Source organism: Nomascus leucogenys, chromosome 13, assembly GCF_006542625.1.
Source record: "Nomascus leucogenys isolate Asia chromosome 13, Asia_NLE_v1, whole genome shotgun sequence".
Classification (NCBI taxonomy): domain Eukaryota; kingdom Metazoa; phylum Chordata; class Mammalia; order Primates; family Hylobatidae; genus Nomascus; species Nomascus leucogenys.
In genome coordinates this window covers 15048540-15192718 of record NC_044393.1, presented here as the reverse complement: position 1 = coordinate 15192718, position 144179 = coordinate 15048540, and the positions used below count along the sequence as shown (strand labels likewise).

The 144179-nt window shown below is 43.3% G+C and overlaps 1 protein-coding gene across 2 annotated transcripts; it reads left to right on the top strand.

Annotated features, from left to right (window-relative positions):
- Window positions 1–26832: 26832 nt before the first annotated feature.
- ARFGEF2 (ADP ribosylation factor guanine nucleotide exchange factor 2) lies at window positions 26833–141441 on the top strand. 2 transcript variants are annotated; one of them, XM_003252908.3, is made up of 39 exons: window positions 26833–27123; window positions 44818–44848; window positions 45770–45893; window positions 55380–55526; window positions 56755–56934; window positions 57605–57839; window positions 68461–68529; window positions 70515–70666; window positions 74115–74245; window positions 76085–76319; window positions 77295–77394; window positions 78113–78252; window positions 79728–79836; window positions 80989–81172; window positions 89685–89796; window positions 90337–90542; window positions 93210–93294; window positions 93400–93571; window positions 94194–94345; window positions 94465–94593; window positions 95962–96120; window positions 99346–99493; window positions 100679–100778; window positions 103088–103128; window positions 103231–103400; window positions 109901–110052; window positions 115036–115208; window positions 116712–116872; window positions 118336–118466; window positions 118603–118732; window positions 121060–121195; window positions 122049–122187; window positions 122296–122350; window positions 123684–123798; window positions 127798–127928; window positions 129712–129880; window positions 133287–133425; window positions 136796–136913; window positions 137768–141441. In XM_003252908.3, exons 1-39 carry the CDS (start codon window positions 27003–27005, stop codon window positions 137942–137944), a joined length of 5358 nt encoding a protein of 1785 aa, XP_003252956.1. In that variant the 5' UTR covers window positions 26833–27002; the 3' UTR covers window positions 137945–141441. The 2 variants fall into 2 exon arrangements, with proteins under 2 accessions (XP_003252956.1, XP_030681372.1); XM_030825512.1 differs by having other exon boundaries at window positions 26835–27123; window positions 70518–70666.
- Window positions 141442–144179: the final 2738 nt, after the last annotated feature.

The window sequence follows — 144179 nt, the reverse complement described above, 5'->3', positions numbered from 1 at the left end:
TTCCTTCCTGATTAATTGCCAGCAAGGGGTCTGTGGGATGGGTGGTGGTTGTGGGCGACTCTTGGATGTGTGATCTCACTTGGGAGGCAGGTAGGTTTCCCAGCCACCTGGATTTTTAACATTTTCTTGTTGGAAGTCACATCCTCAAGCAAACTCTTAGGCACTAGTTAGGGAGCACTCCCCAAACAGCTCCATTATGGCCTAAATGTTCTTGGGAAGATGAAAAGGGGAAAAGACTATCATTGCTCAAAACAAGTCTATAATCTAGATGGAGGCAGGTAAAGAGGCACAATATTTACCATCTTTTAGTTTTATAGGGTCTTTATCTATTTCCATCACTTAACCATGAGCTCTTTGGGAACCAGAACCCAGTCAGAACCATCGTGGTGTCTGAATCTGGACCCAAGCATGTAGTGGGGCTCAGTCTACCTGTCACCTCATTCAGGATTCTTTCAGTTGTAAGTATTAGAAACTCAGCTCAAAAAGGCTTCATTGAAAAGTATGATATATAGGCAGGGCGCGATGGCTCACACCTGTGATCCCAACACATTGGGAGGCCAAGATGGGTGGCTCACCTGAGGTCAGGGGTTCAAGACCAGCCTGACCAATATGGTGAAACCCTCTCTCTACTAAAAATACAAAATTAGCCGGGCATGGTGATTCACATGCCTATAATCTCAGCTACTTGGAAGGCTGAGGCAGGATAATCGCTTGAACCCAGGAAGCGGAGGTTGCAGTGAGCTCAGATCACACTATTGCACTCCAGCCTGGGCAACAGAGTGAGACTCTGTCTCATACACAAAAAAAGCCCAAGTTCTTACAATAGCCCACAAGGCCCTAACCAACATGCACCCTGCCCCAACCCCAGTCACTCACTGACCTCCTCATCTCCCCCTTGTTCACTCTGCTCCAGCCAGGCTGCTCTCCTTGCATAGCCATAAAAATTATGCATGCAGTAGCCTCAGTTTCTTTGCTAATAAAATGAGACCCCTTCTAGTAGATACCTGATACTTTGTCTGCCCAGAATTCCCCTTTTTCTTTTTTTTTTTTTTTTGAGATGGAGTCTCACTCTGTTGCCTAGGCTGGAATGCAGTGGCATGATCTCAGCTCCCTGCAACCTCCACTTCCCTGGTTCAAACGATTCTCCTGCCTCAGCCTCCCAAGTAGCTGGGATTACAGGCACGTGCCACCACACCCAGTTAATTTTTTGTATTTTCAGTAGTGATGGGTTTCACTGTGTTAGCCTGGATGGTCTTGATCTACTGACCTTGTGATCCACCCACCTCAGCCTCCCAAAGTGCTGGGATTATAGGCGCGAGCCACCACGCCCGGCCACATTCCCCTTTTTCTGGCAACTCACTGCCATCTGCCCTACCACAACTTCCTTCCATGTGTTTTAGGAAGTGTTGACCTATCCCAGATCCAGAGATGGACGCATGACTTAGGCCTGGCCAATCAGAACATCCAACAGCATTCCAGAACCACTCACAGCGTGTGGTTCAGGGACGGGCATGTGACCCAACTCAATCTAATGAGATTCAATCCTGAACCTTTATTGGGATGATTAGAAATAAAAAGCTTTCTGTATGTTGATATTGTTAGAAGGATAATGGAAGTATTGAGGCTCCCGAGCCACCCACTGGAGAGAAAACTACCACTTGTGAGTAAAATCAGTGCCAGGGAAAGCAGAGCAGTGAAGCAGGAAGAGGAAAACTGAGTTCCAGTGACATCTTTGAGCCCCTGGATTCAGCCATGCCTGAATCCCACTAGACTTTTCAGTTACATATTGTAGTAGCTACCCTTCTTTGCTCAAGCCAATGTGACTTGGGTTGCAGTCACTTGTAACCAAGAGACCATTTTGAAGGGCTGCTATTGAGAGGATTAAATGAGATGGTGAATTATATGAAGTGTTTAATACAATACGTGCTCCAAAAGAAAAAGTCATTATTATTTTATGGTTTCATCTTCCATACACATATTTAAATCTGTTTTCCCTTTTACGTTTTTTACCTAAGAAAAAAATGTTTAAACTTATGTATAATCAAAGCTGGTATTCACTTGGGACCAGTGTAGCTATGCTGGTTATTTAAATACTGAAATACATCCATAATAGTTGATGAACAGTACTGTTCTGAATCTCCCACGTGCTCTGTGGCTCTCCAGAATGCACCCAACCCGTCTCTGGAATCCTCTAGCTCATTCTTCTATCTAGCACCTAAAAGGTTAACACCAGATCTAGCAGGGCCTCCTGTACTCTGTTTATGATTAACATCTCATTCGTGCTACATATTTTTAATATCACCTCTGGGTACATCTATCAACTCGTCATTATGCCTGCATTAAATGGAAACACTAAATTATCAACAGCTCCATGAAATAAGACCCTTACTCCCCTCCCAATCACCAGTTATTGATAACTATGTAACCTCTTCTGGTCCTAAAAATACCAGAGACATAATTACGCACAGTGGTGACAAAGCAGGCATGGGCACCAAGCCAAGTCCTATCTTTCCCCCTCTTGTTACTTTACAGAGCCTCTACCCTTATTACTACACCATGGTCATATTTGTCATTCCTAGTCGCAATCTGATATTCGTTTGTTTTAATACACTATGGCTGGCCTAACCCTTCCTCCATGGTGGGACATATGGTCCATTTTTGTTCAGCTTTTCACATGTTAAAAACTCACTCTGCTGGAAATTGAATTTCCATGTGGTGCCCATCTTTCTGGTAATAAGCCATGGATTTCCTTCCTGATTCAAACTTCAGTTTTGTGAATCACAAGACACAGTTTAACTTTTTGTCTGCAAATGTTTTCTGTTGCTGTTCTTTGAAATAAGAACCCATGTGCTCAATTGTGTAATGCTGTAGTTTAATAAATTATTTATTTTGACTCTAAGTCCATAAAGGACTCAAAGTGGTTTATACAAATACATACACCTTGAAATCAATACATGAGGTGGTCAGGGAGAAGGAAAAATAAGGAGTAGTATATCTGATTGGTATTGTGTTCAGCTGCTGGTAAGAGAGAGACCAGGAATAACGGTGGCATAAACACCACAGATGTTTATTTTTCTCTTACACAAATGAAATCTAGAGAGAGGAAACCCAGGGCTGATGTGGTAGCTCCACAAAATTGAGGATACAATCTCTTTCTATCATCCGGCCTCACTATCCTTAGAATGTGGCCTCCATCCTAAAGGCCACCTCGTGCTCCAGGATGACTGCAGGAGCTCCAGCTATTGCGGCCACATTTCAGGCAGCAAGAAGAAGGAAAGGAAAAAATCCTGTAATCCCAGTTTTCTTTAAGGATCATTTTGGAAGTTCCAGTCCAAAACTTCAGCTTACATATAATTGGCCAGAATGTAGTCCTAGCTACAAAGGAGGCTGAGAAATGTAATCGCTCAGTTGTGCCTGATGCCACCCCAAATAAAGTCAGGGCTTGTTTACTAGGAAAGAAGGGCGAATGGATAATACGTAGGCTACTAGTCATTTTTGCTACAGGTAACAAAATGAAATAAAGCGAGACATTTAGTTGGTTCACAAAACTGCCTACTATAAGGACCCTTAAGCTGTCCAGCTGCCAAATTGTCTCTGAGAGTCCTGGTAATGATAGCAGAAGGGGAATCTATGACTAAATACTAAGTGTAATATCTAAGCGAAGAGAGCAAACCATTGCAAAAAAAAAAAAAAAAAAAGCTTCTTTTCTCAATACAGAGATTAAAAAGCAACTCTACCCACAGGTCTTTGTGAGGAAGACATGGGACATGTGGACGATATCCTCACAATATTTCTGCAATAATGAAACAACATGATTCTGGGATTTGCTTCAAATATTCAGCATGGGGGAGTGGGTAGGAGTATAGCGAAAACCAGATGGGCCATGAGTTGATAATTGTTGGACTGGGTGATGGAGACTGCTTTGTTATATGTTTCCCTTTACTGTGGTGTATATTTAACATTTTTCCATAATAAAAAAAGAATTTAAACCCAGCAATAAATCCTTTCCAACAATTGCTGTTTAAAATGTTCCTTTTAATAAACTTGCTTTTAAGTTCAATTGACAGGTGGTTTTTATCATAACTCCTCCCTCATATTTTTGGCCTTTGTATCTACTTTCCTTATTTATTAACTTATTTTTAACAGTTTTATTGAGATAGAATTTACATACTATACAATTCATCTTTTTTTTTTTTTTTTTTTTTGAGATGGGGTCTCACTCTGTCACCCAGGCTGGAGTGCAGTGGTACAATCTCAGCTCACTGCAACCTCTGCCTCCCGGGTTCAAGGGATTCTCCTGCCTCAGCCTCCTGAGTAGCTGGGTCTACAGGCACCCGCCACCATGCCCAGCTAATTTTTGTACTTTTAGTAGAGACAGGGTTTCACCCTATTGGCCAGGCTGGTCTCGAACTCCTGACCTTATGATCCGCCTGCCTTGGCCTCCCAAAGTGCTGGGATTACAGGCATGAGCCACCGCACCCGGCCTACAATTCATCTTTAAGTGTACAATTCAATGGTTTCTCATAGTTGTGCAACCATCGCTACAATCTAATTTCGGAATGTTTTCATCACTCTCAAAACAAACCCCATCCCCATCTCTACCCGTGCTCCTTTCCCCACCCCCACCCCCAGCCCTAGACAACTACTAATCTACTTTCTGTCTCTATGCATTCCCCTATTCTGTATATATCATACAGATCATCATACAATGTGTTTTTTGTGATGAGCTTCCTCCACTTAACATGATGTCTTCGGCTGGGCGCGGTGGCTCACGCTTGTAATCCCAGCACTTTGGGAGGCCGAGGCGGGCAGATCACGAGGTCAGGAGATCGAGACCCTGGTGAAACCCCGTCTCTACTAAAAATACAAAAAATTAGCTGGGCGTGGTGGCGGGCGCCTGTAGTCCCAGCTACTCGGAGAGGCTGAGGCAGGAGAATGGCGTGAACCCGGGAGGCGGAGCTTGCAGTGAGTCGAGATCGCGCCACTGCACTCCAGCCTGGGCGACAGAGTGAGACTCCGTCTCAAAAAAAAAAAAAAAAAAAAAACAAACATGATGTCTTCAAGCTTCATCCATGTTATAGCATGTATCAGTTCTTTATAACTTTTTACAGCTAAAGAATATTCCATTATTTTGATATACATTTTGTTTAGACAATCATCAATTGATGGATATTTGCATTGCTTCCAGGTTTGGGGTATTATGAATAATGTTGTTAAGAATCTTCAGGTTTCTATGAAGTTTCTATGTGGATGTATATTTTTGTGTCTCTTGGGTATATATACCTAGGAGTAGAATTGCTGGGTTAAATGGCAATTCTATGCTTAATATTTTGAGGAATTGCCAAACTGTTTTCTAAAGCGGCTGCAGTATCTTACATTCTTACCAGCAATATATAAGGATTGCAACTTCTCCATAGCCTTACCGACACTTGTTACTATCTGTCTTTTATTTTATCCACACTAGTGGGTATGGACTGGTATTTCATTGTGGCTTTAATTTGCATTTTCCCAGTGATAATAAATTTAATCATCTTTTCATAAGCTTATTGGTCATTTGTATATCTTCTTTAAAGGAATGTCTATTCAAATTCTTTGTCCATCCTTCAGTTGGGTTTTTTTTTGTTTTTTTTTTTGATGAAGTCTTGCTCTGTCGCCCAGGCTGAAGTGCAGTGATGTGATCTCGGCTCACTGCAACCTCTCAACCTCCCCGGTTCAAGCGACTCTCTTGCCTCGGCCTCCCAGGAAGCTGAGATTACAGGCACATGCCACCACGCCCAGCCAATTTTTGTATTTTTTTTATTAGAGACAGGGTTTCACCATGTTGGCCAGGCTGGTCTTGAACTCCTGACCTCAGGTGATCTGTCTACCTTGGCATCCCAAAGTGCTGGGATTACAGGCATGAGCCACCGTGCCTGGCCCATTGTCTTTTCATGATCAAAACCACAAATAAACTTAGGAATAGAAAGGGCATTGTAAAAAATCCCACAGCTAACATCATACTTGATGCTGAATGAATGCTTTCCCCCTAAAATTAGCAACAAGACAAGATGTCTGCTCTCATTGCATCTATTAACTATTGTACTGGACATTCTAGCCAGGGCAATTAGATAAGGGGGAAAAGCCATCCAGTTTAGAAAGGAAGACATAAAATTTTATTCTACTTTCAGATGGCTTGATCCTGTATATTATAAATGGTATGGAATCCACTAAAAATTGTTAGAATTAATAAACAAGTTTAGCAAAGTTGCGGGATATAAGATCAACATACAAAAATGTATCTCTATGAAGTGTCAATTAAAAGTCATAAAATAAAATTAAGTAAAAAATTCCTTTTACAATAGCATCAAAAAAGATAAAACACTTAGGAATAAATTTACAGAAGTACAAACTTATACTGTGAAGAATTGAAAGCACTGTTGAAATATTAAAGAAGACCAAAATAAAAGGAAACTCATTGCATTTTCATGGACTGATAGACTTAATATTATCAATGTAGCAATACTCCCCAAACTGATCTACGGGTTTAAAGCATTTCCTATAAAACTCCCAGCTGGGGCCGGGTGCAGTGGCTCACACCTGTAATCTCAGCACTTTGGGAGGTCAAGGTGGGCGGATCACGAGGTCAGGAGATGGAGACCATCCTGGCTAACACAGTGAAACCCCGTCTCTACTAAAAATACAAAAAAACTAGCCAGGAGTGGTGGTGGGCACCTGCAGTCCCAGCTACTCGGGAGGCTGAGGCAGGAGAATGGCGTGAACCCAGGAGGCCGAGCTTGCAGTGAGCCGAGCTCAAGCCACTGCACTCCGGCCTGGGCGACAGAGCGAAACTCGGTCTAAAAAAAAAAAAAAAAAAAAATCCGAGCTGGTTTCTTTTTAGTTGGCTGACCCTAAAATTCATGTGGAAATATAAGCAACCCAGAATAGCCAAGACAACTTTGACAAAGAACGAAATTGGAAAACTCACAATTCCTGATTTCAAAACTTACTATAAAGTCACAATAATCAAGACAGTGTGGCATTGGCATAAGGATAGACAGATAAGTCAATGGAACAGATTGAGAGGACAGAAATAAACCCTTACATTTATAGTCAGTTGACTTATTACAATGGAACCAAAATAGTTTGATCTGACAATATAATCTTTTCAATAAGTGGTCACATGAAAACAATGAGTTTGGACTCCTTCATCACATCATATGCAAACAATAACTAAAAGTGGATCACAGACCTAAGGATAAGAACTAAAACTATAAACTTCTTAGAAGAAAACATTGGAGTAAATATTTGTGACTTTGGGTAAAGCAAGGCCTTGTTAACATATGATGCCAAAAAACACAAATGACTAAAGAAAAACAATAGATACATTGGACTTCATCAGAATTAAACACTTGTGTTTCAAAGGACACTATCAAAAAAGTTAAAAGACAAGCAACAGAATGGGAGGAAATATTTGCAAATCATATGTGATAAAGGGCTTATATCCAGAACATCTAAAGAATACAACTCAACAGTAAAAAGACAAATAAACCGGCCAGGCGCGGTGGCTCATGCCTGTAATCCTAGCACTTTGGAAGGCTGAGGTGGACAAATCATTTGAGATCAGGGGTTCAAGACCACTACGCCCTGCCCAAATCCTGGGTTTTAAATCTGGATAATGGCCATGCATGAAAGAGCCTGACCACCTGTGTTGGACCCCCAGGTCCATTATACCTAGCTGTGTGACCTCAGGCAAATTACCCAACCTCTCTCTGCTTTTGTTATCTCATCTATAAAATGGGGATAATTACAGTAGTACCTCTTTTTGGGCTGTTTGAGGAGTAAATGAGTTAATGCATATAAAGAAGAGCATAACAAAGAGTCTAATACTAGCCACTATCATCATCATCACCATCACTATAGGTCATTTGGATCTAACAGATACAGCCCTGGTGCAAACATTGTCCTGTTTCACCGTTGTAGCTCCAGCACCTAAAAGAGTGTGTGTGGCATATTGCAGGTGCTTAATAAATATCTCTTGAATAAGTACATGACAGCAAATACATGAATGAATGGATGAATAAAATATGAGTGGCCGGGCGCGGTGGCTCACGCTTGTAATTCCAACACTTTGGGAGGCCGAGGCGGGCGGATCACGAGGTCAGGAGATCGAAACCACGGTGAAACCCCGTCTCTACTAAAAAAAATACAAAAAATTAGCCGGGCATGGTGGCAGGCGCCTGTAGTCCCAGCTACTCGGCGAGGCTGAGGCAGGAGAATGGCGTGAACCCGGGAGGCGGAGCTTGCAGTGAGCGGAGATCGCGCCACTGCACTCCAGCCTGGGTGACAGAGCAAGACTCCGTCTCATAAAAAAAAAAAAAAAAAAAAAAAAAATATGAGTATAGTAGAGCTTTGGTTTAAAAGTGGAAGATGACAACACCAAATGCTGGCAAGGATGCAGAGCAACAGAAACTCTCATTCATTGCTAGTAGTAATGCAAAATGGCACAGCCACTTCTGAAGACAGGTTGGCAGTTTCTTACAAAACTAAACCTACTCTTACTATATGATCCAGCAATCACACTCTTTGGTATTTACCCAAAGGAATTGAAAATGTATTTCCACACAAAAACCTGTACATCATGTTTATAGCAGCTTTATTCATAGTTGCCAAAATCTTGGAAGCAACCAAGATGTCCTCCAATAGGCGAATGGATGAATAAACTGTGACACCTTCAGACCAGAAACTTTAAAAACGGGGGTTGGGGGGGGGGCACTATCAAGCCGTGAAAAGACATGGAGGAAACTTAAATGCATATTACTAAGCAAAAGAAGTCTTTCAGTCTGAAAGGCTACATCCTGTCTGATTTCAACGATATGACATTCTGGAAAAGGCAAAACTATGGGGACTGTAAAAAGATTAGTAGTTGCCAAGGGTTAGAGAAAAGGGAGAGATGAATAGTTGGAGCACAGAGGATTTTTAAGGCAGTGAAATTGTTCTGTGTGATACCATAATGGTGGATACATGCCATTATACGTTTGTCAAAACCCACTGAATGTGCAATCCCGAACCCTAATGTAAACCATGGACTTCGGGGGATAATGATGGGTGATAATAATGTGCCAATGTACGTTCATCAGTTGTAGCAAATATATCATTGTGGTGCAGGATGTCAGTAGTAGGGGAGGTTGTGCATATGTAGGGATGGGGCTATGTTGAAAATCTCTACAGAAATTCTATTTTCCACTCAATTCTGCTGTGAACTTAAAACTGCTCTTAAAAATAAAGTTTATTCATTAGTGGAAGAAATTCTAGAAGCCTCCGTGGTAAGGCCAGTCACACGGAGGTGCTCTGATGTGCCCTAGCACTGGTCATCCAGAGATTGGGCTTCTCACTTCCTTCTCCTGGCAGTGGGCCACTTGCACAGCCAAAGCTAAGAACAGAAGCCTGGCACACCCCCAGGCGCTGGCCAGGCCACCCTTAGTGAGCCAAATACCCCCATCATGGAACCACTGCTCAGCTGGGTCTGGCCACCCAGAAGCACTTACAAACTCTCTGCATCTATGTGTGACCAGAAGCCTGATCTCCCCAGGCCTCATGATGGTGTTTTTAAAGAAAGCCCCCAGAAGCTAGGCCCAGACAAAATCAGTTCCCAAAGGGACAAAGGCGCTCAGTCTCACAAGTAAGTAAAAGACAAAAACAGAAGCAAACATTTATATAGCATTAAGCTTGTGTCTGCACTCTTCTTAGCTTTTACAAACATAAATTCATTTAACTTTCACCACAATCCCACGAGGTAGGGACTAGTATTATCACCATTTACAGATGAAGAAACTGAGGCACAGAAAGGCTAAGTCAGTAGCCATAAAACCAATCAATCTGTTAAGATGTCAGAGCTGGGTTGTGAATCCAAGCAGGCTGGCTCCAAGACCCTGTTGATCTCTCTGTTGTTCTCCCTTCCATGTACACAGTACTTTACAGTTTGCAAAATCCCTTTAGCAATATAGTATCTCATTTAAGCCTCACAACCATCGGAGGTAGGTAGGGCAGGTAGTACTATTTTTAAGAGGAATGGCAATGAGGGAACAGCAAATGAGGAAGCTGAAGCCTAGAGAAGGTAGGTGATTTGCCCAAAGTTGCACGATAAACAGCAAAGGCTCTGGAGGCAGGTGGCGTAGGTTCAAACCCCAGCTATTACTGATCAGCCTCATAATCTTGAACAAGTTAATACATACCACCGTGCCTCAGTCTCCCCATCTTTCTTAGAGTTTTTATGAGGATTAAGCAAGTCAATACATGGAAAGCACTTTATTTAAAATGTTGGTGGCCAGGAGCAGTGGGTCACACCTGTAATCCCAGCACTTTGGGAGGCCAAGGCATGCGGATCACTTTGAGCTCAGGAGTCAGAGACTGGTCAACATGGAAAACATGGCAAAACCTGGCCAACATGGTTGACTCAGCCTGGCCAACATGACAAAACCCTCTCTCTACAAAATATACAAAAATTAGCCAGGCATGGTGGCTCACACCTGTGGTCCCAGATACTTGGGAGACTGAGGCTGAAAGACTGCTTGAGCCCGGGAAGCAGAGGTTGCAGTGAGCCAAGATCACACCACTGCACTCCAGCCTGGGCGATAGAGTGAGACCCCAACTCAAAATAATAAATAAACAAATAAATAAATAAAAATAAAGTGTTGTTTGCCGGGTGTGGTGATTCACGCCTGTAATCCCAGAATTTTGGGAGACCGAGGTGGGCGGATCACGATGTCAGGAGATCGAGACCATCCTGGCTAACACAGTGAAACCCCGTCTCTACTAAAAAATACAAAAACAAAATTAGGCGGGCGCCTGTAGTCCCAGTTCCTGGGGAGGCTGAGGCGGGAAAATGGCGTAAACCCGGAAGACGGAGCTTGCAGTGAGCCGAGATCACGCCGCTGCATTCTAGCCTGGGCGACAGAGTGAGATTCCATCTCAAAAAAATAAATTAAATAAATAAATAAATAATAAAATGTTGGTATTTTGGGCCAAGCACTATGTGTCACACCTGTTGTATTAGTTTGTTTTCACACTGCTGATAAAGACACCCGAAACTGGGAACAAAAAGAGGTTTAATTGGACTTACAGTTCCGCATGTCTGGGAATTTCTCACAATCATGGTGCAGGGTGAAAAGCACTTCCCACATGGTGGCTGCAGGAAAGAATGAGAGAAGCAGCAAAAGCAGAAACCCCTGATAAACCCATCAGATCTCGTGAGACTTATTCACTATCACGAGAATAGCACGGGAAAGACTGGCCCCCATGATTCAATTACCTCCCTCTGGGTCCCTCCCACAACACGTGGGAATTCTGGGAGATACAATTCAAGTTGAGATTTCGGTGGGGACAAAGTCAAACCATACAACACTGTAATCCAACACTTTGGGAGGCTAAGGCAGGTGGATAGCTTGAGTCCAGGAGTTTGAGACCAGCCTGGACAACATAGTGAAACCCCATCGCTACTAAAAAAAATACAAAAATTAGCTGCCCGTGGTGGTGCGCTCAGCTACTCGGGAGGCTGAGGTAGGAGAATTGCTTGAACCTGGGAGGTGGAGGTTGCAGTGAGCCAAGATCGCAGTACTGCACTCCAGCCTGGCGACAGAGCGAGACTCCATCTCAAAAAAAAAAAAAAAAAAAAAAAAAAACACTAGCCAAGCATGGTGGCACATGCTTGTAATCTCAAGGTTGAGGTGGGAGGATCTCTTGAGCTCAGGAGGCAGAGGTTGAAGTGAGCCGAGATTGCACCACTACACTCCAGCCTGGGCAACAGAGCAATATCCTGTCTAAAAAAAAAAAAAAAAAAAAAAAAAATGCCATTTTGTTCGTCATGGATTTTTGTATTCATTTCGATTTTGGTAAATATTGCATTACAAATACTTTATCTTAATTACCAAGTTTGTTAACACTCCCTTAAATTTTGCCTGGCTTGCTTCACCCTAGTCCTGGCCCTGCTTTGCATGGGGGAAGCCTTTAATACACACTAGCTATTGTCATCCCACCACTTGTTGAATGCTAACTATATGCCAAGAATTGCTGTTAGAAGTTTTATAAGTATACATCACCTCAACAACAACAAGAAGAAAAATCAGAAACCAAGTTGAAAAGCAAGTGACAGGACGGGAGAAAATATTTGTAGTTTATACAGGCAAAAGATTGGTGCTCAAAATATATAAAGAACTCCTACAGATTCATTTTTAAAAAGACAAACTACCCAATACAACAGCAGGCAAAGGACAGAAATGGGCAGTTCACCAAAGAGGAAAAACAGATGGTCAGTAAACATATGAAAAAAACTTCCGCCTCACTGGTTATGAAATACGCATTTGAAAGTGTGATGTTATCAAGGATTGGGAAGAGTGCAAGGAAATGGGATTATAAATTGATATAGCCTTTTTGGAGGGAAATTCAGGATCTCTATTAAACTGAAATTGCACACACCCACTGACTGAGCTATTTCACTTTTGTCTGCCCCAAAGAAACATGTACACATGTGCATGAGGATATTTATCAAAACTTTGCCCTGAATGGCAGTAAGTTGGAAACACCCTAAATGCCCCTCAAAAAGGGAACTGATCAATAAACTACAGTGTAGTCATTCTATGAAGTATAAGCTACAGGGTGTATTTTTAAGGTAGATCATGCTATTAATTTTGGGGTGTAAAACCAAGTGGTAGAGCCATATGCACTGTATGTTGCCACTTGTGCTTGCAAAAACAACCAGGAAAAAAATAGTACTGAAGAAGTTCTCATTGGCCCACTATCCAACAGTCATTGCCTTCTTCTTTGCTAACAATTCCCAACTTTGTCTGGGTGGCACCATGCCCCATGCCAGGGAAGGAACCACCTTTTGTCTCAGCCAAACTTAGCAGTCCTTTTCCTATCTGGGAGCCCAGCCCAGGCCAGTAGCAGCATCTCCCATCATTAGCCCTGGTCTACAGAGGCCAGCTCCCACCCCTGAAATTGTCACCCACACATGTGGGTTTGGTAAATAGAGCATCTTCTGGGCTCTTTGGCAGAATGGACTTGCCGGGTGGGTTTTTTCACTTCACTCTTGCAGCCCTGCCTCTCTAGGTCTTTGCTTCCTTCCTCCATGGGCTTCAGGGGCGGACCTGACATTTCTACCACACTCAGTCTGCACCAGCGTTTTTCCAAGCTGCCCTCCTGGGAGCATGTGAGCATCGTCTCCTGGGGAAATGCTAGGGTGTTTGAGCCTGTATCCCAGGACAGTGCTCCTGAATGATAAACTCTCCCTTATCCAATACCATATTTTCTCCCTGCACTCCTACCCCTCAGTCTGAAACTTTCTGGATCCGTTCCCTCCATAATCTCAAACTCCCATCAGCACTTATGACATCAATTCTGCAGCCCCTTTGGTGCCAAATCCCTCAGCATCCCAGAATATCTACCAGTTGGGCTGTGCAGGAAACTGACTCTTGTTATTGGTCTGGTGGCCAGCAAGGGAGAAATAGATCGTTCTTGTTGGTTGGTTCTCCATCTCCTGGAAGTGTTCAAGAGAGATTGGAAGGGTCCTTGGCAAGGTGATGTTGACTCCAGCCTTTGCAATCACATAGCCCTAGGGTCGAGTCCCAGCTCAAGCACTTCCTAGCTGTGTGCCTGCGGGAATTCACTTAACTTTCGTGAGCCTCTGTCTCCACCTCTGTAAAGGGCAGGGAATAACAGCACCAGCCTTGCAGGGTTGTTGCAAGGATTAATTGAGATGGCATCTTCAAAGCTCCCTGCAGAGGGCCTGGCTGGCTAAGCCACTTGGATAGGCCCTTCCCAACAAACTTGAGATTCTATAAATAAAAAGAAATGTGGCCGGGTGCGGTGGCTCATGCTTGTAATCCCAGCACTTTGGGAGGCTGAGGTGGGTGGATCACTTGAGGTCAGGAGTTCAAGACCAGCCTGGCCAATGTGAAGAAACCCCATCTCTACTAAAAATACAAAAATTAGCCAGGCGTGGTAGCACTTGGCTGTAATCCCAGCTATTCAGAAGGCTGAGGCAGGAGAATTGCTTGAACCTAGGAGGTGGAGGTTGCAGTGAGCCGAGATCATGCCACTGCACTCCAGCCTGGGTGACAGTGAAACTGTGTCTCAAAAGAGGAAGAAGAGAAGGAGAAGGAGACGGAGAAAGAGAAGGAGGAGAAGGTGAAGGAGGAGAAGAAGGAGAAGAAGGAGAAGAAAGTGAAGGAAGAAGAAAGAAGAAGAAGAGGAAGAGGAAGGAGAAGGAGGAGAATGAGAAGGAGAAAGAGGAGAAGGAATAAGAAGAAGAAGAGGAAGAAGAAGAAGATGAAGAAGAAGAAGAAGAAGAAGAAGAAGAAGAAGAAGAAGAAGAAGAAGAAGAAGAAGAAGAAGAAGAAGAAGAAGAAGAAGAAGAAGAAGAAGAAGAAGAAGAAGAAGAAGAAGAAAAGTGCTTCCCAAAAACCAGTTGGGAATTGAAAGCAGTATCTGCAGTTGGGTAAGAAGAAGAAGGGACTTGAAGGGGCAAAGGAAACTCCCGCTTTATTCAGCTGCAGCTGTGAAGTGTGCTGGGCTCTCCCCAGGGAAGACACCCACCTGCTGGGGATGACACACCTTGCTGGGAAAACAAGGTGCTGGTGTGTGCAGTGGTACAGGGCACTGAAAAGAATGTGGCCTGGGACATGGACAGATCTGGCTGGCTTGAGCCTCTTGTGAGCCTCAGGCTTGGAGCAAGTCTCTGAAGCACAGCTTCTCAGCCATGGCTCTATGGACAGTGAGAGCCAGATCGTTCTTTGCAGTGGGGGCTGTCCTGGGTATTGTAGGATGTTTAGAAGTGTGCACAGTCTCTACCCACTAGATGCCAGGAGCAGCTCCTCCCCCCAAGTTGTGACAACTAAAAAAAAGTCTCCAGACATTGCCAATTGTCCCCAGTGGCACAAAATCATGCCCAGTTGAGAACTACAGCTTTAAACCTAATTAAGCCTTCCTGGTCAAATTGGGATAACAATGATAGTAATACTACCTCATATGGTGGCTGTGAGGATTGCCTGCCTGTGTGCCTGCCTTCTTTCTTCCTTCTTTCCTTCCTTCCTTCCTTCCTTCCTTCCTTCCTTCCTTCCTTCCTTCCTGTTCTCTTTCTCTCTTTACTTTTAGAGAGAGAGTCTCACTTTGTCACTCAGGCTGGAGTGCAGTAGTGCAATCATGGCTCACTGCACCCTCGACCTCCTGGGTTCAAACGATCCTCCTGCTTCACCCTCCTGAGTAGCTGAGACTACAAGCATGTGCCACCATGCCCAGCTAATTTTAAAAAAAATTTTTTTTGTAGAGATGAGGGTCTCGCTATGTTGCCCAGGGTGGTCTCGAACTCCTAGCCTCAATCCATCCTCCTGCCTCAGCCTCCCAAAGCCCTGGGATTACAGGTGTGAGCCCCTGTACCTAGCCAGGGCATTTCTTGAGCATTTACTAGATGCCAGTGGCTGTGCTCATGCTTTCATGCATCAGCTCCCCTCCTCCCATAGCCCATCCCACATGGTGCTTTTACCCTCATCCTCCCTACATAGATGAAGAAACTGTAAACATCTTTATTTTCTTCACATTCACATTCAACCAATACCTCCCAAGGAAGGGCGTCTTATATGCCAGGACTCTGGGAGGGATTATGGTACATATATAATCTCACTGGTTTCTGGGTGGGTTTGGCTAGTTGAGAGCCACTCACAGTAGACCAAAGGGTGAAAGGAGGGGAGAATCCAGGATATTTTCTCTCGCTGTCTCTCTCTGTGCCTCCAAAGCATCATCAGTAGCTGCTGTGCCTCATCTGTGGCTGCAGATCCAGCTGTACGGTCTGTCCCTTGGTGATCCTGGCTCTGGCTGGGCAGGCCATCAGGATTCTGTCTCCCGCCAGGTGGCCCAGCTTCAACTTCACAGCATGGTAGCACCAACTGTTCTCTGCTCCTCCCCCAACAAAGATGGCAGCATCTTCCTGCTGTGGTTTAGCACTGAGTTGTCTAACATGCCATTTGGCTTCTCACTTCTATCATCTGTGTGACCAATTCCTTGTATTATATTCCTTCTATTTGAATACCTAGTGGGATTTCTGCTTCTCTAATTAGTCTCTGATGGCTCCATATGAGATTTGGTTTCCTAGTTCATGCTCTTGGACATCACAATAATCAACTCTTTGCTGTACATGGAGTATATCTCCTGAATATAAAGATAAATGTGTTTGATAGATGTATTAGTCAGGACTCTTTTGATTGCAAGTGACAGAAAACCCAGCCTCAATTGGTTTAAGCAGAAGAAGGGAATTTATTGGCTTATGTAACTGAAAACTCCAGGGGATGTTTGGCTTCAGGTACAGTTTGATCCAGCAGCTGCAATGCTGTTGTCAGTATGTCTCCATCTCTAGCTCTTCTTTCCTCTGTGTTGACCTCATGCTTAGGCAAGCTCTCCCACTAAGGTGACAGACAATGGTTTCAGCATCAACAAACCTATACCCTTCAAGTTTACCAACTTCAGCAGAAAGTCCTCTTTCTCAATATTTCCAGCTGAAGTCCCAGGCAGGATTCTCATTGGTCCAGCTTGGAACACATGCTTGTTTCTGAGCCAATTATTGTGGCAAGACAAGATACTGGGTTATGCATCCAATCCCTGCAGCTGGAGGGTGGGGTCAGCATCCCCGAAACCACAAAGTCCAAGAATGGGAGTGAGGTGGTTCCTGAGAATAATGAAGGGGTGTTGTTACCAAACATCAATGCATGTGCACTGATAGATACATGTTATTTGGTTTACTTGATGGTGATGCCAAGCTAACCAGCAGATCAGGAGGAGCAGAAGATTAGCAATCAGAAGACCCATGTTTGAGTTCAGGGTCTTTGGGCACCCTTCTCTGAACTGCAATTTTCGAATGATAAAATTCAACAAAAAACAATAACCACAAACATTAAGTGAATAGCAATTATATACCAGGTACTTATGTAGGCTCCAGAAATACAGACGTGAAGGAAACAAAAATAGAGTCAATATCCCCTGAAGTGCACATATAGCTGTAAGAACTACTTGAGATTCTTTGTGCAAAATGCCTCGCTGAGCCCCTATCAGGGCCTCAGAAGGTAGTGGTTGACTGGAAGTTTGAAGAAAAGAGAGAAAGGCCCTTATAAAGTATAGACTACTATGGCAAAGGCTGAGAGGAGTACACCGTGGCTTTTCTCCCTTTCTACCTTAGTTAGGCTCATGGTTGCCTGGAATTAAGACTACACGTGACTGGCCGGGCGCAGCGGCTCACGCCTGTAATCCCAGCACTTTGGGAGGTCGCGGCAGGCGGATCACGAGGTCAGGAGATAGAGGCCATCCTGGCTAACAAGGTGAAACCCCGTCTCTACTAAAAATACAAAAAATTAGGCGGGTGTGGTGGCGGGCACCTGTAGTCCCAGATACTCGGGAGGCTGAGGCAGGAGAATGGCATGGAGCCGGGAGGCAGAGCTTGCAGTGAGCCGAGAACGCACCATGGCACTCCAGCCTTGGCCACAGAGCTAGACTCTGTCTCAAAAAAAAAAAAAAAAAAAAAAAGACTACACATGACTAAGTTGTAGTCAAGGGGATGTGTGTGAAAATGCAGTATGGAGGGGAGCTGGGAGTGGAGGGGGCAGATACTGGCTAATTTCTTTAATTTTTTTTTTTTTTTTTTTTTTGTACAGACAGGTCTCACCATGTTGCCCAGGCTGGTTTCAAGCACCTGGCTTCAAGTAATCCTCCCATTTTGGCCTCCCAAAGCGCTGAGATTAAAGGTGTGAGCCACCACACCCAGCCAAGGGGGTGCTCTTAAAGGAAGAAGAGAGGCACCTAGGTGCTTCCTTCTAGGAAGGAACTACCCTGTGTGCTTTCCCGTCAGGCAACTGAAGGAGCAAGTTCCCGGGGCTGGAAGCACAGCAATGAGAGGGAAGCACAGAGGTCACGGGTGACAGTGGGGAAAATGAGGCAGCAGTGGAAATGTATCAGAAGCAAAATGCGCTGGGTTTTGCCTAAGGCTAGCAATGCAAAATAAATCAGGAAACTCTCCTGGACTTCACGAGGTGGGCTCAGGCACACATGGAAAATTGTGGTGAGGGAGGAGATTTTTTCCTGATTAGCACTGAGGGAGCCAATAACCAAACCTTTTTCACACATGACATAGCTATCAGATTTCATCCCGGTGCCAGGGAAGCTCATGAGAATGATTCTGAGACAAGATGATGGAGCCAAAATCTTTCCCCCCGCTTTTTTTTTTTTTTTCTGAAGAGTAAAACAGGACCAGGTGGTGAGTCTAGCTGAACTGCTCGAGCATTGGTGCTCTCTGGTGGCCAATATAGGAATTGCATTGGCGGGGGTGCAAAAGTTTTCCTTTTTATGAAAAAAGTCAGATATTCTAAGCGGTGTTGCAGAAGCTAGCATTGCTTAAGAGGGATGTTTATTGGAAGGTGTAATCTTGGAGTTAGAATCTTTAACATGCTTCTTCTGAAACCGGCTTTTCCTTGTTCTCTGTCTTGGTAAATGGCCTGACCATCCACTGTTCCCCAAGTAAGAAATGTGGGGGTCACACTAGACACCTACTGTCCCTCATCCTCACACTCAGTCCCTGAGGCCTGTGCCCTTAACTGTCCAAATTTGCCTTTTTCTTTTTCTTTTTTCTTTTTTCCTGAGACGGAATCTCATTCTGTCACCCGAGTTGGAGTGCAATGGTGTGATCTCAGCTCACTGCAACCTCCACCTCCCGGGTCAAGCAATTCTCCTGCCTCAGCCTCTGGAGTAGCTGGGATTACAGGCATATGCCACCACGCCCAGCTAATTTTTGTATTTTTAGTAGAGACAGAGTTTCACCATGTTGGCCAGGCTGGTCTCCAACTCCTGGCCTCAGGCGATCTGCCCACCTCGGCCTCCCAAAGTGCTGGGATTATAAGCATGAGCCACCATGCCCGGCCTTTTTTCTTTTTTCTTTTCTTTTTTTTTTTTTTTTTAAAGTTTGGGTCTGCTCTGTCACCCAAGCTGGAGTGCAGTGGATGACAGAGCTCTCCAAGACCTCAAACTCCTGGGCTCAAGCAACAGTCCCACCTCCGCCTCCAAAACCACTGGATTACAGGTGTAAACCACTAAGATTACAGGTGCGAGCCACTGGGCCCTGCCTACCTAGCATCGCTTCTGTCATGTTCTGTTAGCAACACTCTCCAAAGCCCAACCAGTTTCAAGGGGAGGGGATGTAGAGCTCACCTTTCAATGGGAAGAGTGTCAACGAATTTGTGGACTTTATTTCAAAACAGCCACAACAACTAATTCCTCATAAAAACTGAAAATATGACACAATAAGGCTTTAACCACCCCCATGTTTGTTTATGTGTTTATTATCTGATTCCCACGCTACAAATTAAGCTTGATGAGGGTAAAGTCTTGGGCATTTTGCCCACTGCAGTGTCCCCAAGGCCAAGGACACGGCTGAAGAATTACACGGTGATTAGATCAGAGGAAATATCACCGTCTCCTCCTCCTGTCTATTTTAGGCCAAAGCATCCTTCAACAGCCAACTCACAGCTCTTCTGCGTGGTCTTCTAAACTCCAGTTTTTCTTTGCCTATTCACCTGAGGGTCACTTTGTGCTATACTAAGTTGTCACGTCTTAAATTACAGCATCTAGTATTACCAGTTCAGCTGCTGGAGCCTAATACCCTGGACCCAAATCCCAGCTCTCGTGTGAACCAGCCATGTAACCTTGTACAAGAAATCTCAGTTTTCTCTTCTGTTAAATGGGGAAAATATTGGGGATTTTGTAAGGATTCAATGAGCTAATTTAAGCAAAGCACTCAGAACAGTCCCTGGCCTATAGGAAGCACCAGAGAAGTAGTGTTAGCCACTATTGGCTCTTGTATCTCTGCATCGTAGAGTTCTTTATCCATCAATTCTTTCTTTCTTTCTTTCTTTCTTTCTTTCTTTCTTTCTTTCTCTTTCTCTTTCTCTCTTTCCTTCTTCCTTCTTTCTCTCTTTCCTTCCTTTTTCTTTCCTTCTTCCTTCTTTCTCTCTCCTTCCTTTCTCTCTCTTTCTCTCCTTCTTCCTTCTTTCTCTCCTTCTTTCCTTCCTTCCTTTCTTTCTCTCTCTTTCTTTCTCTCTTTCTTTCTTCCTTCTTTCCTTCCTTCCTTCTTTCCTTCCTTCCTTCCTTCCTTTCCTTTCATTTCCTTTCCTTTCTTTCTTTCTCCTTTTCTCTTCCTCTCTCTCTCTCCCTCTTTCTCTTTCGTCTTTTTTTTTTTTTTTTTTGAGTCAGAGTCTCACTCTGTCACCCAGGCTGGAGTGCAGTGGCATGATCTTGGCTCGCTGCAACCTCCGCCTCCAGGGTTCAAGCGATTCTCCTGCCTCAGCCTCCTGAGTAGCTGGGATTACAGGCATGTGCCACCACACCCCACTAATTTTTGTATTTTTAGTAGAGACAGGGTTTTGCTATGTTGGCCAGGCTGGTCTCCAACTCCTGACCTCAAGTGATCTGCCCGCCTTGGCCTCCCAAAGTGCTGGGATTACAGGCGTGAGCCAGCAACTGTGGTATCTTTAAAGACCATTATTGTGCCTACCGTATAGAAACAAGTGGTCCTCCAAATAACTGCTGATTTAGTATTAAATCCGTAAACTCTACTCAAGCCACTTCCATTCATTCATTCATTCCACAAACAGTTATTAAACTTCTACTATGTGTTCTGGGCATAGAGCTATGAAAAAGACTCTGCATTCATGGAATTCACATTCTGTCTGTGGAAGACATGATGATAAGTCAGCAAACACATTGTGGAAACCCAACTTTCTTTAAAGATGGAGCCTAATAATTCTCCCCTTGAGTGTGGGCTGGACTTAGCCACTCACTTCTCACACAACTATGTGTAAAGGAAAATTGCATTTTGTCTGGAACTTTACCAAATACTGTTCACCATTTTAAGACCACATCACCCATATTTATGCCTACCATGGTATTTGAGTCACCAAAACAGCACTCCTGGTCAGACTGCATGGTGGGCCACTTTGGAACTGGTCATAAAAATTGTGTCTGCTGGCTGGGCGCGGTGGTTCATGCCTGTAATCCCAGCACTTTGGGAGGCCAAGGTGGGTGGATCACGAGGTCAAGAGATTGAGACCATCCTGGCCAACATGGCGAAACCCCATCTTTACCAAAAATTAGCTGGGCGTGGGGGTGTGAGCCTGTAGTCTCAGCTACTTAGGAGGCTGAGGCAGGAGAATCACTTGAACCTGGGATGAGTAGGTTGCAGTGAGCCAAGATCGTGCCACTGCATTCCAGTCTGGGCGACAGAGCAAGACTCCATCTCAAAAAACAAACAAACAAAAAATTGCTTCTGCTTCCTTCAGTCTCTTTCCCTTTTTCTCCCTCTCTCTCTCTTTCTCTCATTTTCTCTTGGGTCACTCACTCTGGGAAACAGGAGATACCACAGCATGAGCACATGCAAGCAGCTCTACCGAGAGGAGTGGAACTGAGGCCTCTGTCCCATGAGAGGGAGCCTCTTTGGAAGTTGATCCTCCAGCCCCAGTTGAGCCTCATCTGACTGCAGCCCCAGATGACAGCTCAACAGCAATCTCACGACAGATCCTGATCCAGAAACACCCATGCTGCTCCCAAATTCCTGACCCACAGAATCTGTGAGATAAGAAATGTTTACTTTTAAGCTACTAAGTGTCAGTTCATTTATCATGCAGCAACAGATAACTAATATACAGATAAATAAACACCATCATTTCAAATTCAGTTCAGTGCAACTAACAAAAGATGATATGGAAGCAAGTAATGGAGGTAGGAGGGATAAAATTGGGAGGTTGGTGACCTTGTGGGTGACATCGAGCTGAGAGCAGAGAGGTGGGAAGGGGGCAGCCATCAGTGCTTTCCAACCCTAGCAGATACTACACACCCCCTTTTATAACTGCAAGGCCTTTGTTAGCTGTTCTGAAATGAAATTCATAGGTAATAAAATCTTCCTACACACATAGTTTTAATAAGACTATGAAGGTGAAACAAAATGAATGCAATGTATAATTTGCAAATTTTATTTCAATAGATAAATGCTCAGATACAATTACACTAGAAGGTGTAATGAAGCAGGCGGATGCTGGAACCTAAAAGTAGGATCCCCTGGAATTGCCACAGCTATATATGCAGGCTGATTGGGGTGCCCTAGCAGCAAATCAGATACCATAGCTGGTGTAAATGACAGCAACGTGGCTTTGAAGTGGTAAATGATGTGAAGTTCCAGACAAAATACATTTTTCTGACCAGGTGTGGTGGCTTACTCCTGTAATCCCAGCACTTTGGAAGGTGGAGGTAGGAGGATCGCTTGAGACCAGGAGTTTGAGACCAACCTGGGCAACACAGGGAGACTCTATCTCCACAAAAATATTTAACAATTAGTCAGGTACGGTGGCACACACCTGTAGTCCCAGCTACTCTGGAGGCTGAATTTGGAGGATCATTTGAGCCCAAGAGGTGGAGGCTGCAGTGAGCCATGATCACACCACTGCACTCCAGCCTGGGCAACAGAGTGAGACTCTGCCTCAAAAAAAAAAAAATTGTAAAATTAGCTGGGCATGGTGGCACACATCTGTAATCTCAGCACTTTGGGAGGCAAAGGTGGGAGGATCGCTTGAGCCAGAAGTTCCAGACCAGCAGAGACAACATAGGGAGACCCCCATCTCTACAAAAATATTTTTTCAAATTAGCTGGGCATGGTGTTGCATGCTCCTGTAATCCTAGCTACCCAGGAGACTGAGGTGAGAGGATCACACGAGCCCAGGAGGTCGAGGCTGCAGTGAGCTATGATCACACCACTGCACTCCACCCTGGGTGATGGAGTGAAACCTTGTCTCAAAATACATATGTATATATCATATACATATACATATACATATACATATACATTTCCCTTGAATTGCAATGATATTTGCATTTCTGGAAAATGTGGTGATATTAAATCTACACAAGGGCCGGGCGTGGTGGCTCACGCCTGTAATCCCAGCACTTTGGGAGGCCAAGATGGGCAGATCACTGAGGTCAGGAGTTGGAGACCAGCCTGGTCAACACAGTGAAACCTCATCTCTACTAAAAACACAAAAAAAATTAGCCAGGTGTGGTGGCGGGTGCCTGTAATCCCAGCTACTCAGGAGGCTGAGGCAGGAGAATCACTTGAACCTGGGAGGTGGAGGTTGCAGTGGGTGGAGATCACGCCACTGCACTTCAGCCTAGGCAACAGTGTGAGACTCCATCTCAAAAACAAAAAGAAAAACAAAAAATAAACAAAAAAACTACAGAAAAAAATATTTTATATGTAAAACAGATTTAGATTGTAGGCTCAGATCATTATCAATAAGTTTTTCATCTCCAGGCGTGTCCGGCCATGTGGCATACATTGAATTGTTTGTTATATAGGATTGTTTAGCTCTCTGCAGGATGTTATCTAGCATTCCTGCTCCCTTTTTTACAACAACAAAAATATCCCCCCAACAAAATTTCAAAATGCCTTTGGGGGTGGTACTGCCTTCATTGAGAAGCACTGATTAAGAGGGACAGAAACATGTAAGCCAAGCCCTTGATGGGAACAGAAAGGAGCCCAGAGTGGCCAGAGTCCTGAAGAAAAGGAGGAAGGAGATGAGGTCAGACAAAATGGCAGAGCCTCTATCACACCTTGTTGGCCACAGTATTATACTGATCTTGGACTCAATTCCAATGGCAATAGGGAGCCTCTATTGGATTTTCGGCAGGGGAGTGACATAGTCTGGTCTTGCTGTGTGTGTGTGTTGGGGGCAGTGGGGTGGGCTCAAAACGTGTTACTCAGCAGACTGCACTGTACTCTTTTGAGAATTTCATTCATTCATTCATTCAACACATAAGAATTGAGGTGTGTCTCAGTGATCTATTGCTGTGTAACAAGCACGACCCCAAAATGTAGTGGCGTAAAGTAATGATTTGTTGTTTTCTGCTATTCTGTGGCTTGGCTGGGCAGTTTTTCTGCTGGTCTCACTAGTCACTTGTGCTGCTGTATTCAGCTGGTGGGTCAGCTGGGAGAGCTGCAACGACTGGGCTCCCTATCCATGTGCTCTTTCTTCTGGGGCTGCTACCATTTTGTTGTTGTTATTGTTGTTGTGTTTGAGACAGAGTCTTGCTCTGTCTCCCAGGCTGGAGAGCAGAGGGGCAGTCATGGCTCACTACAGCCTCCATCTCCTGGGCTCAAGCAATCTTCCCACGTCAGCCCTCCAAGTAGCTGGGACTACAGGCAGGCATCACCACTCTTGGATAATTTTTTAAATTTTTGTAGCATCAGGGTCTTGATATGTTGCCCAGGCTGGTCTCGAACTCCTGGGCTCAAGTGATCCTCCTGCTTCAGCCTCCCAGTGTTAGAATTACAGGCATGAGCCACTGACCTGCCCGGGGCTGCTTCCGAGTGTCATGCAGCATTCCCAGGCAGCAAAGGAAGAAGTGAGCCAGGGCTGTTGATGCTCTGGGACTTGTGCAGCCTCTTTTCTGTCACTTTCTATTGGTCAAGACCAGTCACAAGGCTAGTCCAGGTTCAGGCTGGTGGAGAAACAAACTCTACCTCTTGCTGGGAGTGACTGCGAAATCACATTACAAGCAGTGGAACTTACAGAATGTAAGGCCATGAAACATTCAACGTAACTGTGGACCAGGCCCTGGGGATATGGCCTGCCCCTCTGCAACCGTGCTTTAGTGAGACAACAAATAGTCAACATGCACAAAAGCTCAGAAAGTGCTGTGGAAGGCCGGGCGCGGTGGCTCAAGCCTGTAATCCTAGCACTTTGGGAGGCCGAGGTGGGCGGATCACGAGGTCAGGAGTTCGAGACCATCCTGGCCAACATAATGAAACCCTGTCTCTACTAAAAATACAAAAAAAATTAGCAGGGCGTGGTGGCGGGCGCCTGTAGTCCCAGCTACTCGGGAGGCTGAGGCAGGAGAATGGCGTGAACCCAGGAGGCGGAGCTTGCAGTGAGCCGAGATGGTGCCACTGCACTCCAGCCTGGGGGACAGAGCTAGACTCTGTCTCAAAAAAAAAAAAAAAAAAAAAAAAGAAAGTGCTGTGGAAAACATCATCTAGGGAGAGAGGGGGCTACTTGAGACAGGTCAGGGAAGGCTTCCCAGAGACGTCTGAGCTGAGACCTGAGCACTGGAGCATGCCTGCCTGGGATGTCTGTGCCTCTGAGGTTTCCAAGGAAGACAACTGTCTTTGCATAAGCCCATGGCTGCCCTTGGGGGAAGGGGTCCAGGGGACACCACTAATGGTTGCTGTGATAGCATCATTGTGGAATGGAGTGGAAGCTGCCTTGGGGCCAGAGTATCTGTCCCCCAACACTCATTTGCAGGCTGTGTGACACTGGCCACCTGGGTTTCTTCCCCTGACTCCCAAAGCCCAGGTCCAGTTCACTGCACTGTGAGGGTTCACAGGTTTATACTAGGATAAACTCCAGAGGGAGGTCAGTGCTTCCTGGTGTACTATGCACAGCCACGACACTTAATAAACAGAAGTTCACTGAACTGCATGGTCACTGCTGCTGTGACAGGAGGGTTATATAGATGTGTGTATCTTGCCAGTGGCCGTGGTGAAACCCTGCTTGTGGAGAATAGACATAAACATACCTTTTCTCTCTCCCTCTCTGTCTTTCTTTCACCTCCCCTCTCCCTCCACCCCTTCCATTTCGTCTTCTCCCAGCATGTTCTTTCCATTCTTCCTCACCTCCTTCCCCTTCACCTCCTTCCTACACCATTCCTTTTTCCATCTCTTTCCTGTTTTCCTAACTTCTGTTACTCTCATATTTTTCTTTCTTTTCTGCTCTTCCTCTGACAGCTCCCCTTCCTACCTCCTCTCCCTTCACCCTTTCTCCTACTCTTTCCCCTCCTCTCATTTCTACCTCTCTTTCCTTTTCACTTCCCCCTCCCTCCTGTTTTTCTCCTCACTTTTTCTTTTACCTTTGTGCCTCCCTCTCACCTCTTCCCACACACCTCATCTCCTCCATAACTACCTCACCTCCTTTTTTTTTTTTTTTCTTTTTGAGACAGGGTCTCCTTCTGTGGCCCAGACTGGAGTGCAGTGGTGCCATCACAGCTCACTGCGGCCTCAACCTCCGAGGCTCAAGCGATCCTCCCACCTCAGCCTCATCAGTAGCTGGGACCACAAGCAGCGCCACCGGGCCTGGCTAACTGTTTTATTTTTTATTTTGTAGAGAAAGGGTCTCCCTATGTTGCCCAGGCTGGTCTCGAACTCCTGGGCTCAAGCGATGCTCCAGCCTTGGCCTCCGGAAGCGCTGGGATTAGAGGCGTGAGCCGCCGCGCCGGGCCTCCCCCCTTCCCCTCCGCCGCCTTCTCATCTCCTTCCTCCTTCCTTCTGACGCCTCTTACTCCCGATCACCTCATTCATTCACCAGCTTCCAGTCTTCGCTCCCTCATTTCTTTTCTTTCCTATTCGCCTTCTCCTCTTGCACCTTTATCATCTCTCCTTGTCACCGTTCTTTTTTGCCAATCCTCTCGTTCCCCTTCCTTTCCTCCTCCTCATCTCCTCTTACCCATATCATCTCCATTCTCGTGCTCCCCTTCATCTCCCGTTACCCTGCGCTTTTCTCCTCTCATCTCCATCACCACCTCTCCTCCCTTTCACCATTCTTTAGCCCCCACGTCCCCTATACCCTTCGCCCATGCCGACTCCCCTCCCCTTCTCTTCTTCCTCCCTCTACCCTCGCCTTCTGTCTCTCGCCCACCTGACTCCGCTCCGCCCCCAGCAGTAGGCTCCGCCCCGCTGGGGGTCACGGGGCTTACGGACGCTAAGCGGCCGTACCCGCCTCGCCAGTCACGTGGTCACGTGACGCGCTCCAACATGGCGGCGCCGTGGGGCCGAGGTGTCGCTTCCTGACGGGGCGGCGCGGACGGACGCGGCCGGTGCCGGCCGGGACGCCGGGCCCGCAGCTTAGCTTGCCATCTCGCTCACGCCGCCCGCCCGCAACCCGCGCCGGGCTGGGGCCATGCAGGAGAGCCAGACCAAGAGCATGTTCGTGTCCCGGGCCCTGGAGAAGATCCTAGCCGACAAGGAGGTGAAGCGGCCCCAGCACTCCCAGCTGCGCAGGGCCTGCCAGGTGGCGCTCGGTGGGTGAGCCGCTCCCGCCCGGCCTCGCGCTGGCCTCAGCACGTCGGCCGTTGCCCTATCCTACTCGGCCTTGGCCCGGCCTCCTAGCCTTCGCTTTCCCCCGATCCAGAATTCCACCCTCCCGGTCTCCTCCTCATTATATCCCCGGCGGAAATGTTGCCCGGGCAGCTCGGGACTGGCCCAAGGTCACCTAGCAAGTTGGTGACAACCAGAGCTTGTTCCTCAGGGTTCCCGCTCAGGGCTTTTGTCACGATTCCTAATGTCGCCCTGTTTCCTGGTTCTTCCCCTCACCACCTCCAAGTCCTAGAAACAGTAGCCCTTGCCTCAAGTTTTTTCGTTACCTGAGCTCTGCTGATTGGGGTTCCCCTAGGTGAATAGAGCACGTAGGAAGAGCCGTCCAACTGGTTTAGGGAAACCCCTGATTCTTGGTTTGGAAGTGCCCGTTGGAGAATGTTTTCCTTTCGTTTGGGGATCTCCCTTAGCTCTTTCCCTCAAGGAAGGATTGTAGAAGGTGTTCTGGATCTCCCAGGCATTGTAGTAAGACATCTGCTTATTCCTAGCAGTCCACTAAAATACAAGGTCTTTAGAGCAAAGATGCTTGCCTGACATTCATTGCTGTATCCCTTGCGCTTGCAACAGTGCCTGGCGCACAGTAGGTGCTCAATAAATATTTGCTGATTGAATGGACCCTCAGATTATGGAAAGAGAGAGAATTCTAACTAATAAAGGCTTGGCAATTGACACCAAAATCACTATCCTATCTTTCAGTTTTAATCATTTAACAAATATTTATCAAGTGCGCACTGCATACCAGGTACTGGGAATTCAGTGGGGAACAAGACGGACATGGTCCTTACCCCTATGGAGCTTATACTCGAATAGAGGAGACAAAATAATTAAATAAGAAAATAGATGAGGTATTTTGGAATAGTGATAAATACTATTTTGAAAATAAAAGAGCAAAATGTGATAAAGAGGTCTTGAGGACTGCTTTCCATGGTCAGGAAAGTAATCTTTTACGAGAGGAAAAGTAATCAGGTGGTCAGGAAAGTAACCTTTTCTGAGAGGGTGACATTTGAGCTGAGTACTGAAAGGCAAGAACTATCCACCATATGGAGTTTCAGAAGAGAGTTCTTGGTGGGAGAATCCATACATTTGATCAGAGCTGTCTTCAAGCTAGTTCACTGTCCCAACGTCTTTGGTTTGGAATCTGTAAAGACCTGTTTTTCCTAACAAATTGAGCAAATGGAAAGTTTGATTTTTAGTCACAGAGTTTGAGATTGTTATCACCTTTCTCCCTTCATTTGCTACAAAGTATAGAGTAGTGTTCTTTTGGCATTTAGAAATAGGCTGGTGAACTTTGCACTTCCCTGGGAAAAAGGTCCCTGGCTTTCATCAGATTCTCAGAGGGGCCTGAGACTCCCCCAGGGGCCAACTATTGATGCAGAGGTGGTAGTCTAGATAATGTGGAAACAGTTGCTAGTCCGTGAAATTCAGGATCAGTGGAAGGAATTTACTGAGATGTAGATTTTTAAAGCTTTTCTACTCCAATAACCAAGGCTGTTGGGTATTGTTTTATCAGCAAGGTGGGATAAGCACTGCAAAGCAGTTTGTTAGTTAGGCAAGAGCCTGGTATTTATAACTCCACGTTGAAATCTGCCTGGACTCTATCTTCTCGATATTGTTGTGGAGGTTTCAGAATAGTTATTTGGCAGAAAAGTTTTTATGTTCTCTTCAGAAAACTTCTTAACATAGAATTTTCACCAAAGTGTGCATCACATTATTGGAACCTACTTACAAAATTTTCATCTGGGTCATAAAGGGCCATTAACGCTGAGAATTTAATATTTTCGGATCGTATCTTTGTTCAGAAGTTCAAGTTTTCCTAACACAAGTTGTGGAATGCATGTTTTCAGTTTTTAGTAGTGAATTGTAAAAAATGACCTAGATAGGAAGTAATTTGACTACAGGTTATATGAATCACAAATTGGGGTTGTGCCAATGGCATAATAGGAACTATCATAAGGGAACGTATGCATAATGTTAAGTGACCATCTTTTTTAAGAGAATAATTGTGTGTCGTTGCTGTTAAATAGAAATGACTGCTTTTACTTAGAGTTGAACACAGCAGAATGCCTGGTGATATTTCACTCTGCCTCTCAGGGCCCAGTCTTGTGTCCAGTAGTCCCGTTTAAGAAGAGAAATTTGGGGCCGGGCTCGGTGGCACACGCCTGTAATCCCAGCACTTTAGGAGGCTGAGGTGGGCAGATTACGAGGTCAGGAGATCGAAACCATCCTGGCTAACACGGTGAAACCCTGTCTCTACTAAAAATAACAAAAAAAAATTAGCTGGGCGTGGTGGCGGGCGCCTGTAGTCCCAGCTACTCGGGAGGCTGAGGCAGGAGAATGGCGTGAACCCAGGAGGTGGAGCTTGCAGTGAGCCGAGATTGTGCCACTGCACTCCAGCCTGGGCGACAAAGCGAGACTCTGTCTCAAAAAAAAAAAAAAAAAAAAAAAAACGCTGAAACAAGCCAGTGTATAAGGAGCAGCTATGTGGTATTTTAGAGATTACCATGTATAGATTGTTGTTGATTGTGATAAGAGGAACTGTAAATGATGGCTCAAAGTTGAAATGCTTGGATGATAAAGAGCATTTACAGGAAACAGCTTCTGTGATATGATTCCACCAACTGTAGCATATTAGGGGAGAGGATCAGGGCTGCAGGGGCTGTATAGTGTAGATGTTAGCTAGGAGTGTATTCTTTGGGACTCTAGACTTCTGTGTTCAAACCTTCTGCCTTCCACTTGCTACGTTTGTGATCTTGGACAAGTTACTTAATCTTATACCTTCCTCGTAGGATTATTGTAAAGATTAAGTTAATTGACATGTACAAAAAACTTGGCGTGTAGTAGGTGCTCAGTAAATGCTTGCTGCTATTACTATTTTTTTTATTATTATTTTAAGCTGTGACAAACCGCAGAAGCTGTAATTACTCTGGTTTGATGTTCTTAACCTTAGTTCCTCATTCAGGAATGACTTACTGCTCTATTTGGTTTGTAGATGCAATAAATAAGAATGTAATTACATGACTGAAAGGCTGTGTTGGTGTATTAACTTCCTAAACTCAATGAAGACAGGGGTTGTCCCTTGTAAAAATTGTGATAATCACGATGGAGCAGATTTGGAGTAATCTCAATGATTCGTCTGCACTATATACCAAAAGCATAAATAGGGACTGCCCAATTAGGGGATAGTGTCCTTCCAGCCTTTATCTGGAGAAGTCAAGAGAGCCTGTGAGAGTATTCATCACCCAAGGACACTGTTGCTCTTTACCTTGTTAATGAAACTTTGATATATATTAATAATCTTCAACCTTTCAGCCTTCTGTTGGAGAATATAATTACATTCTTAAACCTCCCTTTTATGATTGTCTTATTTAAGACTCATCTTCTGCCATGATGTCTCTTTAAGTTATATTTCTGCTCTTAAACTATATGAAGTTTGGAGGCTTAATAGGATAATCTATTTAAAATTCGATATGGAAAAATTTATCTATGGCTGGGCACTGTGGCTCATGCCTGTAATTCCAGCACTTTAGGAGGCCAAGGTGGGCGGATTGCTTGAGCCCAGGAGTTTGAGACCAGCCTGTGCAACATGGCAAAACCCCATCTCTAAAAAAAAATATAAAAATTAGCTGGGTGTGGTAGTGCATGCCTGTAGTCTCAGCTACTTGGGAGGCCGAGGTGGGAGGATGACTTGAACCCAGGAAATGGAGGTTGCAGTGAGTTGAGATCATACCATGGCACTCCAGCCGAGGCAACAGAGTGAGACCCTCACACAAAAGTGCTAAGTAATGGCTAAGTGCTCTATAATTACTAGTTGTCATTATTCTCAGCCATTGTCAAGAAAATTTAAAAAGAATAGTAAACATACATATTTTCATATGAAATTGAGTGACTTTTAAACATCACATGTTGTATTATATCTGTGTGATATCTACTATGTACTAAGCATTTCTGAGTTCCAGGCACAGTAACGTGGGCTTTTCATGCAATTTAGTTCTCACTATTATCATCGTTCCCACTGAGCCCCAGAGAAGTTAAGTTGGCCAGGGTAACTCAGTAAGTGATGGAACCAGGGTATAAACACAGGCAATCTGGCTCCATAATCCAAGATCTTAACTATTACTACCATGTTTTCTTGCTTCTCCATATGAAAGTTGTTATGTATAAAATACTCAGTCGAGTCTTTAAAACAATCAGTATACCGCAGTGGAGTTTCAGGAAAGAGACCGTATTCTATAGCTGAATTTTGAGATATATTTGAAAGCCTTGAGTCAAAAAGATAACAGCTCTTTTCTTCAGGTTTTTACTACATATATACTAGGTTTACTTTAATTAGGGGCTAATGGAAAGAAGGAAATGAGAGTAAAGAGCTGGTTACACATAAGCTTCATTTGAGTTATTCAGTTTTTTTTCTTTTTTTTTTTTTTTTTTTGAGACAGGATCTTGCTCTGTGGCCCAGGCTGGGGTGCAGTGGTGGAGTGCGATCTCAGGTCACTGCAACCTCTCCATCCCTGGCTCAGATGATCCTCCCATTTCAGCCTCCCAAGTAGCTAGGACTACAGAGGCGTACCACCCACCTGGCTAATTTTTCTATTTTTGGTAGAGACGGGGTTTCTCTGTTGTCCAGGCTGGAGTTAAATCAGTTTTTCTAATTGATGATATCTCTTCATCAGCAGTAAACTCCTTCTTATTAATTCTGGAGTTGTGACCTGTTATTAATTCTGGATTGTGATTCATTTCTTTGGGTACAGCAGGCAATGGGAGACCAAGGCTAAGGAAGAGAGCAACTTGCCCATCCATATCCACACAGCTGGGTGGGGAAACATAGCTGCAGCACATGATGTAGCTTCACATAGATCATAACATCCATTCTTAGATTTGCTCCTCTGTTTAATATACGAGATTTAGGATGTGGATGGGTCATTGGTGACCTTAGCTTGAGCTTTTTTGATGCTGTGATGGAGGTGAAAGCCACACTGGCATGGGTTGAGGCGTGGGAGGTGAGGAAATAGATGGTGAGCATAGTCAACTCTCCCAAAGTTTGGTTGTGTTGTAAAGAGGAGGAAGGAGTGGCTCCTGGGAGTTGTTTGTTTATTTAAAGGTAGAAAAGACTTTAAAGATTGTTAAGGGATCCAGTTAAGGAAGTATATTCCTAAATCTTAGTTGTATATGAATGTGTATAAGACATACAAATGGGCATTTATCATATGGACATCTGTGTGTCCATATGATACATAAATTGCTTTTTCTTCCATGTGATCCTGTTATTTTGATGTGTTCAGAAAAACCATTCTCATCATGAGGATTACTGTGAAATTTGAAAAATATAAAAAACATCTCTAAATTGACGTAACATGGCCGGGCACGGTGGCTCACGCTTGTAATCTCAGCACTTTGGGAGGTCAAGGCAGGCGGATCAGTTGAGGCTAGGGGTTCAAGACTAGCCTGGCCAAAATGGCGAAACCCCATCTGTACTAAAATCCAAAAATTAGCTGGGCGTGGTGGCGCACACCTATAATCCCAGCTACTTGGGAGGCTGAGGCAGGAGACTCGCTTGAATCCAGGAGGTGGAGGTTGCAGTGAGCCAAGATGGCGCCACTGCACTCCAGCCTGGGCAACAGAGCGAGACTCCGTCTCAAAAAAAAAATTAAAAAATAAATAAATAAATTGACATAACAAATAAGACTTTAAATTGAAATGCAGAATAAAACCTTTAATTTTAGCAAATTCTAGTGTTTTGATTAGACATTTTGTTTATAAGTGCTATGTATCATAAAAATCTTGAGAAATAACAGGACTCAGGACCCTGGAAGATTACTTTTTGTTGAAAACCACTATGGATTCTTCAGGAGGAGGTTATCTGTCTGGAAGCAGCATCGAAAAACTGGATTGTTGTTGATTTTTGAAAAGCGTTTATATGTAGGATTGGCAGAGAGTTGATTGAGAGTTTGAAACTTTGATTTGCTTATTGATAGTCCAGTGATCCCTCTTTGGGCTGCAGTTTCCCAAGGTGATAAAGATAATAATACCTTTGTCACAGGATTATTGCAAAGGTTAAATGAACTAGTGCAGTAAGTAACTGGCACAGTACCTGGCACCTAACAGATGACCTGCTGAAATTCAGAGGCATTGGTGTTGCAATCTTTTTTTTGAGCCAGAGTCTTGCTCTGTCACCCAGGCTGGAGTGCAGTGGCGCGATCTCGGCTCACTGCAAGCTCCGCCTCCTGAGTTCATGCCATTCTCCTGCCTCAGCCTCCCGAGTAGCTGGGACCACAGGTGCCCGCCACCACACCGTGCTAATTTTTTGTATTTTTAGTAGAGACGGGGTTTCACCGTGTTAGCCAGGATGGTTTCAATCTCCTGACCTCGTGATCTGCCCACCTCGGCTTTCTGAAGTGCTGAGATTACAGGCGTGAGCCACCACGCCCAGCCGGTGTTGCAGTCTTTAAAGGAAAAGGAACTGAATGCTTGCCTTTCTCTGCCTCCCCTATTAGTTGATTTATAGATCTTTTTGTAAGTCTCCAACATGAGTAAAGCAGTGGTTGGATGGAATGAATTTAGAGTTCTATCCTGTACTTGTAAATCTCAGGGGAGAGTCTGAAAGCAGTGCTAGGGAAAACAGTAAGACCATTCTTCATGAAAAAGAGTGAACTTGTGAAAATGTGTACTTAATCAGCAAGAACATGGAGTATCCTATATAAATAGCTCAGAGCTGTGTTTAGCTCTCGCCAGTTTCACCAGGCTTAGGGGGCCTGCCAGGAAAATACTTGACTTTCTTTCCAGCAAGGTTATCCTAGAAAAAATAGTTTTGCGTTTGCTGATTCATTTCTGAAATCTTCCAGTGAGCTCATTTCTGTTTAGTGTCTTGGGTGTAAACAAGCCTTCTGGCTTGATATTTTATTAGGTTTTATACCTTTGTGAGGAGAACAGCCTTCTTGTGCTAGGACACAAAATTCTTAAGTTTTCCTTCCGTCCTAGGGAGTGGTCAGTGTATATTTGTTGTTCTGAATATAGCCCTTTTGCCTGTTGACTAAACCAGGTCCAACATTTATTCAGAAGATATTTATTTGGGTGTCACCCCGGTGTCATGATGCAGAGGGATCAAAACAAACAAGGACTGTGTTCTGAAGGAGTCTGCAGTTGAATGGGGTAGATGGGCATTGTTCAGAGGATATGCCCTCTAGGTCATAATAACAGCCCGAGAGAAGTTCTGAAGGAGTCTGCAGTTGAATGGGGTAGATGGGCATTGTTCAGAGGATATGCCCTCTAGGTCATAATAACAGCCCGAGAGAAGTACTGAAGGAGAGAAACCTGGTTCTGCAAGGGCAATGAACAGAGGGGTGAGGGAAGACTTCCCTGAGGAAGTCTCACTTATTCAGTGAGAATTAATGATGAGTGAGAATTAAGTAGTTGGGGGCAGGAGGCATTTCAGCAGAGGGAACAACCTGAGTGAAGGCTCTATGGCAGAGAGGAAAACAGTTGTTGGGGAAACTGAAAGAGGCCAGTGTGTGGTTGGAACATTGTACTTGAGCAAAGAGAGTGGAGATGGAGTGGGAGATGTAGGCCAAGACCCCAACATGCAAGGCCTGGAGGTCATGGCTAGGAGTTTTATTTTTTAGGTCAAAGGCAGTGAGATGACACTGAAGAGTTTTAAACCAGGAAGCAGGTGATAGAATGACCAGGTGTATTATTTTGGAAAAATCATCTGGACCACTGTGTTCAGAACATCTTAGGGGAAGACCAGAAGGATTGCCAAGGAACCAATGAAGAGACTGTCTTAGTCCATTTTGTGCTGCTTTAACAGAATGCTACTCACTGGGCGATTTATAAAGAACAGAAGTTTATTTGGCTCACAGTCCAAGAGCATGGCACTAGCATCTGGCCAGGGTCATCCTATGGCGGAAGGCGAGAGAGGAAATGGGGGTTGAACTCATCCTTTTATCAGGAGCCCACTCATGCAGTAATGTATTAGTCCATTCATGAGGGCAGAGCCCTCGTGACCTAATCACTTCTTAAAGGCTCCACTCTTACACCATCACAGTGGCAATTAATTTGCAGCAGAGTTTTGGTAGGGACATTCAAACCATCGCAGGCAGTTACCATTGTTCAGGTGAGAGATATTGGTGGCCTGGACTAGTGGTGACAGTAGAAATAGAGCAAAGAAAATGAATTTCCAACCTGGTTAGAAGATGAAACCAACAAAACCTTGTGATGGAGCGAGTAAGAGCATGGAAAAGAGGATTGATAAGCTTGACTCTCCGATTTCTGACTCACCCAGCTGGGTGGATGCTGCCCATCCAGATGGGAATGTGGGAAGAGGACTACATGGAGGGGTGGAGGGAGGAAGTTGATCTGAGTTGGGACTTGGATGTGTGGAGTTTGGTCTGCCTTTGAGCATTCAGCTGGACATGTGAAATGGGAAGTGGCCAGTTGTATGAGCCTGATGTTCATAAGAGAGGCCTGGGCTTAGGATAGGAATTTGGGAGTCAGCAGAGTCTAGGTGGGAATGGGAAGCCTGGTGAGATGGTATACAGAGGGAGAGGCAGGAGGCCTGGGTCTGAGAACCCTCCAGGCCTTTTCTGACTGGGCAGAGGAGGCTGAGTCTGCAGACGAAATAGAGCAGAGATGGGCAAGAAGCGGAGGAAAGATGAGGAAAATATGTGGTTATGAAGCCCGAAGTCGAGAAAATTTGAGAGTGAGGTCAGTAAGGTGAAATGCTACAGAGAGGTCAAGTCAGGTAAAGACTGGAAAAATGCCCTTCAGATTTAGAGGCATGTGGGTCATTGGTGGCCTTAGCTCGAGCTGTTTTGGTGGCATGATGGAGGTGAAAGCCAGACTGGTGTGGGAGGTGAGGAAACAGACGGTGAACATAGACAACTCTTTCCCGAAGGTTGGCTGTGGGAGGAGGGAGATGTGGATGTTAAAAGTATTTTGTTTTTTCTTTTTTTTAAGGTAGAAGAGACTTGAACTTGTTTAAATGTCATTGGGGAGGGAGCCAGTTCAAGGAGAGGCTTGACAATGCAGAAAGAAGAAAGGACAGTGTTTCATTTTTTCAACAAATGTTGAGTGCCTGCCACTCTGTGCTGAAGAATTCTCAGTACTTGGGAATTCAGCAGTGAACAGAACAGGCAAAGTGTCTGTTGTCATGAGTTTATGTTCTACTGGGGAAGGCAGATAATAAATGAACTGATATGTAATACGTCAAGGGTGATAAATACTATGAAAAAAGACTAGAAAAATGAATCAGTAAAGTGAGAGAACAAAGCAGGTAAGGAGATACAGGGTGACAAGGGTGTGGCAGTATTAGGTAGTGAGGAAGTCCCCTGAAGAGGACATCAGAGCAGGGATGTGAAGGGGTGAGCCATGGAGATATCTGGGGGGAGCGAGGGCATTCCCAGGAGCAGGAATAGCTCATGCAAAGGTCCCGGGGCAGAAATGTGCTTGGTGTGTTCGAGCAAGTAGGCCAGGGCCAGGGTGGTAGAAGGCGAGAGCAGAGGGATAGCAGGGGCCAGATCACGTAGAGGTTTGGAGGCCTAGATCGAGAGTTTTAATTTTAGGCGGAGTGGGATGGAAAGCTACTAGAGCATTTTGAGCAAAGGAGTGTTGTGATCTGAGTTACATTTTGAGGGCATCCCTCTGGCTGCTGTTGAGAAAAGCTGTGGGGTGGAAGGGAGGATAATTGCTGAAGCATGGAGACCAGTTACAAGACCATTGTGATGGCCCAGGTGGGAGATAACGGTTGCTTGGCCTAGGGTGATGGTGGTGGCCTAGTGTGGTAAGAAGGGATCAGGTTCTAGATATTATGGATAGTGTGAAGTTCCTGAGAAGGCGGATAGGGATGGGAGATGACAGAGGTAGAGGGGTTGGACACCCACTCCCTTATAGCAGGAGAGAGCAGAGAGTAGGCCCGAAGTGGGTCAAGTTGTAGGTTTGCTAACAGCAAGCTGAGGGAGTCTCCTTGTGCCCACTTCTAATTTCTGAGTGAAGTAGGAGGCCACTCCATTGGCTGTGAGTAAAGAGGACGGCAGCAGAACAGCGATGATTGGGAGGGGAGAGATGGGCTGTTGAGAGTGGAGAAATGTGCAGTAGCCATCGTGGAGAGTGAGAGGTGACCAAATTACTGGGCAGCATTTCAGGTTTCATTCGTGGTGGGTAATTCGGGCTCTGTAGGCCTGCCAACCTGCCCTGTTGTCAGAGGTCTGCTTAGGTGGAGTCAGGTGAAAAGGGGACACTAGTACAATCTAAGTTTGAGATTTTGCCAGAAGTTAAGACTAAAGGTCAGAGAGAGTCCAGGCTATTGATTGCGTGTCATCTGATAATAGTCCTGCTAATGGGATCTACCCTGGAAAATGAGGAAAAAGGAAAGCCAAGAGGTTGGCCATCTCAAGGTTTGACAGGACAAAGACAGGTTCTGCCGGGAGCAGTTGAGAGGGTCAGCTGGAAGGAGAGAAGAGGAAGGAGCTGGAAGTGCCCCAGTTCCATATAGGGAGAAGAGTCAGTGTGACCAACCTCACCAGGCTGGCTTGGAGTGGAGGAGGATGTGGCAGGTGACTGGGTGCTAAAGGAATTTGGGGGCAGCGTTGATTTCTGTGGGGGAAGCCTGCGACAGATAGATGTCTGAGGAGTGTGGAAGGGTTACTGTGGGATCTGGGGGCATTGGCTAGATGGGATTGTTGGGCAGTGCTGGGTTTGAGGTTGGTGATGGTGATTGTTGGACTTGCCTTGGGAGTGGAAGAGAGAATGCGAGCCAGTGTCAGAGGTGCTGGTGAATGGAGGTGTGTGACCCGAGCGGTAACATCCAGAAAGGATTTCCCGCAAAGACAGCGTGGGTTTTCAGCTGCAGCTGCCCCACCCTGCTCCAGTCTCCCTCACTTCCAGCCTGGAAATTGTTGCTAATTGCCCCATTGGCAGTTGGGAAGGCAACGCCTGTTAAGATGTGGAGCAATAAAGTGGAGCAGATATGCTGTGCCGTATGCCCCTCTTCCTGCACCATCCTCCTTCTGTCATCGTTGAGTGGCTCAGGAGTGCTGGCCCTCCAACAGACTGCCTGGGCATGGATCCTGACTGCAGAGTAGCACTTCTGGCTGTGACGTGGGCAGATGGCTTAACCTCCCTGTGCTCAGATCCCTCACCTGTTAAACAGTTATGGATGATTAGAGTGTTCCTGCCTCCCTGGGTTGTGGTGAGGACTGAATGAGCACCTGCCACTAGGAGGCAATCAGTGAGTCAGCTATCATCATTATTATTGTTACTGTTATTATTATTATTAGGGTTACACTCATTCTCGTTTTCCCTTGGCATTGCTTGATCCAACGGAGATCCCACTAGAGATCCCACTAGAGATTTTGCTTTAATACTGACTTGTTTTAAAATAAGAGCAAGAGAACTGACATTTATTGACCACCTGCTGTGTGCCAGTCACCGCCTTAGTCACCACCAAGAGCTCTCTCATGGCGGTGTCAAGAGAATTATCTGCACTCTTGGTGCCTAGTTATGGTCTCTGGGGCATGTGGGGCTGTCTTTTATCACTCCCATTTTTTAGAGTAGGAATTCAAGATTCAGGGAAGTTGGCCGGGTGCGGTGGCTCGTGCCTGTAATCCCAGCACTTTGGAAGGCTGAGGCGGGTGTGTCACCTGGGGTCAGGAGTTCAAGAACTGCCTGGCCAACATGGCGAAACCCTGTCTCTACTAAAAATATAAAAATTAACCGGGCATGGTGGCACGTGCCTGTAGTCCCAGCTATTGGGGAGGCTGAGGCAGGAGAATCTCTTGAACCCAGGAGGCGGAGGTTGCAGTGAGCCGAGATGGCGCCACTGCACTCCAGCCTGGGTGACAGAGTGAGACTTCATCTCAAAAAAAAAAAAAAAAAAAAAAAGGATTCAGGGAAGTTTAATAACCCAATAACCCATCTGGCATCATTCAGCTAATAGATGTCTGTGCCAGGACTTGAACCCAGCTCTGTGTCACACCTGTGTCTTTTCTTTCTGCCGTATCAGGCTGTGCCATGCTATCTGTGAGGCACCCTGCCACGCACACTTTTTCCCTGTTCCTTTTTCTCCCTCCTTTTAAAAAAAAAAAAATATATATATATATATATATAAAATACTTTTAAGTTCTGGGATACATGTGCAGAACAAGCAGGTTTGTTACATAGGTAAATGTGTGCCATGGTGGTTTGCTGCACGCATCAACCCGTCATCTAGGTTTTCAGCCTAGCATGCATTAGGTATTTGTCCTAATGCTCTTCCTCCCCTTGCCTCCCACCCCTCAACAGTCCCTGGTGTGTGATGTGTCCCTCCCTGTGTCCATGTGTTCTCATTGTTCAGCTCCCACTTCTGAGTAAGAACGTGGTGTTTGGTTTTCTGTTCCTATGTTAGTTTGCTGAGAATGATGGCTTCCAGCCTCATCCATGTCCCTGCAAAGGACATGAACTCATCCTTTTTTATGGTTGCATAGTAGTCCATGGTGTATATGTGCCACATTTTCTTTATCCAGTCTATCATTAATGGGCATTTGGGTTGGTTCCAAGTCTGCTATTGTGAATAGTGCTGCAGTAAACATACACGTGCATGTGTCTTTATAGTAGAATGATTTATAATCCTTTGGGTATATACCCAGTGATGGGATTGCTGGGTCAAATGGTATTCCTCATTCTAGATCCTTGAGGAATCGCCACACTGTCTTCCACAATGGTTGAACTAATTTACAATCCCACCAACAGTGTAAAAGCGTTCCTATTTCTCCACATCCTCTCCAGCATCTGTTGTTTCCTGACTTTGATGATTGCCTTTCTAACTGGCGTGAGATGGTATCTCATTGTGGTTTTGATTTGCATTTCTCTCTTTTTTTTTTTTTTTTTTTTTTTTGAGACGGAGTTTCCCTCTTGTTGCCCAGGCTGGAGTGCATTGGCACGATCTCAGCTCACTGTGCCCTTTGCCTCCAGGGTTCAAGCGGTTCTCCTGCCTCAGCCTCCTGAGTAGGTGGGACTACAGGCATGCACCACCACGCCCGGCTAATTTTTTTGTATTTTTGGTAGAGACGGGATTTCTCTATGTTGGCCAGGCTGGTCTCAAACTCCTGACCTCAGGTGATCTGCCCGCCTCAGCCTCCCAAAGTGCTGGGATTACAGGCATGAGCCACCACATCGGGCCTTGATTTATGTTTCTCTATTGACCAGAGATGATGAGCTTTTTTTCATATGTTTTTTGGCCACATAAATGTCTTCTTTTGAGAAGTGTCTGTTCATATCCTTTGCCCACTTTTTGATGGGATTGTTCCTCCCTCTTTTAATGGAAAAAAAAAAGATTGCATTATCCAGATATATCAAGAACCCAACTTTTAGGTTGGGCCATATGAGACTACTGCTATTTGAGCATTTCCAGCCTGGGTGAGAGGGTGAGACTCTGTCTCCAAAACAAAAACAAAAGGTGCTGGTGTGCTTCAGACTGTGCCTTCTCTCCACCTGCACAGGCTCTGTCCTGCTCTAAGCCCCCATTGCTGCTAGGCTGGATTATTAGCAGTAACTTCCTGATTGGTTTCCCTGCTTCTGTCCTGGCCACCTTCCTCTTTATCCTCACGGCAGCCAGAGTGATCTGTCCGAAGAAAAGTTGAGTCAGGCCGCCCTCTCCCAGCCCCTCCATGGGCTTCCTCCCATCCCTTACAAAGATGCCATTATGATCTGGGCCCCTACTGGGCCTAGTGGAGAAGACTTTTCAAGAGTGTCTTTCTTTCTTTCTCTCTTTCTCTCTCTCTCTTTCTTTCTTTCTTTCTTTCTTTCTTTCTTTCTTTCTTTCTTTCTTTCTTTCCTTCTTTCTTTCTCTGTCTTTCTTGCCTTTCTTTCTTTTCTTTCTTTCTTTCTTTTTGATGGACTCCAAGTCTTTTTACCATGTTGCTCAGGCTGGTCTGAGCTCCTGAGCTTAAACTGATCTGCCCGCCTCAGCCTCCCAAAGTGCTGGGATTACAGGCGTGAGCCACTGGGACTGGCCTCAAGATTTTTTTTTCTTCAACAAAGAGTAGTTTAGAAAGTGCAACAATTCCTAATTCTCGTGGGAATACTTAAGGGTAAATTTAGAAAACTAAAGAAAATCTGTGAACATAGGATTTGCAACTGGAGTTTCTTGGGTTTCTGCAGTTACTCTTCCAGGTAGCAACTCTTTCCTGGTCACAGGAGAGGGCTGCTCTCTTCGGTCCCTGTGCCCTGCACTGCTGCTGCCGCCAGTCCTGTCAACCCTTGCTCATTCCCATTCCAAAACCAGGTTTTACCTTTGCTGTGGTCATGCCAGGCCAGACACGAGGTTTGGAGATTTCAGAAGGCTTGTAAACCAGCCTTCCCAGCTGGATGGGTTCACAGAGCAGTAAAACACCAGTGTTTTGAACCATGGTTGTAGCATTCATGGTTAGTATCAGTGCTAGGAAAACCACACATTTAAACTCTTCTGCATTTATAGTTTACAGAGTAATTCCATATGCTTGTTCGAGAGTCAAGGTATCCAGGAGAACACAGACTCTGGAGCCTGATTTTCTGGGTTTAAGTCCCATCTCCAGTACTTAATAACTTGTAACCTCTGTGGATCTTGATTTTCATCTGTAAAATTTATAATGGAGTTTGGCCTGGAACTTCAGTCCTCTGGCTCCTTAGTTCTTTGTTCTTTGGCTGGACAACATTTCGGTTATAGAAAACTTGATGTTTTGTCCTCATAGCACTGGTCACAGTCCTTAAAAGCCACTTTTATCCCCTGCAGCTACTTTTCTGCAGCCACTGAAGCGTTCTCTCTTCGGCTCTTCTCCATCCCTTAAAGCAAAATTGGCAAACCGGTAGCCTCAGGGCTAGGCAGCTTGCAAACCAGTCTTATTTAAGCCATAATATTTTTTAAATATATTTTTATTGATACATATAGCTGTATATATTTTTGAGGTGCATTGATAATTGGATGCTTTCATATAGTCAAATCAGGGTAACTGGGATATCCATCACTTTAAATATTTATTTTTTCTTTATATTAGGAACATTTGAATTATTCTTTCCTAGCTATTTTGAAATGTACAGTTGGTTAATGTTAACTGTAGTCATCCTACTGATCTATCGAACACCAGATATTATTTTTTCTGTTTAACATAATTTTAAAACAATTGAAGGTGTTTGAATTGCAATCAGAGGTTTCACTTAAAATCTGGATTTCGACCTCTGGAAAAATCAGAACAACTAGCACCTGTGAGCTGAGGGACTCTAAAGATTCCAGTCAGCTGGAGCTGAGGAGCTGCCACACCCCTTCCTGTACTGGGTGGAGAGGGGGTCCTGTCTTTCTTTGATCTTACACCCACCGTGTTTTTTCTTGACATTTCCCATCTGGCCTCCATGGGCCTTTGTAGTTGGTGTAACTTTTGTGTTTGGTTTGTTTTATGTTTTTTTTTTTTTTTTTGAGACAGAGTCTCACTGTGTCACCCAGGCTGAAGTGCAGTGGCACCATCTCGGCTCACTGCAATTACTGCTTCCCGGGTTCAAGCGATTCTCCTGCCTCACCCTCCTGAGTAGCTGGGATTACAGGTGTGTGGTACCATGCCCAGCTAATTTTCATATTTTTAGTAGAGATAGGGTTTCACCATGTTGGTCAGGCTGGTCTCAAACTCCTGACCTCGTGATCTGCCTGCCTCGGCCTCCCAAAATGCTGGGATAACAGGCGTGAGCCACCGCACCTGGCCTATAGTGGCATTTCAAAACAGATTGTTTTAGAGCTCACAGGCCAGCACCAATGCTAGCGAAGACCTTATTGCTTCAGATAGGTTTAGGACTTAAACTTGACTCTAACAAGGTAACCGTGATTGGAAGGAAGACTTGCATTTGAGTTTGGGCAGCAGCACCCCTCTGGCATGTCACAGTGACATATCTTGTCACCCAAGCAGAGCCTTGGCATTATAGATACAGGTTTCTAAAAGCTGATAGCTTGGCCACCAGCCTCATGGGCTAGATCTCCCACAACTTCATGGGCCTCTTCTAGTGGAAGCTGGAGCATTTCCTTGGTGAATTCTTTTCCCTGAGGGGCAAGATCCATGCGACACAGCTCTCTGACCCTGTGTGTCACAACTCCTATGGTCCATGAGCAAAATGGTTGCTATTAGTCATTTGGGCATTTCTCTTCTGTTTTCTTATGTGTGTAATAAGATATACAAAGTTGGGCTTGAAGGGTAGAAATTGCTACTTCCATGAGTCAGTTTACTTGGTTTTCACATCTTCAAGTTGAGTCTAGAATGGAGTTACCTAAGAAAAGGAAATTTGCAACCTTCAGTACCATGTCCTGGGGTTGCTAGGATAACTAGTGCCAATATCCACACTACTGGTTCTCTAGAGATTGTGTAAAGGAGGCTGGCCTTTTGGAGATGATCTGAATACATGGTATTGAGGACAAACCTCCTTCCCATGCCTGATTTGGTAATATGTGGGTTTGCGGGTCCAACATGTAGAAGTACACTCAACTGAGTGGATGTGGGGGAATTCTGTGTATTTAGACAGGGTGTTTTGTTGTTTTAATGGCACAAAATCTTGTTTTCCTGGAAATAAGACTATCGCTGAGATTGTGATTTCTGAAAAATGACATTTTGTTCCTATAACCCTGCCAGGATAGTTGTAACCTCTGTGGTTAAGATTTTAAAATTAATTTTAATTCAAAAAAGTCACACGTGCCTTAGCACAATGTAAATGTACTTAATGCCATTCAACTGTAAACTTAAAAGATGGTTAAGACGGTAAATTTTAGGTTATGTATATTTTATTATAATTGTTTTAAAAAGTGCTGATTAAGAAAAAGTATATATGCTTATCATAGAAAGTGTGAAAAAAGAAAAAAAATCATCATCCCACTACTTAGACAACTTTCAATATTTTATTGGTTTCAATACTTTGTTATATTGGTTTCCAGTCTTCTATGCATATTTGCACACAGTTGAGATGTTGTGATATTACCATGTTATTGTGTCAGCTAACTGTCATGAACATGCATTCTGCAGAACAAGGAACAGGTAAGAATGTGGCTGTAGAGCCAGAAAGCCTCCGTTCAAATTCTCGCTCCCTAGTTCTTGATGTGCAACAGTAGCCAAGTTACCTAATCTCCTGTGCCTTGGTTTCCTCATCAAAATCATTGCTTCTCATCAAGAGCAGTTTTGCTCAGGAGACACTTGGCAATGTCTACAGACGTTTTTGGTTTTCGAGATGGCAGAGGGGTCAAGGGTGCTCTTGGTATCCAGTGGATGGAGGACAGGGATGCTACTCAATATCCTAGAGTGCACAGGGCAACCTCATAACAAAGAATTCTTCATCCCCAAATGTCAGTGGTGCCAAGGCTGAGAAACCCTCCTCTAAATGAGATGGATATAATAATAGTACGGACCTCACAGGATCGTTGTGAGGGCTAAATGAGCTAAAACACATACTCACAGTAATGCCTAGCCAGTCACTCCATGTAAGTGTTAGCTATTATTGCTGTTACAATTATTTCTTTCACTTCATATCAGCATTTTTGTATTTAAACATCTCATTAAAATTCTTTTCAGTGGTCTCCAAATATCTTTTAGTAAAGTTTTCCTTTACATAAATGTTGCATTTTCCTAATGTGTTTTTTCTTCCTTCCTTACCAGATGAAATTAAAGCAGAAATAGAAAAGCAGAGGTAAGCTATAGCACTACCTCCTTGCTGAGATACGGCATGAAGGGAGTAGGTAGCAACTGGGGGAGCCCCTTTCTCTGCTTGTTTTCTCATATTTCTAATCCTCAGGGGTGATACACACTCTGCAAGCATGGTGCTAGGCACACAGCACAACTCTGTGTATATTTGAACTGATGCTAGGTTCACAGGCTACTGCCTCAGTACTTGTATACTTGGAAGGAAGGATTGAGATAGAGGTAATGCTGTTGTATCTTCTTTTTTTTTGAGACGGAGTCTCGCTCTGTCGCCCAGGCTGGAGTGCAGTGGTGCAATCTTGGCTCACTGCAAGCTCCGCCTCCCTGGTTCACGCCATTCTCCTGCCTCACCCTCTCTGGTAGCTGGGACTACAGGCGCCCGCCACCACGCCCGGCTAATTTTTTGTATTTTTAGTAGAGACGGGGTTTCAGTGTGGTCTCGATCTCCTGACCTCGTGATCCGCCCGCCTTGGCCTCCCAAAGTGCTGGGATTACAAGCGTGAGCCACCGCTCCCGGCCTGTATCTTTTCTTAACAGAACAGGCAAAGCCCTTGTCTCTTGTATGGCATGCTTCCTTAGGTGTGAGGACAGCTCGCTCCATGAATGGCTACTCCTGATCTTCATAGTAAGGAAGGCCGTTAGTCACATTTCAGAAATACAGCTCTGGCATGGCTGCCACCAGGATTCAGTCCAGGATGTTGTTAATTCAGCATGCCAATCAGAGAACTTGCTCTCCGCATGTGGCACTTTAGTGGTGTTTTTGCTAATGCATGTGTTCAACTTTTAACGCCTAGCCCCAGGATATAGTTTGCAGGCACTTTAAATTAAATGGTTGCAGATGGAAGGGGAAGTTAGAGTAAGGTGTAGAAAATTCATTTCTTCTCCCGACCCTCTCTTGCTTTTCTCCTAGGCTTGGCACTGCTGCACCACCAAAGGCAAACTTCATTGAAGCTGACAAGTATTTTCTTCCATTCGAGCTAGCTTGCCAGTCCAAGTCCCCAAGGGTAGTCAGCACATCCCTTGACTGCTTGCAGGTACCATGTTTAAACTTCGTGTTGTCAAGGGGGTTCTCTCCAAGCCACAGTTGGTCCTTAAACAGAACTATGCTGGGGACCACCCTGGCATTCAGTGCTCTCAGAGGTGATGCAGAAAGGAGCAGTTTAACGTATTCTTTTTGAAGATCTCATGAGGGAGGGAAAAGAGAAAGATGTGAGCTCTTTAGCTAAAGCCAGAAATTTTTTCCCCTAGAAATACCTTATTTGTTCATGTCTTGTGTATGTTTTTCTAAATGAAAATTAATTGGAATATTTTAGCATTAATAGGAATATTTGACACACACGGGCACATAAGGCATTTTTATACAGCCTCTTTCTTATTTTTTCCATTTCGTAGAGATGCAGTCTTGCTATGTTGCCCAGGCTGGTCTTACACTTCTGGCCTCAAGCAATCCTACTGCCTTGGCTTCCCAAAGTGCTGGGTTTACAGGCATGAGCCACTGCACCTGGCTCAGCCTTTCTTTCTTTCTTGTTTTTTTTTTTTTTCTGGAGATGGAGGTTTGCTCTTGTTGCCCCGACTGGAGTGCAGTGGCGTGACCTCAGCTCACTGCAACGTCTGCTTCTCGGGTTCAAGGGATTCTCCTGCCTCAGCCTCCCGAGTAGCTGAGATTACATGCACCTGCCACCATGCCTGGCTAATTTTTTGTATTTTTAGTACAGATGGGGTTTCACTATTTTGGTCAAGCTGGTCTCAAAAGCCTCTTTCTTAATGGCATTAAAATTCATATCAAGTAGAGAAATAGAGACAGTCGAATCTGTTGTTTTTGGTAGTTATGTGCTATAAAGTCACCTCCCATACTGAATTAGCAAACATTGAATCTTTGTTCCTAGAGGAACTACAGGGTTAGGTTCCTGCAAGCCTTTAGTCTTCATGTGTTTCTATTTAAAGAGACTATCTAATATCTATTGTTGATGCATTTACATTGAACTCAGGGGCCACGGTGCTATAACGCATGCCTGAACAAAGCTTATCTAACACACATAATTTCTCTGTGAGGCACATCACCACCTTCTTGCTGTTAGGAACACTGGAAAGGGAGGGACAGCATTAGGAGATATACCTAATGCTAAATGACGAGTTAGTGGGTGCAGGAAATCAACATGGCACATGGATACATATGTAACAAACCTGCACATTGTGCACATGTACCCTAAAACCTAAAGTATAATAAAAAAAAAAAAAAAAAAAAAGGAACACTGGAAAGCACATCAGCACACCCTTGGGGTCCATTGTAAACAGCAAAATCACCAACAAAAAGCACCAAAATGCAAAAAACACAGCACTAACTGCACCACTAAAAAGATACTTATTTTCAGTAGGAGAGTGAAACAAGGAGGCATAGTGTTGCCTTGTTTGACCTCAGTTAAGAACATGAACATCAAGTGATTTCAAATTTTTCACTGCTCTGTGCATGTCGACAAATGACCAAAAAAGCCCCAGAAGTATTGATTTGGGCTTATAAATAAATTTTAGTGAGTAAGTGCATTTGCAAGTATAGCTGCAAATAATGAAGACTGACTGTAATTAGAGCCACAAGTAACTTTCTTATAAATTACCTTTTACTGAAGAAGAAGCAAGAGTAGAGAAGTTAAGGTGACTTGTCCAGTAATATACAGGTAGTACGAGAAACAGGACTATAACTTGGGTTTCTTAATTCCTGGCCCACCATTCTTGTACTTTTGCTCAGGACCTACTCCTTAGGTTTCTGATTACCCCAAAGAACATTTATTCTCTTTTTTGTTTATTTTGAGTCAGGGTCTCACTCTGTTGCCCAGGCTGTAGTGCAGTGCCTTGATCATAGCTCACTAGAGCCACTAACTCCCAGGCTCAAACAGTCCTCCTGCCTCAGCCTCCCAAGTAATTGGGATTATAGGCATGAGCTACCACGCCTGGCTCAAAGAACATTTATTCTTGACCTCAGTGGGCAGTCCACATCAATGAATAAAGTTTAATAAATTTTAAAAATATGTTGAAGTGATCCACAGCTTGCCAGTACTTTCTAGAACAGGAATGGTGACCAGATTCTGTATTCTGATTGCTGTGTAGAAGAGGTGTCTAAAGAGGTGTACAGCTTTCTGGAGAAAGAGTACTGTGATTGATTGGTTTTATCTACCAAGGCACAGGACTGCAAAGTGGCAGTGAGCATGCCACATTTTTGGCATCTCTGGTCTAATATTTACTCTATTAATCTCTCTTCTTTGTTACATGTACTTGAGAATTGATGAGAGTTTCTTCACGGAAGCAACTCTTCCAAATGCAAAGCCATTTTGTTATTCAGTGTAATCTGTACAGATTGTCCTATGTGAGACATACAGTGAGCCAAGAATTGTTAAATGGCAGGCTTCAGTCCTACTTCTATCCTAAAATATTTTTTGCTGCGAACGTGTTCTGAGGAGATTTGGCAGAATGTGAATTTTAGTTGTTCTCTCCCAATGTTAAGGTTTTCTTCTGAACGGAGTGCTGATAATCTAATTGACGTTCTAAGAACAGTGGCTAACATGCATTGAGCTCTTAGCCTATAGTGGGCCCTGCGTGCTTCATTCACTGTACCGTGTGTAGTCCCTTCGACAGCCCTCTGAGGTACTTACTCTTGTCCTCATTTTAGAATCAAGGAAACCAAGGCTTAGGGAATGAGTGACCAGCCTGGTCCAAGGTAGGCTGCAGTGCAGTGGCACGATCGCGGCTCACTGCAACGTCAAGCGATTCTCCCCGGGCTCAAGTGATTCTCCCACCTCAGCCTCTCAAGTAGCTGGGACCACAGGCATGCACAACCATGCCCAGATTATTTTATTTTTGTATTTTTGGTAGAGACAGGGTTTCACCAAGTTGCCCAGGCTGGTCTCGAACTCCTGAGCTCAAGTGATCCTCCCGCCTTGGCCTCCCAAAGTTTGGGGATTACAAACGTGAGCCACTGTGCCCAGCGGGCTTCTAGGACTTCTTGACAGTCTAAGAACACAGAGTGTCTGTGTTCTTAACCAGGGGTCATCAGCTCTAGCCCATGAGCCAAATCTGGCCTACTGTCTGCTTTTGCAAATAAAGTTTTATTGGAACACAGCTGTCTTAGTCTGCTTGGGTTGGTGTAACAATATCACAGACTGGATGTCTTCAACAACAGACATTTATTTCTTACAGTTTCGAAAGCTAGGCAGTATAAGATCAAGGTACTGGCTGATTTGGTTCCTGGTGAGGGTACACTCTTTCTGGCTACAGACAGCTGTGTTCTCATGTGTCATGGAGAGAGAGCTAGGTTTCTGGTTTCTTCTTATAGGACACTAATCCTGTCATGAGGGCCCTACCCTCACGACTGCATCTAAGCCTGATTATTTCCCAAAGGCCCAACCTCCTAATACCATCACATTGCAGGCTTAAGGCTTCAACATACAAATTTTAGGGGGGCACAAACTCTCAGTCTGTAGCAACAGCTGTGCCCATTTGTTTATGTATTACCTGTGGCTGCCTTCCTGCTACTGTGGCCTAGCGGAGTAGCTCTAATGGAGACCAAATGACCTGCAGAGCCTAGAAATTTAGTATGTGGCCCTTTATGGAAAAAGGTTGCTGCTCTTAACTGGCCTCTGCTCTTAACTGTAGCCGTGTGGTTCTGGCTGTTTAATAACAGAAATCATTTGTTTCTGGAACTCCTTGCATCTCAGTATGATTTCAAACGGAAACACTGACACCCTGCCTTGTTTCAACCCACTGTGAATCTTGAGTCTTATGGGGTATGGTTATCTCTCTTTTTAGAATGGAAGTTCTGGCTGGTTGCAGTGGCTCACGCCTGTAATCCCAGCACTTTGAGGCAGGAGGATCACTTGAGGCCAGGTATATTGAGACCCTATCTCTACAAAGTAAAGTAAAAATAAAAAGTTAGCTGGGCCGTGTGGTGCACACCTTTAGTTCCTGTTACTCAGAAGGCAGAGGCAGGAGAATTGCTTGGGCCCAGGAGGTTGAGGCTACAGTGAGCCGTGATGGTGACACCTAACTCTAGCCTGAGTGACAAAGCAAGACCCTGTCTCTTTAAAAAAAAGGAAAAAAACACACACAGAAAGGAAGGGAAATTCTCTGAGATGTAATAGATTCTCTGAGATGTAATAGGTACACTAGGATTTCTTTGTTTAGTATACAAAATGAGTCATCCTTTTTATGACATGAGAAAGTGGCTCGGTGCTCCCTGGGCTACTGAATGGAAAAAATGTACTTCCCTATGGTGGCTGCCCTTGCCAAGCCTGTTTGACTGGCTTTTCCCAGTGTGGGCGAGGTAACCTCTGTCTTGGAAATGGAAGGCCAACATCTGGGGGTAAAGTTTGGTTTGGGCAGAATTGAAACCAGCTGCAGATACATCAGTGCTATGTCCTGCCATTCTTTGAGCTTGGTGCAGCAGTAGGAGTGGCAAAGGTGCTTCTGGGATTGATTTGCCATAAGCACAGTTAGCTCAGGCTTCCTCTCCACTGGGAGAAGCCTGGAGGCTTCCCCTGTGGCTTGCTTCTACCAGGTGAAAAAGATTCTGTCTTCCCTTTCTCCAGCATCTGGTCTGCTACACACTTCCCCACAGCCAGGGCTCAATGTAAGGGGAGTTAAGGTCAGTCTTGTCTAAGCTACTAAGTGGTCCCCAAGTTTTTCTGGTCACATATCAATTATATATATATATATATATTTTAGAGAAAGATAGAGTCTCACGTTTCATTCTTTTACCTAGGCTGGAGTGCAGTGGCGTGATCAGGCTTCCTATAACCCTGACTTCCCCAGGCTCAGGTGATCCTCCCACCTCAGCCTCCCAAGTAGCTGGGACCACGGTCTAATTTTTCTATTTTTTGTAAAGGCAAGGTTTTGCCATGTTGTCCAGGCTGGTCCTGAACTCCTGAGCTTAAGCCCACCTTGGCTTCCTAAAGTGTTAGGATTACAGGCGTGAACCACTGTGCCCAGCCAGTTTTTTTCTTTTTTCTTTTTTTTTTTTTTTTTTTTTTTTTTAGAGACAGGGTCTCACTCTGTTGCCCAGACTAGAGTGCAGTGGCTTGATCATAGCTCACTGCAGCCTCAAACTCCTGGACTCATGTAATCCTCCCACCTCAGCCTCTTGAGTAGCTGGGACTACAGGTGTGTGCCGCCACACCCAGCTAGTTATTTTTTTTACTTTTTGTAGAGACCGGGGTCTTACTCTGTTGCCCAGGCTGGTCTCAAACTCCTGGCCTCAAGTGAATAATAAAACCATTTTTGAGGATATCCTGCCAATATATTCATATTTCTTTAATTTAAAACTATAGATTAGGGCCTGGTGCGGTAGCTCACGCCTGTAATCCCCGCACTTTGGGAGGCTGAGATGGGCAGATTGCCTGAGCTCAGGAGTTCAAGACCAGCTTGGGCAACATGGTGAGACCCTGTCTCTGCTAAAAATACAAACAATTAGCTGGGTGTGGTAGCACGCGCCTATAATCCCAGCTACTTGGGAGGCTGAGGCAGGAGAATCACTTGAACCCAGGAGATGGAGGTTGCAGTGAGCCAGGATTGTGTCACTGCACTCCAGCCTGGGCGACAGAGTGAGACTCTGCCTCCAAAATTAAAATAAAGTTATGGGTTGGGCATGATGGTTCACGCCTATAATCCCAGTGCTTTGGGAAGCCAAGGTGGAAGGATTGCTTGAGTTCAGGAGTTTGAACTCAACATAGGGAGACCTCATTTCTACAAAAAACTCTTTATTTACACATGTTCCTGTTATTAAAGTATATATATGGCCAGGCACAGTAGCTCACGCCTGTAATCCCAGCACTTTGGAAGGCCGAGGCAGGTGGATTCCCTGAGCTCAGGGGTTTAAGACCAGCCTGGGCAACATGGGGCACCTCTACTAAAAATACAAAAAATTAGCCAAGCATAGTGGCATGCGCCTGTGGTTCCAACTACTCAGGAGGCTGAGGCGGGAGGATCACTTGAGCCTGGGAGGCAGAGGTTGCAAGGAGCAGAGATCGTGCCACTGCACTCCAGCCTGGGTGACAGAGTGAGACCCCATCTCAAAATAAATAAATAAATAAAGTATATATATTGTAAAGCATACAAAAATACAACTTTGAAAGGACAATTGGAAAAATATAAATAAAATTCGAACATTTTCTTTTTACATCCCAGTGAAGGCTGTAGGAAACCATTAATCTAAGCTGCCCTGTTTATACCACAAACATTATCTTTTAGCTCTTATTTCCAGAAAACTTTTGATTTTTTAAATGCACAATGAAAAATCAATTTTTAATTATATAAGTTGTACATGACTACATCCTCTGTTAAAAAGTTTTTAGAACTTTACAGATAAAATGAAGTTCCTTGGGCCACCAGCCCCAAATCCAGTTGCCTGTTTAGGTGTATAATTTTCTTTCTTCTCTTTTTTTTCAATAAGTGATATCACTTGTACAAGTTTCTCTGCAGCTTTTTACATTCAACACTGTTATTAGGCTCTAGCTATATCGCTCCATGTGGATCTAGTGCATTTCTTTTGACTGGCATATGACGTGTCATGCCACCATTCCATCTCTCGCTCCCCTGTACAGAGGCACTCACACACAGGGTTATAGTGAACATCTCTGTGCAAGCCTCCTTGGAGACATGCCTCAGTTTCTCTGGTCAGAGGTGACTCTTTGGATTCCTATCACTGAGGCAAAGTAAGTAGAACCAACTTCAGAAGAGACCAGTGAGGTAGAAGACTTAATTTGTACCAAATATATTCATTCATGTGGGTGGGATAACTTGTCATATAGCTTACTTACTCCAACCTCTGTTTATTACCAAGTATGTCCTATTCTGTACCAAGAAACCAACCGCATAGCATTTTCCTTCATGCAGTGAGTCCTATAAAGGCCTATTATAGTGTATTATATTGTCATCATCTTCCCCTCCATGGCAGAATGTCCCTGTGCAAGCTCTGACTCATGTGTCAGTGGGCCAGCTGCCTAGAGGCCTCCCTCCCTGTCCGTCTTCCCACCGCTCATTGTGTTAGCAAGGAACAAGGTGGGGACATCTACCTGGGGGATAGTGGGAGATAAGGGGCAGTATCTACAAGTCACACACAGCCCTGTAGGCCCCAGTTAGGACTTTGAGCTTTGGTGCGCCTCCCTGGAGAATATAGACTCTATAAGAAAAATAATTACGTTTGTCTTACTGTTGTATCCCCAGTGCCCAGAACAGGGTCTGTCACAAAGAAGGATGAGAAAGTAGAACCAGAAAGATCCACAGGATACAGGAACTCTCCTTTCTCCTGGCCTTGTCTCACCGCACAGATGAGGGGGGAAGTCATGCTTAAAACCCTTTCTGATTTGAAGAGTAATGTGCCCCTTAAGGAGTCTGTAGAGGGGAGGATACTTTCTGTCCTTTTCATACTTTAGTTAAAGTACGAAAGTAGTAATCCATGTCCAGCTTGCTTTGTGGCATCAGTATTGCAGCCTACTTTTCAGCATTCACATTTGAGGAGTTCCTAGACCACCCCACTTGCAATCCAGTGCACAAAACAGACTTGAGTCTGTTAGATGTAAGAACGAGCAATGTCAAAACCAGAGCTCATTTTCCAGGTAGACAGCCCTGCCCTCCTAGGAAGCCTGCACCTGCAGCAGTAATGTGAGGGGTGAGGTAAGGGGCATCGGGACTTGCCCTTCACAGGCCACACCCCCCACCTGGAGATTTGGGGGTTGGACTTGAGCAGCAGAGTGTGCGCAGGCCTCTCTCCTGCTCCTTCAGTCACTACATCCAGTAGTATTGCATTTCTACTCTCAGCCACTCTCTCAATCCATTTTTCTTTCTGCTTATTGAGTGGTGACACTTCACTAGCTAAGGAAGGGGAAAAGCCATTGAGAAACGGTGTTGGACCTCTACAGAGCGGCCAGTCTTCCTCTCACAGTGGTGGCTGCTCTATAGATAACCTCAGGAACCTGAGTCCACCTGGTGTGGGCAGAAGCATGTGACCAGTAGAAGCCAAAAAGGGGAAAGAACAGAACAGCAGTTTTAGGAGTCTTCACCAAGTCACTGGAGGCAGAGAATGCCTTAGAGTTCACATGTATATGTGCCAGATGCGTGATTCTTTTATCTGATCAACCATCAATACAACCTGGATAGCTTGGAGAAAAACACTGATTCCTGGGCTCCACCTGGAAGTTCTGCCTCAGTAGGTCTGGGTCGGAGTCCAGGAACCTGTGTTTTTAGTGAGCTCCCTCAGGTGATTTTGTTTCTCAGCCAGGCTTAGAAATCATCCTGCCGCTGACCTTTGAGGTTCCTTCCAGCTCTGTCCTCCATGCTGACGTCCCGGTTGTGAGTGAGGTGGCACAGACCAATCTATAACCTCTCAGAGAGGGCAGGTTCCAAGCAGCTGCTCGTGGGTGACACACACTACTATTGATGTAGGTGTGAAATGCAGTTATTTTTATGCAGATGAAGTTTTTACATTAATTTTTGGGATAGAAAATACACTGACAGGATTCAACATTTAAAAAAAATGAAAAGATATGCTACAGAGTGTCTTAGTCCCACCCCAGCTCACAGCTACTTAGTTCTCCTCCCTCAAGCAACCACGTTATTAGTTTCTTAGATATCTTTCCATTGAAAGAAAATACATATTCATATATATATATATAAATTTTAACAGCTTTTTGAGATAAAATTAACATGCATACAATTCATCCATTTAAAGTGTAATTCAAGCCAGGCTTGGTGGCTCACATCTGTAATCCCAACACTTTGAGATTACAGGCAGGAGGATCACTTGAGCCCAAGAGTTCGGGACCAATCTGAGCAACATAGCAAGACCCCATCTCTACAAAGAATAAAAAATTAGGCTAGCTTGGTGGCATGTGCCTGTGGTCCCAGCTACTCAAGAGGCTGAGGTAGGAGGATTGCTTGAGCCTGGGAGGTGGAGGCATCAGTGAGCCATGACCGTACCTCTTCATTCCAGCCTAGGTAACAGAGTGAGACCCTGTCTCAAAAAAAAAAAAAAAAAAAAAAAAAAATATATATATATATATATATATATGTACACACACACACACACACACACACACAATTTCGTGATTTTTAGTTTATTGACAGAGTTGTGCAACCATTACCACAACCTAACTTTAGGCCATTTTTATGTTATCATTGATGATCACTCCCTATGTCTCCCTACGCCGCCCCCCTAACTCTAGACAACCACTAATCATCTCTCTGTCTTGAGTATGTGTAGCTATTAATTCCTCAGGCTTGCAGAGATGGTTGTGTACTGGGGAGGGTTCTATACCTTGCATTTTTCATCGGACATTGTATCACCATTGCAGGCATCTTTTGCTGTCAGGTGACAGGACGAAGGTTGCAGTCACAGAGTGGTTATGCCTGCCTGGCTCCTGGGGAGCAGAGGACTCTGTAGGAACTGGAAGTGCCTGTCTTTTGCTCTTGTGGGCTGCCACGAAGGCCTCAGTCCTGGCCAAGCAGAAATTCATAATCTCTGTTTTTTCTGTCTTTAGAAACTCATCGCATATGGGCACATCACTGGCAACGCCCCCGACAGTGGAGCCCCTGGGAAGCGGCTGATCGACAGAATTGTTGAAACCATTTGCAATTGTTTTCAGGGCCCTCAGACTGATGAAGGGGTTCAATTACAAATAATTAAAGTATGCCTATTTGTTTGCCTGTCTGGTTTTTAAATTAGAAAGCATGTCCCTGTGGGAATCTGGATTTCTAATTTACCATGTGTTAGTTGTCTCAGGTGGTGCTGAGGTGGAACAGAAAGATTTAAGCATCACTTAGATCTTTTGTTAGGCGTCAGAATTTATTAGCATGGACTGAGACAAGAAAAAATGGAACCAGGTGTGTTTTCAAAGTAAACTGTTCAGCTAATAACAATGTAAACTTCTTGTGAATTAAATTGTCTTGAAATCCTCTGGTTAACCCTGAATTCCCAGTCTGGGTTTCTCAGTGGGTCTTTGTTGATATTCTTATCTCTGACTTGCCTCTGTCCTACTTCCCTGTTCGATTTCTGCTGCCAGGAATGGTTTGGCATGGATAGTACCATCTGCTTCTCTGAGAACAGGATCAGGACGGGTGTAGCCAAGGATCCAAATATTAAGTCCTGAAAGTATTAACATTATGAGGGGAGGGCTCCATGCTAGATAAACCTTTCTTAAAGCTCCTTTGAAAACCCACCAGGGAATTGGGAAACTGACCACCATCAAAATGTATATTTTCTGATTAATCTGGGTGGGATCACGTTGGAGTGTTATATGTCATGAGATAATTGTCTGTATTATTCATTGTAGGTTTTTCAATCAGTATTAAAATTCAGAAGTTTGGCTTTTTTTTTTTTTTTTTGAGACATAGTTTTGCTCTGTCACCTAAGCTGGAGTGCAGTGGTGCAGTCTCGGCTCGCTGCAAACTCCACCTCATAGGTTCAAGCAATTCTTGTTCCTCATCCTCCCGAGTAGCTGGGACTACAGGTGTGCACCACCACTCGTGGATTATTTTTATATTTTTAATGGAGATGGGGTTTTACCATGTTGGCCAGGCTGGTCTTGAACTCCTGACCTCAAGTGAGCCACCCTGCCTGGCTGGAAGTTTGGCTTTTTAAAAAGTGAGCCAGTAGAAAGCCTGCTTCAACACAATTTAATTGTTTCAAGTGATTTGGATTTCATAGAACTGTTCATTGTTTTTCAACTAACAGCCGTAGGAGTTGGCTCTTCATAATAATCACCTAGTTTAATTTGCAGAGCCATCTTACAATTTATTTAAAAAAAGCACACAGAAAAGAAAAACAAAACCAGACCCTCTAGAAAAGTGTGGCCATAGGAGGGCAGGAAGGTGATGTGCATTCCTGATGATGAAGGTTGTGGATTTCTATTTTAGGCTCTTCTGACCGCAGTGACTTCCCCACACATTGAAATTCATGAGGGTACTATCCTGCAGACAGTGAGAACATGTTACAATATCTATTTGGCCAGCAAAAATCTCATCAATCAAACCACTGCCAAGGCTACCCTTACTCAGATGCTGAACGTCATTTTCACCCGCATGGAAAACCAAGTGGTGAGTGACAGCATTTACGTGCTAGGGGCAGGACATCATTGCTCTCTGAAGTCTATCATGTGTGACCTTGGTGCCTATGAAGATTCACTAGCATCTTAAAGTTTCCCCTTCTTTCTGTGGATTCTCTGTACTGTGCTTTTGTTCTTGCTTTAAAAATCAGAGAAACTAACGGGTTTTGAAATTGGTGTTCAGAATTTGTTTGGAGACTGTCAAAGGAATTTATTTCCTTTTAAATGTGTTATCCTTCTGGCTGGAATTTTTCTTTCTTTCTTTCTTTCTTTCTTTTTTTTTTTTTTTTTTTTTTTTTGGAGAGAGGGTCTTGTTCTGTTGCCCAAGCTGGAGCGCAGTGACATGATCATGGCTCACTGCAGGCTTGACCTTCCCAGCTCAAGCAATCTTCCCACCTCAGCCTCCCAAGTAGCTGGGACTACAGGCATGTGCCACCACACCCAACTAATTTTTTTATTTTCTATAGAGACAGAGTTTCACCATGTTGCCCAGGTTGGTCTCGAACTCCTGGGCTCAAGAATTCCTGCTGCCTCAGCCTTCCAAAGTGCTGAAATTATAGGCGTTAACCACCGCGCCCAGCCCAAGAAATTTTTTAAGTAATAGGCTGGCATAATTTTTCTTCCTTACCAAAATGCTGTATCCCCCTTTTGTTGCCTTTTAGTTGCAGGAGGCCAGAGAACTGGAAAAACCAATCCAGTCAAAACCCCAGTCCCCTGTGATCCAAGCTGCAGCAGTATCCCCAAAGTTCATTCGTTTGAAGCACAGTCAGGCACAGAGCAAACCAACAACTCCCGAAAAAACAGATTTAACCAACGGTGAACATGCCAGGAGTGATTCTGGAAAAGTAAGCACAGAAAATGGAGACGCGCCCAGAGAAAGAGGCTCATCACTGTCAGGTACGGGCTGATACGGTATGGCTGTTTTTCCAAGTGTGAGAGGGAATCAGCCTGTGTGAGGGGCAGAAGAAGTGTATGTCATAACATCTGAAGGAAACCTCTTATAACAGCTTATCTCTTTCTGGGCCTTTCCCTTTGCTTTTCTCTTAGGGAGCACAACCAGCGAGGCATGATGTCAAATGTCCCGTTGTCAGCTGTGCTGTTTTCTCTAAATAGTACTGGGATGTATCTAGCTGCTACTTCTTCATGTCAGCCTCACTGCAACAGGTTCAGGTTGGGACACTTATCTTTCAGTAGTTAATTGATTGGGTGATTAGTCACTCAGTGTCCACAGGAGGACAAGGGCTTAGATTCTCATGTCTACACTGGATCTCCATGCCTTGCCCAGTGCCCAGCAGTAGCCACTCCTAGATATCCACGGAAGGAGCCAGAAGGTAGCAGGTGGATGGACGGATAGACAGATGGACAGATAGCTTTGTTTTCTTCTCCTGGTGACCATGTACATCACTTGTTTTTGTTGAGTTTTTAAGTGAGAGACTAATCCACACCTGATTATATTCTTAAAGTAAATGAAATGAAATATTGGATTGAGTTGTTATAAGATGATACTTCTGACTGTTCATATCTCTCCCTGGGCAGTTTGTAGGAACCAGATCCAAAATTGGTATTTTTTCAGGAATTTCCTTTCCCAAGTGATTCTGTCAAATGCTTCTTCACTCAAGCAGGTTGTTCTATACAAAATATCTGACCTGTCTTCATAACTGATCTCATTTCTTCTTCAGCCACATTACTGATAATGATTTCTGTTGGTAGTATGTTCCCTACTGGAGTGCACATATTTGAGCAGGTTTTATTCCTTTATAATTTACCAGACTGTTTGATGTACATGAGAACAGACCAAGTGTTGTTGCTGGAATGTTGTTCGGTATTCATTTACTCAAGGAAAGCACAAAAGAAAAAGTTGCCACCAAGAATGATGTTTGTCTCAGGGTGAGCACGGAGTTGCCTTCTACTTACTCCTGCTGTCGAGAGTCCTAAGGAAGGTGCTCAGAATCCCCCGGCCTACCCTCTGTATCTGTTATCATCTTTGCCTTTGTAACTGTCTAGGGAAAGGACCAGGTTTTTACTGTAACCCTTATTAAGCTGTGATCAGTCAATAAATATTAATATTTAAATACACTGTAATAAGCATAGCTGTGCAGATGTAAAACCAAGTCTCTCTGAGCTGCATAAAAGTGCTTCCACTTTAGCCCATTTTCTGTACAGCAGCCAAAGTGATCTCTTAAAAGCGTGAATTAGAACATGACCCCTGCTCAAACCCCTTTGGTAATTCCCCATCCTGTGCCATTCTGACTGAAATCCATGCCCTGTCCTCATAGCTTATACCTCTCTTTCTCTTTTTTGCTACACAATGCACAGATGCCCTTTCTGGTTGTTGAAACGCTGCGTTTGTTTCTCCCTCAGTGCCTTTGCACTTACTGTCCCTTCCCTGCCTCTGAACCCCCTGTATCTTCAGGTCTCTCAGTTCAGACTGAGAGAGGCTTCCCTGATCAACATCTGTAGCTCCTCATCATGTCTGTCCCATTATCTTTAATTTTTTTCCATAGTACTTAACAATACCTGAAATTACTGAAGGGTTATGTTCACTTGTTCCTGGACTAAAGCCTAGGCTGCCCTGCTCACCACCATATTCCCAACACCTAGAATGGTGCCTGGCACACGCAGCAGACATTGAGCAAATACATTTTTTGAATGAATGGGGAAAAAACGTTATTGCTAGAATATAGTTTTGTAGAAACACAGTAACTTGAAGTTCTGCTGTAACAAAGAGAAAATAATTTGCAGTTAGCATGTTGCTGTGGATTTTGTGGCCAATACTTGGTGCATCCTATGAGGCTTTCCCAGAAACATGGGAATCAGATTGCCTGGGAGAAGCAAACCCCAGACCTGCAAATAGTGTGTCAGAATGGAGGTGTGCTGTTACCTTTAAAAAGAGCAAGTGGGCTGGGTGCCATGGCACACACCTGTATTCCCAGTTACTTGGGAGGTTGAGGCAAGAGGATCACTTGAGGCCAGGAGTTTGAGGCTGCAGTGTGTCTGTGAATAGCCTGGGCAGCAAAACAAGACCCTGTCTCTAAATAAATAAACACCCCATCTCTAATTCAGTCAATTAATCTTAAAGGAGCAAATGACTTCCAGTTCTCAGGACTAGGCTCTAAAGAAAGAACAGTCCTCCGGAAGAGGGAGTTGAACAAGGGAGACACGTACCCAGGGGTGGAGTCCAGGCATCAAGGCCCAGTGAAAGGCCTGAACTCCAGTGCCTCTGTGGCTATTATTTTTACATATTACTAAAGTGCGTGGATGTTGGACACAACCGTGGGGCTCTCCCACAGACTGTCCTGTAGTAATCACCATCACACGGCCAACCCTAACTGGACACTTACTGTACTGCTGACTCGGCATTCAACATAATGTTTTCCAATTTAATTAACTGGGAATCCCCCCCACAGCCTTCTTGGGATAATTTGCCTCCCATGTTATTTGTGTAGATGAAGAGAATTCACCAATAGAACTGAACATCTGTGGTGGCTCACGCCTACAATCCCAGCACTTTGGGAGGCCAAGGCAGGCGGACCACTTGAGGCCAGGAGTTAAAGTTTGTTTTTAGGATTCTGACTTTTAACTCCCAGCATCAGACATCAGTGTGTGTACATTTTTACAGATACTGTGTAGAATTACCTATGTGTTTGTGGATTTCTTAGCTCACCTTTTGCATCTTTCTTTTTTTTTTTTTTTTTTTTTTTTTTTGAGAATGAACCTCGCTTTCTTGCCCAGGCTGTAGTGCAGTGGTGAGATCTTGGCTCACTGCAACCTCTGCCTCCCAGGTTCAAGCGATTCCCTGCCTCAGCTTCCCAAATAGCTGGGACCACAGGCTCACACCACCACGTCTGGCTAATTTTGTATTTTTTAGTAGAAACGGAGTTTCACCATGTTGGCCAGGCTGGTCTCGAACTCCTGACCTCAGGTGATCCATCCGTCTCGGCCTCCCAAAGTGATGGGATTACAGGTGTGAGCCACCACGCCCAACCAGGATCTTTGTTTTAGACGGGGATATGTTCCAAATGCCTGGAACTGTGCTGGACACATAGACACTCAGTTTGTTGATTGAATGAATCTTACCGCCCCACCATCCCCCATGCTCCCTATTTAACTGGACAGAGAACAGGGATGTGGGGAGGCCTTATCTCAGACTCCTCCCATTTTTTCCCCATTATTCTTAGCATGTGACTTCTATCCCTAGGGTCATCTTATGGCTCAGGATCCTGTCATTTTGTTCCAGGTAGGAAGAAAGAGGAAGAGATAGGACTAAAGAACTCTGCCAGCTGAGTTGCCCCCCTTCTGAAGAGGAGTCTTCTGGAGCTTGTTACCACCCCTGATAACTTATGCTTACCCCTCATTGGCTATAACTTCATCACATGATCACCCTTTCTGCAAGAAAGGCTGAGAAATGTAGGCACATTCCCTCCCAAAACAAAATTCAGGATCTGTTAGGAAGGATATGAGTTAGGGAACTGGCAGTGCCTGCCACAGAGTGTTCTCCAGCTGGCTAGGGAGGGAATGGCAGCAAGGTTTCTCCTATGTGAACCTATTCAAGGTGGCCCTCTTATTTTGCTTTGGGACAGAGACTGAAACAGATAGGGTCTGGTTCCTAATCAGTAATGGTGGTGATATCCCAGGGAACCAGCAGAACCAGTGTTTTTTAAGTAGATTCTTTGTACCTCTCAAAGGTTTGATTTGGTTTAATTATCAAACACTTTCACAGCATGCTTGAAACTTAGATACAACGGACTTAGTATTGGTTATCACAACATCCAGAAAAGCCTCTTCTGAGACCTATCCAAGGCTGTCATGTCAGCAAGGGAAGCAGTCCATGGTTACTGGGTGGAGTCTTCCTGCTTTGGGGCCTCTATTGGGATTTTTCCTTAGCAGCTCCCTCTTCAGGAATCTTCTGCCGGTGTTCGGGCTTTCTGACTCTCCTTAGCTCTTCCTGGCCTGAGAATGTTTTGATTTTGCCTAAGTACTATTATGGATCCTGCCTATTAAGGAATATGAGTTATATACTCTATCCCTCCCAAAAATGTTGCTCTTGATGTTGTTTAAATGGAAAAACCGGATTGAGGGAAAGAGGAGATCCATGCTGACGTTGAATTTTGTTTTTCTCCTTAGGAATGAAAGATAGTGAAGGTTTTAACTAACTGGAACTACTTGCAGTGTGATTCGTTGGAAATTTTCATTATGGATTTAGTCTGCAGGGCCAGGCAGGTGATAGAAATGAGCAGGCTTCTATCATGAGGACATCATAAATGTCTTCACACAAGCACCTACATATAAACACACAGGCCTAATAAAAAGTAGCATTTGAGAGCTCACTTTTTTCAGGCACTGTTTTAAATGCTTTATGTGTATTGTTCTCACAGGGCTTTGTTTACTGGTAAGGAAACAGGCTTGGGGAGGTTAAGTAACTTAAGTCTCCACAGTGGGAAGCGGCAGAGCCGGGACCTGGACCAGGCATGCAGGCTCCAGAGCCCTCACTGTTATTCATCATGCTGAATTCACTTCTATAAGAGAACATTTTTTCTCTGATGTTCTTTTTTTTTTTTTAGATGGAGTCTCGCTCTGTCGCCCAGGCTGGAGTGCAGTGGCGCAATCTCGGCTCACTGCAAGCTCTGCCTCCTGGGTTCACGCCATTCTCCTGCCTCAGCCTCCTGAGTAGCTGGGACCACAGGCGCCTGCCACTACGCCTGGCTAATTTTTTTTTTTTTTGTATTTTTAGTAGAGATGGTGTTTCACCACGCTAGCCAGGATGGTCTCGATCTCCTGACTTCATGATCCGCCTACCTCGGCCTCCCAAAGTGCTGGGATTACAGGCGTGAGCCACTGTGCCCAGCCTTCTCTGATGTTCTTAAAACACCCTGCCCAGTCAGCTTCCCATTTTCTCTACTCTTGACAGACATGTTACTTTCCTGCTTACTGTGTAGTAACAACAGTGGTCCAAGTGTGATGGTGCCTCGCATTTGGCCCCAAGGGAAGGGAGTCGATTGGGAGTGGCGAGGACTGAGGCAACAGGGTATCAGCTGAGTTCATGCCCTGGCTGAAGAGGGCAGCTTCACCTGGTTCCAGCCAGTTGTGGCCCAGTATTGCCACATAGTTGGGTTTTCTAAATAGAAGCCCATTCTGGTTTTTGTGAGTAGTCTCCTGGTTTTTAAATGTTGGCAGCTAATTCAAAAGTTTTAAAAAGCAGCACATAGGCTAAGCAATACATATGTACAGGCAGAGGTACTTGCCAGTCACCACTCCATAGCCTCTGGTCTAACTCACTGAGGCTGTAGCTTCTCTGATAAAATGAATTGATATTTCTTGGGTGTTGAATGTAAATGAGGTGCTGTGTACTTTGGAATGTATGATACAGATTGGAAACTGTCACCATAATTTTATTAATATCATAGCGTCAGAGAAGGTTGGGACTGGAAAGGAACTTGGAAATATCTAGTTATATGTTTACCAAATTACAAGAGGTGAGATGTCATGATAAGTGAACCCTTCCTTCCCTCTTTCCTTCCCTCCCTCCCTCCCTCCTTCCTTCCCTCCCTCCCTCCCTCCCTCCTTCCCTTCCTCCCTCCTTCCCTCCCTCCCTCCTTCCCTCCCTCCCTTCTTCCCTCCCTCCCTCCTTTCTTCCCTCCTTCCCTCCCTCCTTTCTTCCCTCCTTCCCTCCTTCCTTCCCTTCTTCCTTTTCTCCTTCCTTCTCTTTCCTCCCTCCCTCCCTCCCTTCTTCCTTCCCTCCCTCCCTCCCTCCTTCCTTCCCTCTTCCTCTCTTTCTCCTTCCCTCCTTCCCTCCCTCCCTCACTCCCTCCCTCCTTCCTTTCCTCCCTCCCTCCTTCCTTCCCTCCTTTCCTCCCTCCCTCTTTCCCTCCCTCATTCCTTCCCTCCTTCCCTCCCTCCCTCCCTCCCTCCCTCCCTCCTTCCTCCCCTCCCTCCCTCTTTCCCTCCTTCCCTCCTTCCTTCCTTCCATTTTGAGACAGGGTCTCACTCTGTCACCCAGGCTGGAGTGCAGTGGTGCAATCTCAAATCACTGCAACCTCTGCCTCTCAGGCTCAAGTGATCCTCCTGACTCAGCCTCCCGAGGAGCTGGGACTACAGGTGCGCCCTGCTAATTTTTATACTTCTTGTAGAGATGGGGTTTTGCTGTGTTGTCCAAGCTAGTCTCAAACTCTTGAGTTCAAGTGATCCTCCCCACCTCAGCCTCCCAAAGTGCTGGGATTACAGGCATGAGCCGCCATGCCCCACCAGAACGTTTTATATTTTAATGGTTATTTATTTTAATATGCATTCAGAAAATATAACTAATGTATAAAAACTGTTATTTTGTGAATTTTATTGCTTAAGTGAGTTAAAGAGCACTAGTAAATACTTGCAGTCATGCATTGCTTAACAACAGGGATACGTTCTGAGAAATGAGTCATAGGCAGTTTCACTATTGTGTGAAAGAATATCATGGGTATACTTACGCAAACCTAGATGGCATAGCCTACTACATACCATATGTATAGCTTGTTGGTATGGGCCATATGGTATAGCCTATTGCTCCTAGGCTATAAACCTGTACACCATGTTACTGTATTGAATACTGTACGCATTGGTAACACAATGGTAAGTATTTGAAAAAGTACAGTCACAGTGCAGTACAAAAGGTAAAAACTGATATACCTGTTTAGGGCACTTACCATGGATGGAGCTTGCAGGACTGGAAGTTACTCTAGTGAGTCAGTCAGTGAGTGAGCAGTGAGGGAATGTGAAGGCCTGGGACATGACCATATGCCACTGCAGGCTCTATAAACACTGTACACTTAGGCTACCCTAAATTTATAAAAATAATTTTCTTTTTTTTTTTTTTGAGACGGAGTTTTGCTCCTGTCGCCTAGGCTGAAGTGCAGTGACACGATCTCCACTCACCGCAACCTCCACCTCCCAGGTTCAAGTGATTCTCCTGCCTCAGCCTCCCGAGTAGCTGGGATTACAGGTGCCTGCTACCACACCTGGCTAATTTTTGTATTTTTGGTAGAGACTGGGTTTCTGTTGTTGACCAGGCTGGTCTCGAACTCCTGACCTCAGGTGATCCACTCGCCTTGGCCTCCCAAAGTGCTGGGATTACAGGCATGAGCCACTGTGCCCAGCCTATAAAATTAATTTTCTGGCTGGGCGCGGTGGCTCATGCCTGTAATCCCAGCATTTTGGGAGGCCGAGGCAGGCGGATCACCTGAGGTCAGCAGATCGAGACCATCCTGGCCAACATAGTGAAACCCCGTCTCTACTAAAAATACAAAAGTTAGCTGGGCATGGTGGTGCACACCTGTAGTCCCAGCTACTCAGGAGGCTGAGGCAGGAGAATCGCTTGAACCCGGGAGGCGGAGGTTGCAGCGAGCCAAGATTGTGCCACTGCACTCGAGCCTGGTGACAGAGTGAGACTCCGTCTCAAAATATAATAATAATAATAATAATAATAATAATTTTCTTTATTCAATAATTAATTTTAGCTTACTGTAACATTTTTACTTTATAAATTTTTTTTAACTTTTTGGCTCTTGTAATAGCACCTAGTTTAAAACAAACACATGGTACAGATGCACAAAAATATTTTTTCTTTATATTCTTTTTTTTTTTGCATTTTTTTTTTTTAACTATACTTTAGGTTTTAGGGTACATTCGCACAATGTGCAGGTTTGTTACATATGTATCCATGTGCCATGTTGGTTTGCTGCACCCAATAACTCGTCATTTAGCATTAGGTATATCTCCTAATGCTGTCCCTCCCCCCTCCCCCCACCCCACAACAGTCCCCGGAGTGTGATGTTCCCCTTCCTGTGTCCATGTGTTCTCATTGTTCAATTCCCACCTATGAGTGAGAACATGTGGTGTTTGGTTTTTTGTCCTTGTGATAGTTTACTGAGAATGATGGTTTCCAGTTTTCTTTATATTCTTACTCTATACATTTTTTTTTCTATTTCTTAAATTTTTAGGTTTTTAAAACTAAAAATATTTTTGTTAAAAACTAAGCCACAAAACACACAGATTAGCCTAGGCCTGCACAGGGTCAGGATGATTCATATCACTTGTCTTCCACCTCCACATCTTGTCCCCTGGAAGGTCTTCAGGGGCAATAACACACATGGAGTTGGTATCTCCTATAATAACAATACTTTCTTCAGGAATGCCTCCTGAACCTGCCTAAGACTTTTTTACCGTTAACTTTTTCTTTTTTAAATAAGTAGAAGGCAATGACAATAAAGAGTATAGTATAGGCTGAGCACAGTGGCTCACACCTGTAATCCCAACACTTTGGGAGGCTGAGGCAGGCAGATCATTTGAGGTCAAGAGTTCGAGGCCAGCCTGGCCAACATGGCAAAACCCCGTCTCTACTAAAAATACAAAAATTAGCTGGATGTGGTGGCAGACGCCTATAATCCCAGTTACTCAGGAGGCTGAGGCTGGAGAATCGCTTGAACCTGGGAGGCGGAGGTTGCAGTGAGCCAAGATCGTGTCACTGCACTCCAACCTGGGCAACAGAGTGAGACTCTCTCAAAAAAAAAAAAAGTATATTATAATAAATACATAAACTAGCCAGGCGCGGTGGCTCACGCCTGTAATCCCAGCACTTTGGGAGGCCGAGGTGGATGGATCACCTGAGGCTGGGAGTTCAAGACCAGCCTGACCAACATGGAGAAACCCTATCTCTACTAAAAATACAAAAAATTAGCTGGGCGTGGTGGCTCATGCCTGTAATCCCAGCTACTCAGGAGGCTGAGGCAGGAGAATTGCTTGAACCTGGGAGGCGGAGGCTGTAGTGAGCTGGGATTGCTCCATTGCACTCCAGCCTGGGCAACAAGAGTGAAACTCCGTCTCAAATAATAAATAAAAAATAAATAATAAACTAATAACATAGTGGTTTATTACCAATTATTATGTACTATACAGAATTGCATGTGCTATTCTTTTATATGACTGGTAGCACAGTAGGTTTGTTCACACCAGCATCACCACAAATATAAGTAATAAGTTGTTCTGTGACATAATCACAGCTATGATGTCACTAGGCAATAGGAATTTTTCAGCTCCATTTGTAATCTTCCTGGACCACTATTGTATATGTGGTGCCTCATTGACCAAAAGTTGTTATGTGGTGCGTAACAGTATATTTAAAATACATAATAATATATAATATTATAGTGGTGCATGAATGTGGCAAAAGTTATGAAGGTGGTTTGAGAATGACTAAAGTTTGAGTAACAGTGATCTAGTCTAAATCATCCTTTTTAGATGAAGAAGTGAGTTTAACAATTGTGACTGTTTCTGGGGTTTTCTAATTTCAAGTTCCCTTTGCCTTCTAGGAAAAGCTTATAACATCAGTATTTCCCACACGAATTTACTTTGCCACACAGATAGTTCCAGGGTGTTAAGTGCCCAGTGGAAATGAAAATACTTAGCACTGCCCTTCAGGACCTTATAGATCAAGCATAGAACTCATAAAAATGGTGGCTGGGTTGAAAATTCTCATTAATACACAGTCAAAGGATTATTTTGGTTTTGCTTTTTTAAGGTGATGGCTTTTTTGGTCAACGTGATGTTTTATAAATGAGTAATGTTAGGCCAGGTACAATGGCTCATGCTTGTAATCCCAGCACTTTGCGATGCCGAGGTGGGTGGATCACTTGAACTCAGGAGTTCAAGACCACCCTAGGCAACATAGAGAAACCTCATCTCTACTAAAACTACAAAAATTAGCCAGGCGTGGTGAGGAGGTGGGAGGATTGCTTGAACCAAGGAGGCGGAGGTTGCAGTAAGCTGGGATGGTGCCATTGCACTTCAGCCTGGGCAAGAGAGCAAAACTCTGTCTCAAAAAAAAAAAAAAAAAAAAAAGTAATGTTTACTTCTAAACATCTGGTCAAGAACTGTTTACTTTATATAAGCTCTTTCCCAGAACTAGTTTTCTGGGGGGGTGGGGGGGGGTGGGGTAAGAGATACTGAACCTCTTCTACTTAAACAGTTAACATTTTACAGAATAATTTCATAAAAGTTTAATAAATCCTTAACTATCACATTGGAAATCTCATGCCAGATTCTGGGTTTACAGTGTGGGAAGGCAAAGCAGCAGAAGGCATGTCATTTACCAAGACTCGTTGGTCCCCGAGGCTAAGGCACAAGAGAAAGCTCCATTTGTTCTGCCAGGAACCCTAGCTGGATAAAATCGAGCTCCTGCCTCCAATTTGGGGGTGGTGGGGAGGGCCCTGGGCCGAGCCACTGGGACTTAGGAAGGAAGAGAGTAGTATAAGCCAGTGGGGTTTTAGTGTTCCACAAAGGGAACCTCAAAAGCAGAACAGATGCTGCCTAAGTTTCCAGATTTCAAGGAAGTTGTCCTCCATTGGCACAATCAGATTTGGCCTTGGGGAGAACTTATTTGCACCCTTTGCCTTCTGAAATGTAACTCCCCATAATCTCCTTTTCCTCTCTTCCTTTGTTTTTCCTGAAAATGCCCACGTGTGTTTTGTATATTTGGATGTGTGTGTAGGGACTGATGACGGAGCCCAGGAGGTGGTGAAGGACATCTTGGAAGATGTAGTCACATCTGCCATTAAAGGTAAGAACCAAGGACAACCCAGCCTTTCCTCTTCCCTCATTCCTCCAAAAAGTCCTCAGCAAAATATTTTAGTGGTGGAGTTTCCTCTTCCCTGCCTTAAGAACTCGTGGAGCTCATGGAAACTGAATCTTCCCACGTCTGCCCATCTTTTATATGGGATTCAAAAATGACTTGTTTTTACTGACTGATTTTAGTCTCATTTGGGTTGGGTTTAAGAAACATAGTCTGGGCCAGGCGCGGTGGCTCACGCCTGTAATCCCAGCACTTTGGGAGGCCAAGGTGGGTGGATCACAAGGTCAGGAGTTCGAGACCAGCCTGGCCAATATGGTGAAACCCTGTCTACTAAAAATACAAAAAGTAGCCGGGCATGGTGGCGCACGCCTGTAGTCCCAGCTATTCGGGAGGCTGAGGCGGGAGAATTGCTTGAACCTGAATGGTGGAGGTTGCAGTGAGCCGAGAACGCACCACTGCACTTCAGCCTGGGTGACAGAGCGAGACTCCATCTCAAAAAAAAGACACATAGTCTGACTGTGTTAGGCTTAGATGCTCCGCATAGAGATGCCGAGGGCCGTTCCATATCCCTTGTGGATTAAGGGATGTCCAGGTTTTTCTAGGAGTGGGCTGGAGCCCTGAGATCCATGTCCATTGGAGCTGAGTTTTCATGGCCAGCCATTGATGTGTCAAGGGGGCAGTCCACATGTCAGCAGGTATCAGGTGTACAGGGAAGCTTTATTTTGTTAGGCTTCATTCATAAGTGCCTCATGGTATGGTTTCAGTGGAATTAAACTCGTGTGGCTCAGAATGACTATTAGATGATCTTTTTTCTTTGTTTCTACCCAAAATCTCAGGTCAGTGGGTGTATGTTGAACACTTTGTTCCAATGCCAATAAACTATGAATTTGTCCAGTAATCAAAATCTTAATGGGTTTTCATCAGCTTTTTTTTAAATGAGAGTAAAATGAAACAGAGTACAAATGATCTGACTGTATCTGTGTATATATAATGTTAAGTATTGTTTCATGAAATGTGTTTCCGTTACTTATGTGCCCGTGTCTATACCGGGATACAATTTTATAAATTAATTTCTTACAGAGATCAAGATTTGAAAGCCACTTTTCTAAGCCCTATCTTTTTGTTAAGGTACCACAAAGCTATATACATATTCTATTATTTATTTAACTTCTTGTAGAAATGCCTGTAAAATAGAAAAATTTTATTTCATACCTTTAGATTTGTTTCTGGTGTCTATACAAGAAGTCATCACATAATGGATGTTTGTCTTGTTTACTTTGTGTCCTCCAGCCGCTACTGCAGAGCCTGGTACATAATACGCGCTTGATAAATATTTATTGAATGAAATATGCTTTGTGAAGCTATTATTGAAAATTGTTCTCATTGTTTCATGTCCCTTATCTACATAAAGAACCACATTATAAATTTTTCTTAGAGTTTCATTGCTCTGCTGATCATCAGATATGCTTTCCTTCATTAAATGATGAAATCTATTTAATTCTTTATTTTAATTATTTCCCTTTTTTCACATGGCTGCCAAGAAGCTCAGGTTTACATGCTTTCTCTGTGACTAAGGTTTTCTGTCATAACTGGCTCTTCTCTAATTCCTTTATTAATGGTACTTTAAAAAAATCTGTACCTTTCATGTTTAGCTGCTTCTAATCTTTTTCAAAAGTGAATGGGGGTGGGCCGGGCTGCTGCATTACACAGTTCTGGAGGCACCATTGATCTGGAGAGAATTGTATGTTGCTGTGGCCCTGGCAGTGGGGCTGTGGATAATAAACACTCGTAAAGCTTAAGCATCACTTTGGCCAAGGCTTTTCCAGGATTATGTCAGTCATGGGCTGGTGGCACAGGAAAAGGGGAAAAAACAACAGCTGGGAGGTTCACAGATAACTTCTTTTTGGTGTCAGGCAGCCCTTAAGGGTAAGTACAATACTAATTTGGCTATGACTTTGTACTTGTGTTTTAAGAAGCAGTGGAAAAGCATGGTCTGGCAGAACCTGAGAGAGTTCTAGGTGAACTGGAGTGCCAGGAATGTGCTATTCCCCCAGGAGTTGATGAAAACTCACAGACCAACGGGATAGCCGATGACAGGCAGTCCTTGTCGTCAGCAGATAATCTGGTATGTTGGTGATCATCCTCTGTGGACTCATTGCCATTTTTACTTTTTCAAAAGATGCAGAATTAAATCTTTTCTCAAAAGAAGCAACTAAAATAATCAAGCCCTGTTCATTTATTAGTCACACAGTCCTGGGCTGATATTCTTTGTATTAGCAGGTTCAGTTCTTAGAATGTGCTAATGTTGCTTGGTATATAACATCATTATTAAACCCTGTTTACTCAGACTTCTAATACTTAAATTTCTTGCCACTTTTCTTCTCTCTCAAAATAGTATATATTCATTATAGAAAAATAAAATATATAGTTACCTGTCTTTCCTTCTCTGTATTGAAAAGTCAGTATGACTGTATTGAAAGCCATCCATAACCCATAGATTGCCCTTATTAACATCTTACTTATATCCTTCTAGATTTTTCTCCATCTCACGTATTTTTCCACTTAAATAGAATAATACAATATGTATCCTGTGTTGCAATCTGCTGTTTAAAGAGTTTATATTATGAACATTCTCTCAGGCCCATAGATATGTCTGCCACATTATACTTTTAAATAGCCTCACTGTTCTCTTAAAAGTTGCTTTAAAATTAAATATAAACATTCAAAATAGGAAGTAATATGATGTGAGTGTCTCTCTAGACCCCACTTTCTTTGTCTTTTTACCAGTGTTTCTCAGTCTTTTTCATTATTGCCCCTTCCTCCAAGAAAACTTTGTAGACATTTTTTCCTAATCATCATCCCCCATTAAGTTGTAATGCCAGCAATAAACTGGATATCCATATGCTACATGTATATCTGTGCTTTATACATAAAAAGAATAAGGGTTTGTTGTTCTTGTTTGTTTGAGACAGAGTCTCAAACCTGTCACCTAGGTTAGAGTGCAGTGTTGTGATCTCGACTCACTGCAGCCTTCTCTTCCTGGGCTCAAATGATCCTGCCACTTCAGCCCCCTGAGTATCTGGGACTACAGGCATGCACCACCATACCTGGCTAATTTTTTATTATTATTTGTAGAGACATGGTCTCACTATATTGCCCAGGGTGATCTTGAACTAGGCTCAAGCAATCTGCCCACCTCAGCTTCCCAAAGTGCTGGGTTTACAGGCTTGAGCCACTGTATCCAACCAGAATAATGTTTTTTCCTCCCTTGAGGACACGCTTAAATCTGTACAAGGGACTCGTGTTATATGCTAAGCTGCAATTTGCTTCGTTTACTCAACACTATATGATGGGCATCTTCCCCTATCAGTATATGTAGAGCTAACAAAAATTTTTAATGGCCATGTAAAATTCTGTATGGATCACTGTAATCTATTAACCAATTCCTTATTGGGTTTTTAGATTATTCCAGTTTTATCATAGGAAATGGTTCTATAATGAATATCCTTATAGATAACTCTTAATTCTTTCTTAGGTATAAATTCCTGCAAGTAGTATTGATGGTTCAAGAGTTGGAAGTTTTAGCTGAGTGTAATAGCATGCTTCTGTATTCCCAGCTACTCAGGAGGCTGAGGCTGGAAGATCGCTTGAGCCCAGAAGTCCAGCCAGGGGAACATAGCGAGACCCCATCTCATAAATAAATAAATGTAGCAAGATCATGTCTCATAAGTAAATGAATGAAAGAGAGTGAGAGTTGGAAGTTTTAAGGCTTTTGATATTTAACACCAAGTCAGTCTTCTGGGAAGGTACTACTTGAATACCTGTCCACCTTTAATCTCTCAATACCCATTTTCCCATTCCCTCATTAAAACTAGGCAGTAGCCTTTATTCAAATCTTTGCTAGTCTGATAGGAGAAAGCTCCTACTCTAATGATGAGTAATAAGGTCATTTAGATTTCTTTATCATTTGCATTTATTGGTACATTGCTTATCCATGTTTTTTTTCATTTGGGAGGAAGGTTTTCATATTTCCATAATGAATTACAAGAACTTTTATATGTGGGGGATATTAATCTTTATTATATGTTTTTTTTTAAATTTTATTTTATTTTATTGAGATGGAGTCTCGCTCTGTTGCCCAGGCTGGAGGGCAGTGGCGCAATCTTGGCTCACTGCAAGCTCCGCCTCTCAGGTTCTTGCCATTCTCCTGCCTCAGCCTCTCAAGTAGCTGGGACTATAGGTGCCCGCCACCACGCCTGGCTAATTTTTTGTATTTTTAGTAGAGATGGGATTTCACCATGTTGGCCAGTATGGTCTCAATCTCCTGACCTCGTGATCTGCCCGCCTCAGCCTCCCAAAGTGCTGGGATTACAGGCGTGAGCCACCGCACCTGGCCAAAAAATTTTATTTTTATGTTTTGCTTTTAAATGTAATTTACCTTTTTTTAAAAAAAAGTTTATTTTTTTTTAACTTTTAAGAAAAAGTTTAGGGCCGGGCGCGGTGGCTCACGCTTGTAATCCCAGCACTTTGGGAGGCCGAGGCGGGCGGATCACGAGGTCAGGAGATCGAGACCACGGTGAAACCCCGTCTCTACTAAAAATACAAAAAAATTAGCCGGGCGTAGTGGCAGGCGCCTGTAGTCCCAGCTACTCGGAGAGGCTGAGGCAGGAGAATGGCGTGAAACCGGGAGGCAGAGCTTGCAGTGAGCCGAGAGCACGCCACTGCACTCCAGCCTGGGCGACAAAGCTAGACTCCGTCTCAAAAAAAAAAAAAAAAAAGAAAAAGTTTATTTTGTAATACCTATCCTTCGTTACCCATTTATCGTGCAATAGTTGCAATAGTATTCTTTTTTTTACTTTTTTTTTTTTTTTTTTTTGGTCACCCAGGCTGGAGTGTAATGCCGCGATCTTGGCTCACTGCAACCTTTACCTCCCAGGTTCAAGCGATTCTCCTGTCTTAGCCTCCCAAGAAGCTGGGATAGCAGAGATGAGGTTTCACCATGTTGGCCAAGTTGGTCTGGAACTCCTGACCTGAACTGATCTGCCCACCTTGGCCTCCCAAAGTGTTGGGATCACAGGCGTGAGCCATTCATTGCACCTGGCTTACAATAGTATTCTTAGAAATACCTTTCTTACCCAAGCTAATATAATTACCTGTATTAGTTTTGGGTTTTTTGCAGCTTAACTTTTGATCATTTTTCATTTTAAACCACCCATACCAACTCTGAAGAACAAGAAACAAGGTTGTAGAATTGCTGTAATGGCTCCTATTTTGTCATATCCTCCCCTCCCCCACATCCCTCATCTCTCTATTAAATAGAAGAATTTGAATTTCCATGAGATAATTACATTTCTTATTTTTGGTAAGAGTTAGCTTTTGTTTTGCCCTCTCCCTTTTTATTTTTTGAGATATGGTCTCACTATGTTCCCCAGATTGGAGTGCAGCGGTGCCATCATGGCTTACTGCAGCCTTGACCTCCTCGGCTCAATGGATCCTCCTGCATCAGCCTCCAGAGTAGCTGGGACTACAGGTGCGTGCCACCACACCCAGCTAATGTTTGTTTCTAATCCTAGGAATTGGATGCACAAGGACATCAAGTGGCTGCCAGGTTCTCCCACGTTCTGCAGAAGGATGCCTTCCTTGTGTTCCGCTCCCTGTGCAAGCTGTCCATGAAACCCCTTGCTGAAGGCCCTCCAGACCCAAAGTAAGCAGACAGCAGTTCTTGGCCATCTTCAATCCAATGACCCAGCAGCACATGGTACTGTGTTTCACACTCCCCTTGTTCCAGGAAGTTTCAGTGTCATGTCTCTTTGTCAGTGTAAGTGCAGGAACGGTTTTACAACTTTTCAGACTCATGCAGTCTCTAGAGTCCTTTCATATTGAGTTGTCTCTGTATCCCCACCAACCAAGATTTTGCCCAGTTTTGCTTTTCTTGGCATATGAATGCTAAAAAATAGTCTGTTTACTGAACACATAAAAAACACATTTTTACTAGCTAGTGGATTGAATCTCTTGATGTGGGGTGTGGAGGGACAGGATGCCTGCAAACCTCAGTTCCCTGTTCTGTTGGAAACCTCTGCTTCGTCGATACAGATGTAAGCCCCAGATTCAACACAGGGAAGCCAAATATTTCTTTGTAGTAAACAAACTACTACAAGGATGTCAGCGCTGTGGAGTGAGGAAAGCAGAGGCTTCAGAGCCAGAAAGAGCTGCATTTAGATCTTGTATCCTCCACTTGAGAGCAGCTCCTTGGCTATATGACTTGCTAAGCCTCATCTGAAAAATGGGAATATAGAAAATGATCTTACAGGATTGATTCAAATGAAATATCGGTGTTGTCCTGAACATGGGGCCTTGTACTTTATAAATTATCACTATTGTTCCTGTCATTAGTCATTAATAATCCTCAATTCATCTATTGCAAATGCTGCTAATACTATGATAGGTATTAGGAAAATAGGCCAGGTGCAGTGGCTCACGCCTATAATCCCAGCACTCTGGGAGGCCGAGGCGGGTGGATCACTTGAGGCCAGGAGTTTGACACCAGCCTGGCCAACAAGATGAAACCCCACTTCTACTAAAAATACAAAAATTAGCTGAGTATGCTGGTACATGCCTGTAATCCCAGCCACTCGGGAAGCTGAGGCAAGAGAATCGCTTGAACCCAAGAGGCAGAGGTTGCAGTGAGCCGAGATCATGTCACTGAACTCTAGCCTGGGCAACAGAGCAACAATAAATTTTAAAAAATAAAAATAGGCCGGGTGCAGTGGCTCACGCCTGTAATCCCAGCACTTTGGGAGGCCGAGGCAGGCGGATCCTGAGGTCAAGAGATCAAGACCATCCTGGCTAACATGGTGAAACCCCATCTCTACTAAAAATACAAAAAATTAGCTGGGCACGGTGGCAGGCGCCTGTAATCCCAGCTACTCGGGAGGCTGAGGCAGGAGAATTGCTTGAACCCAGGAGGCGGAGGTTGCAGTGAGCCGAGATTTGTGCCATTGCACTCCAGCCTGGACAAAAAGAGCTAAACTCCATCTCAAAAAAAATAAATAAATAAATAAAATAAAAATAAGTGTTAAGAAAGTAGTTCATGAAAATGTACCATTTCTTACCATACCTGAACTCGGGGATGGACAGTGGGGAGGGAGGGCTGTGAGGTAGGTGGATAAAGAGCACCATCTTCATGGTGTGTGAAGACAGGGTGAGCCAGGTGTCTCAGCCTCCCACAAGTGATGTAAAGTCGTTGATTCTTGCAGTACAGTTGCAGAACTCGCTCTCCAGAATCAGTTGACACTTTGCTCCTGCTGTATTCTCTACTTTGTGATGGAGAAAGACAAAGAGGAGTTGGCAACTCTTGTTCTCAAAGGGCCTGCAATTCCAGAAGGACCCAACTCATGCCATCTGCCCTCATTCTCCTGACATTTAGGTGCTATTAATTCTTTAAAATTCTGCTCACTGGTAAAGGAGCAAGGCCTTCTCAAGAAACATACTGTGTGACATTTTTTCTTTTAGCACTGTTGTGGTTTTTCGTTTTCTTTGCCAGATCCCATGAGCTGCGTTCCAAGGTGGTTTCCCTGCAGCTGCTCCTCTCCGTGTTGCAAAATGCTGGCCCCGTATTCAGGACTCACGAGATGTTCATCAATGCAATCAAGCAATATCTCTGTGTGGCCTTGTCCAAAAACGGCGTCTCTTCAGTGCCTGATGTCTTTGAGCTCTCTCTTGCCATTTTTCTTACTCTTCTTTCAAACTTTAAAATGCACTTGAAAATGCAGATAGAGGTACGGATTCCAAAGTTTTTTCATTTGATTATTTACTATTATTATTAGTCATTAATAATAATACTCAATATTGAGAATGCTGCTAATATTACACTAAGCATTAGGAAAATGGTTCATGAAAATGTTTCATATCTTACCATCCCAGAACTCAGGAGTGTGCAGGTGCAGGGAGGGTAGATGGCATATTCATCGGCTGGCACCCCAGTAAATCAGAACTTTTTGAATGAGTAAGCGAATATCTTTTTATAAAAAGTTACTGCCCCCAGGCTGGGCGCCGTGGCTCACGCCTGTAATCCCAGCACTTTGGGAGGCTGAGGCAGGCGGATCACAAGGTCAGCAGATCGAGACATCCTGGCTAACACGGTGAAACCCCGTCTCTACTAAAAATACAAAAAATTAGCCGGGCGTGGTGGTGGGCGCCCGTAGTCCCAGCTACTCGGGAGGCTGAGGCAGGAGAATGGCATGAACCAGGGAGGTGGAGCTTGCAGTGAGCCGAGATCATGCCACTGCACTCCAGCCTGGGCAACAGAGCAAGACTCCATCTAAAAAAAAAAAAAAAAAAGTTACTGCCCCCAGATCTTATGTGCCTTTCATTTTAACCAAAGGATATGGTCTGTGTGCTGGGCTCAGCCCCCTGAACGTATCTGTTTGGTCTGTAAATTGTTTAAAATCATTTAGATTAGTTGCCAAATTGAGAAATCCTATTTTACATGAAAATCCAGATTTCTGGTTTCTCCAAAAAGTCACAGCATGGATCCTGCATTTCCAATTGGCAGCTCCCCGATGGGCCCCACCCTGCCAGCCATCCCCACCAAGGCCAGGATCCCAGTGCTGCCCAGCCAGGTGGGCACTCCACTCTTCTGCCCAGGGTGCTTTACTTACTGCACGATCGGGTTGGCTGCTGAAGACTTTGGAGGTTTTGAGCCCTGGTTGAAACTGTTAATTAGTGTCCTCCTTTGTCTTTATGTCATATAGGTCTTTTTCAAAGAGATTTTCCTGAACATTTTAGAAACATCAACAAGTTCTTTTGAGCACAGGTGGATGGTCATTCAGACTCTGACGAGGATCTGTGCAGGTATTTCCACCTGGGGACACTCATCCACTGGACTTTTGATGCTTTAATTTGCCACAGCTCAGATTAAGACTTTTAAAACTTTTAGAGTTTTAAAGAAGGATTGGAAATAAAAGGCTAATTCTAACCTAGTCCTGCCCCACCTCTCCTTTTTTAGAGGATGACCAACTCAGGCTGGTTTGCCAAGGACTTCCTGGTTTTAGCACTAAAAGTCTCATGTCTCAGAAACCCCCTAATCTCATCAGACTGGGACACTTGGTTACATTACCTACAAGCTGAGTACTGTTAATCATAGGACCTAAGATACTGGTGGTGCCAATTTTTGATTGGGTGCTACAGTAAATGTGGATTTACCTTACACTATACAATTGTGTGGCCTCAAAGTAAGCATCCTGCTTGTCTGGCATGAAATGTAATTTTGTAAGAGTGACACAACTTTAAGAGGTGGGTCAGGCAATTGTTAGCCCCTTCCTTGATGAGAAAAGTGAAGCTTGGATGGGTGGAATGAACTGCCCGAGATTTCAATTTGCTCAGAAGCAGGCCTGAAAACAACCTCCTGTCTTCCAGCTTCCTAGTACTTCCAACATGTGTTTCCCGAGTGAGATGCGGCCACCGGAGTCTGTAGTTCACTGGGGAAATTTGTTGGCAAACATCTTGTTTGATAAGAAAACCTAACTGCCATTTGATCAGAATTTCTGATACTTGTATGTTATTTTCCAAGATGCCCAGTGTGTTGTGGATATTTATGTCAACTACGACTGTGATTTAAATGCTGCTAACATTTTCGAGCGCCTTGTAAATGATTTATCCAAAATTGCTCAGGGAAGAAGTGGACATGAGCTGGGAATGACACCTCTGCAGGTAAAAACAGTGTGGACACTCAATTATATTAAAGTTTATTCATTCCAATAAACATTTATTGAGTGCCACCACATGCCAGGCACTGTCCTTGATACAGCAGTGAACAAAACAGACATACATATTCACACACTTCCTGCCATCATGAAACGACATTAAAGAAATCAGTTCAGATGATCATAAGGGCTGCAGAGAAGAATAAAGCAGGGACGGCAGAGAGGAAGTGCTGGAGGTGGGGTGCTGTAATTCTTAATGGGGTCATTAGGGTAGTATCCCTTAGAAGGTGACCTTTGAGCTGAGACCCATAGGAAGCAAATTCATTCTCAGTCACCCTTCCAAAGATAGCGTGGAAAACAGGATCCCAGTCTGCAACAGAGGCAAAGGAGATTGGCTAGTAGCAGAATACCTCATTAGAGCACCTACAAAGAAAATAGGATGCTTAACTGTAGGTTTCTGAATGAACTGGTCAGAGGGTCTCCGAGCTCCCTGGAATTATGTGTAGAATTTTGGTATATGGGCATTTTTCCTAAAAGATGGTCATAGTTGTCATTAGAATCACAGAGATCTATGCTGTCTGAGATGCTGTTTTGAATCTAAAATATTTGCAATTTTTTTAGATGATCTGCAACTCATATTCAACTTGTTATTTAAGAATACTATTTATTTTTGAAAATCAGTATTTTTATTTACTTAAAGGGTGAGCCTTAAAATTGAATGCATTTGTGGGTATTTAGGGGATACGTTGTATCCAGAGTCACTTACAGCATAATTCAAGGTTCTTTTCTCCTTTTTTTCCAGTCACTGGTTAAGACCTTGTTATTTGTTATTTGAGTGTGATTTTTTTTTTTTTTTTTTTTTTGACAGAATCTCACTCTGTCACCCAGGCTGGAGTGCAGTGGCGCGATCTCAGCTCACTGCAACCTCCGCCTCCCAGGTTCAAGTGATTCTCCTGCTTCAGCCTCCCGAGTGGCAGGGATTACAGGTGTCTGCCACCACACCCGGCTGATTTGAGACAGGGTTTCACCATTTTGTCCAGGCTGGTCTTGAACTCCTTACCTCAGGTGGTCCACCCACCTCGGCCTCCCAAAGTGCTGGGATTACAGGCATGAGCCACAGCACCTGGCCAAGACCTTGTTATTTTTTAAAAAATATAAAAATTAAAATTTTTTTTTAAATCACAAGCAAATGAATGAAAACTTCTTTTAAAAATCCAAATAACATTGTTCATTTTAGGAAAACACATATCCCATATTTTTGCTGCTGGGGTGTTTATTATGAGCACCTTTAGAGATGTCCAGGGCTTTTGCAATGTATCCTTGATACTTGTCACTTCTTAGCTCTGGGTTTGTTTCATCCTTAATAGCACTGACTGTCAGTGATTTATCTCTTAGCCTCACTGGGGTCCCAGAAAGCCTCGTAGATGTCTGTTCTCTTCATTTTTCTGTTAAGTCTCTTTCCTGTGTGACTTCGTCCCTTAGGAGCTCAGCCTGAGGAAGAAAGGCCTGGAGTGCCTCGTGTCCATTCTCAAGTGCATGGTGGAGTGGAGCAAAGACCTGTATGTGAATCCCAACCACCAGACCAGCCTCGGTGAGACAGCATTGCTGCCACACCCACCTCCATTCATAATAGGCTCCTACGACTGCTGGGAACAGTTGTCTTAGTATAGTTGTCTTAGAACTGAAAAAGCCTTTTTAGTTTGCTAAATACCTATATTATTTTGAAAGTTCTGCTTTTTGATGCGTCTGGAGTTGTGTGAAGTTATGCTGTAACTTCATTGTTTCAAATACAGAGCCAGTTGCTCCAGTGCCTTTTTAGTAGTTGTTCATTCCCTCACTGATTCAAAGCATCACCTTTATGGTATACCACATTTTCCTATGTATGTAAGTCTGTTTCTGGAATTTTAATTTTTTTAAAGAGACAGAGTCTCTTTCCATTACCCGGGCTGGAGTACAGTGGTGCGATCATAGCTCACTGCAGCCTTAAACTCCTGGTCTCAAGCGATCCTCCCACCTCAGCCTCCCAAAGCTCTGGGATTACAGATGTGAGCCACTGTGCCTGGCTTTCTTTCTGGATTTTCTATTCTGTTCTGTTTATTTGTCTGTTTTAACACCAGTACCACACTTGTTTTTGGTATCTTGTAGGGCAAGTCCTCCTATTCATTGTTCTTTAAGTTGTCTTGATCTTTTTTTGCCTTTTTTACTCTTTCATGTGAATTTTAGAATTAGCTCATCAAGGCTGGGCACGGTGGATCATGCCTGTAACCCCAGCACTTTGGGAGGTCGAGGGTGGTGGATCACGAGGTCAGGTGTTCAAGACCAGCCTGGCCAACATAGTGAAACCCTGTCTCTACTAAAAATACAAAAAATTAGCTGGGTGTGGTGGCAGGCGCCTGTAATCCCAGGTGCTCTGGAGGCTGAGGCAGGAGAATAGCTTGAACCTGTGAGGTGGAGGTTGCAGTGAGCCGAGATCGTGCCACTGCACTCCAGCCAGGTGACAGTGTGAGACTCCATCTCAAAAAAAAAAAAAAAAAAAAAAAGAGTTAGCTCATCAAGTTTCATGAGGAAACAAGTTTTTAAGTAAAGTATCTGAGTGATACTAAGGTTTCATGCTTATAATCCTTATAGTATTGACTTGTTGCTATTGCAGGTCTGGGAAAGGGAGCTGTGCAGCCAGACCTAGCTCGGCTGTGTCTGTGTCCCACTTGCTTATTTGACTTCCTTTACTTTTGTTTCTCTGCAGGTCAGGAGAGGCTCACGGATCAGGAAATAGGGGATGGGAAAGGCCTTGACATGGCGAGACGGTGTAGTGTGACGTCCATGGAGTCCACAGTGTCCTCGGGGACCCAGACAACTGTTCAGGATGACCCTGAGCAATTCGAGGTCATCAAGCAACAAAAAGAAATCATTGAACACGGCATCGAGCTGTGAGTGTGGCTGCCGTTAACTAGCAGGGATTCTAGCAAAGCCATATTTTCTCTGGGAACCTGGGACTGATTCCTAAAAAGGAAATGCCTGTTTACAAAAGGCTGATGCTGGCACTTGTAGCTGAGCCTGATTGAGCCAGGCAATCAGTAAATGAGCGTATGTGTGTGTGTCTGTGCACAGAGAGAAAACTTTAATACCTTTCTGTGGTTGATGCAGCCTTTTTTTCCCCCTTTTCTAATGAAAATAATAAAACCAATTTAGAAAATACAGAAAAGTATAAAGTAAGAATGTAAAAATCACTCATAAAATTACTGCCTGCGATGGCCCGGTGCAGTGGCTCATGCCTGTAATCCCAGCACTTTGGGAGGCTGAGGCAGGTGGATCACGAGGTCAGGAGATCGAGACCATCCTGGCTAACATGGTGAAACCCCGTCTCTACTAAAAGTACAAAAAATTAGCTGGGCGTGGTGGCGGGTGCCTGTAGTCCCAGCTACTTGGGAGGCTGAGGCAGGAGAATGGCGTGAACCCAGGAGGCGGAGCTTGCAGTGAGCCGAGATTGTGCCACTGCACTCCAGCCTGGGTGACAGCGTGAGACTCCATCTCAACAACAACAACAACAAATTACTGCCTGAGAAAATCACCATTGGTGCATTTTTTTCCACCTATATATTATATGAAAAATTTCAGCATACCAAAAAATTACTATTTGTCTTATTTGTTTTATTTTTTTTTTAGGTATTTTATTTTATGTTATTTTCTTATACTTTAAGTTCTAGGGTACGTGTGCACAACGTGCAGGTTTGTTACATAGGTATACATGTGCCATGTTGGTTTGCTGCACCCATTAACTCGTCATTTACGTTAGGTATTACTCCTAATGCTATCCCTCCCCCTGTGCCCCACCCCACAACAGGCCCCTTTGTGTGTGATATTCCCCGCCCTGTATCCAAGTGTTCTCATTGTTCAGTACCCACCTATGAGTGAAAACATGTGGTGTTCAGTTTTCTGTCCTTGTGATAGTTTGTTCAGAATGATGGTTTCCAGCTTCATCCATGTCCCTGCGAAGGACATGAACTCATCCTTTCTTATGATGCATAGTATTCCATAGTGTATATGTGCCACATTTTCTTAATCCAGTCTATAATTGATGGACATTTGGTTGGTTCCAAGTTTTTGCTACTATGAATAGTGCCGCAATAAACATACATGTGCATGTGTCTTTATAGTAGCATGATGTATAATCCTTTGGGTATATACCCAGTAATGGGATCGCTGTGTCAAATGCTATTTCTAGTTCTAGATCCTTAAGGAATCACCACACTGTCTTCCACAATGGTTGGACTAGTTTACATTCCCACCAACAGTGTAAAAGCATTTCTATTTCTCCACATCCTCTCCAGCATCTGTTGTTTCCTGACTTTTTAATGATCGCCATTCTAACTGGTGTGAGATGGTATTTCATTGTGGTTTGGATTTGCATTTCTCTTACAACCAGTGATGATGAGCATTTTTTCATGTCCATTGGCTACGTAAATGTCTTCTTTTGAGAAGTGTCTGTTCATATCCTTTGCCCACTTTTTGATGGGGTTGCTTGTTTTTTTTCTTGTAAATTTGTTTAAATTCTTTGTAGATTCTGGATATTAGCCCTTTGTCAGATGGGTAGATTGCAAAAATGTTCTCCCATTCTGTAGGTTGCCTGTTCACTCTGATGGTAGTTTCTTTTGCTGTGCAGAAGCTCTTTAGTTTAATTAGATCCCATTTGTCAATTCTGGCTTTTGCTGCCATTGCTTTTGGTGTTTTAGTCATGAAGTCCTTGCCCATGCCTATGTCCTGAATGATATTGCCTAGGTTTTCTTCTAGGGTTTTTATGGTTTTAGGTCTAACATTTAAGTCTTTAATCCATCTTGAATTAATTTTTGTCTAAGGTATAAGGAAGGGATCCAGTTTCAGCTTTCTAAATATGGCTAGCCAGTTTTCCCAGCACCATTTATTAAATAGGAAATCCTTTCCCCATTTCTTGTTTTTGTCAGGTTTGTCAAAGATCAGATGGTTGTAGATGTGTGGTGTTATTTCTGAGTCCTCTGTGCTGTTCCATTGCTCTGTCTCTCTGTTTTGGTACCAGTACTATGCTGTTTTGGTTACTGTAGTCTTGTAGTATAGTTTGAAGTCAGGTAGTGTGATGCCTCCAGATTTGTTCTTTTTGCTTAGGATTGTCTTGGCAATGTGGGTTCTTTTTCGGTTCCATGTGAACTTTAAAGTAGTTTTTTCCAACTCTGTGAAGAAAGTCATTGGTAGCTTGATGGGGATGGCATTGAATCTATAAATTACCTTGGGCAGTATGGCCATTTTCATGATATTGATTCTTCCTATCCATGAGCATGGAATGTTCCTCCATTTGTTTGTGTCCTCTTTTATTTCGTTGAACAGTGGTTTATAGTTCTCCTTGAAGAAGAGGTCCTTCACATCCCTTGTAAGTTGGATTCCTAGGTATTTTATTCTCTTTGTAGCAATTGTGAATGAGAGTTCACTCATGATTTGGCTCTCAGTTTGTCTCTTATTGGTGTAAAGGAATGCTTGTGATTTTTGCACATTGATTTTATATCCCACGACTTTGCTGAAGTTGCTTATCAGCTTAAGGAGATTTTGGGCTGAGACGATGGGGTTTTCTAAACATACAATCATGTCATCTGCAAACAGGGACAATTTGACTTCCTCTTTTCCTGATTGAATACCCTTTATTTCTTTCTCTTGCCTGATTGCCCTGGCCAGAACTTCCAACACTATGTTGAATGGGAGTGGTGAGAGACGGCATCCCTATCTTGTGCCAGTTTTCAAAGGGAGTGCTTCCAGTTTTTGCCCATTCAGTATGACAATTGGCTGTGGGTTTGTCATAAATAGCTCTTATTATTTTGAGATACGCTCCGTCAGTACCTAGTTTATTGAGAGTTTTAGCATGAAGGGCTGTTGAATTTTGTTGAAGGCCTTTTCTGCATCTATTGAGATAATCATGTGGTTTTTGTCATTGGTTCTGTTTATGTGATGGATTACGTTTATTGATTTGCATATGTTGAACCAGTCTTGCATCCCAGGAATGAAGCCAACTTGATTGTGGTGGATAAGCTTTTTGATGTGCTGCTGGATTCGGTTTGCCAGTATTTTATTGAGGATTTTCGCATTGATGTCCAGGGATATTCGTCTAAAATTCTCTTTTTTTATTGTGTCTCTGCCAGGCTTTGGTATCAGGATGATGCTGGCCTCATAGAATGAGTTAGGGAGGATTCCCTCTTCTTCTATTGATTGGAATAGTTTCAGAAGGAATGGTACCAGCTCCTCTTTGTACCTCTGATAGGATTCGGCTTTGAATCCATCTGGTCTTGGACTTTTTTTGGTTGGTAGGCTATTAATTATTGCCTCAATTTCAGAGCCTGTTATTGGTCTATTCAGGGATTCAACTTCTTCCTGGTTTAGTCTTGGGAGGGTGTATGTGTCCAGGAATTTATCTATTGCTTCTAGATTTTCTAGTTTATTTGTGTAGAGGTGTTTATAGTATTTTCTGATGGTAGTTTGTATTTTTGTAGGATCGGTGGTGATATCCCCTTTATAATTTTTTATTGTGTCTATTTGATTTTTCTCTCTTTATTTTCTTCTTTATTAGTCTTGCTAGCAGTCTATCAATTTTATTGATATTTTTTAAAAAAACAGCTCCTGGATTCATTGATTTTTTTTTGAAGGGTTTTTTGTGTCTCTATCTCCTTCAGTTCTGCTCTGATCTTAGTTATTTCTTGCCTTCTGTTAGCTTTTGAATTTGTTTGTTCTTGCTTCTCTAGTTCTTTTAATTGTGATGTTAGTGTGTCAATTTTAGATCTTTCTGCTTTCTCTTGTGGGCATTTAGTGCTATAAATTTCCCTCTACACACTGCTTTAAATGTGTCCCAGAGACTCTGGTACGTTGTGTCTTTGTTCTTGTTGGTTTCAAAGAACATCTTTATTTCTGCCTTAATTTCGTTATGTACCCAGTAGTCATTCAGGACCAGGTTGTTCAGTTTCCATGTAGTTGTGCGGTTTTGAGTGAGTTTCTTAATCCTGAGTTCTAATTTGATTGCACTGTGGTCTGAGAGACAGTTTGTTGTGATTTCTGTTCTTTTGCATTTGCTGAGGAGTGCTTTACTTCCAACTATGTGGTCAGTTTTGGAATACGTGCGATGTGGTGCTGAGAAGAATGTATATTCTGTTGATTTGGGGTGGAGAGTTCTGTCGATGTCTATTAGGTCCACTTGGTGCAGAGCTGAGTTCAAGTTGTGGATATCCTTGTTAACCTTCTGTCTTGTTGATCTGTCTAATATTGACAGTGGGGTATTAAAGTCTCCCATTATTATTGTGTGGGAGTCTAAGTCTCTTTGTAGGTCTCTAAGGACTTGCTTTATGAATCTAGGTGCTCCTGTATTGGGTGCATATATATTTAGGATAGTTAGCTCTTCTTGTTGAATTGATCCCTTTACCGTTATGTAATGGCCTTCTTTGTCTCTTTTGATCTTTGTTGGTTTAAAGTCTGTTTTATCAGAGACTAGGATTGCAACCCCTGCTTTTTTTTGCTTTCCATTTGCTTGGTAGATCTTCCTCCATCCCTATATTTTGAGCCTATGTGTGTCTCTGCACGTGAGATGGGTCTCCTGAATATAGAACACTGAGGTCTTGACTCTTTATCCAATTTGTCAGTCTGTGTCTTTTAATTGGGGCATTTAGCCCCATTACATTTAAGGTTAATATTGTTATGTGTGAATTTGATCCTGTCATTATGATGTTAGCTGGTTATTTTGCCTGTTAGTTGATGCAGTTTCTTCCTAGCATCGATGGTCTTTACAATTTGGCATGGTTTTGCAGTGGCTTGTACCAGTTGTTCCTTTCTATGTTTAGTGCTTCCTTCAGGAGCTCTTGTAAGGCAGGCCTGGTGGTGACAAAATCTCCCAGCATTTGCTTATCTGTAAAGGATCTTATTTCTCCTTCCCTTATGAAGCTTAGTTTGGCTGGATATGAAATTCTGGGTTGAAAGTTCTTTTCTTTAAGAATGTTGAATATTGGCCCTCACTCTCTTCTGCTTGTAGAGTTTCTGCTGAGAGATCCGCTATTAGTCTGATGGGCTTCCCATAGTGGGTAACCTGACCTTTCTCTCTGGCTGCCCTTAACATTTTTTCCTTCATTTCAACCTTGGTGAATCTGACAATTATATGTCTTGGGGTTGCTCTTCTCTAGGAGTATCTTTGTGGTGTTCTCTGTATTTCCTGAATTTGAAAGTTGGCCTGCCTTGCTAGGTTGGGGAAGTTCTCCTGGATAATATCCTGAAGAGTGTTTTCCAACTTGGTCCATTCTCCCTGTCACTTTCAGGTACACCAGTCAAACGTAGATCTGGTCTTTTCACATAGTCCCATATTTCTTGGAGACTTTGTTCATTTCTTTTTATTCTTTTTTCTCTAAACTTCTCTTCTCACTTTATTTCATTAATTTGATCTTCAGTCACTGATACCCTTTCTTCCACTTGATCAAATCGGCTGTTGAAGCTTGTGCATGCATCATGTAGTTCTCATGCCATAGTTTTCAGCTCCACCAGGTCATTTAAGGTCTTCTCTACACTGTTTATTCTAGTTAGCCATTCGTCTAATCTTTTTTCAAGGTTCTTAGCTTCCTTGCAATGGGTTTGAACATCCTCCTTTAGCTTGGAGAAGTTTGTTATTACCGACTTTCTGAAGCCTACTTCGGTCAGCTCGTCCAAGTCATTTCCATCCAGCTTTGTTCTGTTGCTGGGGAGGAGCTGCAATCCTTTGGAGGAAAAGAGGCGCTCTGGTTTTTAGAATTTTCAGCTTTTCTGCTCTGGTTTCTCCTCATTTTTGTGGTTTTATCTGTCTTTGGTCTTTGATTCTGGTGATCTACAGATGGGGTTTTGGTGTGGATGTCATTTTATTTGTTGATGTTGACGTTATTCCTTTCTGTATGTTAGTTTTCCTTCTAACAGTCAGGTCCCTCAGCTGCAGGTCTGTGGGAGTTTGCTGGAGGTCCACTCCAGACCCCGTTTGCCTGGGTATCACCAGCAGAGGCTGCAGAACAGCAAATATTGCAGAACAGCAAATATTGCTGCCTGATCCTTCCTCTGGAAGCTTCGTCCCAGAGGGGCACCCGCCTGTATGAGGTGTCAGTCGGCCCTTTCTGGGAGGTGTCTCCCAGTTAGGCTACATGGGGGTCAAGGTCCCACTTGAAGAGGCAGGCTGTTCTCAGAGCTCAAGCACCATGCTGGGAGAACCACTGCTCTCTTCAGAGCTGTCAGACAGGGACGTTTAAGTCTGCAGAAGTTTTTGCTGCCTTTTGTTCAGCTATGCCCTGCCCCCAGAGGTAGGGTCTATAGAGGCAGCAGCCCTTGCAGAGCTGTGGTGGGCTCCGCCCAGTTTGAGCTTCTCCGGCGCTTTGTTTACCTACTCAAGCCTCAGCAATGGCAGACACCCCTCACCCTGCCAGGCTGCTGCCTCACAGGTGGATCTCAGACTGCTGAGCCAGCAGTGAGCAAGGCTCTGTGGGCGTGGGACCTGCCGAGCCAGGCACAGGATATAATCTCCTGGTGTGCCATTTGCTAAGACCACTGGAGAAGTGCAGTATTTGGGCGGGAGAGTCCTGATTTTCCAGGTGCAGTCTGTCATGGCTTCCCTTGGCTAGGAATGGGAAATCCTCCGACCCCTTACGCCTCCTGGGTAAAGCAATGCCCCGCCCTGCTTCAGCTCACCCTACGTGGGCTGCACCCACTGTCCAACCAGTCCCAATGAGATGAACCAGGTACCTCAGGTGGAAATGCAGAAATCACCGTCTTCTGCGTTGATCACGCTGGGAGCTGCAGACTGGAGCTGTTCCTATTCGGCCATCTTGGGATGGAATCTTACTTGTTTTATTTATGTATATATTTTTCTGGACCATTTTGAAAGTAATTGGTAGCCATCATGAGACCTTAACCGAATCTCTTTGAAAAATAAAGGACATTCTCCCATATAACCACAGCACCATCATCACAATCATTGGCAAATCTTGATGTGTTTCTTTCCAGTCTTTTACACACATCAACACATACACAATCATATATTCCAACTTGTAAATGATTAGTTAACTTAGTAAGTTCAACTTAAGAGTTGAAGTTACAGTACTCACTTATTAACTGACATGTTTGATCTTCTCGTTTCTGCTGTCGCCACCCCACCTCCCTCCAGTGTATTCTGCCCACAGCAGCTAAAGTAATCTTTTTAAAACATAAATCAAGTCTTATCACTCTCCTGCCTAAATCATTCCAGGTTTCCTGTTCTGCACCATGGCCTGACCCAGCCTCTGGCCTCCCTTGCTGATCTCATCTCCTGCCAATTCCTCTGAGTCACACAATGTATTTTCAGTCCCTTGAACACCTCCAGCTCTTTTCACCATGGTGCCTTCTGCTTGAAATTCTCTTGTCTCTTTTTCATCCCTCAGACTTGGTAAAACATCTCTTCCTCAAAGAGGCCTTTAGCAACTGCACTATCTAAACAGGTCCCAAGTTAATTTCTGCCCTTGCCCTTATTTGTATCTTTTGTGACGCTTGCCAGTTTGTGCTTACCCATGAATATCACCCTCCAGCTCAGGCCTGGTAAATAATAAGTTGAGTCTATACATTGGTTAGCTTTGCCTTCCTTTAACAGGAAATAAAAAATGGGCTGGGCTTGGTGGCTCATGCCTGTTATCCCAGCACTTTGGGAGGCTAAGGTGGGAGGATCACTTGGAGTTCCAGACCAGCCTGGTCAACACAGTGAGACCCTGTCTCTTAAAAAAAAAAAAAAAAATACAGAAAGAAAAAAATAAATACAAAATAACATGCTTAACTATGTATTTCTCTCTCAAGGAAATCCAAAAGCGGACAGTCTAAGGCTGCTATGGTGGCCCTTAAGGACATCAGAGATCCAGGCTCCTTTTATCTGTCTGCTTCACCATACTTAGCCAGAGAGGGTAGCCTCATGGTATAAGATGACTGCTGGAGTACCAGCCATCCCACAAGCATTCTGGAGAAGAGGAGGGAAAGAACAAAAAGAGAAAAAAGCAGACTTCCTACCTGAGTCAGCTTTGTTTAAGGGTCCTTCCTAGAAGTACCGACACCACTTCTGCTCATATCTCACTGGCTAGAAGTTTATCACATGGCCATCCTTTATTTAAGAGAGGCGGGGAAATGTTCTTTTTATTCCACATGGCAGTGTGTCCAGCTAAACACGTAGGGTTCTGTTAGTGTTGGAGAAGGGGAGAGTGGATATGAGGTGACAATCAGCAGACTCTGACCAGGTATAGCTGGGTCAGAAATTGAAGGCGGAATTTAGTAAAGCTGCCAGGATAGACGTGACCTTGCTAGCTTATACGTGATGGCATGTTCATAGTATTCTATTATAATTTATTTCAAAAGCAGCTTTTGCTATCCTCCAGATTTTGAAATAAGCAACTTGTGTCCCATCTCTGCTTGAAACAGGTTCAACAAGAAACCCAAGAGGGGGATCCAGTTTCTTCAGGAGCAGGGCATGCTGGGGACGTCAGTTGAAGACATAGCCCAATTCCTGCACCAGGAGGAGCGCCTGGATTCCGTAAGGCTGGGGGGTGTAGCACTTGCATGTGAGTTCTGTCAGGTGATTGTGAGCCCTCACCAGTTTTAACCTCGAGATTGGCTGGCCCTGAGTACATTGTCTGTTGTCCACCCACTGGTTACAGCAGTCCTGCATATCCTGTTGGCTAGTGTTGCAGAAAGCTCTTTGATGGGAATAAACTAGCCTCACAGTAGGTGGCTGCATATTTGCTGGAAGAGAGTCAGAGCTGGAAGTGTTCCTTGACTGCTAGAAACGGTTCTTCTGGCTGTCTGTCTGCAACTAACCTCCTTAGTGTGCCCCGTCATTCTCTCCATTTTAAGTCTCTTGTGCCCCCTCCTCTTCCTTCATTCATGCGGGACAGGCTGCTTCTGGAATGGGTGGGTGGATGGGCAGGTCAGGGAGTTCCCTTGCTTTTTTAGCAGTCCAGCCTATTCTGGGCAGTTAGGGCCAGGCTATTCTGACTCCACACTTTGGCTGCTGGCTTTTGCTGAGGGTTCGTATTTGACAATTTCTGGATATAAGTGAGTGTGTATGTTTCAGACCCAAGTAGGCGATTTTCTGGGAGATAGCGCAAGGTTCAACAAGGAGGTGATGTATGCCTACGTGGACCAACTTGACTTCTGTGAAAAAGAATTTGTCTCAGCCCTGCGGACATTCCTAGAAGGTTTCCGCCTACCTGGGGAAGCCCAGAAGATTGACCGATTAATGGAGAAGTTTGCCGCAAGATACATAGAATGCAACCAAGGGTGAGCGCCGATTTTGAGTCCCTTTCAGATCATCTGTTTGCCTGCCTCAGAACGCTAATTCTAATTTGGTTGGGGTTTAATCTTTGTATATCTGTGCCAAGCAACTGAAGCTTTTGTTTACTGTGTGCCAGGCACTGCTAAGGGATTATTTCACATAAGACCTCACAGCAACCTATTTATGTCCCTATTCTACAGACAAAAAGATTGAGGACCAGAGAGGTTAACTTGCCCAAGATCACACAGCTAAAGCCCATGCTGTTAGCAACTATAAAAGAGTAGTTTCATAAGTTGAGAGGAGACAATTGGGCACCTCTTCCTTAATAAAAAACAGTTCCCCTGATTTAATATATGGGGTAGATCTCAAGGATTTTGGTTTTTCTTCAATTACATACTGATGAGCAGGTTACAGAAATAGCTACATAACTAATAAAAACCACCGAAGTACTTGATTTTATCTGGGGACCTTTTTTGATGGGCGGTTCGTGATTTTGTAAGAAGTGGAAATAGGAAGGGGAACAAACCATTATTAAATACCTCCTGGTGTGGGCCATGCCATGGGTTTTACATGCATTTAATTTAATTAATGGCAAGCTCAGGAATAGTATCCCTGTTTTACAGATGAGGAAATTGAGAATCTGAGAGATTGAGCAACCTGTCCAAAATTAATCAGCTAGTAAGGAGCAGAGCCAGGGTTGAACATGGATTTCTCTAACTCAGAAGCTCATGTTCGGGCCGGACGCAGTGGCTCTTGCCTGTAATCCCAGCACTTTGGGAGGCCAGGACAGGCAGATCACTTGGGGTCAGGAGTTCGAGACCAGCCTGGCCAATATGGTGAAACCCCGTCTCTTCCAAAAATACAAAAAAAATTAGCTGGGTAATCCCAGCTACTCAGAGGCTGAGGCAGGAGAATTGCTTGAACCTGGGAGGCAGAGGCTACAGTGAGCTGAGACCACACCACTGCACACCAGCTTGGATGACAGAGGCAGATGCTGTCTCAAAAAAAAGAAAACTCGTGTTCTCTCCACTGAACATTAAATTAGAAATATGTCTGAATATGCTGTGACCATGATGTGGAAATTGTTCAGTAGAAACTATTTTTTTTGAGACAGGGTCTTGCTGTCTTGCCCAGGTTGCAAGATCACAGATCACTGCAGCCTAGATCTCCTGGGCTCAATCAGTCCTCCCACCTCAGCCTCCTGAACTGCTGGAACTACAGGTGCATGCCACTGTGCCTGGCTAATTTTTTGTATAATATTTCTGCAGAGATAGAGTTTCACCGTGTTGCCCAGTCCTAGCCTCAAGGGATACCCCTGCCTCAGCCTCCCAAAGTGGGGGATTTACAAATGTGAGCTACCACACCTGATTGAAACATTTTAATAACTGTTTTGCCTCTCAAATCAACTTTGTTTTCATATTAATTGCTCCCAGTCCTCCAAGTATATGGCAGGCTGTCCCCAGGAGGTGGCAGGATTGGCAAAGGCAGCATATGATCATTTTAACCAAGTGGACATTAGAACTCTCTGTGAAGGCATAATTAGATGCTGTTTACTTTAAACGTATCTCCTATGTGGACCTGGAAGCCTTGGTCTGTTTGCTCAGTCAGTAAATATGTGACCCAGTTTCATCTCATATTAAAAGACCTTTGTTGTGTTCTTCAAAATTTCTACTGTTCCTGTTATGGACAGTTTGGACAGAACAGTTTCTAGCTTCAGCCTCATATCGTATGAGACTGTGCATCCACATGTTGTCCTTCTCTTCTTGCCTAAGGCAAAAAAGTCAGACTTCACCAACATATTGTTTAGAACAACATAAACATTTTCCATGGTATTTCTACTGTTAAATGTTATAATGGATAATATAGACTATAAATAACAGCTAAACAGCAATTTTAGTCATCTTTATATCTCATGTCTAGCACAGTACATGGCATAAAATAGATGTTCTCAGGAACAGGACAAAGTGAGGAAGGCACTCAAGGCGCTTAGTGTGTGAAATGTAGTGAGATGCCCTCTCTCAGGGTCAGCACCAAATGTAAGGTCTCCTGATGTGCTCACGTGCTTCACCCTAGTCTTGGCCCCAGATGCTTCTTAGAGTCTTTTTAAAAAAATTATTTGAAGTTGCTTTATTCAAAGAAGGCTCAATTTTTATTATTTATTTATTTATTTATTTTTGAGACAGTCTCGCTCTGTCACCCAGGCTGGAGTGCAGTGGTGCAATCTCAGCTCACTGCAACCTCCACCTCCCGGGTTCAGGCGATTCTCCTGCCTCAGTCTCCCGAATAGCTGGGATTATGGGCACCCGCTGCCATGCCCAGCTAATTTTTGTATTTTTAGTAGAGACTGGGTTTCACCATGTTGGCTAGGCTGGTCTTGAACTCCTGACCTCAGATGATCCACCCACCTCGGCCTCCCAAAGTGCTGGGATTACAGGCCTGAGCCACCATGCCCTGCCAAAGAAGCTAAAATTTGATACAGATTGTTAATGAGCTTTTTCTACACTCTGGGTTGCTAAGTCTTGTTCAGTGATGATGAAAGCCTAAAAACTCTTGCCTCATTTGGAATCAAGGGGAGTAGTCGGCTGCTTTTCTCGTGAAGTTTGTCTCTGTTAGCATTGTACCTTCCAAACCTCATCACCATGAATATTGATGTCTCGCATTTTTTTCTCCAGGCAAACTCTGTTTGCTAGTGCTGACACTGCTTATGTCCTAGCATATTCAATTATTATGCTAACTACAGACTTGCACAGTCCTCAGGTAAAGTACTTTAATGATTTACATGTTGTAGTAGCTAAATAAGTGGCTTTACTTGGGCAATTGGATGTTTTTTAAATGGTTTTTAATTTTTTTTTTTAATTACAGGTAAAAAATAAAATGACAAAAGAACAGTATATTAAAATGAATCGGGGTATCAATGATAGTAAAGATCTGCCAGAAGAGTATCTCTCAAGCATCTATGAAGAGATAGAAGGCAAGAAAATTGCAATGAAAGAAACAAAAGAGCTCACGATTGCAACCAAATCTACTAAGCAGAGTAAGGTCTAATGGCAAATTATTTCTTTTAGTTCTAATTTTTTAGTGTATCAGAATGCATGATTAAATACTCTGGTGATAAATTTAATGTGCATAGCTAGATATCTGAATAGGAAATGTGATTGAATTAATTATTGTGATTATGTTGGGACTTTTATAATGTCACTGTCTTGCTAGATTTCCGATGAGGAGCAAGAAGGAATTTAAAATTAGTAATCTGAGAACTAAATTACTCCCAAAAAGTGTTCTTTAAAACTTTGCTTTAATTCAGATTGTGCCCACCTTGATTAGAATTCTATTAGTTATGGCCCCTGGGGAGCTGTCAGTTTCACTGTTTGAGAAGCAGCAAAGGATAGTGGTTTAGAGTGTGGCTCTAGAGCCACACTGCCTTAGATCAAGTCCCAGCTCCTCTACTTAGTAATTGTATGACCCTGGGCCAGTGACTTACCCCCTCTGCCTCATTTTTCCCATCTGTAAAATGGTAGTAATAATATTTGTAACGGACTCACGAGATGGTTGGGAGGATTTAGGAGTTAATCATTGTGCATCTTTTGAAACAGTGCATGGCATGTCGCCAGCCCTCAGTGGCTGCTAGCCACACCTGTCATGCTCTTACTTTACAGATGTAGCTAGTGAAAAGCAGCGGCGGCTGCTGTACAACTTAGAGATGGAGCAAATGGCTAAAACAGCCAAAGCTCTGATGGAGGCTGTGAGCCATGCCAAAGCCCCGTTTACGAGTGCCACTCACCTGGACCACGTCCGGCCAATGTTCAAAGTGAGTATCCTGAGAACTTAGCAAGCATGTGGCTAAGCCTGGTTCTGAAGCTGGCCAGCAAGAAGTACTCTTTCCACGCTAAAACTCTGGATATTACTGAAATCTTCCTTCCTTGATAGTTGGTGTGGACGCCACTATTGGCAGCCTACAGCATCGGACTCCAGAACTGTGACGACACTGAAGTGGCCTCCTTGTGTTTGGAAGGCATCCGATGTGCAATCCGAATTGCCTGCATCTTTGGAATGCAGGTAGGTGTAAGTCAGCAACGCTCCAGAGATACTGGTGGGTTGTGTTCTTTTAGATTTGGCAAAACTTAGAAATTATCAGAAGTTTTCAGTTAATCAAGAGTCTTAGCAAACTACTTACTTATGCCTACTGACAAGAAATCCATAGCTTTGTGATGACAGCTCATTAGGGGCAAAAATGGATATACGGATTAAAACTGTCTTTAAGAATGGGTAGGCTGGGCACAGTGGCTCACGTGAGGCCTGTAATCCCAGCACTTTGGGAGGCCGAGGCAGGCAGATCACCTGAAGTCGGGAGTTCGAGACCAGCCTGACCAACATGGAGAAACCTCATCTCTACTAAAAATATAAAATTAGCCGGGTGTGGTGGTACATGCCTGTAATCCCAGCTACTCGGGAGGCTGAGGCAGGAGACTGGCTTGAACACAGGAGGTGGGGGTTGTGGTGAGCTGAGATCGCGCCATTGCACTCCAGCCTGGACGACAAGAATGAAACTCCATCTCAAAGAAAAAAAAAAAATAATAATAATAATAATAGGTAGGGTCCAAGCTACTTGACTGGATTTGACAAAGCAGACTTCCTGTTCATCTGCCTAACTTGCCTGCTTTTGTGCTTAAAAATACTATTTTCTTTTTAACATCAGTTTTTATTATAATTTCCCATATTTCCAACTCTTCCCTGGAGAAACAAGTAGTTCAGTGCAATATGAATATGTCTGTAAACCTTTGAAACTTGAAAAGTTCAAGCAAATAAATGAAATGTAATTCTGAAACTGTTACGAAATTAGGAGGTTGGCAATCCCATGCATCACTTTGTAAGTCAGAAGTTGCACCCCCGTTTATTTTTAAAAACTCAATCTTCTGTTCCCATTCATTTTACAGTTAGACATTTTCTTTTATACCAAGACCACAAGCTTTGAAGTTAGACCATCTAGGTTTCAAAACCCCACTCTGCCACCTCTCCAGCCATGTGACATTGGCTCAGCTAACGTCTCTCCAAGACACCAATTCATTTCCTCATTTGTAAACTTGAGAAAACAGACCTGCCTGGCAGAATTGTTGCAGATGTCAATTTATGTGACAGTCTTAGTATTCAACAGACATAGTGGAACATGGGACAGGTGAGTTTGACTGAAGTCAATTAGAAAGGAGAGAGCTGCTTCTCAAACGTGGCAGTGCATAGATAGCCTTTGCAAGATGTTCCAAAACCAAGAGGGCATTAGCACGGAATAACTGTTGTGCTAATGTGCAGAAAGTCAGTCAATGTGCATACAAAAGGTATCAGAGAAGCCCAGTGTGCCAGCCCTGCAGATTTGAGAATGGCCACACTAAGGTTGGAGTCACAGTGTTCTCTCTTGGGCTTCTGTTACAGCTGGAACGAGATGCCTATGTTCAGGCTCTTGCTCGCTTCTCCCTGCTCACAGCCAGCTCCAGCATCACAGAAATGAAGCAGAAAAACATCGACACCATTAAGACACTTATCACAGTGGCTCACACTGATGGCAACTACCTTGGGAACTCCTGGCATGAGGTACATGTCTCTTTGAATTGCCTTTTCTCAGTTAGGATGACTCCTGGCTTCCTTTTATTCATTGTTGATCTCATTTGGTCAGTTCTGTTTTTCTTGAAGTCAAGCCTCACTGTACCTCATGTATCTGGAAGTCACCCTCTCTGGGGCTGTGAAAGGTGGGGGCGAGTTCAGGTGCACCAGCTCACAGTGAGCACCCTTGCACCCAGCAGCCAGTGCCCCCCATGAAGTGTACTTCTGTTGTTGCAACTTTCTTTCCATATTAGTGCCATTTTTTTTTTTAGTCCTCTTGGGAGTTCCTATGATCAATGTGTAATTTTAAGACAAAGCCAGGAGCCTGATTAGAAATGGTTGATAGTCACAATGAGCTGTGAGGGAGAATGCCAGTGAATTCACATGTTTTTAAAACAGTATTCTAAGATTCTCACCGAAGGATATAGTTACTTATGTGTACAACAATGGATTTAAAAGGATATTTGTTGCAGTTTTAGTTGTTCTAGGGAAAAGGTTGGGTTAAAAAGAGCTAGATGTCCTAACAATATAAGAGATTGCTACTTTTTTAAAAGTATAGTACAGCATTTTTTAGAATGTTATGTGGCCATTTAAAATAATGTTGTGGAAAAAACAGATAGTATGTGCTCTCTGATGGAAGTACACAATGCTACCTAAGAAATGTTCTAGCCCCAACTCAAATCTGAATCAATTCAAGCCTGTATTGCCAGTTTACAGGAAATACAGTGGACAGAGAAGCATGTGAGATATGAGGGTGCAGCTTGGAAATTCTAGGTGTGACAGACCTGCAGAGCAGATGACCAGGTTTTTCAGCAAAAAAATTGCAAGAAAAATAAGGGAGGAGGGTTACCTGTGAATTAAGAGATTTCAGAAAAGAAGATAAAAGATGATTTTAAAGACTATTGTGGGAAAATGGTCACAGTAAAATTATAAGTTGTTATAAGACATTGTGAGGCATTGTCTCTTGTGGCAAAACACACAGAGAATGGAGTTTGAAAGGAGACCAAAGCATTAACATTCTCTCTGAGAAATAGAATTATGGAAACTGTTTTGTTCTTTTTTTTCTTAATTTCTAATTTTTTCTACCATCTACATGTATTACTTTTTTGTTTAGAGAGAAAACTGTGAAAGAATAGAGATGAGGCTGTGGAGAATGTAAAGGACAGTTTGACATAGAAAGAAAATTGCTGTCATCCTTCTTCCCCATGTGGACCACATGGCTCAGATTCAGAGTAAAGGCTCTAGAGCCTGGCAACTGGGGTCCGATTTGGGGCTCCACCTCTTCCTGCCTGGATGGCACAGACAGGTTACTTAGTCACCGAGTCCCACCTTCTTCATCTCTACAGTCTTCACAGGGTGGTTATGAGAATGAAGAGGGCTTGGGGCTGTATTTGGCAAGTAGTAAGAACTCAATAGTGTTACCTGCTGTCATCTCCATGGCGTATGACTTTGCTCCTCTTCACCAGCCTTTCCTCTCTCTGTCACAACTCTGAGTAGTCCATGTTAGAAATAACTGAGTTATGGCTGGGTACAGTGGCTCACACCTGTAATCCCAGCACTTTTGGAGGTTGAGGCAGGAGGATTGCTTGAGGCCAGGAGTTCCAGACCAGCCTGGGCAACATAGCAAGACCCCATATCTTAAAAAAAATAATTTTTTTTTTAAATTAGCTAGGCATGGTGGTACATGCCTGTAGTCCCAGCTACTCAGGAGGCTGAGGTAGCAGGATTGCTTGAGCCCAGGAGTTCAAGGCTTTAGTGAGCCTTGATTGCACCACTGCGCTTCAGCCTGGGCAACAGAGCAAGACCTTGTCTCTAAAATTAAAAAAATATATATTTTGAATTGTTTTTAAATCATTTCCTGCCTTCTAAGGAGCCATAATACCTAGAGAATCAATGAATAGTGGCTTTTTCTTCTAAAACATATTTTTAGCCTGGGAGGTATTATCAATATGAGGTTCCTGCTGCCTGCCAAGTATATGGCAGAATCTAGAAATATTAAAAATTAATTAGCTACTTCTGTGGTTGTCAGAAGCCCTGAGAAATCAGCTTGGAACTAATAAGCCCTTGACCTTTCAGTATTGGTGACATACTTGAGATTCCAGCTGTCCCCAGCTTCTGCAAAAGGGAGGGCATTACTAGCTTACTACTAATAATTTAATAGTGTGTGAAGAAATCAGGGGATGATTCTCTTTGGTGGAATTAAGTCTATTTCTCAGTCAAGAAGAAAGCAATTTATAAGTAAAGATACTCGGCAGTGCTCAGTGGTATAGTGGAGTCCTGGACTCTGGGACTGAATTGTAAGGTCAGCGTAAAAAGCAACACTGAAGTTCAGTCAGAAGTTCCCATGAAAATTCCTCAGGGTTTCCCTGGAGGTCTATGTGCCATTCCTCGGTAAAGTTTCATGTAGCCAGTGTTTCCTCTGACAGAAGTTGGGACCAGTTTCTGTTTCTACAGCTGAGCTTCAGGTAGGAGAGGGCCCGTGTGCAGATCAGATCTGCATATCAAGCACCAGAGGCACCCCTCAGGACCAGGAGATCCAGCCTCATCTCCCACTGCATGCCTGCTGTAGAGCATATTCTCATTCCTTCAGTTAAACCAATTAATGATTGCCAGCAATTTTAAGTGCCAGGGACTTAAGTGTTCAGCAGTGAACAAGACAGAATTAATGCCCTCTTGGCACCTAAGGCAGGAAACAAACAAATAAATATATGGTATAATGCCAAAAAGTGGTAAGCACTAAGGAAAAAAAAGTATGAGCAGGGCATGGTAATGGGAAGGTACGATCTCACAAGAAAGATCTGTCTGAGAGGGACGCACATGTCTGAGCTGGGAATTGAAGGAGTGAGCCATGGGGAGACAACATTCCAGGCATAAGGAACAGTGAGTGCAAAGGCCCTGGGATGGGACAAGAGATGACAAGTTAAAGGAGCAACACTGAGGCCAATGAGGCTGGTGTCTTGTCGTCTCATGAGGAGAGTGGAAAAAGGAGGTGGGGGTGACTAAATGATGTGCCTATTAAATGACATGGTGGGAGGAATCCCCTGCCCCAGTCAAATGCTTTTTCTCTCTTTATTGAGAGCTTACTAAATTTGCATAAACATCTATATGGCATAACTCCATTGAACCAACTTTTTTTTAATGACTAACTTAAGATTACAGTGCCCTTTTTCTAGCTGTAAGGTAGGAACTCATTTCTTCATGCCTTCTTTCTCTTAGATCTTGAAATGCATCAGCCAGCTGGAGCTCGCTCAGCTGATAGGAACCGGTGTGAAGACGCGCTACCTGTCTGGATCTGGGCGTGAAAGAGAAGGGAGCCTGAAGGGCCACACATTGGCAGGGGAAGAGTTCATGGGCCTTGGCCTCGGTAAGACACCAGGCCCCACAGCTGACAGTCACGGATTTGCAAGCTAACGGGGATGAAACCCTTCTTGTCTCGTCAGGACTGTCCTGTAAACCGTCTCTTCCTTTTGTGCCATCTGACAGTGTTCATGAATGCAAGTGGATATGCTGCTTCGCGCTCTTAATTGTGATTAAACTGTTGAGTAAAATGTCTATTTTACCAAAGTCAGTAGGGTGCATTACTTTTCTTTCTATACCTATAACTATATTGGGGAGAAAAACCATTTGCTTTAAAATGTCCAGATCTCTAGTGCCTGACATTAGAGGGGTGTGTATTTGTGTCTCTAGATTTTAAAGGGTAGATTCAACATTTCTTCCATCTTTATTGGGGGGCTTTTATTAAACAGTGTTCTTATGCAAGTAGAATTATTTTTCTGGCTATACATTGCATTGAGAAACTCTTCTGATTGATGTAACATAGTAATAATAGTAAATAGGGCAAACAGATGTTCCAAGTCACATTCTGAGCACTCAGTTTATATATTTTAACTCATTTAATGCTCATAACAATCCACTGAGAACAAGGACTGTTATATTCCCCATTTTGTAATTGAGAAAACTGAGGCACGGAGTGAAAAGATATGAGCAACATCATACTGCAAAGGAGTGGCAGAGGTAGGATTCAAGCCACAAGTCATCCAACTACAGAGTGTAGGCTTCTAGGTCCCATTTAGTGAGTGGAATAGTACAGTGTCATGGTTAAAAGTATGGACTCTGGAAAAATAGGGAATTGTAATAGCACCCAATTCTCAGGGTACTCGTGAGGATGAGTGGAATGAAATTCTGTGAAGCACACCAAGCATTCAGCAGGTGTGGGCCATTATATGTTCTAGGAGCTCTGGATTAATACCAGTTGATTCAAATTTGTTTTCCTAAATATAGGCCTTTGATACTATAAAAATGTAAAAGATTATAGAGAAAGGTAGATGGTTGGTACAAACAAGAAAGCTTATACTAAGGATATATTTTAAATGCCCAATGCCAAAACGTAACTTTAATTTTATCATCAGTGGGTTTTTGTTTCTTTTTTGAACTTGCAGAATCATTCCCATTTATGTCCCCTGTCCCTGCATGTTGACATAACAGGATGCTTTGTTCTAAATACTTGACTGTTTTTGAAGTACTGCTGATTTTGTGCATTGTCTTTCAGGTAATTTGGTGAGTGGCGGAGTGGATAAAAGACAGATGGCCAGCTTCCAAGAATCGGTTGGTGAGACCAGCTCGCAGAGTGTGGTTGTAGCTGTGGACAGGTAATGATTTTATTCTTCAGTGACCCTGAACTACCCAGTGGTTTGGTGGCCTCTCTGTAGTTACTGGACATGAATGATTCCTAATTTGTTTAACTGATACAAGTGTTGTTAGCTACAAATTGCTTAAGCGTCACATTTATTTGCATTTTGACCTTTTGGAAAAGGTATAACTTTAACATTGTGACAAATTATGTCAAAAATAAGAGTTTTTTGCTTATGTTGATGTTTTAAATTACCTTGTTTCCTTAGTAGAAATTATTTTTTAAAAAAATCACAAGAAGAGTTTAGGATTAAAAGCCTACCCATGCTCACGCCTGTAATCCCAGCATTTTGGGAGGTCAAGGCAGGCAGATCACAAGATCAGGAAATCGAGACCATCCTGGCTAACACAGCGAAACCCCGTCTCTACTAAAAAATACAAAAAATTAGCCGGGCGTGGTGGCGGGCGCCTGTAGTCCCAGCTACTCTGGAGGCTGAGGCAGGAGAATGGCCTGAACCCAGGAGGCGGAGCTTGCAGTGAGCTGAGATCGTGCCACTGCACTCTAGCCTACGCGACAGTGAGACTCCATCCCAAAAAAAAAAAAAAAACGCCTACGCATGCTCATGCCTGTAATCCCAGCACTTTGGGAGGCAGGTGGATCACAAGGTCAGGAAATCAAGACCATCCCGGCCAACAGGGTGAAACCGTGTCTCTACTAAAATACAAAAAAAAAGAAATTAGCCGGGCATGGTGGCACATGCCTGTAATCCCAGCTACTCGGGAGGCTGAGGCAGGGGAATATCTTGAACCCAGGAGGCAGAGGTTGTAGTGGGCCGAGATCGCGCCATTGCACTCCAGCCTAGCAACAGAACGAGACTCTGTCTCAAAAAAAAAAAAAAAGCCTACCCATGAATGAGAGTTGGCTGAGTTGACAGTTTCCTTTTTTTTTTCCTCCCCTCAAAACTTTTCCATTATTTCCCTTTACTCAAAACTTGACCTAAAAATCCAGGAGAGATATTTCCCATAAAGAAGCTTCGTACTTATTAGCAATCGCTCTCAATTTCCTTTTCTTTCCTTCCCCCATTCCTTAGTCACTGTAACCACTGATCTACAGATTTGCCTGTTCTGGACATTGTTCCATTGTCCATCTTTCCCTTTTTATTTTATTATTTTAATATTCATTATATTCTATTAACCACGTGGTTTCCTTATACTAACATCTTTCCCTTTAATTCTATCCTTTTTCAACTCATGTATGTTGCCTCCGTTGTTAAGTACATATAATGTCATGTCTTTTGTGTTCCCATCTTCTTCCATTATTACTGCCTTCTTTGTGCTAAATAGATATTTTCTAGTATATCATTTTACTTCTGGTCATTTCTTGTACTATATCTTATGTATTGATTGATTGATTGATTGAGACAGTCTCGCTCTATCATCCAGTCTGGAGTGCAGTGATGCGATCTTGGCTCACTGCAACCTCTGCCTCCCAGGTTCAAGTGATTCTGCTGCCTCAGCCGCCCGAGTAGCTGGGACTACAGGCATGCACCACCATGCCCGGCTAATTTTTGTATTTTTAGTAGAGACAGGGTTTCACCGTGTTGGCCAGGCTGGTCTCGAACTCTTGATCTCAAGTGATCCACCTGTCTTAGCCTCTCAGAGTGCTGGGATTGCAGGCATGAGCCACTGTGCCTGGGCTCCCCCGTCTTTTGATGTGTCACTTTCTCTTCTGCTCACTATAGGTTTTTCTGCTTTCAACTCAGTTCACTTTCCTTGAACCGTTTTATACTTGTAATACCACATCATTTATTTCGGTGGAAGTGTCAGACCTGACGTTTCCTCTCTACCTTGTCTGAGAGTTTGAGAAACTTCAGCTTCCAAATCTAATTAAAAAGAAAAAACCTGTGTGACCAGAGATCATCTGGCTTTTATGCCCAGTACTAAGACAGTAGCAGAATTGCCCTCAGGCTACCAAATGTAATGTTTATTTTTTATTTATTTTCTATCTTTTTGAGACAGAGTCTGTCTGTGTTGCCCAGGCTGGAGTGCAGTGGCGCAATCTTGGCTTACTGCAAACTCCGCCTCCTGAGGTCAAGCGATTCTTCTGCTTCAGCCTCCCAAGTAGCTGGGATTACAGGCGTCTGTCACCACGCCCGGCTAATTTTTTGTATTTTTTATTAGAGACAAGGTTTCACCATGTTGGCCAGGCTGGTTTTGAACTCCTGACCTCAAGTGATACACACTCCTCGGCCTCCCAAAGTGCTAAGATTACAGGTGTGAGCCACAGCACCCGGTCTAATGTTTATTTTGTCTGGAATTATCTTCCTAGAATTTTTACTGGATCTACCAGACTGGATGGAAATGCAATAGGTATGTATTTGACTTACCTGTGAAAACTGCAGAAGCCTCATGCTGTGACCGTCTGACTGTTCCTAACGAGGCTTTGCGTGTGTTGTTGGGTCTGGCCTGTAGTTGACTTTGTCCGCTGGCTGTGTGCTGTGTCCATGGATGAACTGGCTTCCCCCCACCATCCTCGCATGTTCAGCTTGCAGAAGATTGTGGAGATATCATACTACAACATGAATCGGATCCGACTACAGTGGTCTCGAATATGGCATGTGATTGGAGATCACTTCAATAAGGTAACTCTTCAAATTTAAAAACCATTCCTATTAAAAAAAAAAAAAGTAGGCAACTGAATTCAAAAAAAGTGATAAATAATTTGCCCTGTTTTTTAGATGCCTCTAATTCATTTTCCCTGTGCAGTCAAGGACAGCTTGATAGGAGTAATATCATACTTATATATTGGTAGCATTCATGTAGAATGAATTAAAAATCCAGTGGTATTGAAAATACTTTAATATCCCACATGCAGGATGTAGGCTAAGACCACAAAGATTATTACAGCCACTAGACAAATACGCTGATGCTTGGAAACATTGTGAAATGAAATCCAGAAAGGCCTTTTAAATGACCTAATGTTAAGTTACGTTCCAGGTAGTTTTACTCTTCAGTGTCACTGCTTCTTGTATTCTGGCACCTATTGCCACCATTCTTCTGAAACTTTTATTGAAAAAATTAATATTTGCGCCGGGCGCGGTGGTTCACGCCTGTAATCCCAGCACTTTGAGAGGCCAAGATGGGCAGATCACGAGGTCAGGAGTTCGAGACCAGCCTGGCCAACATAGTGAAACCCCGTCACCACTAAAAATACAAAAAAATTAGCTGGGCGTGGTGGTGTGCTCCTGTAATCCCAGCTACTAGGGAGATTGAGGCAGGAGAATCACTTGAACCTGGGAGGTGGAGGTTGCAGTGAGTCGAGATCGCACCACTGCACCCCAGCCTGGGCAACAGAGCAAGACTCCGTCTCAAAAAAAAAATTAATAATTGTTTTTAAATCAGAAACAAGCCAAAGACCCATCTGGGTTCTAAAACTGACAACTGTTGAGAATAAACCAGACTGAACTTCTTCCTTCTTGCTCGTTACCAGAAGTTTTATTATATACATACAGACATATGCACACATGTTGAATAAATAAAATGTCAGATATGTGTTTTATCACGGTGAAAAAACTGGGAACAAAGCAATCAAAAGAAATGTATGTGGCCGGGCATAGTGGCTCACACCTGTAATCCCAGCACTTTGGGAGGCTGAGGCGGACGGATCACAAGGTCAGGAGATCGAGACCGTCCTGGCTAACACGGTGAAACCCCGTCTCTACTAAAAATACAAAAATTTAGCCCGGTGTGGTGGCAGGCGCCTGTAGTCCCAGCTACTCAGGAGGCTGAGGCAGAAGAATGGCGTGAACCCGGGAGGCAGAGCTTGCAGTGAGCTGAGATCACCCCACTGCCCTCCAGCCTGGGCGACAGAGTGAGACTCCGTCTCAAAAAAAAAAAAAAAAAGAAATGTATGTATGTATGTATCTGTGATGTCATTTGCCTCTTAAGGGAAACATAATAATAGCTTCCTACCAAAACACATTTCATGATCTCAAGAAAATTTTCTCAAGCCTGGTGGTGAAGAGTTATAATACTAATGCTTAAAAATAGTGTTAGTAAAAAAAAAATCCAGAAATTCTGTACATTGAATAGAGGAAAATCTTAAAAAGTAGTCTACCATTGGGGTATAGAATAATCAGTGGGGTGCTGGTAAATGATTTGTAGCATCTGCCAGTTTCTGTGTGTAAACACCCTGCCACAGCCAATTTAAAGTTAGCAATATGATGTAACTAGGGAAGAGATGGGCACCCCATCACCTCTTGTAGACAGGTGCTAGTCTACTCCACCACTCCCCTGAAATGAAGCATTGTCAAATGTAGGCTTGCTTCTAACTTGGTACATCAGCTAATCAAAGTTCCTTGTTTTTCCATCAGCTCAAATTAAGGCACCTCACAGCACACTGTTTTACAAAATAATCTGAGTGCTTCATGCTGGGGAGTGTACAGATGAGACCCCTGCCTGCATGGAGCTCCCCGTCATTTTATGATAAAATAACTGATGGGAAAGGATCAAGCATGTCATATATCAGGGTTATTGAGAAAACATGGTCAGGGAAGGTCCCTCTTTGGAGGTGGCCTTGAGAGGCACAGGAGCCTGTGGATGACCCAGGGGAACTATTTGTTGAGTGGATGGTATCACTTTAAATAACTTACTCAGCACCATCTTACCCACTATTCTGAGTAAACAAATTCCTAATTGGACCAGTTGAAATAATTGATGTGAATTTGCTTGAGAAAGAAAATGTGAATCATTGCCATTACTGTACCTTGTATTCTTGTCCAAGCATGTGACAGCTAAGCCAGAACAAACGCTGCTCATTTATTCCACAGGATCATTTGGCTAGCAACTGTGGAATCCTTTGTTCTCTCAGAAATGACTAGCTAAAAGTTTGGTAAACGTTTTCCCAACTCTTTAAAGTCTGCATTTTGTGTTCATTGGGACTTCTGTTTTGGGAGGGGAACATCAGTTTGCTCAAGTTACTCTTCCCACCTGTGATTCTGTTGTGAAGAATCTGTGTGTGCCAATTCTCAGTATGTGTGGACCACTTACAGGCAAGGTTGGGACATAGGGTGGCAGGTGGGAACCAGACATTTAATTGTCATCAACTTCATTACAGATGTCTGTTTATTTAATCAGTGCTGTTAAGCACCAGGTCATGGAAAACTCAGGAACTCTTTTTTTTTTTTTTTGAGAGAGAGAGAGTTTCGCATTGTTGCCAGGCTGGACAGCAGTAGCTTGATCTCCTCTCATTGCAACCTCTGCCTTCCAGGTTCAAGCGATTCTCCTGGGACTACACACATGCATCACCACACCCAGCTAATTTTTGTATTTTTAGTAAAGACAGGGTTTCACCATGTTGGCCAGGCTGGTCTGGAACTCCTGACCTCAGGTGATCTACTCGCCTCAGCCTCCGAAAGTGCGCCTGGCCCGCACTTTGGAACTCTTAACTTTTTCCACCACCTTGGAAAGATGTTCTTCCCCTTGTGAACGGGGGCACTTAAGAATCTTGGAGATTTGAAGAAATAGAGATGGCTTAATACAGCTGTAACTTAGCCCTCAGGGTGCTGGCAGAGTTGTTCGCACAGTCACATGATTCTCTTAAACTAGGAGCACCAGCCCTGTGTCCTGGGTGAGCAAAGCTTCACACTAAGCATGGTGTGTATGCTTGGAACATCTGTTTTACCTGGATATTTAAGAAGGGAATATTCTTTTTGTTAGTCTCTAATTACATTAACATGCTCCCCTTTAAACAAAAATTACAGCTAAAACATCTTTGGCCACCCTCCCCCACACATCTGGCCCTCCCCAAAGCTAATTATTCTTACTAGTTTGTTGTATATCTTTCCAGACATTTTTGTATTCATGTGCATATGTATGTACTCATAGAAATATTACAGATAATATTGTCTTGGTTTGTTTCGCTTTTTAAAAAAGAATACTATACATAGCATTTTGTAACTTGTTTCTTCCACTTAGCAAGGAATCATAAAGATTTAACCATGTTAGCATATGTAGATTTGTTCTCTTTTAAGAAATTGTAATAAAATATACATAACAGGCCGGGCACAGTAGCTCACTCCTGTAATCCCAGCACTTTGGGAGGCTGAGGCAGGCAGATCATCTGAGGTCAGGAGTTCGAGACTAACCTGGCCAACAAATACAAAATTAGCCAAATACAAAAATTAGCAGGGCGTGGTAGTGGACGCCTGTAATCCCAGCTACACGGGAGGCTGAGGCAGGAGACTATGTTGAACCCCGGGGGGTGGAGGCTGCAGTGAGCAGAGATTGTGCCATTGCATACCAGTCTGGGTGACGAGCAAAGCTGTGTCTCAAAAATAAAATAAATAAAATAAGATAAAAAAACCATCTTAACAATTTTAAGCGTGCAGTTCAGTAGTGTTAGGTACACTCACATTGTTGGGCAACAGATCTCAAGGACCCCAAACTAAAACTGCCTACCCATTAAACAGTAACTCCCACTTTCACCCTCCTGACCACAGGCAACCACCATTCTACTCTGTGTCTCTAGGAACTTGACTACTATGAGTACCTCATATAAGTGGAATCATGCTGCGTTTGTCCTTTTGTGACTGCCTTATTTCATTCAGCATAGTAATGTCTTCAAGGTTCATCTATGTTGTAGCATATATCAGAATTTCCAGCCTTTTCAAGGCTGACTTTATTTATTTATTTATTTATTTATTTATTTTTGAGATAGCATTTCGCTCTCATTGCCCAGGCTGGAGTGAAGTGGCAAAATGTAGGCTCACTGCAACCTCTGCCTGCCAGGTTCAAGCAATTCTCTTGCCTTAGCCTCCCAAGTACAAGCAATTCTCCTGCCTCAGCCTCCCAAGTAGCTGGGATTATAGGCACCCACCACCATGCCTGGCTAATTTTTTGTATTTTTAGTAGAGACACAGTTTCACCACATTGGCCAGGCTGGTCTTGAATACCAGACCTCAGATGATCTGCCCGCCTCAGCCTCCCAAAGTGCTGGGATTACAGGCGTGAGCCACCACGCTTGGCCCAATTTTTATTTTTTTAACTTTTTTTTTTTTTTTTTTGAGACGGATCTTGCTCTGTCACCCAGGCTGGAGTGCAGTGGCACCATTTTGGCTCACTGCAACCTCTACCTCCCAGGTTCAGGCAATTCTCCTGCCTCAGCCTCCCCAGTAGCTGGGACTACAGGCATACGCAACCACACACAGCTAATTTTTGTATTTTTAGTAGAGACAGGGTTTCACCATGTTGGCCAGGTTGGTCTTGAACTCCTGGCCTCAGGTGATCCTCCTGCCTCAGCCTCCCAAAGTACTGGGATTACAAGTGTGAGCCACCACACCCAGCCCCAATTTTTCATTATTACAAATGATATTGCTGCATTCTATTTGTTAAAAATAAAACATTGGCTGGGCACAGTGACTCATGCCTGTAATCCCAGCACTTTGGGAGGCTGAGGCGGATGGATCACCTGCAGTCAGGAGTTTGAGACCAGCCTGGCCAACGTGGTGAAACCCTGTCTCTACTAAAAATACAAAAATTAGCCGAGCTTGGTGGCGGGCACCTGTAATCCCAGCTACTCAGGAGGTTGAGGCAGGAGAATTGCTTGAACTGGGGAGGTGGAGATTGCAGTGAGCTGAGACCACACCATTGCACTCCAGCCTGAGCAACAGAGCAAGACTCCGTCTCAAAAAATAAAATAAAATAAAATATTATCAGGTCAGACCACATATCAATGAAATGGCTCACTTGGAGCAGGCCTCTGCAAGATATCCCCACATCGGAAACATTCTCTTGCTGTTTTTAGAGATTCTCCTTGAGAGAAAAGTCTGAAAAGCACCAGCCAAATATTTACCCATAACTCCAGTTCCTAAAAGTAGGCAAACCATAGACAAGTACAATTTTTAAGGAAATTGAAAAGCCTCAATAATTTTGCAGAATTTTTGGAGGTTGATGATATTTATTTCATAGTCATTTGCTTTAGATGACAGACATTGGGAAAGTGTGAAAAGGCTTTCCATAGACTGTAAAGGCTTTTGACCCTTCATATGTATATATTTGGAGAAAATTAAATAGCACCTTGGGAGATGTTGTTTAATGGGTGTAGAGTTTCATTTTTTCAGATGAAAAGAGTTCTCTGCCGGGCTGGTGGCTTACTCCTGTAATCCCAGCATTTTGATTGAGGCGGCCTGATCACTCGAGTTCAGGAGTTCGAGACCAGCCTGGCCAACATGGTGAAACCCTGTCTCTTCTAAAAATACAAAAAAAAATAGCTGGACGGGGTGGCAGGCGCCTGTAATCCCAGCTACTTGGGAGGCTGAGGCAGGAGAATCGCTTAAACCCAAGAGGCGGAGGTTGCAGTGAGCCGAGATGGTGCCACTGCACTCCAGCCTGGGCAACAGAGTTAGACTTTATCTTAAAAGAAACAAGAAAAGAAAAGAAGAGTTCTGATTGGCTTCACAATAGTATGAATATATACTACTGAACTGTTCACTTAAAATGGTTAAGATGGTAGATTTTATGTTATGTATATTTTACAATTTGAAAAATTGAGTATAGTTGCAAGTTTAATAGCAAAAGAAAAAAATAGATTGGGCGCGGTGGCTCACCCTGTAATTCCAGCACTTTGGGAGGCCGAGGCAGGTGGATCACCTGAGGTCAGGAGTTCGAGACCAGCTTGGCCAACATGGTGAAACCCCATCTCTACTAAAAATACAAAAATTAGCCGGTCATGGTGGCGGGGACCTGTAATCCCAGCTACTCGGGAGGTTAAGGCAGGAGGATTGCTTGAACCGGGGAGGTGGAGGTTGCAGTGAGCCGAGATCACACCACTGCACTCCAGTCTGGGCGACAGAGCCAGACTCCATCTTAGAAAATAATAATAATAATAAAATGAAATTAAGAAAAGCAAAAAGTAGCACATTTTAAATGCATATTTAATTAACTATGCAATACTGATTTCATCGTTACACTTAAAATAAAATTGGACAGATCATAGCCAAGAAATAGCATCTTCTTTTCTCCTTAGGTGTGTTTTCCTTGAATGTTGGTTTTGAAGGTAGGCTGTCCATCTTTGCTGTTGAGAGACCCACATTGGTCATTATTACACTATACCTGTTTCACATCAATTCCTGTTCTTGCTCAGGTTGGCTGCAACCCTAATGAAGATGTGGCTATCTTTGCTGTTGACTCATTAAGGCAACTCTCCATGAAGTTTCTTGAGAAGGGTGAATTAGCCAACTTCCGTTTCCAGAAAGATTTTCTGAGGCCCTTTGAGCATATTATGAAGAAAAACAGGTATGTGTTTTGCTCTGGAAGACGCTTGGTCAAATTCCCCGTTGGGGCTCCCAGAAGCCCTCCTAACACTAACCACATGATTTTTTTCCTCCCTTGTCAGTGGAAACAAATAGAATGAATAGACTGTGATTCACATTGATTTTCCTTAAATAAATCTCACTAAAATCTATGTGTAGCCTTTCCTAGGAGGACAGATGTCACCCTGCAACTTGTAGAAATATGTCATGAACCAGCTGGGCACAGTGGCTCACGCCTGTAATCCCAACACTTTAGGAGCCCAAGGCAGGTGGATCACGAGGTCAGGAAATCGAGACCATCCTGGCTAACACGGTGAAACCCCGTCTCTACTAAAAATACAAAAAATTAGCCGGGCATGGTGACAGGCGCCTGTAGTCCCAGCTACTCGGGAGGCTGAGGCAGGAGAATGGCGTGAGCTCAGGAGGCAGAGCTTGCGGTGAGCCAAGATCGAGCCACTGCACTCCAGCCTGGGCGAAAGAGTGAGACTCCGTCTCAAAAAAAAAAAAAAAGAAATATGTCACGAACCCCTGTTGGGGCTGTTGCTGAGGGAGATTAAAGAAAGAGCCACTGCAGAAGCATCCTCAAACCAGGATAAGAATTATGTGACCCAGCACTTCTCCCGCAGGGAGGTCATAAAAGAGGTCAGGATACCGGGCCCTTGAAGCAGCCATACTGTTCATTTATTCACTTGGCCTGGACTTATTGAGACCTGCCATCTGCTAGGTACTATAAAGAAGACATTTTAAAATCCCTGTTTTTGGCCAGGCGTGGTGGCTCACACCTGTAATCCCAGCACTTTGGGAGGCCGAGGCAGGTGGATCACCTGAGCAGGAGTTCGAGACCAGCCTGGCCAACATGGTGAAACCCCGTCTCTACTAAAACTACAAAAGTTAGCCGGGTGTGGTGGTGGGCGCCTGTAATCCCAGCTACTCAGGAGACTGAGGCAGGAGAATCGCTTGAACCCGGGAGGTGGAGGTTGCAGTGAGCCAAGATCACGCCATTGCACTCCAGCCTGGGCAACAAGAGTGAAATGTTGTCTCAAAAAAAAATAAATAAAAATGAAATAAAATAAAATCCCTGTTTTCATTCAGCCTTAAATAGTTGCACCTGGGTGTGATGGGCATACAGGAGTTCATTACATATTACTCTACTTTTCTCTGTGTTTTAAACTTTCCATAATAAAATTTAAAAACAAATCTCTTTAATTCTAATAGAAAAACAAATAAATACCAGTGGTGGTAATGTGCTCTGAAGGACATTATATATATCAAGGTAAGGGGATAGGGATGGAAGCACTGTTTTATCCAGGGCAGCCAGCTAACACGTGTTTGGTAAGGGCACCCTTAGGAAAAGGCCTGAAGGAAGTCAGGAATAAACTGAGAGTGGCCATATGCTGCCTTGGCATGAGAATTACGAATGGGGAAGAGCAAAAGCAAAAGGCCCGTAGCAGGTAGTGCTTGGCATAGGTAAGGAGGCCAGTGTGGCTTGAATGGAGAGAACAAGGCAGGTAGTAGAATGTGAAGTCCCTCCCAGTGGTAGCAGGATGCCTAGCTCACATAGGAGCTGTCGGCCATTGTCAGCACTTTGGCTTGCTCTCTGTGAAAGATGGAAGCTGTTGGAGGTATTTTTTTTTTTTTTTTTTTTTTTTTTTTTGACGGAGTCTCTCCTGACCTCATGATCTGCCCTCCTGGGCCTCCCAAAGTGCTGGGATTACAGGCACGAGCTACTGTGCCCGGCCTGCCATTGGAGGATTTTAAGCAGAGAAGTGAAATGATCTGACATATTTTAAAGGATCACCCTGCATTTATCCATGGAAAATGAGGAGCAGTAGGATGAGGTAGGAGGCCATTGTAGTTGGCCAGGTTTGGACCAAGGTGGGAGCAGTGGCAGTGATGGATTAGATTCTGTGCACATTTGGAAAGGGAATCTTACACCATGTGCTGATGAATTGGCCATGGAGCATAAAGGAAGAGATGTCAAGGATGACTTTTGGTCCTAATTCCTCTTGTCTGCTACTCCCCTAAAAAGTGTACTTCAGATCAGCCTGGATCTTTTTTTTTTTTTTGAGACGGAGTTTTGCTCTTTTTGCCCAGACTGGAGTTCAATGGTGCGATCTCAGCTTACTGCAACCTTTGCCTCTTTGGTTCAAACAATTCTCCTGCCTCGGCCTCCCAAGTAGCTGGGGTTACAGGCACGCACCACCATGCCCAGCTAATTTTGTATTTTTAGTAGAGATGGGGTTTCACCATGCTGGTCAGGCTGGTCTCAAACCCCTGACCTCAAGTGATCCACCTGCCTCGGCCTCCCAAAGTGCTGGGATTACAGGCGTGAGCCACCACACTTGGTCTTTTTTTTTTTTTTTTTTTTTTTTTTAAAGAAAATGGAAGCTCCCAAGCTGGATGCCAGAGCAAGCTGTTAGGGTAGTGAATAAAAGGGTACCAGAAAAGTTTCCTTGACATGTCTCTCTTTCTCCTAGTGTCTGTATGTCTGCTTTATTGCTCATTTTAAGAGAACCAAAATTAAACCCAGAGTCTGGCATCACCCTTTACATTAGCAAATACGCAAAAGTATTTTCCTACCTTTAGGAACACCATTGAGAGTGCCTGAGGAGACTGAGTCCTCACATGGCCAAGCCACGTGTGCAAGCCTAATTGCACGGAAGCCCTCATCTGACTCCAGGCCTTCCCTGCATGTCCTATTCCCATTTGAAAAGGGGCACAGTGAGTTTAGAATCACATGTTTCCAGGCACTCTCAGATACTGTAGGTGGAACTGTAACTTACTGTAACATTTCCAAAAGTATTTTAGTGATAAGTGTCAAGAATCCTGATATTTTTATGCCCCTTTGACTCAGTAATTCCACACTTCTGTAATTCTCCAAAGCAGTTAATGTGAAATATAGTAAAGCATTATAAGTCACAGAAAATAGTTTTCTAGAAAAAAACAAACTATCTAAATAAACAAGTGTTAAAGTAAATGTTGGTACAGGCACAACATGGGATATTGTTTTGTTGTTAAAAATATTCACAATGTTTGGCTGGGTGTGGTAGCTCATGCCTGTAATCCCAGAACTTTGGGAGGTCGAGGCAGGCGGATCACCTGAAGTCAGGAATTCGAGACCAGCCTGGCCAACATGCTGAAACCCCGTCTCTACTAAAAATACAAAAATTAGCCGGGCGTGGTGGCGCATGCCTGTAGTCCCAGCTACTCAGGAGGCTGAGGCAGGAGAATCACTTGAACCTGGGAGGTGGAGGTTGCAGTGAGCCCCACTGCACTCCAGCCTGAATGACAAGAGAAACTCCATCTCAAAAAAAAAAAAGTTCACAGTGTTTATAATGTGGTAAATGACTAATACTTTAGAGAAAAGGACAGGTTGTAGAATTGGACAGACAATATAATAGAGATAGTGAAACGTGTATCTCTCCATATGAAATACCATATATCATGTAAAGGATTTTTTTTTTTTTTTTTTGAGATGTCTTGCCCTGTCGCCCAGGCTGGAATACAGTGGTGCAATCTCGGCTCACTACAATCTCTGCCTCCCAGGTTCAAACTGTTTTCCTCCCTCAGCCTCCCAAGTAGCTGGAATTACAGGCGTGCATCACTATGCCCAGCTAATTTTTGTATTTTTAGTAGAGACGGGGTTTCGCCATGTTGGCCAGGCTGGTCCTGAACTCCTGACCTCAAGTGATCCACCTGCTTCGGCCTCCCGAAGTGCTGGGATTACAGGTGTGAACCACCATGCCCAGGCAAATTTTTTTTTATCATACTTTTTTCTGTATTTTCCAAAACTTTTACTATCATCATATCTTTCTTTTAACAATAAGGCAAAAAACATTATAATAAATATAGTTTCGTCAAAAAGTTGCTTTATTCTCCATGGGGAGACAACCATGAATTCATTTTTATTATATATTGGAAGTTACTTATGTTGTGTAGTCAGTCCTTTGTTATCTGCAGGTGACATGTTTACTTTGTGAACTTTCAGCTAATTTTTAACTGTTTTGATTTTCTCCTTGCCTTCTCTAAATGGCCTTTCCTATTATTGGTTAGTGTGAGCCTGGAAGACAAACATGAATGTCATTCTAAGCCAGATAAAATTTGAAAGTCATGAGCCTGGGAGGCAGAGGTTGCAATGAGTCGAGGTCGTTCTACTGCATTCCAGCCTGGGCAACAGAGCAAGACCTTGTTTAAAAAAAAAAAAAAAAAAATTGAAAGTCAAACCTGCAATCCCAAGGCCACTGTACTGACTTTTAAAGATAGTACCATTGAAGCAATAGGCTTATATAGCTTTCCTTCTTGCTATTTGTGAGATAATAAGGTTCCTCCATAATTGTATGTCTTAACAGGTTGAGAGACAATTGCAGCTGTTCCAGAAAATCAGCCATTTTCTCTATCTTCAAGTTTTACTTTATAATAATTTAGGTAAACATTGCACCTTAAATTATATATGTATACTCCAATCCACATATATGTGTTTATCACATAGATATATTCCTACCCAAAAATCTAAGAAGATACACACAAGAATTTAGTAATGATTATCTCTAGGTGGCGGAATTATATTATTTGAAATGCTTTTGGCCAGAAAAACTGACCAGCAGTGACTTAAACCGCAAGGCTATTTATTGTTTTCATAACAAGAAAGAAGTCAGAGGCAAGCATTCAACTTTGGTTCCATGGCCTGGCTAGGGACTATTTGAGACCCAGGCTTTTTCGTTTTGTTCTTCCATTCAGAGGGTCAGCTTTTCAACCTTGAGTTCATTGTTTCGTGATTGCAGGATGGTGGTTGTAGCTCTATGCAGCATGCTAGGTTTGGAATGGAAGTGAGAGGAAACGGGGCAGAGCCCAAATGTGGATTGCTGTGTGCTATAAGAAATGTTTAAGTGCTGCTTCTAAGGGATGAGCTATGTTCATTTCTCTTCCCATTCTCCAAAGTACAGACGCCATCCCATTCTTTCCTCAGGTCTCCCACCATCCGGGACATGGCGATCCGCTGCATTGCCCAGATGGTGAACTCCCAGGCGGCCAACATCCGCTCAGGTTGGAAGAACATCTTTGCCGTGTTCCACCAGGCAGCCTCTGATCATGATGGGAACATTGTGGAGCTGGCCTTCCAGACCACTTGCCACATTGTCAGTAAGTGGCTCTGTTCCCTCCCTACTAATGTCCCACCTGCAAGTCTAGAAGGGTTCACTTGCTGTCTATTTTACTACCTACAGGGGCTTCCCTACCTTGGCTCTGCTGTGATGTAGTAATGTACCAGGCCGTGTTGTAAGCACTTGATGAGTATTAATCTTGATCTTAACTCTGTTTTGACTTTCTCCTTGCCTTCTCTAAATGGCCTTTCCTGTTATCAGTCAGTTTGGGTCCAGCAGATAAACGTGAATGTTATTTCAAGCCAGATGAAATTTGAAAGTCAAATCAATCCCACGGCCACTCTAATGACTATGAAAGAATTACAGTCAATTCTTATTATTGGTGGATTCTGTGTGCATACTCACTAAAATGTATATACATTAACAACTCCACAACCAGTACTCATGGTGTTTTTGTGGTCATTTGCCAACATGTGCATGCACAGAACAGCAAAAACTTGAGTCACCCAAGGTGCACGTTCCCAGTTGTGGTGGAAGAAGGTGGCACCCTGCCTTCTTGTTTGAGCTGTCATGACATAAACAAGTGTGCTTAATGTGGCCTATCGAGTGCCATGTTTTTTTTTACATTTTTGTGCTTTTTGTTGGTGATTTCACTGTTTAAAATGCCCCCCAAGCATAGTGCTGAATGCTGGGTAGTGTTCTACGTGCAGAAAGGCTGTGATGTGTCTTATGGAAAAAATATGTGTGTTAGATGAGCTTCCTTCAGGCATGAGTTACAGTGCTATATTGGCTGTGAGTTCAGTGTTAATGAATCAACAATATCTATTAGATAAGGTGTCTTTTCATGTCTTGATCAGCTAATGAAAATGTTCTGACCAGAGACTTGCAGGAATCTAGCTCCTTATCTCCATATTTTCCCTAAGAGCCATGGTTCAGTATTCTTGAATTCAGTGTTTATGGCAGCTTTGTAGAATGTAACTATCAGGAATAATGAGAACAGACTATCTCATTATTTCCCCCATGTTACTAAAGAGGAAATTGAGGCACAGAAAAATAAATACAACAACTTGCCTGAGGACACACAGTTTGGATGTAGTGGAACCAAGACTTGCACTCGGGAAGTCCAGCCCAGAGTTAGTGCAGTGTCCCCCTCCTCTGGACTGACCAGGAGTCCTGGGTTCTGCCTGCGAGCATGGAACAAGATGTTTACTTCATCTCTATGGAAATTTTTAGGCATCGAGTCATCTTTGCACATAGTTGGCGTTCAATAAATGAATGAATTGATATTTGGGCCTTTACATCATTGCTTGAGCTCAGGAAGACTGTCTAGCCCAAGCTGTACCCAATGCATTCATTCCTGAGTAATCTAGTAAGAAAAACTGTCTTCCAAAGATACTGACATGCTTTTCTTAGATTTTCACAGTTAATTATCTCTGATATGTGTGTGTGTGTGTGTGTGTGTGTGTGTATGCACGCACGTGCATTTTTTCATCCCCATTTCTAAATCCTGGTCTTATGAAAAATGTGCCTTGTGTTCCCCCAGCAACTATTTTCCAGCACCATTTTCCTGCAGCCATCGATTCCTTTCAGGATGCTGTGAAGTGCTTATCAGAGTTCGCCTGCAATGCTGCTTTTCCTGACACGAGCATGGAAGCAATTCGGCTCATCCGCTTCTGTGGCAAATACGTCTCTGAGAGGCCTCGGGTTCGTTTTTCCCCACCTTACTCAGACGGGCAGTGAAGGGAAAAGGTCATGGAGCAGAAATTCTTGCTCCTAACAAAGAGCTTTCCAGCTACTCTTTTAGAAATGTGTGTTTGCCCTAAATTAGGTGTTTATTTCAAAATGCTGCCATGACAGGGAGTTAGGCCTTTTCATTATTTGGTATATATGAAATTCTGTATTTTATTCATACTGAACCTATGGTATTCTACAAATTGTTTTTGTAGAAGTTAGTTGTATTTTAGCTTTTGTATTTTGGCAAAGCTCAAGAAGCTAGACCTTTCTATTTGAAAGAAAACAAACCTCCCTTTTAGGAAATGACATTATGTCTTTGTAATGTGCCTGAGAAATCATATTTAAAAATCACCTTTTGTTTTCTCCTGAAAATGATGGGGGGTTTTTTTGATGTGTCTCATCTTTCTAAAGAGGCCTATTTGGTTTAAATGACAGAGTCCCAAAACACTGAAATAGGGTGAAAACAAGTCCATCTAAACTATGATGTCCTGTGTAGATCTCTACTTTAGTTTCCTTTACAGAAAGAGCTATAAACCTGTAAGATGATATGTCTCATCTCTTACAACAGCTCACTAAGATGTGATGATAATGAGAGCCAATGTTGATTGAGCACTTAGTACTTGTTGGGCACCATTCTAGGTATTTTCTGTATGTTGATTCATTTAGTCCCCATGTCAGACCTATGAGATGTAATTATATCCCATTGTACAGGAGAGTTAACTGAAGCACAGAGAGAAATTGCCTAACATTAGATAACCAGAGTTGCTAAAGAAATTTCAGTACCACTTCAAGAGTGGTTACAGAGCAGAGGGGTCAAAATCCCAGAAATAAGGCAGAGAGTAGGGCTATACATGCAGACTGTAGAAAGACTGCCAGGTCCTAGCTGTATGACCTTGAGCAGCTTACTGAAGCTCTTGATGCCTCAGTTAATTCATCTATAACCCAGGACCATTGTTTCTACCTGCCACTTGGAATCCTTGTGAGAATTGTTAATCCATGAAAAGAACTTTAACAGTGCCTGGCCCATAGCAAGCACTCAGTCAGTAGTAGCTGCTGGTATTATTTTAAGTAATATGTATGACAGTAACATTCCAGAAAGACCTAAGATAATGAATCATCCTGGATATTTTGTCAATACCATTTGACCGTTAAGCTCTTCTTAGTATAACACCTCCCACCCCCAGGACTCTTGTGATCTGTCCCCCTTCAACTTGTTCTAAAACCTGCAGAGGTCCATAGGTTTGTACTGGGAAACTGCTCATATGCCCTTTGGGACAGATAATGTCTTTGTGTAGTCTGTTCCCACTGTGCCCTTGCTGAATGGAGATTTTTGGGAGAGAAAAATGTGTGGGGCTTTAATCTGCATATAGTTCCCTTTCAGTTCCTTCCTTTTGCATGCTTAGTTTACACCTGAGATGTGATTTTCATCATAGGTGCTACAAGAATACACAAGTGATGACATGAATGTAGCTCCTGGTGACAGAGTCTGGGTCCGAGGCTGGTTCCCCATCTTATTCGAACTCTCCTGCATCATTAATAGGTGCAAGTTAGATGTACGAACAAGGTAACCATGTTCCCTTGCAGTGGCCCCTTACATCACTGAAATGAAGCTCAGTCACTTGCTCACCTGGCCCCACTGTCTTCTCTGTTGTTCTCTTCTCCACCATTCTCTCTTCTGTGCCTGACTTTGTTTCCTCCAGGGGACTCACGGTCATGTTTGAGATCATGAAGAGCTATGGCCACACCTTTGAAAAGCACTGGTGGCAGGACCTGTTCAGAATCGTGTTTCGGATTTTTGACAATATGAAACTCCCTGAGCAACAGTCAGAGGTAGGTGATAACTACAGCACTGCCCTAGGTATGATGGAGAGGAAAGCCTTTCTGGCCTGTATTTGCCTCTGGGGGCTGCATCATCGTCTACCCAGAGTTCTTAAATACTGAGCAACTTAAGGTTTTAAAAATGGAAACACCTTTCTGATACTCTCCTACCAGTATCAGCTAGTCCTGAGTGACTCTCCCCATGTTCAGAGGAATGAGAGGAAATACATCTCTGTGGTCTGCTGCTTGGCCCTCAGGCATTGCACCTTCCAGTTCAGCAGGGCTCCTGACTGGTCATTGTAGTTGTTTCGTTCATATCAACCTCTGAGCAGTCAGAAAGTGGAATGTCTCTGGTCCCTTAAGGGTTTTTAATGAAGTTGCATTTGGAGATGATGTTGAATATTAAGCCTTTTTTTAAAAAGGATGTTTGATGCCTGTAGATGTTTTTATTTGTCCCTTAGAGGTAAGGGATAGTGAAAGGGTATTCTAGGCTCAAGATTTTTAGATGGAAAAGTAATCTTTTTATTTCTTTGGGGAACACCATTCCTTTCCTTACCCCAACATAAAAGTGACATATGCTTAATATGGAATATTAGGCAAACACAAAAAATTCTTCCTTTTACCATCCAAAATTAGAGTTAATGTTTTTGCAAATTTTTCTCAGTCTTCTACATGGTTTAAATATGATTCAGAGGCCAGGCACAATGGCTCATGCCTGTAATCCCAGCATTTTGGGAAGGTGAGGTGGGAGGATTACTTGAGGCCAAGAGTTTGAGACCAGCCTAGGCAACATAGTGAGACCCTATCTCTTAAATAAATAAATAAATAAATACGGTTGAGGTCATAGTATAGATAGAGTTTTCTAATCTTTTTAAATTTAAGTATGTTTTTCCTCATTATAAAACAAATAGAACTACAGAACACAGACAAAAACAAAGAAGAATTTAAACACTCACAGTTGCAGTTTTTCATAGGCAGCCACTATTAAGACCTTCAAGTGTTACTTTCATCTGTGTGTCCACCCACACATGCATTTGTGATCCACTTTTTTCTTCTATGAAAATAGAATTCCAACACACGTATATAAACTACTTCTTAAACTTAATACATGAGTATTTTTCCTTAGCCATAACTTTTCTTCTAGAATGTTTTGTTTGTTCCTTTGTTTTGTTTCGTTTTTTTGAGACAGAGTCTTGCTCTGTTGCCCAGGCTGGAGTGCAGTGGTGCGATCTCGGCTCACTGCAACCTCTGTCTCCTGGGTTAAGCAATTCTCCTGCTTCAGCCTCCCAAGTAGCTGGAACTACAGGCTCATGCCACCATGCCCAGCTAATTTTTGTAATTTAAGTAGAGACAGGATCTCACCATGTTGGCCAGGCTGGTCTCAAACTCCTGACCTCAAGTGATCCACCCGCCTCAGCCTCCAAAGTGCAGGGATTACAGGTGTGAGCCACCACACCCAGCCTTTCTTCTACAATGTTGTTTTAATAATGGCTACAAAATAGTTTTAGTTGTGGATGTTCCACAGCTTACGAAAATTTAGGTTGCTTCCAGTTTTTCTGGACAGCACTGAAATGAACATTTTTTGCAGCTACACTTGTACTTGTGGTGGTATTTTCTTCTTTAAAGACAAGTGGCCCAACTGCCAGGTTTGGGGCCTGCATATTACTAAGCCTTTTGATATGTACCACTAAGCTGACCTGCAAATATCTCTGTAACCATCTACACTTCTGTCAACAATGCATGAGAGTTCCTGTTTCTCCATATTCATTCCAGGTCTTCCCATTCTAATTTGTTTTAGTCATTGCTAATTTGATAAGCCAAATGTATCACATTGAAAAAGTTTCAAACTGCTAGTGAGGTGGCATATTTTCTCTCATAGGATTGATCATTCTTAAGAATTGCCTTTTATGAATTCTTCTTTTATGAATTACTCTTAGCTCATCTGCTGGATTATTCATCTTTCTCCTATTGATTTATGCATTTTTAAATATATAAATAATGTAGCATATGCTTACATGAGTTGCAGATGATTTGCCCACTTTATTATTTTTATTTCCTTTTCATTTTGGAAAATTTAGCTTTTAAGTAACCAAATCTATCTGTTTTTTATTTATTTTTTTATTCCACTTCTGGCTTCCACTTTTGGCATCATTACCATAATTTTATAAGTATCCCTCTATATATCCTCTGTACATATGAATGCATTAACATTTTTAAGACGTATTCTTGATACATATCACTAAATTGCTTTCTACAACAGTTTTTGCCAGGAGTGTACAAGAGTGCGCATCTCACTGCAGGGAGAATAGCTTTTAAGTGTCATCTTTTTGTTTTCCCAGAAATCTGAGTGGATGACAACAACCTGCAATCACGCACTTTATGCTATTTGTGATGTTTTTACCCAGTTTTATGAAGCTTTGAATGAAGTTCTTCTTTCTGATGTATTTGCACAATTGCAGTGGTGTGTCAAACAAGGTACTCTTTAAGCCTCTAGGCTTCATTTTTCTTACATAATCCTTAATGAGAGGTTAGTTTTTTCAATATTTAAAAGCGTGGATGTAGTGCCAAAGAGTACAATATACAATTTAGTTGGTGAAATGTGTACGTTTTAATTACAATATAAAAACAGTCCCCCCCGCCCAAGTCAGTTCATAAAGCATTTCTTAAAGATGGGCTATAGTTGTTTTTGCATTCTACAAGATGTACCTTCATGTATTATACTGTTCTTTTTACTTTTGTATATGTTTGAAATTTTCTCTAGTAAAATGTTTTTAAAATGTATTGTTTCAGTCAAGGTCAACAGCTTCATCAAGAGACATTTTTCATTTGAGTAGTTGTGTGTTTATTTTAGAGTTTGTCAGGAAAAATACCCAGCTAGCACATTAGACCTGGATTCCATAGATAATTTTGGCTTAGGGCAAGAAATTTAGTTTCATTTTTGAAAAAGTGACTTAATTTTAAAATAAATGACAAAACATTTGATATTGTTCAGGTGACAAAAATTGGAAATGTAGTGTATGAGTGACTAAATTTTTGAAAACCTGGTCTAATATTTTCTCTCTTCTATTACCATTTTTCATACATGAGCCACTTAAAGTAGCAAAATGTTGACCTTTCTTCTTTAGCAAATAAAACTATGATAAACAATTTTAACTCTTCAAAAAATTTTTAATAAAAATTTTAATACTGTCTGTAGCATGGCTTCATTAATTAAAAGCCTAGAAACTCACCAGTTGCTGTCTCCAACTCACAGTGTACAGTATTTGAGACCTGGTTGGCATCAAAATAGCAGTAGAAGTTTAATGATAGATACTGCTTTATTTTACAGATAATGAACAGTTGGCACGATCAGGTACAAATTGCTTAGAAAACTTAGTAATATCTAATGGAGAGAAATTCAGTCCTGAAGTCTGGGATGAAACCTGCAACTGTATGTTGGATATTTTCAAAACAACCATCCCACATGTGTAAGTGTTCCTGCAGTTGTTCCCGTTTATCTCTGTGTTCAGTGGATGTCTTACAGCTCCTGATTGCCTTTCACATTGATTATTTTTTTTCTCTATTTTTTTCTTAAGTTTGCTGACATGGAGACCTGTAGGAATGGAGGAAGATTCATCAGAAAAGCATTTGGTAGGATTTGGGGTTTTTCTTTGGTTGTCTTTTCTTTCTTCTATCTTAGTAAAAGATCAGTAAGCCTGTATAATTTGTACTTTTTTTTATGGGAAGTGAGTAAAATTATAAGATCTAAAAATAATATATGTTCATAATATATTTTTTAGAAAGTCCAGAAAAGCATTAAGCAAATAAGTAACCTCACCAAGTAAAAAGCACAGTTTACATTTCTAGCTGCCGCTTTGTGTGACCGTGCATGCCTAGGAAAGCCAGCCATATTTGAAATGAGGGATCAGTTAGCATATAACAACATGTGAGCATTTTTCCATATTTTAAACGATTCTTTGATAGCAGCCTTTTCAGTGGCTGCATAGTATTATAATTTCTTTACTTCTCCCTTATCGGACTCTCAGGCTAGTTCTAGGCTTTCAACATTGTAAATAGTGTTTTGGCGTAACTGTGCTTGTTTGTTGCCCTCCTAAATTAATAGTGCTTTCCTCTTCACCAAAGAAGTGGTAGTTCTTACTTTTTGTATGACTCCACATAAAGAAGTTCTAATTCAAATCTCACTTTTAAATACTTTGGTTTACAGAGAGGAGTTGAATTAACTTTTATTCCTAAGTGACTCTAAGACCATTAGATTTTAAAAAGCATTTGGGATACAGCAACTGTCTTCTGCTGTTAAATTTTTTTATTTTTTATTTTATTTTATTTTTCTCAAGACAGAGTCTCACTCTGTCCCCAGGCTGGAGTGCAGCAGTGCGATCTTGGCTCACTGCAACCTCCACCTCCTGGGTTCAAGCAATTCTCATGCCTCAGCCTCCCGCCAAGTAGCTGGGATTACAAGTGCCCGCCACCACGCCCAGCTAATTTTTGTATTTTTAGCAGAGATGGGGTTTAGCCATGTTTACCAGGCTGGTCTTGAACTCCGGACCTCAGGTGGTTCACCTTCCTCTGCCTCCCAAAGTGCTGGGATTATAGGCATGAGCCACCGTGCCTGGCCTGCTGTCAACTTTTTAAAAAACTAGTTACTGCACTAGTAATTTATCTTTGAACTTGATCGCATAAAAAATTTGTCACACTTATTGTTAAATCCTAATATGTAGAGAAATGTCCTCTGGGTTGGAATAGGAAAATAGGAAATTTTAATGGGAGGAGAAGTAATTTAAATTCTTAATCTCTCCATTGCAGCCTGTGAGGCATGCTACATTAAGCATGTAGTATCATTTTATTTTGAGCTAAGCAAGGCACTTAAATACAGGCTGAACCAGCCGTGTTAAAACAGGCACATCTCTGCCCAAATTATCATGAAGAAAAGTGAGCATTGTGTTTCCCTCTGGTTTACATTTAGGATGTGGATCTGGACCGCCAGTCTTTAAGCAGCATAGATAAAAATCCCTCTGAGAGAGGACAGAGCCAGCTCTCTAACCCAACAGATGACAGCTGGAAGGGTAGACCATACGCAAGTAAGGCCACTTTTTAATTTGTTTTAAATAAGTAACATGTTTATGTGATTCATATATTCAGAAGGCACAGAAGGGTAAACATGATAAGCCTTCTTCTGCCCTGTGCCTCAGTCTGCCAGTTCTCTGTAGCAGCCAAGGTTACTTGTTTCTCTGTACCTTTCCAGAGTCATTTTATCCATATGCAGGCAAGTACATGCACATATACATTCACATACATACATATATAGTACATATGAATTTTCTCCTTTTACCAGTTATGGAATAGTATGCCTTATTCTTTTTTCAGTTAATATATTTTAGAGATCATTGAAAATCAGTACATAAGGAGCTTTCACATTGTTTTATACCATTGTCTATTATTCCAGTTTGTAGACATGCTTTTATTGCTTAATTGAGTTGCTCTTAACAGACATTTATATTATTTATAATCTTGTGCTGTTAGGAGCAATACTGCATTGAATAACCCAATGCATATGTCATTTGCGAATTTATGTAATAAATTCCTAAAAATGTACTGGAGTCAGTGGATAAGTGAATTTACCATTTTTAAATTTTTCCACATTGCTATCTATTAAATTTGTAGCTGTTTACATGATCTTTTTAGATGAAATACAACTTTGGACTAATTTTAACTTGGAATTTTCAAATTATGAGTCAAATTGAATAGTTTCTTATATGTTAAAGCACCACTTCTGTTTTCTTCTCCATGAACTCCATAATCTTTGCTCATTTTTTGTTGATTGTTGGCCCCTTTTTTATTGGTTTGGAGGAGCTCTTATGTACTAGAAATCCTTTTTCTGATATGAGTTTCAAATTATTTTTGTCAAATTGTCTCTTAATGTTGCTTATGATGTGTTTTACTATCATTTAAAAAAATAAGTTTAACAGCTGTCATGTACCAGGCACTGTACTGTGTGTTTCATGTGTATTGTTTCATGTAATTCTCATACTAGCCTTTGAAGAGGTACTGTCTTGTATTTGAGGGAACTGGGGCTTAGATAGATGATAGAACTTGACAACATGTAGTAGAGTGGGGATTCAGACACATTTTTGGCAGCCTGAGGAATGGGAACTTGTGAAGGTTGTTCTGGTGCTTTGAAAGTTGTGTGCCCCATTGTTTGCCTTTACAGCAGTCCCACCCTGTCTTCAACATGCTAGGCTATAGCTGTTAACATTGAAGTTAACTTCTGAAGCAGCACATTTGACAAAACAGTGTGCGGTCACCATTTTCTTTAGAAGGAATAAAAGTAGTCACCCTTGAAATTCATTAAAGAGGTACCGTGTTGGGACTGGCGTGCTGTCTCTCACTAACTGCTGCAGCCAGGTTCTCTCCAATGCCCACTGATAGAATGATACCTTTTTCTTTTTCTCTTTTTTTAGAGACAGGGTCATACTCTGTCTCCCAAGCTGGAGTACACTGGTGCAATCATAGCTCATTGCAGCCTTGAACTCCTGGGCTCAAGCAATCCTCCTGCCTCAGTCTCCTGAGTAGCTGGGACTATAGGCATGTGCCACCACATTCGGCTAATTATTTTATTTTTTGTAAAGATGAGCTCTCACTTTGTTGCCCAGGCTGGTCTTGAATTCTTGGACTCAAGCCATCCTCCTGCCTTGGCCTCCCAAAGTGTTGGGATTACATGCATGAGCCACCATGCCCAGCCTCTTTTTCTTCACGAGCTCCAGATAAAGTAGTTAGTTTCTGTGTGGAGGCCAAGTGTACATTTCTTTCAATAGGAGAAGCACTCTCAGTACAGCGAGAGTCTACACTCTGAGAAGTACCTAGGACTCAAGCCACCTCCCATTCCCCCAGGGAACAGTGCCTTTGCTGCTCCCAGTCTCCCAGCTCAGCCATAAGCTCAGGCAGACAAAATCTTTGCACTATTATTATCGTTTCCTTCTTTTTATTTTTGGTCCAAAATGCTTTAATTGACTTGGCATAAGTTGAATGTACATCTTCTGGAACGCCACTGTATTTAAAAAAAAAAATTAAAACAGTCTACATGGAGAATTGTTACATGTTTTTATAATTTCATAACTGGCGAGGTACAGTGGCTCACACCTGTAATCCCAGCACTTTGGGAGACCAAGACCAATGGATTGCTTGAACCCAGGAGTTTGAGACCAGCCTGGGCAACGTGGCAAGACCCCATCTCTAAGAAGAAAAAAAAAATTTTTTTTTTAATGAAAAAAATGAAAAAATAACTTCACAGCCATTTTCAAAAACTTAAAGACAGCTCAACCTCCTTGTTTTCTATCACTGAAATATTTAATGTTTTCAACATTCTGATTTTATAAAATAAGTTGGGAAAGGAATCTCTACTGTTACTGTAGTCAAACTAGTGAACACTTATGATGTATTTGACATGGGCCACCCTTGGGCCCTCAGGGATTGAGAACACAAAGAGGATATAGTTAGTCTACTCAGTAAGCAGAAACCACACTGCTAATTTGAACAGGGAAAATTCAATATAAAGAATTGTTGGGGCCGGGCACGGTGGCTCACGCCTGTAATCTTAACACTTTGGGAGGCTGAGGCGGGCAGATCACGAGTTCAGGAGTTCAAGACCAGCCCGGCCAACATAGTGAAACCCCATCTCTACTAAAACTACAAAAAAAATTAGCTGGGCGTGGTGGCGGGTGCCTGTAGTCCCAGCTACTTGGGAGGAGGCAGGAGAATCACTTGAACCTGGAGGTGGAGGTTGCAGTAAGCAAAGATCATGCCACTGCACTCCAGCCTGGGCGACACAGCGAGACTCTGTCTCAAAAAAAAAAAAAAAAAAAAAAAAGAATTGTTGGCTGGGCACAGTGGCTCATGCCTGTAATCCCAGCACTTTGGGAGGCTGAGGCGGGCGGATCACCTGAGGTCAGGAGTTTGAGACCAGCCTGGCTAAGATGGCGAAACCCCGTCTCTACTAAAATTACAAAAAACTAGCTGACACGGTGGCGCACACCTATAATCCCAGCTACCAGCTACTTGGGAGGCTGAGGCAGGAGAATCACTTGAACCTGGGAGGCAAAGGTTGCAGTGAGCTGAGATCATGCCACTGCACTCTAGCCAGGGTGACAGAGCGAGACTCCGTCTCAAAAAAAAAAAAAAAAAAAAAAAAAAAAAAAAAAAAAAAAAACAAATGTTCACTAGTCAAAGGTTGTTAACCACTAAAAGGAATAAAAGACCACTCTTAAGGGATACAGAAGTAGAAAATACAGAAAGCAGCAAAACTGAGCTGCTTGGCCAGGCAAGCAATGGCTCACACCTGTAATCCTAGCACTTTGGGAGGCTGAGGCAGGCAGATCGCTTGATGTTGTGGCACAGGAGTTCAAGACCAGCCTGGGCAACATGAGGAAATCCCATCTCTATTTAAAAAAACAAACAAACAAACAAAAAACCATAAGCTTCTGGCCTCTTCAGAGAGGCTGGCTACTGCAGGAACCTGAAACGCCCTCTGGTTAGGGCACAGTCCAGTGGTGGTCTTCAGGAGTAGCCCACTGGGTGGCAGAGAAACTTGCTGGAGGACACAGAACCTGCATAGCTGATTCCCTCACTTTCTTCAGGTCTTTGCTCAAATATCACATTTTTATAGAGACTTTTCCCGGCTAGTTTGCTTAAATGTGCAATCCTACCCTGACACTTTCTATCCCTGTCTCTACCTATCATCAATATTTGACATACAATATCTTATTCTTAAAAAATTTCATTTATTGTCTGTCAACACCATGGGAGCAGAGATTTTTTTTTGTCCAGTTTATTCATTGCTGTGCCACAACATCAACAATTGTGCCTTGACTGGGTGTGGTGGCTCATGCTGTAATCCCAGCACTTTGGGAGGCTGAAGTGGGAGCATCACTTGAAACCAGGAGTTCAAGACCAGCCTGGACAACATAGTGAGACCCCATCTCTTAAAAAAATAAATCATGCCTTGCACATAGTAGGAGCTCAGTGGATATTTCTTCAGTATTGGCTGAATCATTATTAGGGTTAATCTTTATCATCTAACATAGATCAGAAACTGTTTGCCAGCCTCCTCATCAAGTGTGTGGTCCAGTTGGAATTGATACAGACCATTGACAACATTGTGTTCTACCCTGCGACGAGCAAAAAGGAGGATGCAGAGCACATGGTTGCCGCCCAGGTAAGAACAGGAGGCCTCGGGAAGAGCATCTCTGTCCATAGGGAGGTTGCTCTGATGTAGTGGTGTGCGGAAGCCAGCTCATACTGGCTTTCCAGAGCCTGTCATGCTCATCTCTTTCCAACCCCACATTCAGTGATGGCATGTTGATGCTTAAAATTGGCCTTGATGGGAGTTACATCAGGAAAAAACAGCAAACACTAACCATCAGGGCTTCATTTTTTTTATGTATATACCCCAGAGAGTGAGTTTATGACCATACCACTGCTCAGATGCCACCCCACTAGTGTTAGTTATCACAGGAACTATTCCCCACAATTGATATAGAGTTTAATCACAAATAAGTGAGGAGGAAAAGATATATATAAAGATCCCAATTTTTCCTTCAAGAATTTTGCTTTTTTTGTTTTGTATATGCAACTTTCTACATATGGGATTTTCTTTTTTTTTTTTTTTTTTTTCGTGAGACAAAGTCTCACTCTGTCACCCAGGCTGGAGTGCAGTGGTGCAATCACAGAAGCACAGGTCACTGGGGTTTCAACCTCCCAGGCTCAGGTGATTCCCCCGTCTCAGCCTCTTAAGTAGCTGGGACTAAAGGCACATGCCGCCATGCCCAGTTAATTTTTTACATTTTTTGTAGAGATGGGGTTTTGCCATGTTGCCCAGCCTGGTCTCAAACTCTTGGACTCAAGCGATCTGCCCACCTCAGCCTCCCAAAGTGTTGGGATTGAAGGTGTGTACCACCATGCCCGGCCTACATATCAGATTCTTGAAAACATAGAGAATTGAGTGTCCAAAAGTTGGACAGCAATCCTACACCATGGGTTACAAATGTCAGTGCGTCAGGGGCTAGCAGATCCTGTGAGAGTGAGTGAGTGAGGCAGGCTGGGTAAGGACTGCGGTAAACCAGAAATCTCTAGCCCAGTCAAAGTGGCTGCCACCTCTCAGCTTTAGCGCCCAGTTACCATCCAAGTGGATTAAGTTGTGACAGTTTCTAGTGTTTCGAGAGTAGCCAAAATCAAGATTTTTTTTCATAGAGGAAGTCATGTTTTAAATACTAGCAAAAGTAATGTAAATTTTATTACTGCTGGAAAAAATACAGCTGTGAGCCAGAGGCTGTCTTTTTTGATTTTTAAATTTTAGTCAGCTTGTTCAATAAAGTTTCTTAGTGTTTCATACATGTTTCAAGAATGCATTCCTGGGCTGGGCATGGTGGCTCACGCCTGTAATCCCAGCACTTTGGGAGGCCGAGGCAGGCGGATCACGAGGTCGAGTCTGAGATCAGTCTGACCAACATGGTGAAACCCCATCTCTACTAAAAATACAAAAATTAGCCGGGCATGGTGGCGGGCACATGTAATCCCAGCTACTCAGGAGGCTGAGGCAGGAGAATGACTTGAACCCGAGAGGCAGAGGTTGCAGTGAGCCAAGATTGTACCACTGCACTCCAGCCTGGGCGACAGAAACTCAAAAAAAAAATAATAATAATTCATTCTTGTAATGAAATAATTGGAGACACACACACTCCTGCTTATGCAGTGGAGGCAGCACTGATGAAACTGAAACTTTGGCCAGCCAAGCCTGCCATCATGGAACAGCTCAGTGTGTTCCTTCACCAGCCAGTGAACAGAGTCTAAATGGAAATGTTTCAGGGTGTTGGGGAATAAGTGTGTCTTATAGAGAGGGATGACTTTGGGAGAGTCATGACTGCCATTGTCTGCAATCACAATGCCCAGAGCATTCCATCTTCTTCATTAGCTCTTCTATCCTCTGTCCTGTCCTCTAGCAAGACACGCTGGATGCAGATATCCACATAGAGACGGAGGATCAGGGCATGTATAAGTACATGTCTTCCCAGCACCTCTTCAAGCTGTTGGACTGTTTGCAGGAATCCCATTCATTCTCAAAGGCCTTCAACTCCAATTACGAGCAGCGGACTGTCCTGTGGCGAGCAGGTAAGGCCACATAGCAGATAAGATAGACGGCCACACTGGTCACCATCCTAAAGCATTAAAGGGCTTGGAAAATGCCGAAATTTTAAACATAGCTAAAATAACTTAACAGATATTTTCATGCTTGAGGGGGAGAGAAGGGAAATGTTGGATAGGTTTCATCCCAGTACATGGTAGATTCTCAGTACGTATTTGATAAAAAGACAAATTGAGGCCGGGTGCGGTGGTCCATGCCTGTAATCCCAACACTTTGGGAGGCTGAGGCAGGCCTCAGCTAAGATCACTTGAGGCCAGGAGTTCGAGACCAGCCTGGCCAACATGGCGAAACCCCATCTCTACTAAAAATATAAAAATTAGCCAGGTGTGGTGGTGCAAACCCATAATCCCAGCTACTTGGGAGGCTGAGGCAGGAGAATCGCTTGTACCCAGGAGGTGGAGGTTGCAGTGAGCCGAGATTGCGCCACTGCACTCCAGCCTGAGTGACAGAGCAAGACTCCATCTGAAAAAAAAAAAAAAACAAAAAAACACAAATTGAAAGTTGGAGAATTGAATTGATCTAGCAAGTCAAGAAATTTTATGGGCTGGGTGTGGTGGCTCATGCCTGTAATCCCAGCACTCTGGGAGGCTGAGGCAGGCGGATCTCTTGAGCCCAGGAGTTCAAGACCAGCCTGGGCAACATAGCAAAACCCCATCTCCACCCAAAAAAAAGTATATGAAAATTAGCTGGGCATTGTGGCACACACCATACTCAGGAGGCTGAGGTGGGAGAATCACATGAGCCTAGGAGGTGGAGGTTGCAGTGAGCCAAGATTGCATGCTGCACTGCAGCCTGGGTGACAGGGGGAGACCCTGTCTCAAGAAAAAAAAAAAAGAAATTTTACATTAAATTAAAAGTTAAATATGACATAAAAAGTGTGGTAATCTAGGAAAAACAGAAACCATTCATCAATCCAAGCCTTATATTTACTTTCCTACCTCCAAAAATAAATGCATAAACCCTGGAGGTAAATATATTTTTTTTCCAAGATGGTGGTGGGATTCTCATTATTTTGAACTTTGCATACAAGTGATACTTTATATAATTTTTGTATTGTTAATTGTTACCATTACTTTTTTTTTTTTTTTTTGAGGCAGAGTCTTACTCTGTTGCCCAGGCTGGAGTGCAGTGGCGCGATCTTGGCTCACTGCAGTCTCTACCTCCCGGGTTCAAGCAATTCTCATGCCTCAGCCTTCCAAGTAGTTGGGTTTACAGGCACATGCCACCATGCCTGACTAATTTTTATATTTTTAGTAGAAACAGGGTTTCACCATGTTGGCCTAGCTGGTTTTGAACTCCTGACCTCAATCCACTCAGCCTCCCAAAGTTCTAGGATTACAGGCATGAGCCACTGCACCTGGCCTTGTTATCATTACTTTTTGTCCCCAAATATTTATTTTAACCCACAATTAAAGAATGTCATTTTTCTCTACAGCCTTAAAATATCCAGCTGTTTTATGTCTTTGCCTGTAATACGGTTTTGTTTGTGAGAGTGGTTTGCATATCTCTTAAGCTGATTGGTACTAGTTTGTTTTTAAGAATGTGTTTTTTTTTATTTTTTTATTTTTTGGAGACGGAGTCTCACTCTGTCACTAGGCTGGAGTGCAGTGGTGCGATCTTGGCTCAGTGCAACCTCTAGCCTCCTGGGTTCAAGCGATTCTCCTGCCTCAGCCTCCCAAGTAGCTGGAACTACAGGCACGCACCACCACGCCAAGCTAATTTTTGTATTTTTAGTAGAGACAGGGTTTCACCATGTTGGCCAGGATGGTCTCGCTCTGTTGACCTCGTGATCCACCCGCCTTGGCCTCCCAAAGTGCTGGGATTACAGGCGTGAGCCGCTGCTCCCAGCCTAGAATTCTTTTTTTGAGACGGAGTCTCGCTCTGTCACCCAGGCTGGAGTGCAGTGGCACAATCTCGGTTCACTGCAAGCTCCACCTCCTGGGTTCATGCCATTCTCCCGCCTCAGCCTCTCCGAGCAGCTGGGACTACAGGCGCCCGCCACCACGCCCGGCTAATTTTTTTGTATTTTTAGTAGAGACGGGGTTTCACTGTGGTCTCCATCTCCTGACCTCGTGATCCGCCCGCCTCGGCCTCCCAAAGTGCTGGGATTACAAGCGTGAGCCACCGCGCCCGGCCAGCCTAGAATTCTTAAGAGCTTTTACATTTGAAAAGACAAAACTAATGGTTTCGCCGGCCAATAAGCAAAGTCTAAATGGAGAGCAGGCCAGGCAAGGTGGTTCACACCTATAATCCCAGCACTTTGGGAGGCTGAGGCGGGTGGATCAATTAAAGTCAGGGGTTCGAGACCAGCCTGGCAACATGGTAAAACCCCATCTCTACAAAAAATACAAAAATTAGTGAGGCGTGGTGGCGTGCGCTTGTAGTCCCAGCTACGCAGGAGGCTGAGGCAGGAGGGTAATTTGAGCCTGGGAGGTCGAGGTTGCAGTTAGCCAAGATTGTGCCACTGCACTCCAGCCTGGGTGACAGAGCAAGACTCTGTCTCAAAATAAAATACGAATAAATAAATGAAGAACAGTACAGGGCATTGAAAAATGAAGTTATCTTATACAAAGGATGACTTCTGGGGAGTCGTAACTGCCTTCATCTGATATCACAAATGATCTGTATTAAGAATATATATAAAATGTTTCAGGCCAGGCTCAGTGGCTCATGTCTGTAATCCCATTCCTTTGGAAAGCTAAGACAGGAGGATTGCTTGAGCCCAGGAATTTGAAACCAGCCAGGGCCACATAGTAAAACCCTGTCTGTACAAACACTAAAAAATTGGCTGGGTGCGGTGGCTCCCGTAATCCCAGAACTTTGGGAGGCCGAGGCAGGCAGATCACCTGAGGTCAGGAGTTCGAGACCAGCCTGACCAACATGGAGAAACCCTGTCTCTACTAAAAATACAAAAATCAGTCCGGCGTGGTGGTGAGCACCTGTAATCCCAGCCACTAGGGAGGCTGAGGCAGGAGAATCGCTCGAACCTGGGAGGCGGAGGTTGCAGTGAGCCGAGATGATGCCATTGCACTCCAGCCTGGGCAACAAGAGTGAAACTCCGTCTCAAAAACAAAAAAAAAATTAGCCAGGCATGGTGGCACACATCTATGGTCCTGGCTACTCAGGAGGCTGAGGCAGGAGGACCGTTGAGCCCAGGAATTGGAGGCTGCAGTGAGCTATGATCATGCTACCTGCACTCAGCTATGATCATGCCACTGCACTCCAGCTTAGGTGACAGAGCGAGACTGTCTCAAGAAAAAAAAAAAAACCAGATGTTTCATATTTCATAAAATAACTAGATTTCTAGTTCATACACAGTTATCAGCATTATCTTAGAAATGTGCACTAATTATATGACTGTCTGATCTCTAGGTTTTAAGGGCAAGTCTAAACCCAATCTTCTAAAACAAGAAACCAGCAGCCTGGCCTGTTGTTTGAGGATCCTGTTTCGAATGTATGTTGATGAGAACCGCAGGGATTCCTGGGAAGAAATACAGCAGAGACTTTTAACGTAAGAAAATTAGTTTCTGATTAGATTTCTATCTGCTACATACAAAATGCGTCACAGCAATACTGTGGATTGAAAAGAGTAAGAGAAAAATAACATGCTGACACTCTGACAAATTTTTTTTTTCTTTCTATCTGGTGACTCTCCCATTTCACTTTTCTTAATGCTCTGAAGAGGGCAGAGCCTCATCTGTTTCACTGTTAAGCCCTTGCATGAGCCCAGGAGTTGAAGGGTCCTGTGAGCTATGCATAGAAACATGGACAGTGAAAAGTGCTCTGAGCGGTCAGCAGGCTGGATGGAAGTCCTGACTGTGGCTGGAGCCCTGTGGCCTTAGGCAGGTTACTATCCCTCTTGGGATCAGGTCTTCTTTAGAATTGTTGTCACCAATAACATCCCATCATTCCTTCTTTCCAAGTATGTAATTTAAATCATATAACCAGGATGTGCCTACAAAATTATCTAGAAATCCACCAATGGGGAGAGAGTGGAATACTGATGAGGAAGCCCCAGCCAGAAAAGTAGGTCTTTGCCACTCAGCTTCCTGGGCATCAGCAAGATTCTGATGCCTGAGCTTTCTTTTCTTCCTCTAGGGTTTAAAAACAGTAACACACAGTGCTGGCAAATGTGTGGTAAGAATGCACTCTCTTGCATAGCTAGTTGGAGTGTATAATGGCATGATCTTTCTGGAAAGTAGGTGAGATTATATACCAGGAGCCCTAAAGCGTTCATTCTCTGTGACTCAGTAATTCCACTGTTATGGAATCTGCTTCAGAAAATATTTTAGAAATAAGAACCAGGAATACCACATGGAATATTCACTGCAGACTTATCAGGAGAAAAAATTTTAAGCAGCTCAACTGTGGAATGAATAACTAAGCTGTGATATGTCCTAAATTATGATATTATGAAACATAGTCATTAAAAGTGAATTTTTTTTTTTTGAGACGGAGTCTTGCTCTGTCGCCCAGGCTGGAGTGCAGTGGTGCAATCTCAGCTCACTGCAACTTCCGCTTCCTGGGTTCAGCCAATTCTCCTGCCTTGGCCTCCTGAGTAGCCAGGATTACAGGCGCGCGCCACCATACCTGGCTGTTTTTTTGTATTTTTAGTAGAGATGGGGTTTCACCATGTTGGTCAGGCTGGTCTCAAACTCCTGACCTCAGGTGATCTGCCGACCTCAGCCTCCCAAAGTTCTGGGATTACAGGCATGAGCCACCGTGCCCAGCCTAAAAGTGAAAAAAAATTTTTTTTGAGACAGAGTCTTGCTCTGTCGCTCAGGCTGGAGTGCAGTGGCATGATCTTGGCTCACTGCCACCTCTGCCTCCCGGGTTCAAGTGATTCTTCTGCATCAGCCTCCCGAGTAGCTGAGACTACAGGCGTGTGCCATCACACACCTGGCTAATTTTTGTATTTTTAGTAGAGACAAGGTTTCACCATATTGGCCAGGATGGTCTTGAACTCCCGACCTCGTGATCTCCCCACCTCGGCCTCCCAAAGTGCAGGGATGGGCATGAGCCACTGCGCCCAGCCTAAAAGTGAAATTTTTAAGAAATAATTTTACTTAATGTGGGAACTTTTTCATAATACAATAAATTTTACCCAAAAAAAAAGAAGCTGCAAAAGTGTTTTTACTTGCAATTTTCAGCAATTGGGGCATTTTATTTGTTTTTTTAGAGTCACGGTCTTGCTATGTTGCCTAGGCTGGTCTCAAACTCCTGGGCTTATGAGCTCTTCCTGCCTCAGCCTCCTGAGTAGCTGGGACTACAGGCGAACAATTTTTCTTTTGAAATCTTAGCAAAAAAAAAAAAAACTGGAAGGAAATATGCCAAAATATTGTCATGTATCCCTTAGAATGATGTAACTATTTTTCTTTATAATTTTTTCTTTTATAATTTTTTACATATATCAGTTACCTTACAATGAGAATAACAAGTCATAAAGTGAAAAAAGAATTAATTAATTAAAGGAGGCACCAATGGCTCATTTCAGCTTAAGCCCAAAAGAGAAATACCTACAGTCTCATAAAGTTTCTCTAAAGGAGATATGTAGGGCCGGGCGCAGTGGGTCACACCTGTAATCCCAGCACTTTGGGAGGCCGAGCCAGGTGGATCACAAGGTCAGGAGTTTGAGACCAGCCTGGCCAACATGGCCCTGTCTCTACTAAAAATACAAAAATTGGCCAGGCATAGTGGCAGGTGCCTGTAATCCCAGCTACTCGGGAGGCTGAGGCAGGAGAATCACTTGAACCCAGGAGGCGGAGGTTGCAGTGAGCCGAGATTGTGCTGTTGCACTCCAGCCTGGGCAACAAGAGCAAGACTCTGTCTCAAAATACAAAAAAAGAGATATGTAAATGTCAAGTTTTTGGCATAACATGTTTTTTAAAAAAGCAATTAAATGTGATTGTGAGGAGAGAAAGGCAGTTATATAATTGTGAGTAATAAGCTCTTGTGCTACAGACATTGATTGAGTTCAGCCCTAGCCATGTGCCAGGACTGAGCCAAGTTATCACTTAACATATTTACTTCATTTAATCCTCACAACAACCCCTTGAGTTTGGACTTTTTTTTTTTTTTTTTTTTTAAATAGTCTCACTCTGTCGCCCAGGCTGGAGTGCAGTGGTGCGATCTCAGTTTACTGCAACCTCCACCTCCCGAGTTCAAGCGATTCTCGTGCCTCAGCCACCTGAGTAGCTGGAATTACAAATATGCACCACCACACCCAGCTAATTTTTCTATTTTTAGTAGAGATGGGGTTTTGCTACATTGGCCAGGCTGTGTCGATCTCCTGGCTTCAAGTGATCTGCCTGCGTTGGCCTCCCAGAGTGCTGGGATTATAGGCATGAGTCACTGCACCCGGCCAGGCAATTTTTCATCTCCGTTTTATAGCTGAAGAAACTAAGGCTCAGTGATTTGCCCAAGATAGCACAGCCAGAGTGGGTGCTCAATAGTTAATTGCAGTGGCTGGGCTCAGAGGCTCAGGCTCACATCTGTAATCCCAGTGCTTTGGAAAGCCAAGGCAGACAGATTGCTGAGCCCAGGAGTTCAAGACCAGCCTGGGCAACATGGTGAAACCCCATCTCTACTAAAAATCAAAAAAATTAGCCAGGCATGGTGGCGCAAGCATGTGGTGTTAGCTGCTTCAGAGGCCGAGGTGGGAGGATCAGCTTGACCCCGAGGAGGTCAAGGCTACAGTGAACCTTGATCACGCCACTACACTCCAGCCTGGGCAGCAGAGCAAGACCCTGTCTCAAAAAAAAAAAGTAATTAAAAAAAATGTTAAAATAATTTTTAAAATAGCACAAGAATGAATAGTTCTCCCCTGAATGTGAGATGTTAATCAATTTTTTGATATGCCTCCCCCTCTCTAATTCTTCTAGTGTTTGCAGTGATGCTCTTGCCTATTTCATCACTGTGAATTCTGAAAGCCATCGGGAGGCCTGGACAAGTCTCTTGTTGTTACTTCTAACCAAAACCCTCAAAATAAATGATGAAAAGGTATGAACAAGTAAACTCTGACATTTTCACTAGGACATAAAGTTTGGGTTGGCTTTTTACTCAAGAGTTTGCAGTAACTATTTTCTCAGTTCTCCAAAGGATGGTTACGTGACTAGCACCATTCTAGATGCATTGGAGAGAAGTTAATTCATTACAGACAATGGGTGCCACAGGATATTAGGGCCTTTTCCCTAGAAGAACCCTAGTTGAGAAAGGCTGAAATGTAGACCTCATGTGTTGCTGTTAGGAATGGTATGGTGATTTTCAGTGCAGGAAGAGAGAGTTAAGATTGTGAAGCACTGGTTTTGACCTAGGAACCTGCTTTACAAAATAAAAGAGCTGTTGACTTTTGGCAGCAGGACTATCCAAATTTAATTAAAGTTAAATATAACTGAAAGCTGCTTTAATTTGCAAGGTTTTCTTTCAACTTCTTTTTTTTTTGAGACAGAGCCTTGGTCTCTCACACAGGCTGGAATGCAGTGACGTAATCTAGCTCACTGCAACCTCTGCCTCCCAGGCTCAAGCGATCCTCCCACCTCAGCCTCCTGAGTAGCTGGGACCACAGACACGCACCACCACACCCAGCTAAGTTTTTGTATTTTTGGTAGAGACGGGGTTTCACCATGTTGCCCAGGCTGGTCTCGAACTCCTGAGCTCAAGCGATCTACCTGCCTCAGCCTCCCCAACTGCTGGGATTACAGGCGTGAGTCACTGCGCCCGGCCCCAGCTTTCTAATAGCAAGAAAAGCACCAATATTGTAATAAGTTCTAGGGTGAGATTAACACTTCTGAAAAGCTGGTGCCCAAAAAAAAAAAAAATTTGTCTAATTTTATCTGTTTCTCTCCCACCTCAAGTTCAAAGCACATGCTTCAATGTACTACCCCTACTTGTGTGAAATTATGCAGTTTGACCTGATCCCTGAGCTCCGAGCAGTTCTGCGGAAGTTCTTCCTACGGATAGGTGTTGTGTATAAGATATGGATACCAGAAGAGCCATCACAGGTACCAGCAGCACTGTCACCAGTGTGGTAGCCCTGGCTGCTCAGGCCAGTGCTGCAGCTCTGCAGAATGTTCAGCATGCCATCTGTGACTGGCACATCTCGTGAAGGGTCATAGAAACAAGGAGTTGGCATCTTGGATCTCAGAATGGCCTGGATACAGATGGCCTCTACACTGTTCTATCACAGTCTCCGACTAAGGCTTATGGTATTTCATTAAACTGTTGCATACCCAGTTAGCACAGTAGGTGGGGAGTCTGCTTCATCTCTATCATTCCATTTTTCTGATTAAACTGTCTGTCAAATCTGTCATTGCATATGCCATCATTTTCTAGCAAAATCCCATGATTGGCTATACACGTTTTGTAAGAAGTCACTCTCCTTGAAAATACTGAACATAGATGTATAGGTTTGTGATTATTAGAGAGTATGTTAATAAAACTTCTTGTAATGACTAACTGCCACCTAAAATATGCTGAGTTTTCTGTTGTTGTTTGAGTGTGTTAGAGAAATTTGAGTGTTTTTGTCAGTTATGAGTCAGCCGTAATTAGATTAGTTTAGGGACAGGTCAGGATTAGAAAAGAGTTGTTTTTGTGTTTTGTTAGTGTCTGAGTGATTTTTAAAGTATTTTACAAAAAGATATTAAATTTGGTGGAAGGCAGAGTTTAGTAATTAAGTTAGAATTAAGAGTTTTGCGAGGTTAAAAAAATGTGCCTCGTGGATCTCCCTGTTTTAGTAACATGGAGAGAAAAAGTCTACAGGAAAAACTGAACAATTTAATGAAGAAGATTAGCCTTCCTTGAAATAAGTATTTGTGGATGGGTGTTAAATTAAAATTACCAGAATACACTGTCCATCTCACACACTCTGAAATCTAATATATGAAGTAGTAATGAAAATGAAGTAGTAATTTAACCAGAGTTCATTTATCCTTGGATAAGCCTTTTTATTTTCACCTCAGAAAAGTGAGTGTACTGGCAGTTAGTGTCACTGCTGCACAGTCCCCATTAAAGGACCCTCCAGAGAGGGACAGTAACTGTGCATGAGAAGCCGCTCCCATGAGCCTCTTAAGCCAGATGTCATGGGTGGAACTGGAGCTGTGTCGGGGCCAGCACAGCTGAACTGTGACAATGGCAGGAGGTGGCATGTGCCCAGCACTTCCATTAATCTGAGCCTAGGAGTTGAATTATTTGGCAAGGTTGGATTCTGAGGTCCTTATTATGTTAATGATGGTGCAATACTCTCACCTGCAGTAGAACTGAGTTCTGCTGCAGCTTGTGTAAAAGTGGGCAGTACACAAGTACGACCCGAAGCCTGCGAGCAGTATACGTGGATGCTCACCCATGAGAAAGAGCACACACGCCTCATTCTCTGCCCTCACCCACTGCTCACCTAGAGCATCGCTGAGCGTTAGACAAAGTGTTACACAGAATGATTAAAACATTCAGACTTCTACCTATGCTCTTTAGTCCTGTAAATTGGGTTGTATTGATGTCAACTCTGGTGCCTTAGAAGTTAGTAGTTTGGGAACCTATCTGTAAAATCGGATGTTTTTTCTTTGTAGAGAAGGATTTCTGGTGCTTTTGCTTACTAAGAGACCGATATTCTTAAGTTGTTTTCTTGTTTTAACAGCCTTGAGAAATGTTTGCTTTTTGGCCAGCAGAATTCTTGTCTACTTTTTTCTTTCCCAAAAAGTGTTTTTTAATTTCTCTACCAAAGAAAAAATGAGGTTTAGGTTTTTACATGATTTACATATATTAGACAAAAGGAGCTATATAATTTAGTAGGAAAGGACTATGGGAGAATACTTTACTGTGAGTGGAAAATGTTAGCACATTTGACTGGCTTGCCCTGGAATCCACTGCACCTTTACACTGCACCATGAAACCTACACTCCCTGGTATCATAGCACATCACCACCTCAACAAGTCAGTCGTCTCCATTGATATTTGTACAAAAGGTATACGTGGGGAACACGTGTTCATTCATTAAGTCCATCTTGCATGCAGCTATATCCCTGATTGGTTATTTTTCCTTTCCTTCCGAGGTTCTCATATCATTTTCTTCATCGGATGTGACTAAAATTTTTCTGGTGTCTTCCTGCCCTCTCTTTAATTTTGCCTCTTGCAGGGTAGCAGATGTGTCAGTGCATTTTATTACTTGCTGAAACATTCAGGCTTACATTTCTTATTAGTTTAGTATTTTAAAAGATTTAATTTTCTGAATGAGGCATTTGAATTGTACCAGCAATGGACTTTTAAAAAATTGGATGTAAAACCATTCAGGGTAATTTTTCTTATCAGTGGACAGTGACGAACAGAGATTTGAAATCCCTTACCTCCAATAATAAGCCATTCAGCCTAAATTCATTTTTATGAATAAATCTCTTCTTTCTCATGGTAAATGTGGCTTGTGCCACTCAAACACTAGTGAAAGGGTATGTACAACTGCAACATCAGGCTAGGACACCATTTATTTAACCAAGTAATGGAGGAGAGTGAAACATTTTCCAAGGCCTTATTTCTTTTTCAGAATGCTTTAAGAGTTGATTATATGTGCTGGGTCTCTAGAGAAGTTTTTATTTGTTACAATACTGCTGCTTTGAGCAATTTTGTTTCTCTTCATTGTCTGTTAGGGAAATCACCAGCTTTGGCATCTTAACAACAAACAGTGGATGGGTAACTTTTATTTCTGATACGCATCTTTAGAGTCAAATATATCTTTTTCCCTGTACTCCTCATGTACAACCAAAGAACATACATTATGAAAATTGTATTATAATATCTGGAAACACAACATTTTCCTCTGACAGGTGACTTTTGTACAAAATAAAAAAAACCCTGTATTTTTTGTTGTTGTTCTTTTGTGATTAAGGATATACATTTAGTAGTCTTTGTTATTAAAGGAACCTGCTGATAAGTACAAGTGTGACCATCTCATTCAAATGTTTGTTGTTATGATGCAAATGGATATTGGTTTCAATAGAAGCTGGATCCTTAATACTGCATTTTCTGAATTCTGTTTTAATATTTGTGTTAAAGTAGACATAGCTGAACTCACATGAAATCCTGGAGTTTTGTTATCAGCAGCTTTGCAGTTTGGGAAACAAAGAAACCAAAGCTGAGTATTTTAAAGAATGAACATATCTGGAAATCCTTGCTCTCAAAACAAAACAATATAATCTATCAAAGGTGTTGTTTTACTCAGTGTTCTAATTTTTAAAAAATTTTATCTGCATATTTGCATCAAATATTTACGTGCAAAATGTATGTTTTACCTCCTTAAAATGCCTAAAAGTTAGTTAATAGTTACTTTGGTTTAATCTATACACAATGATTAAGTGCATTTAATATTGGTAATTTAATGAAAATCATTCCTTGCCCAATGGATGTATAAATTTTTGAAAGAATAAGCAGAATTATATAATATGAAATGCTATGTAAAGTTTTCTATGTAAAAATATTATGTATAATACTATTAAAATATCCCATGCTTTGATCAGGTGGTAAATCAATAAAATTTTAAAAAGTATAGCTGTTTCTCATGTAGTAACTTAAAAAACATATATCAAGCCATAGTTTTGGGTCAGTTTATGTCCCTCACCAATCAAAGGGGGAAAATTCTAGTCATGAGATTCTTTATATACCTCTTGAATCTATTAACTTTGTTTGTTGTTGCTAGTTACAAAATGTAATTGTAAGGATCAAGCAGTGGCTATTGGTTCAACCAGTACACATTGACAGCTTTGAAACGTTCAGATGCTAATTTATTTATTTTTGAGACAGGGTCTTGCCCTGTAGCCCAGGCTGAGAGCAGTGGTGCAGTCACAGCTCACTGCAGCCTTAACCTTCTTGGTTCAAGTAAGTCTCCCACCTCAGCTTCCTGATTAGCCGGAACTATAGGGCCAGTAGTGAGACAACTTGCCCGGCTAATTTTTTATTTTTTTGTAGAGATGGGGTTTCACCATGTTGCCCAGACTGGTCTTGAACTCCTGGCCTCAGTGATCCTCCCACCTTGGCCTCCCAAAGTGCTGAAATTACAGGCGTGAGTACCACACCAACTGAGATGCTAATTTTTAAGTCAATGTGACAAATACTAATCAGATTCTCCTAACAGTGTTTAGGAGCTACATAAATTTGATTCTGGACATGGTTCTGTACACAAGGGTAAGAGACTGACAGTGTAATTCCCCAATAATTAAACTAAAGGTATAATTTTCCAAATCGCTTTTAGTAACACAATAAATTCTAACTTTTTTTAAAAATAGAGATGGGGGTCTCACTGTGTTGGCCAAATTGGTCTTCAGCTCCTGGGCTCAAGTGATCCTCCCACCTCAACCTCCCAATGTATTGGGATTACAGGCGTAAGCCACTACATCCAGCCAATTCTAACTTTTTAAGTCTAGGGTCTGGCATGATGGGAGGATTGCTAGAAGCCAGGAGTTTGAGACCAGTCTGGGGAATGTAGTGAGACCCTATCTCTACAAAATAATAATAATAGCAAGTGTGGTGGCACATGCCTGTAGTCCCAGCTACCCAGGAGACTGAGGTGGGAGGATTGCTTGAGCCCAGGAGGTCGAGGCTGCAGTGAGCTTTGTTTGTGTCACCGCACTTCAGCCTGGGTGACAGACAGCCTGTCTCAAAAAACAAAAACCAAAAAAACCTGGCCACAAAGCAAAAAGTTGCATAGCCACGGTAAAGATTTAGTTGGTTATAAAGTTGTAGTTATTGCCACTTTAAGCTAATACTTGGTTTTGGAGCTTTTATACACAATATTTTTGTTAGGGATCACAATTCTGCAACCTCTGCTCCAAAAAGAATAGAATGAGTTTTCTTAAAGGGAGCTTAACTTCTGAAGTCTTAGTGATTCATAGATGTGCATAGAATCTGTGATCCCACACCCCAGTTGAAAGAAAGCAATCGGCCGGGCGCAGTGGCTCACGCTTGTAATCCCAGCACTTTGGGAGGCCGAGGCGGGCGGATCACGAGGTCAGGAGATTGAGACCACAGTGAAACCCCGTCTCTACTAAAAATACAAAAAATTAGCCGGGCGTGGTGGCGGGTGCCTGTAGTCCCAGCTACTCGGAGAGGCTGAGGCAGGAGAATGGCGTGAACCCGGGAGGCGGAGCTTGCAGTGAGCCGAGATCGCGCCACTGCACTCCAGCCTGGGCGACAGAGCAAGACTCCGTCTCAAAAAAAAAAAAAAAAAAAATGCAAGCAATCTTTCCACCTCAGCTTCCCAAAATGCTGGGATTACAGGCACATGCCACCATGCCCAGCTAGGTTTTTGCTGAGGTAACAACCTCTTATCTCTTGTCCCTCCCTCCACAGCTTCCTTCTTCTTGGCTGTCTTTGGCAATGTTTCCAGTTTTTTTTTAAGAGGCATGATCTTGCTTTGTCACCCAGGCTGGGGTGAGTGGCCTCATTGCAGCTGACTGCAGCCTCAATTTCTCGTGCCCAAGCCATCCAAAGTTCTTTGTTCTATTATGTGGACAGACAAGAAGGGCATGGCATTTGTTAAGTTCTGTTAAAGTCTTCTCTGCCTCTCTCGTGTCTGTATTTATGTGGCCCATGTCTTCTGTGTGGTTGAGTTGTTCCCCTTGTTTATCTAGTATTGTGATGATCTTGATTCCTGCATCCTGAGACTCAATGGCTAAACCCAGGATTCTCCTTGTACTTTCTAGAGACTCGTCAGCAACTTGGTGAACCCTCAGATGAATTCTTTTTTGATTCAGGATCTTGCTGTGGCTCCCAGGCTGGAGTGCAGTGGCACCGGCACCATCATAGCTTACTGCAGCCTCAAATTCCTGGGCTCAAGCAATCTTCCTGCCTCAGCCTCCCCAGTAGCTGGGACTACAGGCACACCTCACTATGCCCAGCTAATTTTTTTAAATTTATTGTAGAGACAGGGTCTTGCTACGTTGCCCCAGCTGGTCTCAAACTCCTAGGCCCAAGTGATCTTCCCACCTCAGCCTCCTAAAGTGCTGGAATTTACAGGTGTGAGCCACTGGACTTGGCCTTGAATTTCTTCTAATGACAGATTATCCATGGTGAATCAAGACTATCAGGCATGGGCCAGGTGTGGTGGCTTAGATCTGTAATCCCAGCACTTTGGGAGGCTGAGGCGGGCAGATCACTAGAGGTCAAGAGTTCGTGACCAGCCTGGCCAACGTGGCAAAACCCTGTCTCTACTAAAAATATAAAAATTAGCTGGGCATGGTGACACACACCTGTAGTCCCATAGTCCCAGCTACTTGGAAGGCTAAGGAA

Bases quoted from the DNA above. Each gene is read 5' to 3' on its own strand.
- ARFGEF2 (XM_003252908.3), top strand. From the start codon at position 27,003: ATGCAGGAGAGCCAGACCAAGAGCATGTTCGTGTCCCGGGCCCTGGAG. The intron at 74,246-76,084 runs GTAAGCAGACAG...TTTCTTTGCCAG, and splicing joins GAAGGCCCTCCAGACCCAAA to ATCCCATGAGCTGCGTTCCA. The intron at 76,320-77,294 runs GTACGGATTCCA...TATGTCATATAG, and splicing joins ACTTGAAAATGCAGATAGAG to GTCTTTTTCAAAGAGATTTT.